Source organism: Patagioenas fasciata, chromosome Z (genome assembly GCF_037038585.1).
Source record: "Patagioenas fasciata isolate bPatFas1 chromosome Z, bPatFas1.hap1, whole genome shotgun sequence".
NCBI classification, from domain to species: domain Eukaryota; kingdom Metazoa; phylum Chordata; class Aves; order Columbiformes; family Columbidae; genus Patagioenas; species Patagioenas fasciata.
In genome coordinates, this window is record NC_092560.1 from 26541967 (window position 1) to 26686145 (window position 144179).

Consider the following 144179-nt stretch of genomic DNA (forward strand, 5'->3'; position numbering starts at 1 on the left):
AGGGGAGAAGAATGCCCAAAGGGACGCATTTCTGAAGTGCGCTGGGTAGGCACTACAGTCCTCTTTTTGTCACAGCCAGTCAGCTGCTAATGTGAATTTTTGAAGTAACATAGACAGCCATCATGTTTGTGTGGTCTCCACAGACCTTAGAGAGTTCAGCCATGAGGGTGTGAAAGGAGTGACTAGCTGAATGTGGTGATCCAAAATGTAATTCTGTCTTGGTGTGAAGATGCCATGTCAGTACTAATTATACAAAAATGCAATCCAACAACAAAATGAAAAGCACAGAAAACTTTCTGCTGAAACACAGTAACAACAATAGTTCTGAAGTTCCAGTTACTGCATAGTTCTGAGATGGCTTAATCTTTCATGTAATACTTTCCTAAAATAGGCAGATTTGGTATAACAGCATCAGCCTTTCTAGACATCTATGCAAAATTCCTTATGGTCTTTTCAAAGGATAGGATCGTAGTTTTGTAACAAAAATAATATACTATGTCTTTTCTCCAAATGATGCAAGTACAAGCTTGTTCCATTCTGGGATGTTTCATCACTAAATTATTATAAGAAAGGCTGAGCTCCTACTGAGGAGTCATTATCTTTTGAGTACGAGATATCAGCAGACTTTTTAAATCTTTGTCGTGTAAGCAATAGTAAACGTGGTGTTGCTAAGAGAACAGGTGTAGTCTGATATTATGGGGTATATTTCCCTTGAAAATGGGAGGTTTGGGCTTATTCTACATTTCCTACAACATTAAAAAAAAAAAAAAAAAATCTTGCAGTGCCCTTTTCCTCAAGACCTGCAGCTTCATTTCACTTCACATACATCTCACAAACACCACTACTTTGAAGCAAGCAGTTTGTTTTATGGTTCTGGCATCAACTTCGCTGCTGTTACTGGGAATAACCCAGAGTAATCTGTTGCTGCTGTCAGTCAGGAGCTGTATCAGCTCCCATTCAAGCTGGCAACTTCTACAGTTCTACAGCACAGAACCACACTGTGGGAAAAAGACCAACATAATGCTAAGAGGAACAAAAGAGTCAGGGGACAAAGTAAGGTCTACAAGAAAAAAAAAAAACAACAGTTACACATATAGCTTGCAATTACTGATTCAATAAATGGTACAAATTTCACTACTGCTACATACATCAATATGTAAAATATGGATACCTTTAAAGATTCTTTTTAGACATTATGTCACACTTCCTCACACAGGATTTAGGCAACAGCAAGGCAGGTGCAAGGAGCATAGCTGTGACAAACCTGAGACTCAGAAATGCAAGCTGTTCTGAAAAGAGAGATTTCAAGTGAGTGCTATCATTCAGGAACATGCATAACCCATATACATAGATATATGTATGAAAACATAGTCTTATGGCTACACCAGACCCTTTTAACTTGGGTTTCTAAAGATGTATCAAAGTCAAATGAAGGCACAAACACTACACATATCTGAAGTTCAGGTCAGATTTTAATGTGTTTGAAGTGGTCTTCAGCCCCTGATTTCAAATCCTCAAATTCAAGCTTTTTCTTGATGACTGGATTTTGAGTCCTACCTCTATGTTACCAAAAGTTGTTTTCTCACTGATTTCAGTAGGAAAAAATATAACTCCCATGTGATTTCATCTTAACTATTTTAGATGCTCCAACAAGAAAATCTGCTACCTGAAATATGCCAAGTATTTAATTTCTAGTCTGTTACAGGTGATTTGTCTGAGAATGTGTTATCAATGCCTAGGCGAATACACATCACTTCAAATAGTACTGTATTTTTCAACTGTTTTGAGGTTTAGGAACCCTACTTTAAACATCCATTGTATGTGATGAGCATGTATGCAGAGCACATTCGTTCTTTATCAGATATATTTTTGTCTTTTAATAGCTTTCAGATAAAAGGCAGGCAGAGGAATGAAGTGAAACAGATGCTGACAGTGTGTATGAACAGCTCCCTAAACATCCGAATGTCTCTCCATGCTACTTACAAACCTTTCCTCATTAACTCTGTAAGTCAGCCTGATGCTTCCTATAAAGAGGCAGCTTTGCATTTTCTACCAGCATCCATTTACTTGTGAGAACCCCTGAACAAAACATAATTGTAGGCCTAGAGGGTTACAAGATGGCTCACGTTTGATTACCTGCTATATATTCCTCTATTTTCCTTGCTAATTCTATGATTTGCATCTCAGCATCCAAGTACATGTCCACTATAGGGAGAAAAAAAGCCATGCTTTTCCTAATTAACCAGTAGTCCTGTAAACCTTCAGAGGCTGGTATTACTTTAGTACTTTAAAGGAATATATAATAATCAGTAGCCAAGATAAGAAGAGCCAAGTCCACGCAAAACTAAAAGTACATCATCAGGCAATGTTTTTTGTATCACCTGATACTTCAAAACATTTGATGACTGGATGTCTCAGAGATGCCTGTGTACTTTGACACAGAAGACTGTTAAGGAATTATTCTAGGAGGCAGCACTCTGTCTATGCTAGACTCTCCTCACACTGCAATGAATCCAGATTGTCCTAAGAAATCCTCATATATGGGAATCTGGCTTTCTCAAAACTTGTACAAGTCATCAATGACAAGTTCTGACAGTTCAAGCTATGATAAGCATTTCCCCTTGTGAAGTGAGAAGCAACTTGCATGCCTGCCTTAGGCATGCTGACAGTCCATTATCTAATTAATTACTGTCAGTGTTGAGTCACACTGAATGAGAATTAGTAACACTCCTAAGGACTATCAGTCAATAGGAATCCAAGTGTGTCAGCAGCATCACTGCATCTCCCTTTATTCTTTGGATGACAAATTATTAACATCTATCATTCTTTTCTTCAGTAATGTACTCAGTAAGGACCCACAAGGTCCAGTTGAATTCCTAAAATCTCCAATCAGTCATCCTAGGTAGACAGTTTTAAATGCATCTCAGTATCTTGCAGGCATGTTGGTATTACTATTTTACCTCTTTCAAAGCTTACAAACACAGATTCATTATTCTTAGTGAAAGAAGAGTTAGAAACCTTTCAAAATCTCCATTAAAACCTCTAAAAATTGTTCCTTTTATGCAACTACTCTAAAGGTTCCTAAAGGAATCTCTTTGATGACTTTTGATCTACTTCCTTTTTTCTTAAATTTATCATCTATGTAACATTTCACTGAAGATCAGAGTTGAAAGGGGTCCTGCCCCTGTGTAAGTCTCTGTTCAAGACATTCTTCACAAAAAAACCTTTGAAATACAGAAATACTACTTAAAAGTATAAGGCAAATAGTCTTCTTGTAATTCCAAATTTGTTCTAAATTTAATCAAAATTAAACAAGCAAACTATAATTAGTCTTTCTATTCCTGTTAGAAGTTGTCTTCAGCAAAATACAAACTCCTTTTTCCTATAACACCAAATGTGCCCAAACCCTAAGTCAGCAATTTTTTGAGCTCACTCACAACCACCGTCATACATGTGTTCAGTAGCAGCCATCATTTCCAGCAGTGTATCTTTTAGCTGCAGTTATGACCAAAGACAGAATGCACACCAGAATCAAAAGCTGTCTACAGAGGCTGGACCAATAAGAGCCAGCCACCACTGCAGCTGTGCTCACCCACAGCCAAGTTCCGCCAGCTGGAGCACCAATTGCCCTTGTAAAATCCAAACAAAGCATTAGCTGTGCAACATGAAAATGCAAAATTCAGAGGACTTTCCCTAATGTTTGTGTTTTGTTGGTACACGTTGCTTATCTGTGGGGCACTGTTCTTCTCCAGTACTGACAGCTTGTATCACCACTTTGAGAGCCCTTACCCTTATTTTCTCACTGTACAGCTCCCTCCAGTTCCATGACATGTTTTCCTATAGTTTCAGGATTTCCTCTCACCTTTGGGAAAAGGGCTAGGGCACTATCTATTTTTTCCAAGTGAAAGAACATTTCCCATACGTGTGTCACTTTCAAAAGCCAAGTTCACTTTTGGTGACAGTCACAGTTTCCCCTCCAGAGACCCGTTCTGAAGCTAACTTCAGATCACTTACTAACTCGCCTCTACACCCCTGCCCAGTCATCTCAGTCTGCGGGAGGGATATTCCTTGTTTATTCCATTTTTATCAACGTCAACTGGCAGGACAATGGGCAATGTAACATTAAGGCAGACGTCACTGCTGTCCTGTTGGGAGGACTTATCTGTCAACACAACATGACCTTCAGACCACTTTCCAGTCACTTCTAAACATACCAGACAACCTCCTTTTCTGCCACTAAGCACCTCTTTGTCTCACTGAAAAGCCACAAAAGTCGCAGTGCATCACAGGAACAGAGAAAATCAGTAAAATGCTTTTTGATAGTTTACTCCTAGTGGTTATCACAAAACCTTAGCAAAAATCTACCTATGCGAAATATCTACATGGGACAAAAAATTAAAATAATCTTAGGGAATCAAATACTTCAACAGCAGATGGACAGCATAAAAAACCCCAAACAAACAAACAAAAAAACTCCAGATTACTAGTCCTTAGAGATCATCACAAAATATAAATTTAAGATACAAACTCACCAATAGTTTAGAAAATACAAAAGGGTGTTACAATGTACATTAAAAAGTGAAAGACAAATATAAATAAATAAATAATTATTTTAAAACCTCTTAAGAGAAGGTCTTCTGTGAAGTGACAAGCACATATGGTTAAAAAAAAAAAAGAGTAAGAGCTGTTTCGTGACTGATTACAAGAATTTTGGTGTTGCCTATTATTGTCAACATTAAATAATAAATTTGTCCTTTAAATTAGAACAGTTTCTAAGCTGTTTGTTTATTGTTGGTTCTGCTCTTCTTGCTTGCTCTGGGGCACAGCTGGGGGAGTTTTTGGTGTGGGACATTTAGCCCAGCCTTTTGCCATTTTGCAGAGGCCTCTGGTCTTTTCTGCCCCCTACTACTAATCAGGTAGAACACCCTAGCAGGTGTAGCTGTTATGCACTTAGTTAAAATAGCATAGTATATTGTCACAGGCTAAACCGTTTAATTACTAGGAAGCACTTACTCAGCTTTATTCACAGAGGTAGCAGGCAACAGAGAAGAGATCAAACCATCTGGAATCACATGAAGACAGCTACTGCACATCCACAGAATCACAGAATGTTAGGGACTGGAAGAGACCTTGAAAGATCATCTAGTCCAATCCCCCCACCAGAGCAGGAAATTCAGTTAAGTTCTTCCTAGAGCCTAATCTACATTGAAATAACCCCTAGGAAGAACTGAAAAACAGGAAGAGAGTAACTATATAAGCATCCCTACACTAAAGAAGTGTTTTCATATCAGATCAAACTACCTTGGATCTGCAAAGGAAAAGGTGAGACCTGTTAAGAGAAATTCTAAATAGTCTTCAGTTGGTTTATTTTCAAAGCATTAGTAGTAACAAGGTCACAAATTTGAAATGCATACTTATATATTGTACTGGTGATGGCACTCAGGGCCATTTTAGCACAGAAAAGAAACAAGAGGGTGAAGGGTAATGATCACTTGGTATTTTGACCCTGTTTAGAAACCCATTGACAGAAATCACAGATTCTTCCTTCAGCAAACTATTACAGTTGGTTTAGCTCTTCCTTTGTATGACAAGACACTGTGTTTATTCTAGACTTTCACAGAGCTTTCCAAGTAACAATACAACAGTCACGTAATATCAAATTTGTAACAATTACACAAACAGGCTTTATTCCAGAGAAAGAGTAAGTTTTTACAGGTAAGAAATAAATATGCTTAAAGATTCAATTTCTGAAGGTTTTCACAAGAGATTCTGCTCTTAATACAAAACATTATTTATACAAAACTCCCAACATATGTCAAAATACAGTGCCAAGATCTATATGCAAGGACTTCAGAAGTCAAAACAGGTTTTCAGAGCAGGTTAAGGTAAACTTTGGTTCACCATTTTTGATTGCCTCTCATATAAACTCAACATTTTAGATCTCCGTCCTTTGAAAATTCATACTTTTAAGTCGTTCTTCAAGTACATCAGAATCTTCATCACTGTCTGTACCACTGATGTTTGCATCAAAATTCAGCTTGTCCTCCAATCCATTGCTGTCTTGGTCATTTTTAGTAGTCACACTCTGAGTTCTGTCTTCTCCCTTGTTAATCCTGCAGAAAGCAAGAGGATGTTATCACCACATACATTTCAAATTTACCTTTCTTTTAAACAAGAATGGGATGGAGGGTAGAATATTCTACCAGGGATGAAAAGGAGTGGGAAGAAAGAGGAGAGGGACAATAACCTACAGTTGCTCTCACATTAAATAGGAAAGATATAAAAGACACTAAAGGAAAAAAGTTCGTGACTAAAAAAGTATAGATATATAAACAGCTTGACCAACTATGCGATGGCTGGCCAGTTGTCATAAACTCATAAATTAATACAGGATGTTCAATATGGAAAGAACTCTAGTAAAAGAACGAGAAAAAACAAAAGCCTGCTAAATATATTGCAGAAACTGTGCTCAATATCAGCCGTTGTTTAGTTTTTCTGCTCACTAGTAACTAAGTCATCAAATGACAGACAAAATGCAAACAGTAAATTGGCTTATGCATATTTTATGGTGCTCCAGACCAAAATCCATTTGAAATGCTTTGTTCCAAAGAAAGATTTTCAATTTACCCTTTGGTATTAACAAAAAGTATCTCATCCATTAAGACTTTTTTTAGCCCAGCCCCACTATCATCAACAGGTATTTCACCCACAGTTTCAGCAGAAGAAAGTGAGGGTAATGACTCCTGCTGACTCCTGTCAGGATTATTCAGAATATGGCACAAAGTACAACAGCTTCTTGGCAGTTTCCAAACAAGCTTTAATAAAAGCAGGATAAACGGTGCAGTACTGAAACTATGTAACCTATGAGATACTTACGGAATTACTATTTCTTCTTCTTTTCCACATTTCGCACAAACTTCTAGTTTACCAGCACACGGTCGACAAATAATATGGTAAGGATCTTTTACAGTCTTCTGGAGGCACTTCACACTGTGAAGAAAAAGAAAATACAATTTAAAAAAATACTTGTGGACACTTATAATCTGTGTTCAAAGACAAAATAGACATACTCTTCAAAAGAGGAACAACATGTTATAAGCTAGTTTGATAAGAAACAATTGGTGTTTTAACAGCCGCACTATTAAAATCATTGCCTGTCTTCTCTCTCCTGTACGTTTTTAAAGAAGAATTATTAAAACAAGAACTGAAGAGGAAACATAAAATCAAGAATTTTTATGTTTAAAGTAACAAAAGAAACCTTTCCATTAATTTCAGTAGGTAGTTTTACTTTAAAAGCTACATAACAATTTCTGGTTTAATGATAAAAGAAAACAAGAATATGGTACAAAAAGATGCATACAATTTACAAGCAAAAAGCTTTCAGTTCAAACATGACAATGTCCTTCTCTTGAATTTCTAAATAAGCAAGGCCAGTGCTGAAGTTTGCTTTCTGTGAACACAAGCCTCCATGAAACTGTATTCTGAACATACCCAACCTAATTATGTATAGGTTTTTACCTATTATTTTTCAAGATACAATAAAACTCTGCAGATTAAGTCACTTCTAAAATGCTATGGCTTAACATTCAGCTGACATTTCTAAAGTCTTGTATTTTTGGAGAACAGAACCCAAAACTATATATCCCATGTAAAGATGCTGTCCTAAAAGTCACTTTGTCTTGGATCCTCAGGCACTCAAAATCTGTCAGGAAAGATTTAGCATACAGTTCTGAACAGTGGATTTGCAGACTTGGCTAAAACAGGCTGAAGGAAAATATCAAGTGGTTTTGCATGCCTTATAAGGAGAGATGCACTAACTGTCCCCTAGGAAATACCTGCAGTTAGATGCCACTGGAACTGCCTACTTAGAGTTTTGATTTATTTCTTCTATATTCGGTTGTGCTAGTATTAAAAAAATGTTTACAGTTCTTCCCAGCCATGTGACACCAAACAGGGGCACTTATCAATGCAAGGTGGATAAACTTTTTTTTTTTAAATACTTTTATTTGTAATAATTAAATACTTGAAAAAAAGTAGAGTAGGGATAACTTGTGGTTTTTCTAACAATTATAATTTTGAAGAGTTAAAAAGCTAAAAATAAGTTGTGGTGTAGAGAAGTCCTCCATTCCCATTGTCTGTGATGTGAAGAATAATTTTTTTTCATATAGTCACATTTTGAACGTCCATAATGTGTTTACTTAACCTAGAAGCTTTATCCATTGAAAAATCTTTGTACTCTTGTCCTCTCACTATAGCAGCCCACTCAGCCATTGTACTGCTGTAGTGTGGCTAGAAACTGCCACCTGTAGAGCTAGAACAGTCTGCAGCCCAATTTACTTGCTCAAAAATGACAGAAAACATCACGTATTTTGTCATAAGCAGCTTTGCCACTTTTTCTATTTCCAATTTTTCTCTGATATGCATGCTTTTTGCCTGCTTTTTTTTTTCCTTTGGGGATAGGTAGAGAAGAGGTAAAAGAACTAGATCTATCACAACATGATTTGTTACAGCTCAGTACTTTAAAACAGGATGCATACAGTCATTTCAGAAAGAGTTTAAAAAAGACAAATCCCAACTCCATCAGCACTGAATGAACCCAGAATATTTACTTTGAGAATCAGTAAGACTTCTACCTAATATCTTCTTTTTACATGAAAGGATGAAATTGTTAACTAAAACCAAAATATTTGTTGCATACGGTTTCATATTAAAAAGTAAAACATTTCACAAGTGGAGGATATAGCATGAACAAACATTCCTTCCCTTTTAACCTACTGAAAATTAAAAGAAAATACACTGTCATTCAGAGAACTGCACACATACATTTACAGAACCTCTTCAAGCAGTTCCTAACTATTTCAGATGTATGTGACTAAGCACAAAACACTAACACAGAGCTAACTACGCTGACAAAGCTGGCTGCATCATACACCACAGCCCAGCTGTAGTTGCTTTGAGTTCACTGTTGCGCTGTTGAAACACTGTGCAGCCACAGAAGGTCCTCTGTAGGTGAGCAAGAAAGAAGGAAGCAGAGTGCCCACTTCAGAAAACTAATCTATCACAAACCCACAAACTATTTTAAGATATTTATCACCTTTGTTACGCACTTATCCAAAAACACTTAATAGAGAACTGTATGCAAACAATGCTAAACATTTAATATTTAGACTTATAGTTTCATACACAAAAGGAGCAAACATGCTAAGAGGTAACAAAATGCATGTATGGCAAACATTTTGTAGGAACTGAGGCCTCTGTAATGCTGAGAACAGTGTTGCTGATGAGTTTTGATATGACATAAAATTAAAACTTTCTGCATTTCTCTAACAGATAGTCTTTGTAAAATACAAAGGTTAACAGATGTGCAGATTCCTCCAGTACTGACTTGCAATAAGGCCTTAGAAAACCATGTTACAACTGGTTCACATTTCACTTTTTGTTCAGGAGGACTCACTGATGGTTTTAGAAATTTAGAGGTCCACAATTCAAGCATCTTAACAGCAAAAAGGGAAGCAGTTGCTTTCCCACTGTGTTTTCTTTTCAAAAGTTTTAATGACTAATGAATTAGAACATTAATATTGCATACATACTGTAATTGCAGACTCCAAATTTGAAGAGCATCATATTGGTAGCAGTTACTACTTGTGCGTTTCCAAAACTAGAATATTTTCTAAAAAGTTCACAAACTACACTATCAGCGATTAACAGAAAGTACATTAACTCACCATTTTTTTGGTTTTGATAGTAGTTTGTACTTGCTGAATTTTACACGCCACTCCAAGATACCTTTGCAATGCTGACACACTCCATCATGCAGCTTAGCATTTATTTTCTGAATAAATAAAAATTAAAATAAGAAAACGTTGAAGATTTCCTACTTTTATGAGTATAATCTTGTTCAGAAAGCATTTGCATCTATCATGTGATTAATACAGTATGTAGAAAGTGGTTTGATATTAACATAAGCATTTCATATACATTTACTGCTAGTAATTTTCTTCAGTGGCAAGAGTGCTAAGGTAGCCCTTTACCTCAAGGTAGTCTTCGTTATTATTATAACGATCTTGTTAACAGTAGTAGTTATTTAGGTTATTATATTGTTAAAAGTAGATTATTATATTTTTTTCATCTCTAGAGATTTTACAAAACAGATTTAAGTTGAAATAAGCCCTTCAATATGCAGTTTTTAATCAAAAGAAGACAGCTTCCAAGATTTAACATTTAACTTGCTGTTGCTCAATCTACCATTGTACTACATACTTCAAGAAAGTAGTCTCAGAATTTTTTCTCAGACCACAATAAAGTAGAACCCACTCATTAACTGCAGTCAAATCATTCAATGTCTCTTTCATCAAAATTTCATTTATGAAAATGTAACATATTTTTGCGCTCAAGTATCTAAGATAACATCCTCAAAATGATCATTTAAACTACAGTATATTTTCAAGACAATGCAAGGTTTACCTTAAGATCATCTACAGCATTGTGGGTTTAGTTTCCTAGAGAATACAATTATGTCAACTGGCCACTACTATTTGCACAAGAGAAGTTATTCTGAGATGGGAAGTAGCACCAAACGACATGTTATCTTATATAACAAGCAACATATACTTGTATATTCAACCTGCTTATATTTCTTCTCTATCTAAAAATGCCAGCAGCAACTTTATCTATCATACTGTTGTGTGTATTAATTCAGAACTTCAGAAGTAGAAACCTCATAATTTAAAAAATGCATATAGCAAAAAAAAATTATGTTGTGCCTTTTTTTAGATAGCTTAAAAATGCCTACCATACCAAAATTACATTATTAACATGGTCTAAAACACATCTATTTCTTAGAATGTCTACAAGTTCATTGGAACACATTCTGCATTAATTGGGATTAGAGTTTTCATTTTACTTGTAAAAGAATAACATAAAGTCATTCTATGCATTCTGAAACTTCTGAAGTAACTTCCTGGTTTTAGGACCCACAAGAGCTTCTTACTACTCCAAAAGTTCTACTTCAATACACTAGACAAAAGAACAAGCCTAGCTTTAAAAATACATATACATAAAATACATATACAAAAAATGTATGTGGCAGAGGAAATGCTACTTAAAAGCAAGATTGTACCACGGGACTTATTTCCCATTGTTTTCATTTTTATTAAACTTTAAGCATTCAGTATGAATTTTCCCACAGTGCAGTTAAGTAAAGGTGTGATGCTTTTGGCTGGTTCAGTTAAAAGACAGTAAACTTTTTTCAAATGATCAAATACAGACTTGAAAGAAACAAGGTTTTGCAGAATGCTTGAATATTGAATATGGAAAGCTCTGGTTCTGATGTCAGTCATGCATTATGAACTAAATTTTCCAAGAAACACAAACATTTCACTAAAGTGGAAACTTTCTGAGAAAAGAAAATAATTGGTAAGTTCTCAGCAGATATTTGTTAAATGGCTGGCAATTCAAACTGCTGCCAACACTGACTCTGTTCATTCTTTCAAAATTCATGCAATTTGAAGATTAGCCTTCTTTTCAGTGCTTAACTAGCACAAAGTAAGGCTCCAAGTAATATAGCCTGAATAAGCTTCTAATAACCTGCAAACTGTCCCAAACTTCCCAATTCTCCCTCTCACTCTCCTGATTTGCATTCATTAGTAATGCAGGAGGGGAGAAAGACATAAATACTGTAATTTCTATTCCCAGGTATTCTTTATTGTGATCAACTATTTTTACTATTGCTAAGGCAGAACCAAATAAATACCAAGACTGCAACAGTTCAAGTTGAAGACAGCTGGCTGTCTTTCCAAAGGGAGTTAGCTTCCTTGCTGAAAACTACCTTGTTTCAAATAATACTTGCTGACATCACAGCTGAGGATGGGAGTGTTGTTCTTAGGTGATGCAGGGACAGGCTCAGCAACACATAATGCACTTGGAATGCAAGAGGCCACACTCAGGACTGCATGTGGCATAAACAGTGTCAAAGAAGAAAATAGGAACTACTTTCACCTCTCATATAAAGCAAATGCAAAGTTTGTCAAACAGGCAGCCTATTACAAATTCTGCTAAACATTTGCTAAGGAACAAGAAAATATGCATAGTTATTATTAATGGAGCTTTATAAAGTTCTTCTCTCTCCCGATATGCTTATCATCTGGCTTCAGAATATACAACAATCATACAGTGATTAATTTATTTTTTACTTTTGTTTTTTATCAGACAAACTAAACCACAGACCATCCCAAATTCCAAAGATGCCTTTTCATGTTACTCATACTCGTTACATGAAAATACCACCTCATATCAAGGCCAGGAGACTAGCAATGTGGCATGAAGACTATATTACTGGGACTTCTTCACTTATGCCTCAAATAACAAAGCCCTGCATCTTATCTGATGCCCTCATCCCACTGTGAAAGGACAATTTGTAATGCCTTTAAAGTAAAAGAGAGGAGATTCAGGCCAGACATGAGGAAGAACTGTTTTACAATTAGGGTGGTGAAACACTGGCACAGGTTGCCCAGAGAGCTGGTAGATGACCCATCCCTGGAGACATTCCAGGCCAGGCTGGACGGGGCTCTGAGCAATGTGATCTAGTTGAAGATGTCCCTGCTCATTGCAGGGGAGCTGGACTAGATGATCTTTAAAGGTCCCTTCCAACCCAAATTATCCTATGATTAGTCCTCCCTCTACATTAACGCATTGTTTCACTGCTGAAAAAGGTCTTTGGAAGACAAGTAATATACAACAAGCTCTAAAATAAAATAATGTAATTTTATTGCACAGCAACGATCACATTATCCACATAAAGCCAATGAATCTCTATCAAACTGGTCTGTGTATTTAGATTACTTCTACACAGTCACATCTGAACTGTTCCGTTTTCTTGGTGACACTTTCAATATCCAGTGCAAAGATAAAGATTAAAAACTTTGACCAAAATGCTGCCTAAGAGTTTTTACACCAAATTAGATTGTAGCTATGAAGATCACATTTATGTGTAACTTAAGATCCTGATCCAGGCATAAAGATGACTGGACTTTTCAACCTAGTCACCTGTAGGATCACAAATATTACACAGCAAGTAAAAGACATCACATGGTATCTGCTCAAAAGGTAACAACTGGAAGACAGATGACTTTCAAGTTCTAATTTCTGCCTAACAGGCACATATACAACACAGTCTCCTCCCCCTCTTCAGCATTTTCCTGTATTTTTTACTCAATGTTAGCACTTCAAGTATGGGGTGGTGTAGTTAAGTCATTGTCCCAGCATATATGAATATGAGAGAGACTATGATTCTACAATACTTTTATCAGGCTTTTGATTTAGGAAGTCAAAAGAGAATGATGGATTGATGTAAAACAAGCAAACAGGGAGATTTACAGAGTTTGACCTTGATTTGTGTTTGCCTTCTAAGTTCATTTTGCTGAGGAAAAAAAAAAAACCCTGATATTTAAATATTACTCTTACTAAAACAAGTTGATAATTTACTCTGGTTTTTTTACACTAAACTCAACACTTCCTTTGACCAAAAAAAGTATCATATCACTTTCAAAACCTGCACAGACCTGAAGAAGCAAAGAAAGGTGGCTCTAATTAAATCATTAGATTTGGATAAGCTGACTTTTCAGATCTTTACAATCACCACAGAATATGTAAGTTTTCCTAATAAACTGGAATAGAAGCTTTCCTGATATCTCAGTTTCCAGTCAGAATGGGGAAGCTATTAGTTAAATCACATAAATCCTTCTGTTGCTTATTTTTCCTATTAATATTTACTTTTTAGTATTCTGTACATTGTTTACACTTTAATATATTCATATTTTCTCTCTTTTGTGCATTTAATAGCTTGCTTTCTTTTAAGGGTACAAAACCACAACCTACACAGAGACCTGAACAGGGTTTGTAAATTTCATTATTCTCCCAACTTTTTGACACAGCTTTTAGGCAAGTAACTAGCTTTCATACACAAAGAGGTGGTAATGCTTATGGTCTAAAACAGATTTCTCTGAAAGGTTATATTGTTTATCGTTTCTGTCACAGAACTTTCTCCTTTTTTTTTTTTTTTACACTCACTTCCATGTTTCAGCCAATAGATCTCTCCACTTTTCCTCTGCCACACTTCTGTTCAAGTGCAACTCATCTGGTACTTAGAGTATGTCTACAAATTCTCCAAAGAAATTACAATTATGCAAAACATACATACATAAACAGCCTTAAAGTATACAGTCACAAAATATTCCATGTGCACATTATATACACACTGTCAGGTCAACTGCATTAAGGAAACAGCGTCCTCTGTATGCTCACGTAACCCAGTATTAAATGATTCAACAACTCGCCAAAAGCAGTTCAGAATGTATTAAAGTAAACACATGCACCTACACCTACTAACTTGGCACACAAAATAATCCCTAGCTTAACCCAGTATTAAAGCACTCACAAGCAAGATGTAACGATGGGGTTTCAAAGAAGCTTCACTACCCATTTGGAAGTTTCTAATTATGTGTGAACTCATGGGTATTTTGATTTCCTCTATTGAAAGCAGACTCCTAGTACTGAGCACACATCAGTGGTCTATTCTGCTGTAAATGAATGCCATGTCAATGCCATCCATAAAATTCCTTGTCAGAAGCACAGGTGATAGTGCTTCAATCAACACGGCTGAATGCAACATTTCTGAGTAACTACACTTCTCAGAAAAACAAAACTCCACAGGATCTCCAGTGGATGACTACAAAGCAGAGTAGATCAGTGCAGACTAACAAACACGAAACTGTGATATGAGACACCAGCTTTTCAGGGTTCTAATACACATTTCAAAGCCCGAAATCAAGTACCCCAAAGTGCTTTACCTGATCTCGTATTGTATCAGTATTACTTTAAATCCCATTTTCTACACAGATATCTTCTCACCTCTTTCTGAAAATAAGTATATTTAGCATTTTAGCCAAAACCTTAAACTCTTCCTTGCATCCATTCTGGTTACATATGGATGGCTATACAGCTAGCATTTAAAGCCCATTCATGTTTTATTACTATGGACTTTAAACCACATGAAATCAAAAGCTTTCTCTAAGCCCAATTCCAAACGGCCATCTTAGAGATCGAGATGGTTAGTTTTTTTCCAGATCAGTGACCATGAATTTGAAAACATGCCAGTAATCGACAAGAGAATGTACACACTTGGAAGGACCAACAGTCAACTCCCACGCTCTTCCCCACAAATAACTGAACACACCTCCCCACACACTCTCTCTCCTTACCCAGGCACCCCACTCTGAGTTAGGCTGAAGTCCAGAACAGATGTTATGTTTGCTCCATGTCTCCCTACATGAAAGTCTATAACCTAGACCTGCATGCACTTCTGAACCCAGATTAATAGGAATGGCCAGAAAGAAGACTTTAGCCTACCAAGTAACCCTATGTTATAGCAAGAACAGAAACTAACCAAACTCCAATAACTGTTACCTGACAATTCCAGTTTGCTAACGATTTATCTGTATCTCCTCTCTGAGCTTCAAGACACAAACAGTGACTCAGCACTTAAGCTCTGTATTCACTGTTCTGTTCCTACTGCCTTCCCACAATCTTGACCAGCAACTCCACTGAAACAAGTTAGTTATCTATACAGCCAGCTGAAGAAGTAGCTGACATCAACACTACAGTGAAATTGATGTTCAGTTAATAACCTCTGAAAATTAGGGAAATGCAGATTATCATCTGGGATGCACTTAATGAGAGGAAAGAAATGGAGAAAGAGATCAGTTGTTTGGGTGTAAATATGAATCACTTTGTGGTTTACCAACTTATTACAATGGAGTTCTAAATGTTCTCATTGAATGCTACCTGCTTTCATCTCTAGAACTACTCCAGCATCCATGTTGACTTATGTAATATATTTTACATAAAATGTATATTCATATAACAATGTATATTCCTCATCTCAGTGCTGCAAACAGCTGTTTCTGGAACACACTGTGTAAAGCAAGCACCCATAAACAAATTACAAGATTCAATAACTAACAACACCATGCATCTTACCCTGTTTTCGCTCTTCCTTCTTCAGTTCATCCTAGCATGGAAGCTCTCCCAGAACTGTTGTAGACTGCTACCCAAGTACAGTAGAGAGGCAGTGTACTTTACTGCAAGGGTGTTCCACCTCAACTACCCTATCGCAAGGTAATGCTTCTTTACTAAGACTGATCATTAGGGGAAAGACAGATGGATCTTTCAGCAAGTTCTGTAAGCAATCATATCTGTGGTCTTTAGGATTAGAAAACTGATACCAAAGTCAATGTCACCAAAAGAGCATAAAAACTTTCTAAAAAACCCACAAAACAACTGAATAATGACTTCCAGCAGGGAAAAGTCAAACTATCATTAAATCATTTTTTTCTGCAGATACCGATTCACTGAATGAAGCAGCAATAACACTGCAAATAACTACCTCAACTCCACCCACAGTACAACCTGAAGCTACTGCAGTTAATATTCAACATTGCTAATGCAGAAGGATAAAAATTTTAAACTACAAAGCATTCTGCAGCCTTTCAAGATAGTATTGCATTGCACAGTGTATAACAGTGGTCAAAGATAAGAGAATGACCCTCTTTCAGCAGCTCTGAGCATTCTTCTGTTCTGCTAAGCTAATGAGAGCTGGAAAGGAAGAATGTCCCACTCCTTTATCAACCCTTGTGATCAAATTGCTGCTATTTATTCCTTTCCCTCATCGCACCTTGAATGCCTGTGGCGTATCTGATCATTCAGGACTACACAAGACAAAGATGGAAAACTGTAATCACTCAGCATAGTCTGTATCTAAATTATGACATTATCACCACTTAAACTTTCTTAGTATTTTTCTAATTTCTTGAATAGCAGAATCAGGCCTAGTCACCATTATAAAGGCCCCTGCATATCCCTTAGCATTAGAGTTTGTATATGACAGCACATTGAAAGAAAAATGCACCCTTTCCCTTTAAGACACACTATCTAACCCTGTAATAGGAAGTACCTTCTTCAAGAAGCTTCTTCCCTGTGTTCAGTCATCTCCATGAACTGGCAAGCACACAAAGAAAGCATTCACTTGAAATAGAAAGGAAAAAGACAGTCCCATATCACAGTTTTGCCCACAGTGAACCTTTGCTACATTCAAAAGCTTTAAAAAAATGTTACTTATGAGTGCATGGTACTGTGTAGCCAGTCCTATACGATGTAAAATATTTTAAAAGGAAAGAAAAACATCCATGTGTGTATTACAGTCATTCTTTCTGTTACAAAACTGATGTCAGAATTCAGTTTCTCTTTGAAGACTCTTCTGATAGACCAACTCTCGAGGATATTTTTGTGTGTGTATCTGTGTAAAGGTCAGACAGGAAACTACTCTCCTATCAGGTATCGTGTAATGACTCACACAATAAACAAAACTGGTGCTGCTCTGAGTCCCAGGAAAGCAGCCTGTTCAACTTGCAGAACCAGTCCTACAACATCTTTAAAAAACAAACAAAAAAAACCCGCACAACCCAAAAAACAAACAAAACACACACAAATACACACACGCTCCCTCTTTGGTGTTATTGCTTTAACTTAGTACTTTCTTCCCATCCTCTCAGTTCTTTTTGACAACCCAGTCAGGTTTAGTTAAAGGGATGCTGACATAAGAGCAATAGCACCAGATAAGCCTCTTCTAGAATGCTCATTTTGCATTTTGTTTTATTAATCTCTTTCAATTTAGCTTGTAAGACAAAACACCCCACTTCCATTTTACTGCTCAGAGACACTGCTTGGTCTTCATCCTCTCCTGCACTCCTATTTATGCTACCACAACTACAAGCATAGAGCTTGTTCCAAAAATAAAGTGTAAACCATTTCCTTTTCCTTGCTTAGAAACAACAACAAAAAGACAACAATGGTCTTTTGTAACAATAGTGTGAAATATCAGACCATGATAATGTGTGTAACAAAAGAACTGCTAAAACCTCTGAAGACATCTTTCTACATAACTTCTCAGAAAAGCTACTTAAGATTTTTTTAAAGCCTTAAAGCAAACATAAGTCTTTTGTAAGCTGTCTCAAATGTACACATAGTGAAACTTGATACTTATATGGATGATGGTGGAGTAGTTAAAGACAAATTCTCAAAATGTTAAGACACCTGAAGTAAGACCACGTCACAAAGAAGACCAAACACCTTTCAAGAAATCACACGGACAACACTGCAAGGAACATTTACTCCTTGCACAAATGTTTTATTTCAGTCTTCCCCTTAGTAATTTTTTGACTTAACGAGGGTCTTTCATATCATAAGTATGCTTCAGGTATCACACCATGTATTTGCTTACGCAACAGCCTAAGACATGTGGCCAGGTGACAGCTCACCGAGACGGCTTGTAACTGATTAACAATCGCAGGGAACCTTATGGCCAGCCATGGGCCAAAAGTTTCCCCACCACTAAAACGCAGAGGTCTCCCGGCTCCCACCGCTGTCCGACTTCGTTTCTGATCCCGAAGCCCTTCCAGCAGAAGGCCGCAGAGGGACAGGCCACGGCTCCGAAGGCGCCTGTACGCCCAGCAGGCCGCAGCGACTCCTCTTCGCGCTTTCGTGGCCAAACACCACCAAACCCTTCCCGCCGCTCCAACCCCCGACCGCTCCGCAGCCTCCAGAGGGGTGGCCCCTGCCGCCGCGTCTCCTCGCCCGCCCGCGAGATGGGCCGGCTCGGCCCAGCACAGCGCCGGCAGAGGCCAGCCCGGTCCGGTGCCGGTGCGGTGGGGTCCTGGGGCCGCCCCGCCGCCTACCTTGCGCCGGGCGCTGGTGTCGTACTTGTCGTTCCTGAAGGCGTGCGCGTTCTGGTATCGCTGGGGCCGCGTGCGCGACACGTTCCCTTTCTCCGAGCTCATCCCCCGGGCAAAGGCCACTACCGGCCACACTTGCCCCGGAACCGCTCCGCGCTCCCTCCACTCCGGCCCCGCCGCCTCACCATTGGCCCGCGGGCGGTGTCTGTATAACCCTCTGCCCGCGACGGTTCGCTACCTCTTTGCTTCTTCCCGCCCACCCTCCCTCAGGCGGGGAGCCTCAGTGGCCCGAGCGGCATTGCGGACTGCGCCCCCATTGGTGCCTTGCAGCCGGCGGCTGGTCCCGCCCCGCCGCTCCCTTGGCCACTCAGGTAGCTGCTCGAGCCGATGAAGTCGTGGGATCCGGTGCAGCCGCTCGGCGAGGCGAGGCTGTCGCTGCTCCTCTAGGCCGCGCGGGGCGGAGAGCAGCTCTCCAGGGGCCTCGCGTTCTCTGCCGCCGAGCGTGGCTGCGGCGCTGCGGGCGCCGGCCGGGACGCCGACGACTTCCCACCGCCGCGCCGTTACTCAGCACAACCGGCAGCCCTCCCCGCGCCGGCCCGGCGGTCGAGCGGCGGCGGTTGGGAAGGTGCGGGGCCGCCGCCGAGCGGAGCGTCAGGCGCAGGTACGGGCTCCCTTTCCCCCGGCAGCGGCGGGGCTGGGCGGGTGGCGCTGAGGGGCTGCTGCGGAGCAGCCGGTGCGGCCCCGGCTCGGTGCTGGCGGCGGTTCGTGAATCCGCTTCCGAGGTGTGGCGGCGAGTTGACCCCTCGGCAAGTCTGACCGTTTCTCTCCTCTTCTCCGCGGTCCTTCTCCTCTGTCTGGGGACGAGCGTGTGGCTGCCTCCCTCCCGGCTGCGGCGTGGGGCAGGAGGAAGGGCAGGCGCGGCAGTGGCTGCTTCTCGGTGAGGGAGGCGACGGCTCAGTTCTGCGACCCGAACAGGGCAGGGAGGTGGCGGCCCCGGCGACCCCCCTGCCCACGTCCCGGCTGTGGGCGCGGCGGCCTCTTCCCTGCTGCTCTCGGTGCCCCCAGCACCGGGGAGCGGGGATGTCGCCTGCCTCAAAGGGCCCGGGGTGCTGCGGGCGGGCTGTTCCGGAGCTCCCGGCTTCGTGGTCTTGCCGTGGACGCCTTCGTTCGGGAAACAGGCAAACTAACTTAAACGCTTGTTAAATTCTGGCTTTCAGTGGGTGTAAATAGTGCCTCCGTGTCAGCGCTGTATGCTTCTGCGAAACCTTTTTTAGATAGAGACATCTGAGGAGTTCATTTAGTTCTCACAAGACTGATTCAGTGTATTTCTTCAGCTTCTGCTATTGACGGTGGGAGCGATGCTGGCCTTAAAATTGCTCTAAGGTATTACTAACTTAAAAGTTTAAAGTGTTTGGCCAGAAGGTAGCTGGAAAAATACGTGACTGTGGAAACCAAAATAATACCAACAGAACGTGGAGCAGTGTTAAAAGCGTGTCTTATTAGTGGGTGACAGACTGGTGCAGTGAAGCACCAGACTGATGTGGCTGAAATAGCGTGGGGGGCTTCAGTTCCTGTCAGTGTGCAGGTGATTTTAGCAGAGCAGTTCTGTGGCACCGAGTCTTGCTTGGGGCATGCAAAACATGGTGTAATCCCATTTAATCCCACAGCTGTCTATCTGGGATCTTCAGAGGGTTGGTTTGCTCTTTAGGTGAGAAGAAATGACTATTTTTCATACAGTGTTTCCTGTATTCCCTTTCATTTTCCAACTGTGCCGTTAAGTTTTGAAGTATGTAAAGAAACCGGCAGAAGAAGAATGTCTCTATATACAAGTTAAGCTTTATAATTTGCCAGAATTTGTGAGAATAGTAAAGGTGTTTATTTGTTTAAAATCAAACTGACCATAATGGAGTTTTGGTCCTATCAGGCTTCTCTGGTGTTATGTTGCTTGTTTTGCTCTTTGAAAACTACCTTAAAGAGTTACTTCATGGTATTTTTGGAATGGCTTTTTCATTATTGAATAGACTTCCTCTGTGTTCTTTTCCAGATGTACCGTGTATTCTTTCTTAACAATTTTATTAGTTTAATCCTTTTATATAATACTTAATCAGACACAGATTTTTTTTTTTCAACTAAATATTTTGTTACTTTAGCTCTTCAAGTAGTTGAATGTTGATACGCTTCTCTTCCATTTTTAATATAATGCAGATGGTGAAATAAATATTGTTTCAGTAGTGGCTTGAACTCAAGTTTTCGTTGCATTGTGTTTGATGAAAGGAAAGCTACTTCAGAGTTTGTTATTTTAGCAGTACATAATGAAAAATGATGATTTAAAACAAACAAACAAACAGAAGAACCCAGCAATTTGAATAATTTGCCTCTTACAGTTAGAGCACCACTAAAATTTACAAACCAGCAGCTGTATTTATGAGTTTGACTTTGTTCTTGTGAATAGTTCCTGTGAAATAGTTAATTTAATTTAAATATAGAATTAGAGTAATTTATATTTAATGTAAATATAAGATTTCTAGATAAGTGTTTGCAACAGTTCGGCTTTTGAGGCTAATATGTAGTGGAGTACTCAAAGATGTGAATAATAGGAGCCACTTTCTTGTTATTCCTGTCTTCTTCCATCTGCACATCATAATTGCTTATGTGAAAGAACTACATTTGTGTTATCCTAGGAATCACAAAATAAATATGAAATGTTCTTTCAGATTAGACTTTCCCCCTCCTCTTCTGTCAGCCTTAAGGAAGAGGTTAATTGCTGAAGAATGGTTTGAAGTTACTGCCTGTAGGCAGTTTACATTTGTCATTTTCTATGTTACTTTTTTATTCATAAGAGTGCTGAGGAGATACATTTGACAAAATTATCTTGCCTTCCTTTTAAAAGCTATCCCAGAAGGCATGGGTGATGCTACTTGGGTCTGTTTTGTTTTTTAGACTTCCTTGGTGCAATAATATGAGTTTATTAGTTTTCCATTATTTCTTCCACAGAATTTTCCTACTTACTTTATATGAAAAATGCAGTATAATTTTAAAGGACATATCTTTCTCTTATTATGTTCTTTTTGTTGTTAATAATTTTACCAGCATTGGGAACTGCATTTGCAGGACAGCACTGGATTCTTTATTAGTACTGAAGTGACAAATAGAAGGTGAAATAGTTATGTTGTTGGGATGTGTTGATCTCTTTGTCTGGTGATGCTACTGTAACGAGCATGAAGATTTACATCATACGTGCTCAGATGTTAGACTATAACTTCACAACACATCTTAGGCAAATGGGTCCCCTTAAAGAGATTCATCTGTATGTGTGGAACTGTATGTTCAAAGGTAATTTGTGGTCAGTGGTGGTTTTGGCCTGGTTTCACTAAGAGTTCAGATAAAGCATGTGTCAAGCCTGTTTGTTGTTGGAGTGATTTTTTTTTTTTTTTTTTAATGCAACTTCACTCATTATACCTTGTTTACTTCCCTTAAATCATGTTTTAGACTTAATAAAGTAACTGGTCTCTTCAGACTCGTGGTCTCCAAAGCTTTTACCAAGGTTGGGTGATGCTAAATGAAGGGGGTTTTGTGACTTTTAATTATTGCCATAATAATTTCTGGCTGTATGAATCATTAGGCAGTCATGTTACATGTTTTATAACGTTAGGAACGTTAAAGAAACACTATTGGGGGTAACATTAAATTTAATCCCTCATTGAATTATCTGAACATTATAAGTTTTGAAGAAAGATGGTGCCTGTTTGCTTGAAGTTAAATTATGACATCTGGTGGATAACTACTACACTGAAATGCTGATTCAGTTGAACTTTTAAACGGTGATATCAGACGTACTCTATACACCCTGGGGACTCTCGCACATCCTGGTTCTGTTCCAGATCCAGAGGCTGAGAACACACTCATGAATACAATGGATGACAAACCAGTTCTAGTATAATAGAAACATTGTTTGAATTTAGTTGAAGGTATCCTTTTGAGGAAGTTCAGTAGGTGTTTTGTGTGAGATTTGTTCGGTTAGTGATGCTAGGGATCTGCTGTTTTTCTTGTGTCTTTCCAGTGAAGGAATTAGCAAGTATTTGTTTTAAATAAGAGTTGGTGCACTTTGGATGGAGAACTCCTCTGGAATAATAATCTTTAGGTTCACTAGATAGTGTCCACTCAATGCAATGGAAACTCTATACAAAGTCTACATTAATATAGGGGAGAAATAAGACTTTAGCCATGGTCTTCAGCATGAGTCATTTGCCATATGTGGCAATAGCCCATTTTTTCCAGTTTTCTGAAATGATTTTGACAAATAGCAAATATTTTCATAATGAGATTGTATTTGTAGTGTTGCTGGGCTGTTTATGGTTATTAATAATGTAAATTCCTGTTTTAATTCTTTCTGACAAGTGGATAGAGAAGCTAGGAAAAGATTCTGTAGCTTTCGTTGTATGCTGGAATAGAGTGCAATTTTCTGTTCCTGGGCAGAGCAGACTATTTATACCTCACTTTTGGAGTATGCTTCTAAATTTCTCATGTAATTTTTTTTTTTCCTCTAGATAGAATAAATCATAGTGTCTAGCTTTGTCCTTCATCTTTTCTGAAAAGATGGGAAAACTTATTAGTTTAATAGTTTCTGATAGAAATAGAAGTGTAGTTGAATACTGGGTCATAAGCCCTTCTTGCAGAAAGGAAAAAAAAACACACACACACAACAAAAACCTGTTGAAGCACCACAGCAGTTTCTCTGGGCTGTGAACATGAGCTTTCTATGTAGAGATGAAAGGAGTGACTCCTTTGGTGCTCACAGCTGTAAGAGAAAAAGGAAAAAAATTGAGTGTTTCCTGTGTATGAGATGGCCCAAGCCTTTTGCCAGTCCATAGACCTCTTCCATAGACCTCCTCCACTTATTGTCCTGATTTTCAGGTTAAAATTAAGCATAATGTCCAGGTCGTATCACCTGATGGGGAACAGATGAGACTTTCTGGATTTGAGTGACTACTTGTGCTGATTACATGAATGCATGAGGTGTTTTTTTTCTTTAGCTGGCAGAAATAATGGTTGTTTATTCACGATCTTCCTTTAAGAGACCATCTACCTTTTTGTGGGAGGTAATCAGTATACTTTTCCTACCATCTCCTCTAATTTGACAGTGTCAGTCACCCATGTGTGATTTCCCGCTGTTTTAAAGAACACTAGAGACTAAGAGTGAAAGTACTTGGCTGTAGCAGCCTTTGGAAAAAAAAAAAAAAGGGGTTTTGTGGCCGACAAAGAGGAGTAGTATTCCAAGAATCATCATGCTGTTTATCTAACTGTCTTGCTGTGCCTGTGTTTACTATTCTACAAGTGTAGTCTGTGTAATGTTGTGTGCAGTGTGAATGCATGATCTACTACAGGGAAGAGACATTCACACATTCAGAATGCAGATAATTGTTCTGTGATCTATATTCAACAGTTCTTACAACAGTGTCCTTAAAGCTTTTCTAAACAGGATTTTGTACATGCATGTAAACTATGCTCGTATATGAGTTAAAGAACAAACTTTGAAATATAATCTAAATATTGCCAAAATATTATAGCTAGCAGTAAGATTTTATTGTTTGATTACCCAAGTAATTCTGAAACAACATGGGACTGTAGACATCAGAAATCAGTTTGTTTTATTCTCATTTATAAACTTGAATCTAGCAGTCAAAGTTGATACATGAAACTGTAAGAGCGTTTCTGTTTGCAGTGACCTGGCAGGAACTGAGTTTGAGACTTGTAGAGAGATTTGGAATGGAAAAGTTGTTTAAGTTGAGATGAAAGCTTGAGATACCTTAACGCAAGGAAAGTAGTGTAAAATGCTTATCTTAGGTGTGCTGGTTTCCAGCATGGCTCTTGGCAGATTTTGTTGCTCTTCCTACCTTTTAGGAAAAAGTATTATCACAACAAAGGATCCCCCCTCCCCACACCGTCTCCGAACTGTAAATTAAAAGGACAACATGCCTGCTTTTCAGAGCAATTGTATCATTATCTAACTTGCTTTGGGTGTATGTGTGTTTACCTTTTTTTTTTTTTTTTCCTCTTCTACCACTCTGTTAACCAATGGTTTGAATTGGTAGTATAGATTATATTGATTTTGCAAGTATCTGTGATATAACATTTGTTTTGGGATATTTTTGTTAATGCACAGAAGAAAAATAGCCATATCATTACTGTAATCCCAGTTCATATGCGCAATGCAGGAAACCTTAACTAATAATTTATTTGAAGGGTTTGGAAAAATGTCAGCCAGAATGTGGAGCAAGGAGAAGTTTGACTGGATTTTAGTGTACAGTGTTTGCTAAGACAGCAGAAGCATCTTGTTTTTCCTTCTAGGTTTTGACCTTCATGCACCTTTCATATGGCTGATACTGCTTGCAAGAGCCCATAATTGATGACTGCAATACATACTCTATTTAGGAAATGCTATAGTGATTTTGAGCTGCATAACATTAGTATTGTGCAAACACTGAAACATATTTTAATTGTTCTTCATCATATGTATTTGTCAATGGCATGAACACTTCTCTTAAAGGCTCAAGATGGTGTACTTCATTTCCTCAAAAGAAACTCTCCAAAACTCACGTTTTCTTTCCCTGAGTAATAATATTTTAATATCTGGCAGGGCTTTGAAGTTACTACTCTTTAATAATATGCTCGCTCTAATAATATCTTTAATAATATGCTCATTCTAATAATATCAAATAAGCTATTATATATGTTTTGTTAAATGTTTCCACTGAAATGATGTATTATCTTCTAGAGAGGTTAATTTTACATTTTCCACCTTTTTTTTTTTTAATATATAGGATTGTAACTAGAAACTGATACTGTTCTCTTTTCCTGTTTCAGACTGGAAGATGAATAATCTTTCCTTTAGTGAACTGTGTTGCCTGTTCTGTTGTCCGCCATGCCCAGGGAAGATTGCCTCCAAACTGGCATTCTTACCTCCTGATCCCACATACACACTGATGTGTGATGAGAGTGGTAGTCGCTGGACTTTACATCTCTCAGAACGAGCAGACTGGCAATATTCTTCTAGAGAAAAAGAGGCCATTGAGTGCTTCATGACTAGAACAAGTAAAGGTAACAGGATTGCCTGTATGTTTGTGCGTTGTTCGCCTAACGCCAAGTATACTTTGCTCTTCTCACACGGAAATGCTGTTGACTTGGGTCAGATGAGCAGCTTTTACATAGGACTGGGTTCACGGATTAATTGCAACATATTCTCGTATGATTATTCTGGATATGGTGCAAGTTCTGGGAAGCCAACAGAGAAGAATCTGTATGCTGATATTGATGCTGCTTGGGTGGCTCTTAGGACAAGGTAAGACGTTAGTTGCCATTTTTCTTTTACAGCATGCATTTCAAATGGTTGTGCTTGGTCTGCCTTGGTCATTTAAACAGAAATGCTTTATTTTAGGATTGATAAATTTATATCCAGGCTGACTGGTGGTGCCTTATGCTGCAGACATTGTCAGTATTGAGCAGGATCAGTACTAATATACTAGAAAAATAAAAATGGGATGAAATTTAAGAAGGTATGTTTCATTCTTGAATGATGAGAAGATAATCCTTATTGTTACAGTTTGAGATCTTCTCAGTTGGAAATGTCAAAAGACAGGAAAAACCTGTAATAATCAGTTTTCTAGTAACTGAGCTGCTGGTGTGATGTGGGTCAGAAAATGCAGGTTGGTTTTCTAGATAATTCCATGACCTACTGTGTTTTGTAGGAGGGGCAGCAGAAGCGCTGTTATAAGAGAACCTGGTAAGACTCTGACTGGATTTCTGTATGGTGTTCAGACCACCTTCATTTCAGAATTCAGACTAGGAGCTACAGAATTTCCTAAGATAGCTTTCTATGTAAAACAAAAAATATTATTTTCTGTTAGCAAAAGACGGTGTGTGGGAGAGATTGTAATTGATCTGTGTAAATACATTATGGTGGGAACAAAAACCAGGAATTAGTTATGTTAGCTCAAGTACATTAAAACTGGACAAGGAAAAAAATGCAAATAGGAAGGATGTTGCTTTAGCAACTTCTGTGTTCTAAACCTGTGGTTTTAGGGAATTAAAATAGTAAGATGAAAGATTCTGGAGGCATCCTTTGACACAGGTAAGAATCCCAGGTATCAAATAAGTGCAGCACTGAATACCCAGTTCTTAAATTCAAGAGCATTTTTCACCATGGTTTGTTCCATTTACAGCAATATCCTTCTTGTGTTACAGGTACCCAAACTACAGAGAGATTATTTTTTAAATTCTATATTATTGTAAGAATAGATGTTCACCAAAAGAATACCCATCATATTGTGCATTTTGAACCAAAAAAGCTGTGCAAACTTGAATTTAATGTAGAGCACCATGTTATGGTTCAATCATTGCAACTTGAGCATACTGTTTAATAACATAATATCAATTATGTGACTTGGTGGAAGGACATGCGTAAAGACTTGAAGTCCTGGAGCTGGTTAGTTATCACAGTGCATGTAGAACTTGATCAATGTGATATTAACTATTTTCCTATTACTTTTAAGAGAATTATCCCTTTTCAGTGTTTTAAATACACATATTGTCTTGCATCTCTTTTACTTTCTAACAAAGGTATAGTACTTCTTTTTAAAGTAGAATATTTTATTCATATATTAAAGTAGGAGGAATGCTTATTATCATAAAACTCATACAACCACAGGGGACAGGTATTCAGCCTCGTATTCAAAAACATGCGTACTCTGTTGTTAGAGTATCTTTTGGCATTTCTTTTGATTATAGTGTAAAGTTGAGATATAACTAGACATCCATTCTGTAAGCCGAAAGCTGTGACAGGTGCTCTGGTGACTGTGATTTGTAGCTGATAGGTGATCTAGAAGATAGCCATTTGGTGGAATACGCAGTAAAATTGACTGAAATTATAATATGGTTTGTGAACAGCGTGAGAGATGGTCTGAATTGTTTAAATCTACCAGAAAATTGAAGAGAACTAGATGGTGAAACTTAATAGTTTGTTAATTGCCAGTTTACAAGCTCTGGTTTATGAACCAATTTTTAATTGTTTCTTCCTCCCCCTGATGATTTCTGATTGAAAACCTAGAAGGAAACGTGATAGCAGCTGGAATTCTTGCCTCCATTCTTGACCAATTCATAGTGTACCTTTTCTAATCAACTATCCCAAGTGAACATGCCCTTTGCTGAACAGTCATTGTTGGGCAGAGCTCTAAGTACATATTGATCTATCTGATTTTCCCTCTTCCATTCAGGAATAACCTCACCTCTCTCCAGTTTGCGGCCTGCACTTATTTTTTTGTGCCTTCCTTTAGAAGTACAGAATTCTGTATAGTGTGTAGAGCTTGGATTGGTCTGCCTAACTTGTGGATTTCACAAATATGAACTGAATTGTTTTATGTTGGTGGTGATTGGTATTACTAGTTTCCACTGTGGTACTTTAAACAACTTTCCAATTGACAAACCTGGTCTTGCCTTTGTGTCTAAATGTAGCAGGGAGAAGTTAAACATGTGACTTTGGACATACTGGCTCACACAGTCCATGGAGTCATTTGGAGCCCTGGAATAGTGCTCAATTGTGTTTAAATACTTGATGAATATCTGGACCAGAATGTAGCCTCTGCATACTTACTGTGGCATTGGTTCACTTTTCTAGCATAGACTGTTCTGTCAGTATTACATTGGCACTATCTTTAACATTTTATAATAAAAATGTTCTGCAAAACCAAATTATTCAGTGGATTGTTTGCAGGATATATTGAAGTATAGCTGTAACTCTTTGAAATTCATATTGAGATGGGATGAGAGAAGAAAGGGACCTAGACTTTTAAACTGTGCCTCATGGATTTTTATAGGATGAAGAAAAGAATGGAGAAATTACCTTTGAAGGTTGATCACAACCACTCACAGCTCCGTGGATTCCTTGTTATGAGAAATAGGATCAGAGAATTGAGCACTAAAAGGTGTTTCTGGGGTAACTGAAGTGCTGATGTGGGCTTCATTCTACAGTCAACCCAGTTGCTTGTGGTAGAGAAGTGTTTGTGTTAAGTTTTATATCTTCTAAGGACAGTCCAGCTGGTCATCTGTAAATGAGCACAACTGTCGAGGAGACGGGACACCTGGGTGAAGTAGTCTGGAATGCTTTTTTAAATGTGGTTGCTGTAAGGGTATGTGAATATTATCATTCCTGTAAATGAATACAGAAAGCTAATTTGGCAGCAGATCAGAAGAGGTAAACAGTAGATACAGATTCTGAATTGTGTCCCTATTCTTTACCTACTTTGAGTATTTTAATTGGAAGCAGTAGCTATGCATGTGGATGCTGACTGTGGAAGAACACAAGGTGATTCACTGCCATCATGTTTAGGAAAGCTGGACATTATCACATATTCATGTGTATAGGACTATATAAAAGATGCAAGTAAGGACATTTTTTTTCTGACTGTCAGAGCTACAAAGTGTTGAAATGGCAGGAGTCATTTTGGGATACGCCTATTTTCTGCCTTCCTGGTCTATGAAGGCCTTTGATGACACCCTAGCAAGGGTGGAAAGGTTTAACCAGCCCCAGGCAAATGCAGGGCAAGTGGTGCTCATTCAGAAACCTGAAGACTTGCCAGAATTGCCTCATGACCAGATTTACCTTTAAAAAAAAAAAAAAAAACCAGCTTGTTCATTGCTGTTTATCATGGACTGTATAATAATTGAAAAACTGAAAGGCGAATATCACCGTCAGACTGATGTGTCAAAGTGAACAGAATGTTCATCATTTGAACAGCTAAATATAGGAATAATATCTAATCTATTTGGATGTTGGCCCAAAAGTGTTGTTTTGAGGGTTCCCAAGTTGTTTTCATTCAAAAGTAGGGTTTGTTTGCTGGTGTGGTTTTGTTTTGTTGTGGGTTTTCTTTGGCTGTTTTTTCTTTTTGTTTTTTGTAGAAGACAAGATGCCTTAACTTCTACTTTTTTTGGAGAGAAACTGAGCTTTATTTTAGTTCATAGGGGAAAGTATCTCAATTTATCATTAAGAGAACTTTTGCCAATAAAATAAATGTATGAGCAGCATTGTAAGGTTTAGAAAAGAACAAACCATCATGAGAGGCAGAGGAGGTGCAGTTTGTTGATTACTACATGAGTGGTCAATGGGCTTACCTCTCATAAAACATAGTTCCCTATTTCTAGTGATGTTACATGTATACACAAGAAGGGGAACATGCATGTGAGTCGAGGAAGAGCTCATTAATTTTATTCATGACATGGAACGTTGATAGTTAAAGGTGTGGAGGATGTTCATGCCCTTCATGTTCTGCAATTTGCAGGTCTAATTTTGTGTATTATGTGCATGATGATGACATTTTGAAATGAAATGTGCATTGAAAATTACTCAGGATGTTCTCTCTTGTTCCTTGTGCCCCAAGCACTGCTGTCGGTTAAATGCGTGTGTTGCAATAGCTTCACAAGCAATAACCTCTCTGAAGCATCTATTGCACCTCTTCATTAGTGTGAACCTGAGAAGTACTAATGGAAATGTAGCCTTTCTTCTAAGGTTGATTTTCCAAACACTTTATTTTGTTATTGTAAAGTGAGAAAGTCTTCTAGATTAACAGCAGTAGTACAGAAGTAAAATGATAAATTACATTCTGTCTCCCTTAGGTGTATCAAGGGCAAATGGCAGGTAATCTAAGAGCCTACAAGTGTAGCATGGTAATTTCAGCTGGTATTTCATTGTTAAAAGTAACTGAAGTTCAAAAGAGAAAAAATAAAGCCAGTCCTTAAAGCCAGACGTGTAGTTTGCATAGTGCACATCATGGTAATGTGATGTATATCCTATGGAAAGTATATAATGTGATGAATATCCAATGTAAGTGATGTATGATATATATCAAATTAAAGGGTTCAAGATAAGGTGGATGAGGCTTTGAGCAACCCAGTTTAGCTAAAGATGTCCCTGCCTGTGATAGGGGACTGGGCTAGATTGTCTTCCAACCCTAACTGTTTTATGATTCTATGAAAACAAAAAATGAAATGGGACACAGGCAGGTAAGAAGTGGACTGCCACTAAAGATAAGTGTTTAGTGAAGTGCAGAAGAGGTCTTGTTACAGAGAAATAAAAAGAAAACCATGAGAGAGTTTCTGCTACATCACATTGTGAAGTTTGTCACAAAGTGGGGAAAAAAAACCCCACTATTTCATTGTTGTTTAGCAGTTATTTTCCTGCCAGAACCTGAAAAGATCAGGCAGGAGTGTTCAGGGTTGCCTCTTTCACAAAAGACTACGTGTATCTCATCAGCATACATAAGTTCACAGAAGAGGATACTGGCTTCATTAGTCACTCAGTGTTAGCTTGGGCCCTGATTCTAGGGAGTGGTCTGTTGGCATAGTTACAACAATTTATTGACTAGTATGATGATAGGGCAGAAGTCTGTGAGTGCTCAGACAGTCGTGTGGATGGTAGCAAGCTTATAGCAACAGCTGTACATCTAGTTCCATATAAAAACTACTCTTCAAGTTCCATGTGCTTTCTAGACAGATAGCCCTTAGGTGCATTAACATAAAGGATGAATCAGGTGTTGAAAGGAATTGAAATCTCAGTTGCTGTGGGCAGGAATAATGTTGTGGGCAACCTTTAAACTGCAGGAAATATCTATCCAATTTTTATACCAGGTTCAGTCCAGAATAACTTGTCCCTGAGGAAGAGTGCTTTTTCTGAGAAGGTACATCTGTGCACAGCTACTTGTAAAATTTTGTTCCAGGGTCCTTTCTGGTGATTATGGCTTATAAAAAACCCCACCATTACTACCACCAACAAACGGAAGGCCTGTCTATTCTCACACAAGTTATTTAAGATTACTTGAGTAGACAATAGTGTTTACATTATTCCTATGATCAACATCATGGACACTCAAAGATGTCAACAGTTTTTACAGCATGTCTTTGAGCTCCTGTCACCGGAAGAGCTGCTTAGAGCTTATGGCTCTGTAATTGTCATGTTCCACTTCCTCAGGATAGCCTGTAATTCTAATGCACTGATTAAGAGAACAATATTACTGCCACTTTTTCCTCTTCATCTGACACTCCCTTATTTGGGAGACCAGGTGTTTAGTCAACTTATACCAACTTCTTGGAGTTTACCTGGAGTTTACAGGACCGACAAAAGGAGGCTTAGGTGAATTTAATGACTAGGAAACTTACCAACAGTTGTCTTTTCAAGAATCTTTCTGTTTTAGATGAGAAAGTGATACTTTTGGAAGAGAGGAACAGTTGGGCTCTTCATTTTTCTCTGGACTTTTCAGAAGCGTACTCAAGAGAAGAGACAAGTCTGGAGACAGACAAAGCAGATGATACTCTCTGGTTTCCAGACTTCTTGGGATTTTTGTTGTTGTTGTTGTTGTGGGTGTTTTGTATTTGTTTTGTTTTTCCAAGCCAGAATATTAAGAAGTCTGACTACTTTGAACCACCACTTCTAATGATTGACCTATTTTATTTTCCAGACAGTGAAACAAATAGTTTTTGGTGGGTGCTGTGATGGAGAAAGCATTACTTTAATCCAAATATACATGCTTTTCTTGGATTACTTTTTGTAGCTAAGATTTAGCTATCTTTAGACTGAAGGATTTGGATTCAAAAATAGAGGGAAGAATAATGAGAAAGAGGAGAATAGATGCTCCAAAATATACTGTAAAGTTTTGCTTTAAATTTCTGTGCACTGGCCTGCATCTTGTAAAAATATCTGAGGAAATGTGTGACAATTTGCAAGGTTTTATATTTGAGAACTAAATTATGTCATAATGTGCTGTGTATAAGGGGTAGAAGGCCATACTTTCAGAGTGAACAAATGTGATTTGAATTATTTTGAACTGGGAGATTAATTGTAAATTTGCAGGTGTTAGGCTGTACTTGAGTGTTTCAGAAGAGATACAAAAATCTGATTCTGTTTCAAGGCTTTAATTGATTGTATTTTTGTGTGTTGGGATTTTGAGAAAATCTTTCTTAATTAGAGTGCTTGAATTGTTTTTTATTCTTTGAGAACTGTTGTGAGGTGGAGGGGCTTGCCTGTAGTTCCAGGCTGATGACTGAGTCTTAGTGGTTTAGAACTCTTAATTTGATTATGGTCCTGGAAACTTTCTAGGAAACACTGATAGTAATTAAGTAGTCATGATACAGACAGATTCTGTGAAAGTATCTGTGACAATACTTTTACAGCTTTTATGTTTTACTCTAGCAGAATACAATTTAAATAGATGGACAGTTAAATATGAACAGTGGATTTTAGCCCCAATTTAGAAAGCTTTTTGTGGTGCCTAATGAGTTCTGCCAGTGATACTTACATTTGAGTAATACTTTAATGTGATTTTGTTTTTCTTGAAGTCATCTTTGATTTTTATTTTCTTCATTTAATTGTCTGTTACATACTGATGTAGCACATATGATGTTTTCTGGCTTATTGAAAAGTACTTGTGGATTTTGGGGTTTTGTTGGTCGGTAATTGGAATTTCTTATGTGTGAAATATCTTTTTTTTTCTTAATGTTCCTGATTTTAAGATTTTTAGATTTTACTGATTTTAGTATTTGGTGACCTATACAGTTACCATACAGTTGTTTAGCTGTATTTATAAGATACTGGACATCTCATCTCTGTTTCCCTGGGTTTACTGGAGGTATGCAAAATGTACTAATTTGAGAACTCCTTTTTGGGCATGGGTGTTGTTATCTAGCTTTGACAGAAAAGATGAATGCGTTTATTGTAGAAGAGGTAATGTTTGCGCTTCAACTGAAAATAGTTGACGGTCAGTCCTTTTAGGATTATAGTCACTTTTCCAGTGGTACTTGGGAACCACCTGCTCTTTGTATCCATATTAATGCAGAAAAATACAGTAGATCTGACTTGTATAAGTGTTAACTAGATGTTTCATTACTCTTTTGTTTACCTCAGTTAATTACAGAAAAAAATAGTGTTTTCTTTTTATGAGGATGGAAGTTTTGACTTTAATTTTGTAGTGCTTTTTGGACTGTCTTAGTTGTGGGTTAGGTTTGGATATTTCTCTTGCTAGCTTTTATGTCAAATCACCTATAAGAAAGAAGAATGTCAGCTATTACATAGAATGTGTAATATTTTGGCCACTGTATGAGCATGCTTTAGGTCCCACTAAATTGCTGAGTGGTGTGACCACCTTACACTTTTTGTCAGGTATCAGAGTAAAGCTTTCCAAATCTTTGCAGATTTGACTGTGCTCCACTTGACGATAACCATAGAACAAGTAAGTTTTAAGTCTGCTGAAGTTATTAGCAAAGGCTTTCAACTATTATGCAAGTCACAACTGCATTCACAAATCCGTATTAAAAAAATAAACCCATATTTCATTCTCATTCAGACATAAGGCAAAAAAAGATTACTGTGAATCTAGAGTAAATAATTGTCCCATTAGTCAGAAATGTTATAGAATATACTTGCTTGTTCTTCTACCAGCTCCTATTTCATAGTTTATCCTCTTCAGGAAATTTTCATCTTCAGAAATGCTTTTTTTGCCTTGCTATGTAGTTGTGATTTTGCTCGTTTCGTTGATATACCACTTTTGTTAACATTTTCAATTTTCTAGGTACGGAATCCGCCCTGAAAATGTGATTATATATGGCCAGAGTATAGGAACAGTACCATCTGTGGATCTTGCTGCTAGGTATGAAAGTGCTGCTGTAATTCTTCATTCTCCACTGACCTCAGGAATGCGGGTAGCTTTTCCTGATACGAAGAAGACCTATTGCTTTGATGCATTCCCAAAGTAAGTTGTAGTATTTTTTATTCTTCATGCATTTTTCTCTGTTACAGAAGTTTTAGACTAGGTAAACAAGTAATATGGCAGATTTCTTTCAAGAGTTAAAAAAAACAAAACAAAACAAAAAAAAAAAAAACAGTTGGAGAAAAATCAGAGTGAATAACAACGAGGAACATTTGATTTGAGGGAGTTTACAGAGCTCCATAAATCTTCTAGGTTTTTCACATCTCTGATCATTTCAGTGGGTGTCTGTTAAAGAAGTGATTCTTTTTCCTGTATGTTACTCCTAATATCGCTAATTCTAACAAGCAGTTCTGGTTCGATGAATTGGTAACTGACCAACTCTGGACAAAGCCTTTTGCATTTGTTGCTATAAATAGCAAAGACTAGAAAACCAAGTAGACCTTAATTGGAGAAAATTCCTGTCACATATTTCAGAATTATGTCACTAGTTGACCGTTACAAGCTGGTACACTTCTCTCAAAGAATTGCTTACATTTTGGAAGTCTAACTTCAAAGACTTGTTTTCCCTGTAGATGATCAAATTTTAAGTGCTAAAATACTTCCACATCTGACAAGCACTTTTTTACTGAAAAACTCTGAAGTAACATTTTCATCAGTCCAGTGACTTTGATTTTTTTCTAAGTGAACATGGTAATGAATACCACTCTAAGATGGATTGTTCTGTTATTCAACCCTAATAGTTTCCAGTTTCCTTTCTGTGTGGCTTTACATATACTATGGTAATGGCTTCAAGGGTGTTGATAAGATCCAATTTTCTAAGGATTTAAACAGCTTCAGAATTAAATCTTTAAAACTACAATGTGTAATTAAAAAGTAGAATTAACAGTCCAGTCCTTCAAAAAAATTTAATACAGCTCATTGTGTTCATAGATATAATCTTTTTCTTACAGCATTGACAAAATTTCTAAAATAACTTCTCCTGTGTTAATAATCCATGGAACTGAAGATGAAGTAATTGACTTTTCACATGGCCTAGCATTATTTGAGCGTTGCCAGAGACCTGTAGAACCACTGTGGGTAGAAGGAGCGGGACATAATGACGTGGAACTCTATGGACAATACCTTGAAAGATTAAAACAGTTTGTGTCACATGAACTGAAGAACTTGTAATTTTCTTTGTATATTTACATGCTTTTTCATTTCACTGCAGAACTGCACGCCTTGATAAATACATAACATAAAACCTGAAAGTTGTGTTTTCAAATCTTCTTGGTTGCCTTCATTAAATGTACAGGTAATGATTTGTCAACATAATTAATGAAGGTTTTAATGCCAGTATTATAAACTGGAATTACATGATCATGCAGTCAGGTTTGGCAGTTTATATTAGTGTTTTTTTTTTTTTCTTCTTAGATGTTTAAAAAAATCACAAGGAGTACTGTATGAAATTTCGATTATATAAAATCGAATGCTGTAAAAGTGTTGCCAAATGCTTTAGCATATCAAAAACAAGTTTATAAATATTTTTTAAACATCTCAAAATGTACTGTGACTTACTCTGTTGCACAGGTGTAAATTAAAATCCAGACTTCTAAGCAGTTGTTCTGTACAGATGTAACAGCCATGAAATTTGAGCAGATACTAATGTATGTAATAAGAATAGACAGTCACTGGAAATGACCCTTGCCCTGTTATAGGGGGAGGGGTTCAAAATAGATCTCTTTTCCATATTTTTTCATATATTATGTGCTTAGTTTTACTTCAGTTGTTCTGTTCTTGTTTAACCTGAAAGGTAAGGGGCGACACAAATTTAACCACTCATCTTCTCAGCAGCCCGATCTTGCCAGAATAATGCCACAAGTTATCATTGTTGTAATGTAAATGTCATTCACATGATTGCTGCTGAGGCCAGTAAGTACTTCTCTGAAACCAGGAAGATTTTTAGAACCTAGAAGGCTTTGTGGACAATGTAGTTTTGAACACTGATTGCGTAGAGATGCAACATTTCATTAGAAAGAACCTGGAAGTTTATCCAACTGTGTAGTAAACAATTCGCAAATTTACAGTTGTCTGATTTGGCTTACTTTTGGATGTTTAGTGTAAAAGCTTACTGTTTTTTGAGTATAGTATGGAAATTTTACTAATTGCACCTGGATGAGGTGGGGGGAGGGTAAGAAGAGAATGACGTTTTTCTATTAACTGGTAGTAAAATAAACTTTGTAAGTTGCCTTTCCCTTGGATGCATTTTGCTTGAATAAAACTACGAAAAATAAACTTGATTATATGTAGCCTATTTGTAAACAAAATAATATTCCAACAATACACACTGTGCTTCTAATTTTCAGGCCTTATGTAGTTCTGCTTGTTTTTTGTGATTGAGACAATTGTATACTTAAATGTAGCTTCAGATATTGATAAAACTTTGGTTAATATGTGTTGATTCACAGTAAACAATATTCAACACACTTGCTGTTCTTCCTTTTTTAAAAATGAAATAGCAACTCTTGCTTGTGATATCAAAACAGTAATTCCCCACTTATTTTAGGAAATCAGAGAAGTAAAGCAGTAACACATTTCTGCAAATTGTTGGCACGTTTCTTTATCAGCAGCTACTGTTCTGATCACCCTCCCACCAGCATGCCTTATTTCTTTCTGCTGCTCAACATACAGGTTTTGTGTTGCAGAGCTACATATAAATATTCTTCTGTAAAGAATTCAAATGTAGCTTGCTTTGAAACCATCAGTGATGTCTTGTGCTCTTTGGTTTGTTAATTTAATAGAAAAAAATTTGAATTGCTTCTCAAAGAATTGGATATTTGTCTTTTTGATCAAGTGTGCTTCATTGTGTTCTGAACTTTAGTTTAGTATTCAGGCACAACAATATTAGACTTAGAGATTTTCATAGTAATCCAAGATTTTGTAATTGGAATTGTATTTAAATAGATATGTCACTCAGGTTTATTACATCATACTGTATACATGGTTTGATATAATTTTCTTACTGCCTTCCAGCCACTAGCTCTGATTTATATGGAAGTCATTATCACCAAGTGTTAAAGTGCTTTCTTTGTTATGAATGAAGTCCATTGTGAGAGTTCTCTTCAGAAATTCACAAATCAAGAATGTAGAACTGCAATCAGTGATACAGACTGGCTGATGGTACTGCAAATTGCAGATGAATGATCAAGTGTAATCACAAGATCTGATTGTGCTTGGGAATATTATGGTACTCTGTAGTTGAAAAGACAGAAAAGGTGGCATAGTGGGTGTGCTGCTTTTGTTTCTGTGTTTTGTTGAAGCAGAACAAAAGACCTGACTAATAGTGTTTTGTCTTCAGTAGTTGCAGCTGTGCTGGATTACATTGGTGGTTAAAGGTTCTGGTCTCCCTGGCACCACTTATGTGTGATTAATTATTGCCAGTTTGTTCTGATTTCTATTTTACACCTAGATTTTTCAGACAAGTTGTTTACTGAAGGAATTAAAACTGGTTTTAGGCACAACGTGAGGTGTATTCAGAGCCATATTATGGCAGCAATTTTGTTACTGACATAAAGTAACTGAGGTATTGTAGCGAGGAGGAAAACATTTGACATGGTGGTTGTCTTGTCCGTAGGCCATCCTTTTGGTGAAATTGACAATAGGCTGTTGTTTTATGTTATAAATTCAATTGTCTCATGATAAATAAGAGTTGATTCAGCATTAATTAACAAGACAATGTCTGTATTTTAGGGGAAAAGAAAAGAGCATTTTGTGAACCACGTGGTCTCATTCTGTTTTTGTTGGGTTTGGTTGGTTGGTTTTTTCTTTGAGATACAAATATTTGACAGTTAACTGTCTTTCAGTTCTGGAAATCTTGATAAATCAACTTTAAAACCACTTTGTTACATGAAATTACCTTCTAAAGGTGGGGTCTTTTTGGACCTGTTTTGCTGTCTCACATTCCCAGCTACCCGTTAACAAAAAAAACCACACACCAAAACTTCCTATGTTTTTACTGTCTGGCTGTGGCAGCAAAGAATTGTAATGTATGTTCAGTTAGCTAGTCTTACTGACTGATTTCAAACTTGCTTTCTTTTACAAGCTTTTTTAGTAAAAAAAAAAAAAAAAAAAGCCGTGTTTACTTTTGGGTCCCTTTAATTGGATGACATTGTGCAACAGGGCTAGTACTTGGTGCCTCTTACTATGGAATATTCCAGGTCCTACAGATAGGAATTTTTCTCACTATTCTGTGGGCATTGTTTATATCTTGAAGACAAAAATAAGGAAAGAATGTTTGAGAACTAGAGGAAAAAGCATCCTTGTAAGTAGGGGGCTTGTAGCTTGAAAGCAGCTTTGCAGAAAGAGTTGGTGACCCTGGCAAACAACAGCCTGACTACAAGCCAGTAATGTACCCTTATAACGAAGATCACCAAGAGCATCTTGAGCTTCATTAGGCAGAGACTTGCAGCAGGTTGAGGGACATGATTCTCCCCCTCCACTCAGCACTGCAAGCGGAGACACATCTGGAGTACTGGGTCCATTTTTTGGGCCCTTCAGTGTTAAGGAGGGTGTGGATGGACTTGACCAAGTCCAGTGTGGGGCCACAGCTATGACTGGAGTATGTGTCATAGGAAGAGAGACTGAGAAAGCTGGGGCTGGAGAAGAAAGGGTTTGGGAGGATCTTAACAGTGTGTGAATATCTGATGGAGGGAGGAAGTGGAGAGAACTAGACTTTCCTCAGTACTGCCCACTGAGAGGACAAGAGGCAAAGAGAACACACTGAAAAAAAGGAAATCCAATCTGAATACCAGAAAACTTTTTTTTGTGAGGGTGATCAAACACTGGAACTGACTGTGAAGGTCCCATTTTTACGGATATTCGGAACCCAGCTGAAACACAGCCTTGGGGAACCTCCTGTAGATGACTTTGCTCCGAGCACAAGAGTTGGACTGGATGATCTCAAGGGGTCCCTTTCAACCTCAGCCTTTCTGTGTTCTTGTGAAACATGCCATGCAAATCCCTTAGGTGGCTGGCACTACACGTACTTGCACTCCATCACCATACACCAGCTCAGAAGCGGAGACTGAGTTGCAGGAATTATCTTCATTTAATGCTCTGTACATTTGATGGCTTATTTTTCAGCAACAGAAAGCAACAAAGACTGCTATGGAAAAAATTATTTTATCTCTTAATCCTGAGACCATCGCTGATGTGCTGTACATGAGACTGGCTCCAGCAGCAAAATTTATACCACTGACAATGTCGTCAGAGATCACATTGCTACCCTACTACAAAAGGAAGATGGAAAAGCTAGATGTGAAGTATAGGCATGCTATTCTGAAAAGAGAAAAAAATGCTTGAAAGATGTCTTAAACATTCTCAAAGATGGGAATGTTGCAGTCACAACTATTAACCTATGTGCTTGGCAAGCAACAGACTTGAAGATAGGGTTGTTTTGAGTTACTTTAATAAGATTAGTTAATAAAGCTAGTTCTGCTTCACTTGAAAAGTGTTTATAAACCAAAAACTGGAAGTTATTTATATTCTCATTGGGGGGGAAAAAAAAAAAAATTTCATGAGCTGCTAACTGTGCATCAGGATTGCTCCACTTTTATTTAAACAGTTCAGTAACATCTGACTTTCTTCAATTGTTACAAGTTAGTATGAAAACTCATTGATCTTAAGTAGCACCAGATTGAAATGTCAGCATGAAATAGCCTTAGACCTCTTAACATGTGAAACTTCTTAAGCAATTTGCATTGAGAGAATATTAATTGTAAAACAGCCATAGAAGAAAATGGTTTCCCTGTGAAGAAATTCCATTGTGTGGTGATAATAAATTGCATGCTATACCTTCTTCCTTTGAAAAAAAAAAAAAAAATTTTTATTTCTCAGGTAAGATCTCTTGCTCTTTCCGTGAAAGGAAGTAAAATTCTAGCATATTTCTGGTAAATTTGCAAGGAGGATGCTTTAAGAAAGAGCTCAGTGTGAAGAGGAAAAAAAAAATGACTCTGCCACTGAGGAAAGAGGCATCCTTAAAAAAGAGAAGTATCTCAGTATCAACATTTCCCTAGAGGTACTAGTAAAGTATAGTAGTCTAATTATTTGAAAATAATCAGAAAACCTTAAAAGGGTTTTTTTGCCTAGAAGAGGTTTTGTGTTTAGTGAATGAGGCATTGTACAAATAATTGTAACTTTAATGTTTCATTTTCAAATTTTGTTTTGCTTACGGAGGTCAAATAGTTTTGTAACCTTCAGCACTGAGGAGCAGACATGGAAGAGAAATGACTGAAGATGAGATAATCAATTTAACTTCCTATTATGATAGACAATATGCACATCTCAGGTAGCTGTGCTCTGTCTCCTACAGCATAGGGTATACCCACATGAATGGAGTCATGCTTTCATACTGGGACTTTTTTTTTTTCCAGAACTACAACACCACAAACCTTTTTTCCTGAAGTAGTAGATTTACTATATTGTTCTAAAACAAAATTATACCGAAGCTTCAAATGAGCCTTAAGCTAGAACGGCATTTTAAGTTTGATCAGTAACCCATCTAGTACCTTGAACTATAACGGCAGTGCAAAATGTTCTCAAGCATCTTAAGCATTGCAAAGGTCCTTGGTTTGGGCAAGTCATCTGCTTATGAATATCGTACAGTCCGAAGCACACTCCATACATAAAAGGGTTATAAGCCATCCTAAGGAACCCAAGGAGGGTGTGGACTTGAAATCACTTTGTTAAGTGTGTTACTGATTTGGAGGCACATATGATGTGATATTTGCACCAAATCTTGGCTAAAATAAAGTTTTTTAGGTCCATTTGGTAGATGCTGCACTCTACAGGAAAAGAACTGTGCTGGTCACTGATTTGAAACAGTCTCCCAGGATGGTGCTATTTTGTTATGTTAGTGGCAATGTTTTAATTAATTAGGAGGAGGTTCACAAAAGATTTGGGTCATAAAACCTAAATGCTAACAAGAGACATTGTGGTTTTCAGATGTTTCTGCTACCGAAGGTGGCATGTGGTGGTGCTAAATATATAGTTTACTTCATTATTTGATATTTGGCCAACTCTCTTGAAGCATGCTGTACAGAGAAGGGCAAAGTGTTGCATGGTTTACCTACTGAAATTCTGTTTGTGTTGTAGCATGATTTATAGTTAGCAACAAGCTTGAATAAAAGCCACTACCTGCCAAAGGTTTTGTGGCCGTTCAGGTGGTATAACACAGACCATATGCTGTATGCTTGGAACCAGAACAGGAGGATAGATGAAGAGTACCGTCTTGAAAAAGTGTGTGAGCTCCTGTTCTGCTGTAGCAGATATGTAACAGCTAACCTGTTATTCTGTCATTTATGATTCCTAAACAAAAAGAATTGGAGTAATTCTAAAAGTTAGGATGATATATTGTCTGTGTTTTATGTGTTTCTGTACAGTCACAAATTCTAGAGGATTTTAAGGAAAAGCTGAGACTTGCTTGTCAGTAGCTAAAGCTCTTCACAGAAACGAGGTATTGTAAGATATCTTAAAACCATGAAGACTGGCAAATCTGAAAATGTAGTCCTAGAGGCACATCCAGAATAATGCAGACAAGGAAAATGTTAAATAGAAGCCATGACCATTTCAGACCATGTTGCTACAACGTATTTTTGCCATGCTAAATTTTCATTTGGTAACGATAAGGAGATGCGTTTCATGTAAGGCATTGTTCATTAATAACGAAATCACATTGTATTTGCCCATGACTCTCTGGTCTGTGACATTTATCCTAGCTTTCTACAGAAATTTGCATAAGCAGGTTTGTTTACATGGATATTTGACAAATAGCTACTCTAAAAAACAATAATGTGAACAAGAATGTTCATGTGTGAACTAAGTATTATGACTCGTTTCTATTTATTGCTTTGTCAGTGTTCAACAGCTCATCTGGGACGAGTTGTCTCTTTCTGTGTACAGTGTGTGAGGACTTGGCCACCCATGAAAATGTATGTGTTTAATAGTAATTTTGTTGTTCTCTTAGTTAAACTTTATCAATTGTTCTGAATTGTAATTAGTACTGTATGACTTTGGTGACAATTGGATTTCATAAGGAATCACTAAGGTATAGGTGTGTGTTTATTCAAGTATTTGATTAATATTTTTTTAATATGCACATCTCCATATAGCACACTCAGCACACAGAAGACTATTAGATACCTAGCTATTGTATAATTGTATGGTTTCATCAGAGCAAATAGTGTGATCATTTATGATAGCCAAGGATTTGAATCTTATTCATAGTGAATGATTTGACTGCTTGCAGTGCTCTTCTGTGCTTCTCTTTTATGGTTCATGGTGGGTTTTTTTCCTGTTACGTAGACATAATTAAAGAAGCAATTTGGTTATAATGACGGGAGCTAATCCACTCCATTAAGCTTCCATGAAACATACAAACATCCATTTCCATATCTAAATTTTATATTATTATTGCAGTTTTCTGGGCTATGTAGACTGCATGCACAGCAACAGGATATGGGTGTGCAATAAAGCAAACATATCGCTTTCTTATATATCAGTTTTCCTGCAATAACCCTGTGACCTTACCCACAATAAATGCAGGATTATTTGTGCTTCTTTTCTTTAATTGTATCACACTTACACATGGGTCAGAACATGCAAACAGAATTAGCAACTAATGCACAGTAAATGCTCTCCTTGCAGTAAATTATTTTTAAAAGTACCCTAATGTGTCAGGTAAGTTGTCCATCTGTCCCAGTAATCTGTTTGCAACAGGGATAGTCAGAGATGCTGTTTAGGAAGAGCTTGAAGACCTGGATATGCTCAGTTGTCACATCTCATACTCCACTGGCATCCTAAATTACAGAACTAGAAATGTTAAAGGGTACATCCAAACCTATGCCCTTTAAAATCTGTTTATCTTTTGTATGCGAATTTATTTATCCTCTTCTTGAACTGTTGTTACATGACTACAAATCCAATAATTTAATTACTCTCTCTAGCAGAAGTACTTTCTTTTCTCTGTTTTAAATCTTTCTCCTAAAAATTTCACTCCAAAATGAGTGTCTTCCGTTTTGTATTTGCTATGTCCTGTTTGATAAGCAGTAACTAGAGTGCACAAAAAGACTGCATTATTGAAAATATGTGCACATGCTTCCAAATTATCTGTTACAGAGAGAAGACCCAAAATGTTTATAGATTATTTTTTTAATACAGTTAAAGCTATAGAACCATGTGTCAGCACATATTTTGAGGACTAATTTAAATAGTCATCTGTAACTTGTTAGTAAAGTTATCTGGTATGTACCATAATACTTTGCGATATTTTTGGTCAAACGTGTGTGTATACATTGATAATTCCTGTAGTGACCCTTTATTTTAACTCTCAGATTTTTTCTAAGAAAAAAAATATCGAGTGCCTTAGTTATCGAGTGCCTACATTATTTTTAGCTTACACTTCACTGATGATTTCTTATGCCATTGTATATGCTGAAACACTTAGGTTAATGACTTTTGGAAAATTGCAGCAGCAGGCAAACAACTCAACAAATAATCTCAGACTGCAAAGACTTTCGACCACTAAGTCGCATGTTGCCAGACTTCTTATTGTAACGATAGCTGCTGTAACAATACTTGAATTAATATCTTCTGGAATGTAATTGCCAGCTGCAAACAGAGGAAGTCTTTCCTTGAGTTCAGAATGTCTTGCTCTTTGGCTTCAGCACTCCAATGCACACGGGCCCATTTCTTGCTGTGGATTCTTATCCCCTGCTCCCTTTTTTCACCCCTGCGCTCTTTCTCGTTGTCCCTGCCCTGCTCTTGGTGCTTCACAAGCCGGCACATCCTCCCAGAAATCTTCCAACCTGCTGCCAGATGTGGATGAGGCTCCAGTGGCTGCATTTTGGTAACACAGAGGACCTCAGACAGGAGGGGTCTTGCTGCAGCAAGTGGTGAGCTGTTCCTGCTCTCACAAGGGCAGGTTTGCTGCCAAGGAAAAGGGCATCCGGAAGGCTGGAGGAAACAGAACACCACAAAGGCATGTCTCTACTCCCAAGTATTTCTCTTCCATCTTTTTATGGGAAAAGAAAATAACAGGAAAGAGAGGATGTGGAAAATATGGAGTCCCACAGGGGAAAAGAAAAGGTTACGGTTGGTGGGGAAGGGGAGGGGGAGGAAACACGCAATGGGAAGAGCCAAAGATGGGTCCGCAGATCAGATAACAGGGGCTTCTGGTTAGGTAGAGAAGGGAATGAAATGTAGGGTGAGACAGATAGTGGGGAGATGCTAGGAGTATGGGGACATTGTGACAGAACTAGGCGAAATGAGAAAAACAAACAAACAAAAACTTAGAAGAAAAAGACAAAAGGAGCTAAAAGCTTTTGGCTTTATAAAATAAAATATTTTTGAAAGAAAAATTAACTAATCCAAATGGGAATGGAGAAGTTAATAGATGGAGACATGCCAAATGTAACGAAAAACAGAGAGGAAGAAGGAAAATAGAAAAATAAGTGGAAAGGAGAGAATGGGGGGAAACACCCTACAAATATGCTTGTTTTTCCATATCCTGTGTTTTGTTATATGTCCCTGGGGAATCCATTTGTTCTGATAAAAGAATTTAAGTGTTATGGTGGCGCATCGTCTACTTTTATTCATTGACACCATTCCTGTACTAGAACTAAGCCAGTGGTCTCCAGTTTTGATGATGCACCTCTGTCAGTAAAACATGTTTGAGAATGCACCCCAATAGGTGTATATTTAGTGATTTATGAAGAATAACCATGTTCTATTGTACTAGTATACTACATACATTATAAAGCACATACAAATATAGAGATTTTAAAAGTAAGGTATACAGACAAAACAAACACTGCTTTAAAAATATTTTATTTCATTTATTAATAGTACAAAACATATTCCTGAACCCCAGCTGATGGTCTTGCACACACCCTGGGGTATACTCACCCCCACCACGCACATACACTTGGGAGATCACTGGGCCAGACCTTAATCCAGTGTCTAAAGCTTTGTGATGAGCTCTTTCCAAAGCTTGGTGTATCACAGGGTGCAGAGCTGTCTTTGCTCTTTGTGTCAATGTAATCTAACTGTTTCCAGTACTGCATGGGAACAGATCCTTATACAGCTAGTTACAACACTTAAAATCAATATATGGTCCTTTAGTCTGACCACACTTGAATTTTCTAGGTTCTTGGCATTTTTACCAGCTACGAGGGCAGAAATTATAGTCTTCAAAAAATATGCCCATCTTACTGAAAGCAGTAGCCATGACTTCAGAAGTGTCTAGTCCTGCCACGATGAAATCAGACCTAAAAGTGTTTGCTAGAGACACTGAGAATTTTATTACAATTGAGGTCTTTTTTATAATATTCTTCTCGAAGTAGGATCAGTCAGTTAAAGTCAGTTGTGTAAGTCCTTTAAATTATACCTACAATCATGCTTTCAGTTGCACAGATAAGGTTAGATTAACTGCTTCAGGAATAACTTTATTTACATGTGTTGATTCTTAATTTTCAAATATATTTAATGTAACACAATGTGAAATTCAAAACTTCAGTAATAAATCACACTTGGCTTTCTTGAGAAGGGTAAGTCTGCAAACACCTGCCTTCGTTTTGTCATCTTCCCATGTGCTTTCCTGTGGAAATCCATATAACAAAGGTTATTGAAAGGTGGCAGCTGTAAGAAGATAAGCAGAGAGTTCTTAAATAGTATTTCTTTATTTTTAACACTTACATTTAATGTTCATGCAATTCATTTTCTTATCCCCTAGAAGCAGCAATTTCAAGCAGTAACAAAAGGTCAATATTGATAGTGAAACAAAAGTATGCTAAAACAATGATTATTGAAAGGTATTTTTAAATTAGATTACAACTGAAAGCTTTCTGACTGTCTGTGTGCCCTCTGCTGACGTACATCTGAATTACCAGACATTAATACATTTAACATGAATTTATACTTATGTTTCAAATAGGTACTTTCAGTTTAGTGGTTTTTTTTTTTACTTCACTGTTATTTTACATGTTTTCTTGAAAGAGTCTGTCAATGGTATTGATTGTCTTTATGACAGTCAATTACAATGGTAATGACGTAAAGACCAGGACAGGTAGATCCCAAAAAGGTGTGTTTAATCTTCCTGGGCTTGACCTTTCTGCTGAGAATATAAAATAAGACTAATTGTTACAGAACAGACATTGGTTTGCATAGGATTGGACTGAGAAGGTTGCTTGCCGTCAGTCTGCTTCCCCACAGTGGCATCAGGCCATTTATCTGCACTTTGTTGTTAATGCAGTTTATAAACACAAATCTGTCACTCTTTTGAACTATTGGAGTACTGGTTGAAGTTGACTGAAAGATAAAAGAGTCTGTTTCCTGATAGCTGTCCGCTACCCTTTAAGTAGTAGTTAATGATTGTACTGTTTGTGAGACAATACTGGCATTGTGAAGTAGAAATGATATTATCAAGGAGATAGTTTTTAAAAAAAAAAAGTTCCCTGTGGAGCTGTGTGTAGATAGTGTGTCTGGAATGTAGTTCCAAATAGAATGCATTCTGTAAAGGTTTAGAAGGGATCTGTTTCCCTGAGGATGTTTATGAGTCTTTTCAACAAGGAAGAACTAGTGAACTCAAGCCCAGCCCAATCTGGTATATTAAAAACATATGTTGGACCACAAAAACTCCTGATCTTATCCTTCTCCTTCAAGACACACTAGCACAAGCCTTGTCCTTTTGATTTACCTCCTGCATTTTGAACCTGCAAAGGACACACAAATTATACTTCCAAGCTCCAGGTTCAAAACAGAAGCTAAAAATACTTCATTTTTAAAAGAAAGGTTCGATTCTGATGTAGTCATGGCGTTCTGGAAAGAACAGAGAATCTTGAGACTAGAAGGCAAACATTTAATTAAACTTCAAGCTAATGAAAGAGGCCTGAGGTCATCACTGATTAATACTTTGGGGTATGTGACACGGGAGAACACAACTTTAGCTTCTGCAGTTCCACAACTTCTCTGAGTTTATGGCGTTTGTAATCCACAGGGGATTTCAGTGCTGCAACTGGAAGACCAAACATGTTGCTAAAGTGTCAGCCAGCCATCAAAGGTAGCAAACTCATGCTCTAGATTGCCTTGTCCATAGTAAGATGCAGCTTTTCATTTGATAGCATTATCTGCAGTTTAAAAGAGCCTTAAGCCATAACTTCCTCCTAAGCTTCTGTCCCTTCCAGATCCTGTGCAAAGCCTAGGAATCTTAATCTTTTCCAGGGGTCTCTTATGCCTTGGCCATGTTCAAGTCCAAGGGAAACAAAAATGGCTTTCACCTGACAGTTTTGTTCAGATCTTAAATACTTCTTTAACTTTAATTCTAGTTCAAGGGTGATACAAAGAAAGAAATGGGCCTCCTGTGAAGTTTCAGGTGTTGTCAACTCTGTGTGAAAAAGTCAGCGTTTTATTGACGAAGTAAGAAAGAGAATGCTTGTAGCTGTCTGCCTTACTTATTGAGTAAACATTTGAAGATTTGGCTAGTAAAAGGAACATCCTGTATACCAGGACAAAAGTTAAATGCTTTCAAAGGGAGGAAGAAATCTCTTTCTCCAGGCAAGCAATTCCAAAGAGCAAGTATCTGCTCCACTCCAGGTTTGGATTGGAATATGGCACTAACGAACCGTGGTGGGGAGTTATCAACCATGCCAAGTTCTTTTTTTTTTCTTTTCTCCTCAATCAGGAGTATAGTAATTACTAATATTTCCCTTTAAAATGTCATTGCTGAACTTCAGGATTAGCACCCATGGGACGTTTGGGAGCCATTCACATCTCACACCTTTTGTTGTACCAGTCAGCAACCTCTGTCACTAAGTTGATAAGCACTCTGTATTTGAAACTTAATTGTAGGGCTGCACACTTTCCAAAGCAGATATTAAGACTGCCCAAATATATTTCTGTAGTATCTCACAAGAACCTTAAAGGCACTGAATTGTAAATACATCAAATAAAATAGGATTCATTTTGGGGTGGATGAGAGAGGAGTGGTAACTCAAAACTTTGGAGAACATATAGAGGCATATCTTTCCAAAAAAGAGGTCATTATTAATGAATAGTTCTTTAGACTTGTATCTAGCAACAGGTCACTGAGTGTTTAATATACAGGATAGATGGATTAGGTAATACTGCTTCAAATGTAATGATATTCTATGAGAAAAGATCCAAAATAACTGTATGCAAAGACATTTGTGTCCATTACCTCATTTCAATTCATTATCTCTACAGCAAGTGCACCTTTTACATTGAGAAGGAAATTTTAAAAGCAGAAGTGATTTCTGTATTTTCTGTCTTTCAGACAATTTATGATTTATTGTCACATTCTTCTGATTCTGAAAAAGTGTTTTCTTTCCCTGGTTACTTGTGACAGACAATACAAATTGTGAAGCTGACTAGAAGTAAGCTGTTATCAGAACCACAAAATGGACAGGGAAAAGCCTTTTTAGAATTCTTTCAGTGAAAGTGACATGCCACCAAGAATGAAGCTACAGTGTAATCGTGATGGGTTGACCTTGGCTGGCTGCCCAGTGTCCCACCAGAAGCTCTCTCACTACCCTACTCAACTGAACACGGAGAGAATATACAATGAAGGGCTTGTAGGTTGAGATAAGGACAGAGGGATCACTTAGCAATCGCTGTCACAGGCAAAAGAGACTCAGCTTGGGGAAACTGATCCAATTTATTACAAAACAAATCGGAAAAGTGAACCCAAATCTTGAACAGCTTTCCCTTCACCCCTCCATTCTTCCTGGACTCAACTCCATGTCTGGCTTCTCCACGTCCTCCCTCCCATCAGTATAGCAGGACAGGGAATGGGGTTTGTGATCAGCTCATCACACGTTGTCTCTGCCACTCCTTGCTCCTCATTCTCTTCCCCTGCTGCAGCCTGGGGTCCCTCCCACAGGAGACAGTTCTCCTCCAACTTCTCCAGGCTGGTTCCTTCCCATGGGCTGCAGTTCTTCACAAACTGCTCCAGTGCGGGTCCCTTCCATGGGGTGCAGTCCTTCAGGAACAGACTGCTCCAGCCATGGGGTCACAAGTCCTGCCAGCAAACCTGCTCCAGCCTGGGCTCCTCTCTTCATGGAACCACACATCCTGCCAGGAGCCTGCTCCAACATGGGCTTCCCATCAGGTCACAGCCTCCTTTGGGCACACCCATCTGCTCTGGGGTGGGGTTCTCCCTGGGCTGCAGGTGGGTCTCTGGTCCAGCATGGACCTCCTTGGGCTGCAGGGGACAGCCGGCCTCACCATGATCTGCACCACGGGCTGCAGGGGAATCTTTGCTCTGGCACCTGTAACACCTCCTGCCCTCCTGCTCCACTGACCTCTGTGTCTGCAGAGTTGCTTCTCTCAGATGTTCTCACTCCTCTCTCGCATCTGCTGTTACTCTGTTTGTTAGTTTGTTTTCCCTTCTTAATATGTTATAGCAGAGGTGCTACTACTATCACTGATAGGCTCAGCCTTGGCCAGCGGTGGGTCTGTCTTGGAGTCAGACAGAATTGGCTCTATTGGACATGGGGGGAGCTTCTGCTGTCTTCTCACAGAAGCTGCCCCTGCTTTCCCCACTACCCAACTTTACCCAGCAAACCCAAACCAGTAATTTACATGTAAGATACATTTTTTGTCTCCTGAAAAGTGTATGAATTGAAACAGTAATGTCAAAATGTTTAGATATTAGATAACTGAGATTAATTAAAAAAACAAACATTCTGAGAATCTCTATAAATGTGTAGTAACCAGTGTTTTGTGTATAGCAAGCGATTTGATCTGAAAGCACTCATAGCTTTGGCAAAAAAAAAGAGTATCCCACTCTTTGCCTTTTTGGTTAGCAGGACTGTGAATGTCTAAGAGTTGGTGTTCCAACTGCTGAGACTTTCAAGGAGAGCACACAAACTTCTCCAGTCTCAGCTTCTTGTTCTGACCAGTGCTGCTCAAGAACTCTCCTTTTCTGCAAGTGTAAGTAGCTCTCAACATACAGTTTATGTAATTTTTACCAAGTTTAACTCTTGACACCTTTGTTCTTAATTTCTTAGGATCAGAGCATGATTCTGGATCATGTGTAGGTGAAGGTTTAGTCCAAAGACTGCATGAAGCTCACCTCTGCAGCAGAGGCCAATGAGAAGCTTCTGCACTGCTTAGCCCTCTCCTGAGTTTTAGTCTGAATCTACGGAAAGGTCTGATTGTAATAGCTCAGCACCACTGGTGATTCTTTGTGCTTGTAAATGTAAAGGTATGGTAGAGAACACCATGCTTAGTGGCAAATGTTGGCCAAACAAGTCTCGTAGGCAGATTGTGCAATACACAAAGCCAGCAGGACCTTTTCTGTTCAATGTCTGTTCCTGTGCAGTCGTTATCTCTGATTCTCTAAAGGCTGTGTGGGGTTTTTTGTAGACCCACACCCGTAGCATTGTTTTTCCCAGGGATTGCTTTAAATTACAGCTGAGTTTTTCATCAGTACTGTTCAATATCTTCATCAATGACATAGTGGGATCAAGTGCATCCCCGCCACATCTGCAGATGACAACAAGCTGAGTGGCGAGGTTGATACCTGAGGGACAGGATTCCATCCAGAGATAACTGGACAAGCTCAGGAAGTGGGCCCATGTGAACCTCATGAGGTTCAACAAGACCAAGTGCAACTTCCTGCACTTGGTGCGGGGCAATGCCTGGTATCAATACAGGCTGGGGGATGAAGGGATTGAGAGCAGCCCTGCAGAGAAGGACTTGGGGGTACTTGTGGGTAAAAACCTGGACATGACCTGGTAATGTGCACTTGCAGCCCTGAAAGCCAGTTGCGTCCTGGACTGCATCGAAAAGAGTGTGGCCAGCAGGTTGAGGGTGGTGATTCTGCCCCTCTGCTCTGCTCTGATGAGACCCCAGCTGCTGTCCTACATCCATCTCTGGAGCCCTCAGTACAGGAAAGACATGGACCTGTTGGAGAGGGGCCAGAGGAGGACCAAGAAAATGATCAGAGGGCTGGAACAGCTCTGCTGTGAGGACACACTGAGAGAGTTGGGTTTGTTCAGCCTGGACAAGGCTACAGGGAGACTTTATTGCGGCCTTTAGGTACTTAAAATGGGCCTGTAAGAAGGATGGGGACAGACTTTTTACAGGGACTGCTGTGATAGGGCAAGGGGTAATAGTTTTAAACTAAAGGTGGGGAGACTGAAACAAAATAAGGAAGTATTTTTTTCACAATGTGGGTGGTGAGACACTGGAACAGGTTGCCCAAAGGGGTAGTAGATGCCCCATCTATTGAAGCATTCAAAGTCAGGTTGGATCTAGTTGAAGATGTCCCTGCTCATTGCAGGGGGTTTGGACTAGGTGACCTTCCAACCCACACCATTCTGTGATTCTATGATCTCCATAAAGTTCTAACTCTGTCTAAGTCAGACATGGAGAAAATTACTTTGACAGATATTTTGCTATCTGTATGATAAGTTTGAAGTTTCAGTTGAGAAATTATTGTCTAAGAAAACTTTGCTGTCTGAATTTTGGACTCATTACAAACATGTTCCCAACTGTAGTTTTTGCTATGTGTTTGGGTTTTTTTGTTTGTTTATTTGTTTGGGGTTTTTTTTAATCCTTTTGCTCCATACAGCTTGCTCCATGGAATTTTGTGGAGGTAGAACTTAACTACAAAATGTTGGTGTCAGTCCAACATCTACATCTGGCTTGCTTAGTAAATGTGCTTCTACTGCAATAAAATAGGCAACAGGGGAAGGGAGTGGAACCAAAAAGCAAGAGAGAAACAATAGTCTGGTAGCAGGAAAACTTGAAGGAAAATTAAGGGGTCAGCAGAAAAGAACTTTCCTGATCTAGTGGTATCTAGTCTGAAGTGAATAAAGAGTGGCGAGCTTGCACTGAGAACACTCTTGCCTTGAGCATGTTATATACTTTATTTGGTATTTTTCCTGTTTTATTTTCCGTTCATTGTTCATCTAAAATTAAATGACAGTGTTTGAGGAGACAACAAGGATGTTCTATTTTTTTAAAAGAGCTGTTGTGTTGCAAAGGTTATCATTTTTGCATTGTTACTGTTTTGTAACTGACACAGAGTAGGGACATGAAATTAATCTGAACGGCCATTTCTTCTTAAAAACTTGATGGTCTGATTGTGGTAGCATATGGCACTTACAAGCTGTTGGGAAATCTTAAGTAAAGTTTATGTACACAGTTACGGGCTCTGAACAGTTATTGTGCAGATACAAGGTCTTGGCATTACAATGAATACTACGTAAACATCAGCTCAATATTTAGTGGTGGCCAACAAAGCAAGAAGACTTTAGAGATGATTTGGGGAGAGAAGAGAATAAAAAGAAAGCAGATTTTTTAATTCAAAGCACCCATATCCTGGAGCCTACTACAATTCTGGTTCTGTCATACTTTTAAAAAGATGCAGCAAAAATTGCAAAAGAGCAATAATGATGGCAAGATATGAAATGGCTTTTATGTAAAGAACAAAGAAATATATTTTGTTAATATGTTTAGACTAGGAAAAAAAAAAAGAGAGAATGGGAGACTGTGATGGTGTGTCATGAAGAAGGTGTTTCTTTCAGCATAGGAACTATGGGGTATGATAGGAAACAAGTAAGTGGAAGCTCCAAACCCAGCAGAAAGAGGTATTTCTTCTTACGAGAAGTAGCTATGCTGCAGAACTCCTTGTCACAGCATGTCATGGATTCTATGAATTTATGTGAGTTCAGAAAGCAACAGGCTTTTTTAACAGAAGCTGGTAAAAAGAAGTATATCAATGGTGACACAGAGCTGGAAATCACTGGAAGATGAGGTAGCAATCAACCAACTGTTGATGTATGTTTACTTAATTGATTTTTTTTTTATACTCTTGTCATCTCTTAACATCAGCTACTGTTGTAAACAGGCTACATTTCTAGATGAAAGTCTGTTCTGGTATAGGGAGTCCTATCTTATGATCACTTTGTGTTGTTTTTTTAAAGAAATGATCTGCAAAACCAGTAATTGTCGTTGTGCTTTCACCTCAAGCTCTTATTTTAGGAGCTGACCCTGAAAAAGTGGGATTTAGGATTATTGAATATCTCAACCTGAACTTCCAGTTGTTTAAGGTAGTGCATGTTCTGCAGCACTGAAAATGCACCTCTGAGAATCAAAGGATTAATTTCTGATGGACAAACAAATACTTCTTGTTTTTACGTTTGGCTGTCATTCATATGAGACTCTTCAATTCCTGTTTTTGTAAAAAACAAAAGGTCAGGATGATATCCTACGCAGGAACCCAACAGATAACTTTTCCTGTAAGAGTGATTGGCCTTTGTATTTGTTCTTTCCCAAAAGGAAAAAGGTTCAGTCAGCCATTTGGTGACATGGTGTGTTGACAGAAAACTGAAAATTTACTGGAAGGAAACCCCTTCAGTTTTACATGTGCATATGATTGCTTTAGTACAAAACAAGGTAAGGAACATAACTGCCTTATTCTACAATATTACTTGAAAGTGTGTCAAATGTGTTTTCACTGAATTTTAGAGAAGTTTTTTAAGAGTATAATTTTGAGGACTGTGGTCTGCTGAATGTGATCAGAGTTGAGAGTGCAAAGCTTGTGAAGGAAATGTGTTTTGCAATGTTTGATGGAAAGCTCTGTTTCAAACTTGAATTTAGTGCCATGGAAATGAACATGACCTTGGATTCCTAAGGCTGCAGTTTACCTGTTTCAAAGACGGAAGAAGTATTTCTACCTGCATATGTTCCTTCTCAGAGGAAGTGAGTTACCAGCAAATACAGGTTTTCAGCACTTTTCACGTCTGTTTTTGGCAAAAATCACAAAGCTTTATAGCTTTGTTCTTTTTCCAGAGATATTTATTAATGTTTTTTAATTATGTAATAGTCCTGAGCTTTTCTACCTGTGAAAATATTTATATTATCTCTTCAATCAGATATGTAATAAATAACCATAAAAGCAAAGCACATAAAAGGCACTTCTTTACTGTGGAAGTCAGACTCTCTGTCATTCTCCAATATTAAACCAACACAATTTTGTCATGTGTCTGGCTTACTTGCATTTATGTGCTAATGTGAATGGACATCAGAAATGAGTTGTTTAAACTCTGCTCTTATAAATTGTACAGAGCCTTAACCAAAGTCATTCTTTGTTAAGAAAAACATAAAAAGAAAAAAAAAAAATCAGTGCATAAATTTATTTAATATAAATATTATGTGCATGATTTTAAAGCTATTACACTGAGTATATGAGATTAAACACAAATGGTCATAGATATTCCAAATAGTCCCAGCTAAAGGCTGGCAAGCAATTATGTATCTAACAATTATTTAATGTGTCATAGGGATTGTGGAACATCTCATAATCTGTTGTTTATCAAAAATCACTGAGAGATGTGTAAAGGTCTGTTGATTGTGCCCTTTGGGTTATTAGCACAGCACTCTTAAGTCTCATGGGACTGACTAGCCTAACAGTTGATGTTGTTACATATTGTTTCTCTTTCTTGACCTAAACAAGCAAATAGGGCCAATAGTCCTTACAGTTACGATTCTAGTAACTCATTTAGGCATCCGTTTCCATCAATATTTTCGCTAAAAGCAAGCCAAATTTAGTATTACAGTTTTCTTTTAAATTTGGCTTAAATGTCAACCCAATTCACATTAAAATAAATATTGAAGTGACTTAGAAGGTTGACACCTTTCAAAGGAAGCCTTCCATGGAAGAAGTGTTAAATACAGAAGGCAATCACAGTTACTTGTTTTTAATAACATTGAACTAAAATGTGAACACAGTGAGACAACATTATCTGTGCTTCTTAATGTGAGTGAATGGATTGGTCTGGTGGGGAATTGTGACTTTTATTCAAATTATATAAAAAAATTAATGCAATATGAATTTGTTGCATTTTGTCTTTCATCAAACTGATCTTCAGGAGAAAATACAGCTTCCTTGTACCCATACCTGCATTGTGTTTTTTTGGTTTGGTTTTCGCTCCCCTTCATGTTTTCCACCTATTTATATCTGATTCCTCACAGTTACCCCATTTTGTTGTTACATATATTTTCAACCTTTTTTTTTTTTTTTTAATTTATGAATCCTCCTTTCAACCTTCAGTGCAGCCTATACTCCCTTCATTAACAGGAATCTTGAAAATATTTTGTTAATCACTGTGAGCTTTTGAATATAGGGGAGAAATCTAGAAGACACTAAACATTTGTCAGTTTTTGTTGGGTTCCAATGGTTTCTTATCTTTGTATGACCCAGAATCTTGAAATTCTGACATGTCTCTCCACTGTAAAATTTTTGATAACAACCACAATGAGGGAGGAGAGTGAAAGGTAATATTTAGGCAGAACTCAGTAATGGTTCATTAGGGGAAGCTTTAGGGAAGTTGGTGAAATTTTTGAGGCACCCAGAGCAGATACTGCAGTCTTGATGCCACATCTTCTGACAGCATCACTGCTATGGGGAAGAGTCATTATCAGCATTTTAAGACTTTTTGTGTAAGATAGGTAAGGACTGAACCCAGACTTCCATACTTCTGAGTGAATGTGTTTGCCACACAACACAGGTTTTTGTTGTTTGCTTTTAATGCTATTAATTTCATTAATAATAAATGAAATCTCTAATAGCTTTATTTACGAATGTGTTGTATATGGCATGCATGAAGAAAAAGTATGATCCTTCAATGGGCAAGGGAACATAGTACACTGAAACTGTTCCCTACTAAAACTTGCATAGAAATTACCTCTGCATTTCCCTGGTAGGCATTTTAAACTCTTGTTTTCTCCCTTAAGCTGTTGTTATATTTTGTTAACTGCTATTAACTGTGTTAGAAGCCCAGTATGTCAAAGTAAGAACAGACTTTTACCAAGAGCAAACTTCCCCTTACCTAGACAGCCTTTGTATAATTTCAGAAATTTAACTCTTTTTTTTTTTGGCGCCTGATGTGTTAGATTCCCAGAGAGGTAATTAAAGATCCACGTGCTTAGCATGATAATTTAAAACACAGCTACTATAAGGAAAAGGTATTACCACAGTGTACATGGGACATATGCCAGAAAGGCTTAAATAAGGAAAGAAATATGTATTTTTGCTCTCTTATCTCAATAGACCAACAGTAAGATGTTCTCAATCACAAGGATCTGGATGGGAATTCAGATAATAGGACATAATTTTAACTAGTAACTTGATATACTTGCCACTGTTCTCCCTGCCCCCATCTCCTAGTACCTCTTTTTGTTTAGAAGGACAAAAGTTGGCTTCCTTCTTGCTTGTTTTACAATCATCAGACCATAGTGACTGCATCAATGACCTCTTTCAAAGTCTGTCTTTTGCTATTTTTAAGCTTTGGGTTATACCTTTGGCCAAGGTTTTGTCTGCTTAAACACAAAGCAATGCGGTGAAAGAAGTCATACCAGATGGAAATGTAAAGCTTTAGTGTGCCATTTGGGTTTGATACAGAGATTTCAAATACTCAGGCAATCTTAAAGTCCAATCTTTTGCATATGCACAGGGTTTAGGGACTGTAGTTCAAATTTATGCATCACTTTAAAAAATCATAGCTGCTGGGTAATAATTCCATTCTATAAGAGGTTTGGGTTTGTTTGTTTGTTTGTTTGTTTGTTTTACAGCTGACAGGTATTTGTGGTTTGCTTAAGACTGACAAATATGTGTTGTGTGTGTTGTCTAAAATATACACACACACACGCATACATATAGAATGCAATATATTTACCTTCAGACTTCTGAAAGAATGTATTTCTTCTTTATGCGACCATACAGCAGTACTACCAAACATCTACCCAGGTATCACTGAAGTGAGCGCTGTGCAGGCTTAAGACTGGGAATGTTGATCCACAGTCTGTATTTCTTCATTATGTACACAAGGATATAAAAAGTAAATACATTCTATTCTTCAACTCCTATCTTTCCAATGGATAAGCAGTGCTTTGTGTTAATTAAAAAAGGATAAAGAAAAAAAAAGCATTTGAAGAATATAACTTTTGAAGAGTTTAGTTCTGCTATTTAATGACAACAGAAAACATATCCACCTGGCATAATCACATTTACAGATTTTTTTTTGTGGAAGTACCACAATAAGAGGAAGTAATTTCCCAAAGAAGAGGAAAGACTTAGCCCTAAATAATTTATGAAATACAGGAATTTCTACAAATTAAATTGCATCAATGTTTTGTCACAACTGGCATTCCTGAGGAATAATTCAGCATTATTTTTTATATAAGATTATATGACAAAGGATAATTGAAATAGTGTTTTGGTATTGAAAAAACAATTTTCAGAAGGTCAGACATATATCCAAAACAGTGCATGAAGTAAAAACAGCACACCTACTACTCAATTGCTAGTTTCACTGTACCTGGACATAATTAATCAGTCCAAGTTAGACAACTGGATTAACAATTGGACGCATGCATTTCATGGACAAACATAACATTACATGTGTAAAATGGATGTCCCATGTCATGCTGTTGTGTTTTTTTGTTTTGTTTTTGTTTGTTTGTTTTTGTTTTTTAACTGGGCGGGTTTTTTTCAGCTGAAATGTTTGAATTTCACATAAACAAAGATAGTCTACCATAAATTTTATTTCAGCCAAAGTCATCGGTGAATATACATATTGAGTTTGCATATGAAAAGATTTACAGCCTCGTGCCTCATGTGTTAGCAGGACTGTGCTCCTGGGCATTAAAGAAAAAAAAAAAAAATTGCTAGAGAAGAAGGAACGGAAACATGGAGGCATGATCAAAGTGAAGATGAAACTGCCTTGTTCATACACCTAAGGGCTTCCTGCGCTGTGGTTTAGTGAGAAGGGCAAGTTAGGGACTGCCCCAACCCATTTGTTGTTTACACAGACCAGTCTCTGTCTTGAGTGAAGTATTGCTCTAAATCTCAGTCCGGCAAGCTGTGGCCTGAAGCTCAAGCTGTGCAGTGGAGCTGCAGTCGTGGTCACTGCTTGAGTCGGTGCAGCTGCTCATTCCGTCACAGTTCCTGCATACGGAAACTGATATTTTGTGGTGTGGTGGTTTGCAGTCGTGCGATCCTGAATGCTGTAGTCCAAGTGAAATATTGCAAAAGAAGGATCCTAGTGTCACCTCTTGGCGATTTCAGACTAACTCAAGTTGATTTGCAGTGTATTTTTTAGTCACTAGATGTCTCCATACGCTGTAAGCAAACACGGGCTATACTTACTGGTAAACAAAGAAGAAATAGCTAGAACTAAAGTTAAATGGGACAGTGTTTATGGCAATATAAATGCTTTATCACTTGGTTTCCGGCTGTCTGGATTTTTCCCAAGGAAATAATTACGTTGGAAAACGCTGGCCGTATTTCCTGGAGCATTTCATTGAAAGCATATCGAATTTGATTAGGGAGAGGTTGGGGTTTTTTTGGTTTTTTTTTTTTTTTTTTTGGATGATGAGTTTGGCCCAGCCTCTGGTGCACTGGAAACGGTGGGAGGTCCCAAACTTAAGAAAAGCCCGTTGTCAGATCTACATCAAAGCTAACAGCCTAGGAGGCTGAGGTGCCTTGGAGTTCGGGGTCCCCAGCAGAGGTAAGTCCTGGAGCTTTACCGTCCATCTCGATTTCTAAACCACATAGATGTTCTCTGGTGCGAAACAGCTGCAGGCACTAATTATTTGAAATTCTGAACGTTTTGGGGTTTGGTTTGATTTAACTTCAAACTAGACTTATAAAAAAATAATCCCTGAAGGCAGAATCAGGTTTTCTAGCCAGCTCTTTTCTCAGGTCCAAGACTGCCCGGGATACGACTCTTCTAAGTAAGTTTATTCCCTTTCGGCCCAGTAAGCCTACATGTAATGATAACCGCCTCCTACCTTTCTGCTTTTTGCTAGCCTTGACTCCGATTTAGTTCGCATGTCCCTCAGCCCTCGCTACCTGCTCTTATACCATGGGGACCTTTTTATACCACGTGTGCTTATATTGTGGATTTTTTTTTTTTTAATCGATCATGGGCATCTAACGTTGTGTTTGCTGTTTTAGCTGTAATTTAGCTTTTTTCCACGCTGCCTGGCGGAGAGCCGTGGGTCAGGGCAGGGGTGCAAAGTGCCGCCGTGTCTGCTCCACCCCCGCCCTCAGCTCCCGGTGCTGCAGGAGGCGGCAGCCGACCCCTTCGCAGCGGATGAGAGACCCGGCGCTGCTGCAGCCCGGCTGGGCCGCGGGTGGCCCGGCATTTCCACGGCCAAGCCGGACCGGGGCCACCGCCGCTCCCGCGGGCACGGCCGGGCCGGACCGGGCTGTGCTGGGGCGTGCAGCGCGACGCCGGCCGGCGCGCGGGGCGGGCAGTCCCGGCGCGGCGCGGCGCGGTGCGGTGGGCGGGCGGTGCGGCGAGGCGAGGGGCGGCCCCGCTCCTCCCCCGGCGCGGGGGCGGGTAGAGGCGGGGCCGCGGCGGCGGGGCGCAGCCGCCTCCTTTCGGGGCTGGGGATCGTCGCCCCGGGGGGGCCGTGGCCGTTGCCAATTGCGTAAGGGCGGCAGCCGGGGCGGGGAGCGGCGGGAGGTGCCGAGCAGCCGGGCGGCCTCCCGCCGTGTCCGGGGCGGGGAGCGCCATGCCGCCGCCCTGAGCGCGCCGCCGCGCCGGGCCCAGGTGAGTGCGCGCCCGGCCGGGGCCGGGAGCGGCGGCGGGGCTGGCGAGCGGCGGGGGGGAGGGATGGGGCGGCCGGTGCGGGCGAGCCGCCGGGGCGTGGGCCGGCCTGCCCGGCTCTCCGCTGCGGCACCGGCCTCTTTTGTTCCCGGCGCCTGCGGGAGGGAAGAGACGGGGAGAGAAGAGAGAGAGGGGAGGGGCGGGAGCGCGGGCGGCGGCGGCCGGGCGGGGAGGGCCGGCGGCGGACGCAGCCGCGGCTGCCTGGAGGAGTCGCCTGCTCCGCTCGGGACCGTGCGAGCGGGTCCCGGGCGCTGGGCGAGGAGCCGGCGCCTGCCCCGGCGTAAGCCCCCCGCCCTGCCGGCAGGTGCGGGCTCCGCGCCCCTCCGCGGGGTCTGATGGCAGGTGCCGCGGCGGGGGGGCATTGGCCGGCTTTGGTTGCTTTTGTGAGCGCTCCTGATGAGATGCTGCCGGAATCACGCTGGGAAGCAAGGCTGCGTGCAGACGGTTTCCACAGCAATAACTCTGCATCCCCGAGTGCCTGGGTTGTTATGGACTTCCTTTCCTGGGCCTGATAGCCGGCAGCCTACTTTACTTGCACAGAGACACGGAGAAAGCAGAGTGGGAGGTGTATATCTCAACACTTCTAACAAAAGAGGGTGTGCGGTGGTGCTACATCACAGCTGAGATGAGAGCTGTGTGCTGAACGTACTAACCTTTATATTTTAGTGTGAATTAGTGGCATGGGCTCTTTAAAAGGGGAGAGGTTTTATATTCCTGAATAGCTATAAAAATGAAATAGTGCCTGGGGCTTGACAAAGACAGTGCAATAAGGAATCTTTGGGTGGCGTCAGTCAAGTTCTGATGGCTCACAGGAGAAGGTTTGTAACAGTTTATCTACATTATTGATGTGAAATGGCCCATGGGTAACAGTAGGGAAGAGGGGAGGTTCATCTTTGTTCTTAGGAGTCTGTAGCTCTCAGAGGTGCTTTGTCTACATGGATCCTGCACATTGCCCACACTCCTGTGAAATCTGCCAGATCAAGATTTTTGGGCCTGCTCCTCTTGCTCCCTGCTAATACAGCACCCAGCAGAGAGTATGCTGGGTGCTCAAGCTAGGCAAAGTGTCCAAAAGAATGACAGTTTTATGTAAACCATAATTAATGTCCCCAGCTACAAAGGGATTCGTGAAGAAAAAGAAGAAAAAAGGAGGGGAGGGGAAGACAAGTGAGAGGACTACTGTGAGGCCCTTGCCGAAGTGAGATTGCAGAAGTGTCTTCTGAAATTTGGCATCTGATATGAACAGTAGCTGTGGCGTTTGCTGTTTTGAGATGTGGATAGATACTTTTTTCCATGGTGGACTTTGGAGTTTTTTTAATTATGAACGTTAATGTTTTAGTCTAATGATATTTAGTGGGAAAGGCGGTGCTGAGGGTTGGCTGGAATTTTTTTTCTTGTTCATCAGACTTGTTGCTAATTGGTGGGGACAGTAAGCAGTAGAGGATGGTGACCTCTGGGTGGAAAAACTGTTGTTTTCAACAGGCTCTGTAAAGTCCAACTTGGTTGATACATATTTGAATGGCTTGCACTTCAGTGGAGGTTAGGAGGTTTTATTTCCTTGAGTAATGATAGGGTATAGTGGGACAGATGCTTTTCAGTCTGATTTAAATGCTTAAAAACAATATTATTATCACTCAAAGATGCAAATAGGTGCCTGTGTAGCTTGGACAACCTGGACTACAAATGTTCTTTAATTACAGATAAGTTATTAATTTACTTTCAATACCAAGGATAGCCATTAACTTCCTTTATCCTGTGTTCAACACATTGCAGAAAAACGTTTAATACATAATTTTAGCATATTATTTTTTGTGCATTCTGAAGTAAGTCAGTTCAGCTCCTTGGTGTGAAAGTCTTGTCTGCAGAAAATGACCACTGTTCTGCCAGTTGTTATTTTTCCTCCACATGAAGAAAGAAAAATGGGTATTATAAATGTCAAGGGTGTTATTTAGTGATTCAGTTATGTTTATCTTACCTGTTGAGTATGGGGTAGCCCTTTGCTTCCTTACCGCTGGGAAGGCACTGATCACCCTCTACTCTGTGATCAGAGATCCATCTCCTCTTTGTTCTGACTTGCACAGGGGATTGGGAGAGGCTGTGGAGGAGGGCGAACCTGTTCCCGGGTGTTTGCTGGGGGCTGATGCAGGTGCCTCCACAGCTGTAAGAGGTACACCTCTGCCCCATGGCTGAAGGAGCTCCTCAGCTGATGGGCCACATCAGGCATCTCTGCAAGGAAGCTTGTCCCACAGTTCTTGTGGTGACTACGTTTCACCTTATGCATGCTTGCACTAGTGATTTTAAAACTACTGACACAAATTTGTGGGAAAATTGTCATCTAGTAAATCTCCTTTTCTGTATATTAAAAGGTTATATGATAGGTGCATAGTCTGAAGTATATCAGTAAACTTCATTCGCTGCGTTAGCAAGGCAGTTCTATAAGATCACCTGAAGTATACATCAATATGTGATTAAGATCTGTATTGTAAATTACAGTTTCTTGTTTGGAATCAAATCACAGTTAAACTTCCTCAGTTCTCAGCTTGCTTTTAGTAAAAGAGATTTCACTACTGGTTTAGTGGAGGCATTTTTAGCAAGACAAATGGGAATTAATTATTTGTAGATGTGGATGTAGAAATCCAGAGAAGTATTTTTTTGAAATACTAATTCTGAGAAAGGAAATGGAGAGGGAGTAGAAAACTATATACCTTGAAGAAAGATATGATGGAGAAGAGTGATGTATTTGCCAGTATGGAAAGGAAATACTGAAGACATTGACTTGCAACTGATTTTATTCCTTTATTGTGAAGTAGATTAACAAAAGCAAATGTACTAGTAGCTCTTCTATCTATTTTGGCACATGGGATTAAGAAAAAAAGAGTAGTGCAGTTGCGCAAAATTCCTAACTACACCTGGCAGGATATTGCAGGGCTTGGCTGTTGGGTGCAAAGTTCTTGGAGTTTCCTAGAAAGGAATTTACCACAGTAATCCAAAATATGAATGCAGCTACCAGCTCAGCAGAATGCGTCCTTAAAAGTAAATAGGAAGACTTTTTTTTTTTCTTTTTGAAGACTTGCATCTGTTTTGAGATATCCCAAATATGCTATTTGTAGGTTTGTTTTGTTTTTCTATTTGTAAAATTGTACAAGAGTTTTATGTTGTGTAAGTTAAATCACTGTATGTTATTCACCATGCTCTCGAGTTCTGCGACTCCTGTGATACCTGAGAGCCATAGAGGATGTTGCATTCAGACACACAGTTAAGTTATCCTACTTAGCTGTAGAAACTCTTTTTCACAAGACTATTACTTTTAAGGCTTTGTGCTCTCGTGGATTTAGGTGATATGTGCCCTGCCCTTCTGCTGGAGGCCACCATTCCTACAAAAAAGTGAAAACTCTCACCGTGTTTCAGCTACTATGTGTCAGTCTGGCGTGTTAATTTACACCATGAGGTAAAGGTGTAATTTGTGCTGCTAATGTCAGCAGACAATGGCAGTGGCTGAGCTGAGGGAGGTGGCCTTTATAGGAGGAGGTGATTTTTGGAAGAGTGGGGACAGAAAACAGTTAAATGAGATCTTAAAGCATAGTAGAAGAATGGACACATCATATTAGACAAAGTGTCTATCCAGACAATTACCTGATGGCTGACAATGAGGAGTAATAGCTGTCTGGTAAAGATATTACATAATGATACTGCTGCTTCCAGCCTCCTACAGTTTGTGGTTCAAGGACTTCTTAAGCTCGAGGCAATATTATTTGTTATTTATGGAACAATCCTCGACTGACTTCTCTTTTGCAACCTTGTTGCTCTTTGAACCTACACGAGCTCTGAAAGTCCCTTGCATCCAATACTGCCTCAGGTTCAGAAACCTCCTTAAGTCTTTTTTTTTTTCCTTCCCCCTTGTAAGAGACATTAATAGTCATTTGCAGTGCTACTGTGACTGTATGAATCTGTGTCATATATCCTCTCTCTTAGTCATCCATCTCCAGAATGAAGAATCATATGGGGGTTGGAACAGCTAAGAGGTGCTGATGTCACAGCTGTTTCCTCAGTGAATGTGATTTGGAGCTCTTACCTTAATTATCTTTTAAAGCAAACTCATTTAACTTGGCTTGCACAAATGCAAGACAACTCTAAAGGAATGTGGGTGTGCAGTTACAGTAATCAGCTTCTCAGGCATCATTGCTTTCTTTGTGGCTGATGCCCAATTGAAAACTGCAGAGACAATCCTTCAAGTAAGCAGAATAAGGAATGGAACATCATTTACTGAAATTTGAGTTGAACTGAAAATAAATTATAAGACCTTGAGGGCTTCACCTGAGAAGGAAACTAGGATAAGTATAAAGAACCAGGATGAAGAAGAAAGAAATTCATATGCTGATATGGAAAAGAGCATGTTATGCTACTGATTAATGTTTTAAATATAATTTAAACATGAGAATCCACTGGTCATTAGGTGATTGTATCAATACACTCAGGAGTTTCTTGGAGTATTTATGCTTATGTCTGTTGACCAAAGCTAAATATGAGATCTCATTCTTCTCCTCACCACCTGTTGTGTACTGTTGTATATGCTTATAATCTATTTATGAAAGATTTTCTAATTTAGTAAGAAGAAAATAGATAGCTAATCTCACCTTCCTGATTTTGAATAAATTGCAGGTCAGAATTCTGTTTGATCAGTGACTCAAGGTAGTGCCAGACTGGACTTCACTCCTCTGAAGTGTATTACCATTACATAGAAAATTTTTCTGCACTGAAGTCCTAAGCTGTAACTGTTATGGATGGGATTTATATTCTTCTAGAGACTGCAGATATCTGTATATACTGCTTCTTCTCATTGTCAGCGTGAGAAGTAATTTAATTTTTTTTCCCTGTTTTCAGTTTTTTGTTTGGTTGATTTTCCCTACCACCTTTTTCAGGTTCCAAGGTGAATACTGCAATTCGGTTAGTTTCACATGGAATCTGTTGACTGAAACAGGGCTATTTATTTGCTTAAAAGTAGGCTTGTACTCAGATGCATTGCTGAGCTGAGGGAGACCAAAGTGTTCTGTAAACTAACCCTCACAATGTCCCTCTGAGGCTAGTAACCACTTCTTTCTCCTCACGTTACAGACTGGTGGCCCAAATAAGCTGTTACTCATGCAGCAAGTGTGAATGCAAGTTTCCACTTTTGATCTCTTATTCAAGTTATTAAATCTTTCATTTCTGAAAAGGAGAGAAACAGTAAAAATATTCCATTCATGTTGCCTGTTTCAGCACACATGCCATATTTCCTAGTGTGCACTTTTGATTCCTCTGAATTTAAATTATTGGTTGATTCCCTGGTATGGTTTTGAATAATTTCCTTCAGCAGAACATGCTATTGTTTTAACAATGAATGAAAAAGAGATTAGACTTTCAAAATTTGTGAGTTATAAGGAATAACTGTGTCAAAAAGAAACACAGGGGGAAAAATTGAAGTCCCTGGAAGTGGCAGGCATGGTTTTAGATAGACAGAGCACAATTCGATGCTGTGGATTCTGGCTTATGTTTCTTTGTTTTGGTGGGCAAGATCTGAAGATGTTATGAATGTATTAGAAAAGACTGAAAATATTAATAGCAGTGTATTGAGGCCAGTTAAGAACACTTGAATGCTTGCTGGAAAGTGTTTGGTGTTTAGGAATTGGAAAAGACCAACATGTCCCTGCAGTTTTTGCAGTAAGACACATCTCTGCAGAACTATGAAAATCCCTTAATTTCGTACATGAACGTTCTGAAAAGACAGGTATTACATCTTCTGCATCAAATGTTTTCCTAACAATTATGCAAGTGAAACCAAGTGACTGCCGCAGAGCTATTCGGCACAAAATGTGGGTGAAGAGCGAAAAACCCAGTTGTCATTGGAGAGGGGAACCATTTTTCTTGAACCAAAACCTCTCTACCAAATGCCTTCAAAAGAGTCTAGGAACTAAATTAATGGTTCTCCTATATGCTGTAAGCTATGAACCCAAAAGTGGTTTTGCTTGATGTGCTGTAATTTCATACTTGTTCCCACAGGCAAATTCATATTCCACAGGCTACAAATTACCTGCCTCCTTCCCTTGGGTAGCAATCTTTTCACCATCCTCTCTCCCCCCTGCCTCAACATCCTTTAATCCAAATATGGTAACCAAATTGTTTTGCCTATCACCTAAACACATGTAATTAAAATTTCACTACTTGTATATAGGTCTGAAATTTACTTCTTACCCAGAGAGGCTTTAGTACTCAAAAGATTCCATTAGACCAGCTGATGAGGATTACTTCTATCTACAGACCTTATCTTATACTATAAATATTATGCATGCTCAAACTTCTGTCTCTTGTCTGTAGTACTTTGGAAAGACTTGTTTCAGGAAATGTGATCCTCAGCTTGAGTAGTTGCCAGTGGCTGAGTATCTTGCAATTTTGTGCATTTTCTCTGTGCCAAAAAAATTGGTAAAAATTAATAGTTGCTACACAGGAAACTCAGAAAACCTGGTGCAATATAACTTATTTTGGACAAGAGTTTTATCGTTCTTACCATGTTTGTATCTCTGTTTCTCACTGGCTGTTGCCTTTTGTCCTGTAATGTTTTTCTGAAACTGCTGGGCAATGGAGAAAACTCAGTGGTAGTATGTAGCAAGCAGCATATGTGACAGAAGTTGTCTATAGTTTCTACACTTGCTGGGATTTTTCAGGCTGTTACAAACATTGTCGTGATTTCCAACAATTACTTAACTGTGCACATAATCTTTTCAACTTTTGCACCTGCAAGTGGGAAAGTAGAGTTTTACAAATGTGCTGTCTGCTATCATAGTGAATAGATGTGATTTCAAAAGAAGGCAGTGGAAGTAAATGTGGAATCAAATAGGAAAGCATATGGGCACCCCATATGTCTACTGGGAACCATTAGTTTTCTGAAGGGTGAGGTTAAAATGTGTTGAACTGAGGACTTCTGAGGCACTTGAAACATCTCCGTTGTAGTTTATAAGCTTGGAGGCTTGTGAAGGTGTGCATGTCAGACTTCAGGAGTTTGCTTTACACCACTTACTGTTCAGTAATTGCAACTACTTAGATGCTTTTTAATATTGGCTTCTTGTCCTTTCCCTTTCTCTTGGGTTTCTCTACTCACCTTTGATCTTGCACCAGACAGGTGCCTGTGCCAGGAAAGCAGCAGTAACTGATGTGGTGCCATATTGCATGGGGAGATATTTTTCTTGATGTGTGTGGTTTTCCCTTACCCTTTCCCAGTCTTCTCCTTAGTGGCAATTATATACTTTGAGATGAAACAGTGTGCTAATAAGTCAGCACGACAGCTGGTGATGTTTGATAACCCAGAGCAACAGAAGTGGGGTTTCTTCTTGTTTCTCTTTTGTTTTGAGACATGTGAACTATGCATCCTTAAAATATGCATTAAGGGAAGCATTACTTTCTTTACACTGTATGGAAGAAAGCATACTTGGTTACGAAGTTTTGAGAAGGTGCAAGGGTGAGGAATGTTAGTGCATTTGACATGTTTTGTTACACTAAGTATTTGACAGCAGGGAAATGAAATATCTTGGTATATTTCTCACATTTTGGGTGGTGTCAGATGATGTTTTGAATTACCTCATGAAAGAATCTGATTCCTTTCCAGGAAACCAACCACAAACCAAGTGGCAGATAAGCATGCCGCTTACCTCTGAGCTCATGCTCACCTCTCAGGAGGTTCAGATGTTATTCCTTGGTTGTACAGTGCATATGTTTCTAGTTTCTGCCAGTCTGGAACAATGTGGGCTTGTATGAATGTGTAGTAGTGGCACAAGTTAAGAGTGGTGAAGGAGTACGTGAGGAGACTGGAGATGTTGCAGCCTGTTCAGTGGCTTGTTGCTGTCAGCTTGCTGGGGCTTGCTGTCCATACAGCTCAGAAGCTCTGTTGACAGAGCTGGACTTGCAGATAATCACTACTTTTACTTGTATGTTGTACAAAATAACCTTTTCTGTTGTTGTTTTTTTTGGAGTGCTTTTTTTTTGTTAAGATGGTTTAAGCTGATTTGGCTGATGTGATGAGTATGAGAAGTACATGCTTGCTTGCCTGGATTGTGCAAAGGGGTGCATGTGCAGAAATCTGGATTGTATGTGGTCCTCAGTACAGGAAAGACATGTACCTGTTGAAGAGGGTGCAAAGAAGGCCACAAAAATGATCAGGGGGCTGGAACAGCTCAGCTGTGAGGACAGGCTGAGCAACTTGGGGTTGTTCAGCCTGGAGAAGAGAAGGCTCTGGGGAGACCTTGTTGTGACCTCTCAGTACTTGAAAGGGGCCTGTAAGAAAGAGGGGAACAGACTTTTTAGCAAGGCCTGTTACAATAGGACAAGGGGTAATGGTTTTAAACTAAAGGAGGGGAGAGTCAGGCTAGACATGAGGAAGAAATGTTTCACAATGAAGATGGTGAAATAGTGGCACAGGTTGCCCAGAGAGATGGCAAATGTCTCATCCCTGAAGACATTCAAGGCCAGGCTGGATGGGGCTCTGAGCAACCTGCTCTAGTTGATGTCCCTGCTCATTGCAAGGGGGTTGGACTACATGACCCTTCCAACCCAAACTATTCTGTGGTTCTACTCTTGCAAAAGAGTGACAGATTAATAAAGTAGCCTTCCAGCAGATGGGTGGCAACAGGTACATAGTGGGCTGAAGCACCTGAGATGCTCTAGCTGAACCTGTGTGTTAGAAACTTCCCTGCTACTGGTGAGCTAGAAGCATGTGCTTATGTGTGGGCCTGTCTAAAAGCTGTGATGCATAACGGATTTGAAAATGTTGTGTAATACACTGTAGAAGGCTGAAGGACAAGAAGTTTGGGAATACTGAGATAGCAGCCTGCCTAAATGACATGGCAAATAACAGATTTGTATGGACTGAATTCTGTATACCTCAGATATTATAATCGCTTGTATATTGTGCAAGAACATGACTTACTGACACCACTCTGAAGCAAGCTGCAAAGTAAAAGACTACATCACTTGCTATACTACAGTACAATTGTAAAAGCTGGAGTGTTCTTGTCTAGGACTGCACCATCAGGAGGAGATGCCCCGATCATGAGCTTCTTTAGGAGACCTACTTCTGTTGGGTTTAGGAGATCCTGGTGATAGGAGCCAGTCCTTTTTGATGTTTTTAATTGCAAATGGTCTCCTGAGGACTTTGATCTCAACATGTTTTGTTCCACAGAGTGCAAATAAACAAGTCAATCATTTGAATCAGAATATTGATGTGTGTTAGTTTTAGAGAAAAGTTAGTAGCTGCTTTACAGGATAGAAAAGATCCTTCTTTCAGCTACAGAATTTCAAATAACACAGGAAGAGGGAAGGAAGTGTTGAAATTATTATCCTGTTGTAATGGAGAACTATATAGTAAATATTTTGATTGTGCAAAGTGTCTCCTTATGACTTTGTTTAATAATTTTTATTTTGTAATGGCTAAGACAGGGATTCCGCAGCTGCTTTTCCACCTGTCCCTGGAGTGACCTGTATTTGCACTTGAGGGGTATAGTTGGAAAACTTTTACAGTTTGCAAAATGAGTCTTGCAAACAAGGTGGGATGCTGTGTACAAAACAATGTGCTTGCAATATCACACAAGTGTCAATGTCTGTTGTGATGAATTATATTTTTCTTTAAAGTGCTAACAGTAAGTGGTAAAATTACTGCCAAAGTTAGGTTTTTCATAACCATTCTGCATTTAGCTGATATAGCTGAGCAGTTAACTAACTCCTTAACTCTTTGTACCATGTTACAATGAACACTCTGTAGTCATTTTGTCAGTGTGATAAATAAATGCCACATCTGAAAACTTTTTAACCAACTTTGAGCTGGAAGTCCAAACCATTAAAAAAAAACCCAAACGCATGCACACAACAAAACCCCCAAACCTAAATGCTGGATAGATTCATTTAAATTTTTAGTAAAAAATATATTTCAGGATTTGTTTCAGCTTGACATAAATACTGCTTTTGAGCTAGGTGAAAAGCTCCTTCTCTACTCAGCTTTTAACACCACTTCTGAAACGTAAGAATGATTGCATTTCCACTGCTGAAAGATGACGAGTTGAGTGTAAAAGCACATGTGGTGAGAGCAAGCTGTTCCACAATGCTCATAACACACTGGGTAGTTAATTTTGAGAGCTGAGGATTAGGTTTGGGAAGTAGTGTCTCAAAGAACAGAAAGGAGAATGGTGAAAATCAATTTACTGCAATGAACAGGTGCAAGAAAGACTGCTGGAGGACTTGGCATAATTTTTGCACTCTAGGACAGCTACTCCAGTTAATGTTTCAGTGCCTTTGTTGTCACTGTGCGTGCATCTGAAGATGCATTGTCTCCCATGAAGGGGTAGTCCAGCCTGTTCAATAATAACAACTCTTTTGCCTAGAAACAGTGAAGTATCAGATTTTGCAGCATGTAAAACAAAAGGCTTCTTTGGTACTTCTCAGAATAAGATTACAATTGTCACGTTTCTCCTTACCAGTGTGCCTGGCACTTCAGAATATAGCTCAGACTTCCCTTTGTTAATGGAAAAGAAAGAAGATCTTCATGCTCTTCCATTATTGGTAGTTTTTATTTTCATAATTCATTTTGCTATTTAATACATATGACGTATGCTTAAATCTCCTTCAGGATTTAGTTTAGAAAGTTAGGTTTCAGTTAACTGGAACTTGAACAGCCTTCTCAAAACATCCCATCCCTAGGAAATGTTAATTAAAAAAAAATCATGCCAGCTTTGTGAGTACTCCATGCAATGCAACACAGTTGACCAGAAAGCCTGAGAAAATGGTCAAATGCAGTTTTGCATCTCTTAAAGCAAACCAGGAAAATATGGTAGGTTAAGAATGGCTGGTGAGGATGAGCTAGGCAGTGCTGGTTTTGGTAGGCTTTCCTCACTGGTTGCTTCAGAAAAAGATAGAAACAGTACTAGTGACTGAAATAAAAGTAGCACTCACTTCTATAGTGGTTATAGGTACAGCAATCCGGAGGAGTCATGTTGCTTCCAGGTTTTGAGTCCAAATTCAGACCTCTTAGCAATGAGGAAAAACCACTGGGTTTGCTGAAGGAGATGCAGATGACTTTCTTACAGGATCATTCCTGATGCACCTTTACTAGCACTGAATCCTGCAGTGAGTAGAATGAGAACCTGTGGGCTCTATATGCTTCAGCTAATTAAAAGCCTTGACTAAGTTGCATTGGTGTGAATATAAATAAAATTGTGTTTGGTATTTTGTGTATTAAGTACTTTTTACTGCTTCCAATGTGGAAAGAAGGCTTGTTTCTTTCAGCTTCTTTTCTGTAAGGGAAAACAATTAGGAGTTTGTTCGGCTTTTGTGTGCAGCAGAAATACATTTAGGCATTCTTAGCATAACTTTGGGGAAGCAGGGGTTGCTAGCTTTCTCATTGTTCAGCTTGTTCCTTAATCACATAAGTAAACTGTGAAAACGCTATGTGAAAAATACCTGATGGAAATACAAAGAAATGGCCTGTGCTGTACTGTCTTCCCATACCAGATGCTTTAAAATTTTGTTCAAGTTATATATACTATTGTTTCAAGTTGTTACACCATGGCAAATGACCAGTAGCAACTGAGTGACTGATACTTCGTATAAAACCACAGTTTCCATGGCTGTTCTTAAGGCATGTGGCTTTAAATTGTCTTTTTTATTTGTTTGGTTGCTGCTTCTTTTTTTTTTTTTTTTCCTTTATATATTGTACTCTATATTCTGAAAACCTGTCCCTTATTTTTTCCCCGTGTGTGTGTGTGTTCCAGTGACTTTATAACATGCAAGACACTGATGCCAGGGGGAGTTCCCCTGCTTTCCTCCGTCCTCAAAATGGGAGCAGTCACAGGTCTTCGGGGTACATCCCAGGGAGGATCGCCCCTCTCCGTCCCCCGCCGCCTTTGCAGAGCCATGCTACAGCCGAATTTACCTCTGCGAGACAAGAAGCCCGGACAAGACTCCCGTCCTTACCAGTGGATCAGCCCCGCCGCCAAGCAGAAGCCAACAGGCATAAAAATACTCTCATTTGCTTTGCCATTTCTAGCCTTTCACTTTTTGTTGCACTGGGGATTTCTTTGGGAATAGCTTCAAAATATGCTCCAGATGGTAAGTGCTTTTTGCTAACAAGATCATCCTATCAGTTAGTAGTCCCTATGAACATAATTCAATGATTCAGCATCAGGATTAGTGTTAAAAGTTAAGTGCAAAAATAGGGTGCTTCCTGCAGTTTTAACATGGAGGGAAGCAGTGTTTAGGGGCCAAGATCAGATCAGATCCTTTCTCTGGTATCAGTGTTATTTTTATATGTTTCTACAGTGAATGTTTTGATTTAGTTACCTGAAGCAAAAATGTGTGGCGGTAAATAGAGACTATTGGTGAGGGGGAAAGAAGCATGAATATTGTGCAAGTGTTATTATTTTTGTTTGCAGAATAAGCTATCTGATAATGTTCACAAATTGTAGACAAAATGGTATCCTGTCTGTTTAAACAGTAATTAAAGAACATGGTAAAAGAATGTTCAAGTGAAAACATTTTAAAATCTGTGGGAATTTATATGAACAGTATGTGTTTGCTTTGTTTATACACAGACTGGGCAGGGACCTTTTTGATCTTCTAGCCCTCATTATTTTTTAGCTCATTTTAGAGAAGTGGGCAACTTTTATGGAATTTGGAAAACCTTGCAAATGTGTCAGTGCTTATAAAGCATTATCGGGTGATGTGATTAGCTGCTGATCATTAAGTACTTCTCCTGGCCAAATACTGCTAGAAGTTACTATGAGATGCTGTTGCTAAAGGTTGGTAGTATTTGGAGCATGGGTTGTTTTGTTTTCTGTATATTTTTGTTTGCTTAGTTTTGTTTTTTTTTTTTTTTTTGTTTGTTTGTTTTTGTTTTTTTTTTTTTTTAAGGCAGAAGTTGGGTTTCTAAGAGCTAAACAGGGTTTTTAATTGAAACTGTTGGCTGTTGTAACGCAAACAGTCTTACACTCCTCAGTGGCTTTTGGCATAATAACTCAAAAGGTTCAGTTTTCCAAAGTCAATACAACACAGGCTGAACAAATTAAATAATCAATGGGAGATTTCAGATGATAGTACGAAAGGAACGCACACATCTGAACAGAACGCTCTTTGTGGTGGCTTGCAGAGGTCTCTTCTTAGGTGAAGTTACTGAGTGTTCCTAATAATTATGAAGGAAAACAAAAAAAACCTGAGGAAGTAGTAAATGGAAAGTTACTGCTACATTGTGATCCAGGTCAACAGTGAGAGGGTTGTAGCCAAATTCAAGAGAAGGCTGAAGGGTGACTTAGCAGTTGACTCTGAGAAGGACTTTTGGGAGGCAAAAACCTTTCTGCTTTGATATCAAGACTTTAACTTTCAATTAACTAGAAGTTGTAGATTTTTCTGATCATTTTAGTAGAAGTGGGGTATTGTTGTGTGCTATGGGATACTTAAAATAATAATCCTTTTATGCTCTAAAAGCTGATAATGTGGAGATGGCTTGCCTATTTAAAAAATGTTAGCGGTTTTATAATGGTTTTGGTTCAGCCACAGTAACTCGTTTCAGAGGCATTGAGTTGTGCTGTTTTTTTGCACTGAATGCCTGGTCAGCATGTGGTTGATGGATCACCATAGATATTGAGGATGTTGTAGGAAGAGTTGCTTTGTTTTAGTAGATGCTCATGGTGGTTGTTTTTTGTTTTGTTGTGTGTGGTTTTTTTTTTGTCTAAGATAATGACTTACATAAGAGCTAAGGAGTAACCCAAGGTCGTGACTGCTTTCCTTCCATGTCCCACTGCTTCTTGATGGAATTCCAGGCCAGTTTTCAGCACTAATTATTGCATTGTGTCTTTCTGAAGTTTCCCAGCATTATCTTTTAAAAAAAGAAACAAGACGCACCCATAGAATCCCTTGGAAACCCTGGCACAAGATAAACTCCTCCAGGCACCAAGGAAAGTATGGCTGAAATTTTAATCTGGCAGGAACTCCCCAAAAGTTTCCCAAGAGGTTGAAATGTTAATAAGCTCAGCTCCAACCTAGCAGATGCCGTGCTGCAGCCAACACCACCAGTTCCAGCTAGGTGTGTTCTTCGTAAGGGCTAATTGGAAATCCATATTGTTGGGACTTTTAATGGCTGTTTAAAAGGCAGTGGAGGGAATGTGAGACTTGGTAGTAATTGCGTGTAAATCCTAAACCTCCGGCATTCCTTCCCAAAGGGAAAATGATACTTGTCTGCTTTTCTGTTCCTGCCTGTCAGCTGGTTTCTTCCCCCTCGCCCTTGCTTTTATCTTCCTGTCATCATCTTTTTTTTTTTTTTTTTTCTTTTTAAGGAGTCCTGAACACTGGAGATCAGGGAGAGCACTGGAAATGCAATTTCCTTCCCCATTTCCAGGGGCTTGTGCTGCAGGGTCAGGATGACAAGCTGGGGAGGTTTTCAGGAAAAAGTTCTGCTTGGCCTCTGCAGCTCTTGGCTGGAGCTCACCCATGGTAAACAGGATCCTCAGAAAGTTTGGCTGCCGAACTGTGATAAACCTCTGCTGAGCATAATATAACACTGATAACTTTTTCCCAGAGGCCTTAGAAACTCCAGACTTGGTGACTAAGTAGGTAGAAAGCAACCATTTAACTACATCTTGAGAACTGTTTCCTGTCTTTTCTCCTGCCAAATTTCATGTCCTTGTTCCAGTACATGGAAGATTCTAGAATTCTGATTTTTTTGTTTGGCAGGGTGTTCTTTTTTGTGCTTTTTTTTTAGGTTTTGGGTTTGTGTTGTTTTTTTTTTTTTTTCTTTTTCCCTTCGTCCACCATTTGCAAAAATTTACTTCCTCCCCCCAACTCTATTAGAAGCAATTAAACCTTGAGGAGAGCTGACCTATTTTTACAAAAATCCTCTAAAGCAGAGGCTTAACTTAAAACATTTTCAAGATGAGTGGTTGGATTTGGCAAGGCCATAACTACCTTTCTGGTTTATGTTTCTGTTTTCATTTAGTGTTAACTGTAGAGGCAGTGACTGTGGTCTGTAAAATCTAATCAGTAATTTTGGAGGTAACATATGGTGAAGTACTAAATATTTGATGTTTCCGTGCATCCCACTGCAGTTGCTAAGGGAGAATTTCAAAATACTTTTTCTGAGAACATCTGATCTCTTTGCCAAAAAGTTGATCCACTGTGCTTCAGAGTCATAGTTGCGTTACTGGAGCCTGTATTTCTGATGTTCATGTCTTCCTTGCTGGATGTAAAAGAGATTTTTTTTTTTTGAGTTATTGTGCTGTGCCTGTTCTTTCTGACTCAACAGAAAAATCCACAGTTACTAGATCTTCTGTGAATCATGCTAAGCAGAAATCATCAGGTTGCTGACTCATGGTTTCCTCACATTGCCCTTTGCTACCAGCCAGGAAATATGTATTTCTTCACAGTGCTTGTGTGTGTGGTGTCTGGGGGAAGGGGTTTAGTGACTCTGCATGAGTCAGGCAATAGACTTGCATTTATCCGGTGAGTGTTCAGCAGCCTTGCTGATCACAGTGCTGCTTGCTTTTTGGCTTTCCCTCACATTGAATTTCATTTTCTAAATGTTGTCTTCTTAGGATCACCCCAGAAGATTTTTTTGTTTTTCTTTTTATGTTACTATTGGATGCCTTTTGCCCTTTCATGATTCTGCTGATTTTTTTTTTTTTTTTTTTTTTTTTCCCCTACTGGTTGTCAAATCTTGGTTTGTGTGGATTTCCTGAGTTGGAAAGGATTTGAAATGTGGAAAATAACACCAAAGGAAAAACACGTCTGTCAGCAAAACTAAGTCTGGCTTGTGTTAAACTTGTGGATAGGTTTTGCTTTCTTTGGGTTTTGCAAGAATGGGGTATTCCTAATAGCTTTTTGCCCCAAAGTTGCATTACAGATGTGTGAGTGTTTTTTTCCAGAAGATGTGAAAAAGCTAGTTTGACTGTTACTCTCAGTTGGTCTGCTAAGCTGTTTACTTTGGCATCTTTTTGGTTATCTTTTGCTTAAGAAAAATGTTTTCAGTCTGACTTTTCTTTTGGTAAGAAAATCCAAGGAATATACTTCCCGTTTCTGTTTTTGTAGTATGTCTATGCTGCTGCATTACTCAGCTACTCAATGTGCTAAAGATGTGCGTCTCATAAATATTACATTGCTGTAACTTCATCTGAATTCACACAACCGTGTCACTTCCTCCTGCTGCTTCTGCTTTCCAGGCCTTGTAGCGTGGTGTTGTTGCCCGTGTAGTGCCAGACCTTTAGCAGGGTTTCAGCGAGGACTTAATGTGTCTCAGCTGTTGATGTGGTTTCTAGCCTGCCTTCTTAAGGAGTGCAAACCAAGAGTTCAGACCCAAATGTCTTGTCTCCTACAAAACTGCTCTAACCAGTAAGATATTATATATTAATACCTTATATTCTAAATGTACTAAGGATGTCTTGTCCCTCTTTATCCCTTACCTGCAAACCTACACTGAAAGAAACGATTTACATACTTAAACGTGAGAAGGGATCAGCCTTTGGCACACAGGAAAAGACCTTGAGGGAAGTGAGATACTGAAATGCTTTGCAACCATGATAGTTGACCTTGGTAGCTGGCCCAGGACATCCAGTGCACAGTGTGGTTGCTGTGAATCTGAGTGCTTCACACTTGCCTCCCTCATCGACTGCAGGTGATGTGGAACATCTCACAAAAATAAGATGGGGTTCAACAGTGTCCATCATCAATGGTATAAGTTGGTTGTTGAGTTTGTGATCATCAGTTGCTTAATTCAGTATAAGAATGCCTTCCTACCCTTGGGAGTTTAGTGACTTTTCAGGTGTCTTTTTGCCTTATCAAATACAAACAGTAGCATCTGTGGCTGCAGCAGTGTAACCACAGTAGGAGGTGGGAATCCTTTGTGGATGACTGACTCTGTCTTGCTCTTGGTCATCCTAATGCTGCCTTGATTGATGTGGTGGTGCTTGTTTTTTAAAAGCTGAATTTCACATTACATTGCAGAAAATTGCCCTGATCAGAATCCTCGTCTTAAAAACTGGAGCCCTGGAAAAGACACTGAAAAGAGAGTTTTTATCAAAAAAGGGGATATGTTTCGTCTAAACTCAGATGCTACAGTACACTCTATAGTTATACAGGATGGAGGTATGAAATGGCAAGATGAACATCATGCTTCAATTGATTGCATGGTTTTTATTTCTGTGATTACATGAAAAATGTGTTGAAATTTTATGTTGCAGCTTATTGACCAAATCCCTCGCTTTTCCTTTTCAACCTGCTACCAGGCCAGGAGTATCATTGAAAAGATGAATGACCACTGTAAAGTCTTTTTGGTGGAGAACTGACTTGGTTTTCTATAGGATATAGTTAAACAAGTTTTGTGTAGTAGCCTTCCTAGTACAAGATCTGATTGTCCTGATGGTTACTGTGGTATGTTAGTAATTCTACTAAGATGGCAGAAAGAAATCAACCAAATCCTTAGAAAGATAAATTGTCATTGGTAGGAGTTAATTTCCCAGATATTCTTAAATATATATGAGCGTAACAACTTAATTCATGGGTGTGGAAAATAAACCTGGAATTTTTCTGTTGTCCTTATTGCAGAGCTTGGTTCTTTGAGTCCATCTGAATTTTGCTTTGACTTACGTAATTTTTTTTTTTTCCTTTAGGGGTACTTGTTTTTGGTGATGATAAAGAAGGTTCTAAAAATATTACCTTGAGAACTCGATTTATCCTGATAAAGGATGGTGGAATGCTTCATGTTGGAGCAGAGAAATGCCGCTATAAATCCAAAGCAACTATTATTTTGTATGGGAAGTCAAACGAAGGTGCTGATGTGCCAGAATTTGGCCAAAAATTTATTGGTGTGGGCCCGGGAGGAACGCTGGAGTTGCATGGGCACCAGAAGTTATCATGGACTCTTCTGTCAAAGACTCTGTATTTCTCAGGGCTGGCCTATGGTCATTATACCTTTAAAAAGAACTTTTCTCGAGGACTAAATGTGAGAGTGATCGATCAGGACACAGCAGAGATTTTGGAAGTGTTGAAGTTTGATACTCATGAATATTTAGAAGACAGCTTGAAGCTCCAGAACTTACTGAAAAATGGAAGTCCTGGTCGCATTGTTGCTATTGCTGTGGGAGATTCAGCTGCTAAAAATCTACGGGAGGAAACCAGAGTGACTATCCAAAATCTTCTGGGAAGTAAGTTTGTTAGAGGATTAAGTTACAGGTAAGTAATTTATTTTCCCTTTTGTGTCCATTAAAGATAAGATACAGATTCTGCTGCCTTTGGGGGATTTGTTAAACTTTGACACTGTCTACGCTTTAAGGCTTCAGAGGATTCTCAGTGTTGTATGTAGTATTGTAGTAGTAGAATTCGGTGTGCACTATTTTGATAATGCCGAGACTGATAGTTACACAGGTGTCTATGATACATTTTATTACTTATTCATAATTGTTTTCTTTCACTGTTCTTTACAGAAATTAAAATTGGGTGCAGCAGGGATTTTTTTCCTCATTCAAACACACAGATGGAAAACACTTGCTAGGTGAAGCTTTTGGTGCATATGGTGTTATGTTTGAGTAGCAAGGAATGTCAAGCTAGAATACAGGAAAGGGATGCTAATCCTGTATTATTCACACCTGTACACCGTTTAAATAAAAGTACATTACCCCTCTACTGATTCTGCAAGGGAACTGATCTGTAGAAGTATTTTGTTACTGAAGTACACTTGTAGAATGTTTCTGTATCTCTTTACTGTTCTTTTCAGTTGGTCAGGGTTTGAATGGTGGTGCCGTAGAAGAGGTGTAATAGGAATTATTAAAGCAGGACTGTTACACTTCTGTGCTGTTCATTTAGTTGTCGCAAATGACTCTTTGCAGTGTGTGTTCTGAACTTGGCTTTGTGCTGCAGAGGGTTCACAGTACAAGTGAAAGGGACACCAAGCCTCCTAACTAACTGTCCATCTGTCCTTCAGCTCCCATTTAATTGGTGTTGTATAACCTGTTTCTGTTTTCCAGGAAATCAGATGTTTAGTTTTTCCTTTCTATGCTTGCCCCTCACTATCCCTCAACATCTGAATTCCAGTTAGTTTCCTTCCTCTGCTTTGGCGGAGGTAGGCTGGAGCGTCACTCAGGGTGGCATGTTCTGACCTCGGTTCCTGTCAGGAGCAAGGCTGTGTCAGCGTCTGCGTCAGCCTGTTCTCATGGAGTGGAAACTCCTTGCAGTGCTGCCTCTGACATAGTTTAGTCAGAGGTGAAGAGGCCTGGGTGTCCTGTAAGTGCCACCTACTGAAAGCAGGGAAGTCTGAGTGGTGGTTGTTCAGGTTGTTGAGGTGTAGAGTTTTAGTGTTTGTCTTTGCCTGTGACCTCCAGGCCAGTTGGAAATAAGGAACAGCAGCCTTTCTTCCTTTTCTGCTGAACTGATTCTTGTGTGTTCTTATTGGTCAGTAGAGGCTCTCTATGCACATAAAGTTGTCCTGTTCTCCTGTGAAGGACGGATGAGAAGCTCTCTGCAAGTGCTCACTGAGGAAAAGCTAAACCTGTAAAGCTAGCGGAGGAGATTTCAGCACGGAGGTGAACACTCCGTTGCGTGTCCCCCCCTCTTCTGCCTTTTCTGGCAAAATAGCAAGCATTAAAACATCTTGATACTTCTTTTTTATGTTGGTACAGGAAACGTTGAGTTTGCTGCTGCTACTGAGAGGTTGGCCCAGTATATGCTATTCCTATGAACAGGCTAACATTAAACAGTTTCATTTGGCCTTTCATCCCAATCAATAAGAACATTATGAGATGACAGAAAGGCAACTGCATTGAAGTTAATTCTACCTCTGAATCAATCATTAGCAACAGACTACAGTCCAGCTAGCTGACACTGTTTTTATTTGGGATGAATGATTCAAATTTAATGCAAAATTGTTTGGATTTTTAATAGATGGCCTCAACTGCTTCCTCTCCACACCTAACTATGGCATTACAGAGCAGTGAAGGACAGCAGAAAAGTCTTGTTTTATGAACTTGATGGCAGCTTTCTGTGGCGTGTGTTTTTTTTACTTTTCCAAAAACTTGGATGCATTCAGCAGAGCCGTAGGAAGGGGAAGTTCGTCCAGGACAGTTCTCTGCACCATGCCGGTGTTCAGCCAAATAGCTGTCCAGCTGAGGGAAGGGCCGACGAGGGGGAAAATCGAAAATCCTTCATCTCAGTCTTCAACAATGTTGCTGATCCCTAGTGCAAAGGTTGTGTGACAGTATGCGATTCCTTTTCTGGGTCTGAGCATCTTGAAAGATTTGAAGAGGTATTGTCTGTGCAGTACAGTGATGGCCAGTGGCCTCTGATGGCTGGTGCATGTGGCCATCACACTGGCGTGGCGCTGGCCTTGCAGAAGGAGCACCAGCACTGGCTCCTGCGCTGCCTCTGTCCTGGTAAAGCTGTTTGGGAGTAGGATCCTGTGTCGCTTCTGTTGCTCTTCATCATCCTGTGTGGTTTGCTTTTGGAAACAGTATGTCTTGTTGGATACTGTACTCTTCTCCTTTAAGAGCTCTCGTATTTGCCAGTTTGTATATAGGACATCCATTTCCTTTAAACTATGTTTATTTTCAGTGAAGCCTGCCCATCTTTCTTCTGCACTTTGAAATTGCATTTTAAAATTAATTTGGAAGAGCAGGCAAAGGGATTATTCATTATGTACACGTTACTTGTCTTGTCCTTTGCCTGATGGTGAATAATTTGTTAAGGACTGTTATATTTAAACATTTACTTTTGTCTTTCACAGGCAAGCCTGGGCTTTCGTTGGTGTACTAGGTGGTGGAAATTCTTCCTGTAATGAATCAGTGAGAAACTATGAAAACCACAGCACAGGTGGAAAAGCTCTTGCTCAGAAAGAGTTTTTCACAGTGGATGGTCAGAAGTTTGTTGTGAGAGCTTACAGTGAATGGAATGAAGGTAGGAAAGCATTTTGTGAAATTCTGCCACTGGAGAAGTAAAAAAATCGTATATGTTGTGTTTTGTGTTTTTTTTTTTTTTTTTTTTTCTAGAACTCTTGGTTGCAATTTAAATTTCTGAGTGCTGCTGTAAGGGTTTGTTGTGGGGTTTTTGTGGGTTTTTTGGTGTTGTTTTTTTTCTTGCTATGGATAAAGCATGAGGACACAATTCTTCTGTGCAACCTGTTTTCTCAATCTATTTGCGTATAGTATATGAACAGCATAACATTAAGTGTCTTCATTTTTAGTATATTTAGACAGAGATAAGAGGTCTTATAAAAGGCTGAAACAGACTTTTTTTCTTTTAGTCATGTATATTTTAAATCTGAGCTTCTGAGATGATGATTATAAGCCTAAAAAGAAAACTTTTTAGAAACTAAGAGAAACGTTTTGTTCTTCTTACGATTTTCTATTAGTTTGATGCTGAACTCCAGGCAGTTTTTCTCATACCAAGTTGAATCATTTGCTTTGATCCTTTATTTGTGTTTCTGTTCAAGATATTTGTGATCTGAGTTCTCCTTTTTATGGCCAGTCATCTTTATCTGTTTGTAGAATTGCTAAGCAATATTGCATTTGCCTCAGAAGAATTTTTTTTAATGGTAGTTAGATATTTAAGAGTTAGGGTAAAGAATAAGCAAGAGTTGCTAAACTTATGCAAGTCCATCACAAGACAGTGAAATAGCATGTGTGTGTAATTCAGCCTGCCAAACTGTTTTAGCATTGTGAATAAAAAGGAAAGTCTCCCTGCTTTGTTTTGCCAGGTCTTTGATTACATCTGTAGAGCTTTAAATAGCAGGAAAATGTCACTTGAAACAAGTAGAGATAGCTGGACCTACAAATTGTTGCCATATGATACTAGGTTAAAAAAAGAAAAAGTAAATCTTAAATTTTTCCTGTCACTGTTAGTTCCATCTTTTCCACTTGTTTTATTTGAGATCCACCAGATAAGTGGGCTGTGTCACACTGGCATGTTTCAGAGTGGAGCTGTACTTCAGAGGGTTTTGGAGCTCGTGAAATTTCATGCAGTTCTTATTAATATCTTCTTGGAGATGGTTTTATATAAAGGTGAATGCAATCTTATCTTGTGTTAATTTTTTTTTTTTTTTTTTTTTTTTAAACTAGGTGTCCCAATTTCAGGCTTCCAGGTGGAGGCTGTAGGTGGAGTGATACTGAATCTTCTGGATGATGTTAGTAGTTGGAAGCCTGGAGACCGGATTGTGGTCGCAAGCACAGACTACTCGATGTATCAGACAGAGGAATTCACCCTCCTTCCCTGCCCAGAGTGTACCAAACATCAGGTCAAAGTCAAAGGTACAGGAGCAGCCACCACTTGTAGATTCGTGTGAAATACATGTTCCTGGTAGTTAGACCCCAGACAGTGCCTTCCAGTGGGAGCAGTGAAGAACAGCCTGTTCACCTGTCTGTGTATTGCTGTGTTGCTATATAGGGGAATGTGTATTTCTTGCTATAAAATTACCCTGTATAGTGTTAGATCTGCCTCACAGTTTACCATACTAACTTTTTTTCTTCTTTTCTTCCTGGGCTCATGGAACACTTTTATTTTCTTCCAAGAGGGTCATGCTTGTTTTTCTTTCTGTGTTTTTTTTTCTGTCTTTTCACTCGTCCTCTATATGTGCTCAAATGCTTGTGGGTATCACCATTTCCTTTTCTTTTAGTGCCCTTCCTCTCTTTTGGAGTGTTATCCTTATAATTTAATCTGTTATTAATAAAGGAGAAAGAACAAGAAAAGGGAGGAAAAAGAAAGTGGCAATCTTTGAACCTGTTTTGTTCTGTTTGTTTTTTTTTTTTTTTCTCCTCAGTTTGCCTACCACACCCCCCAACAAAATAGTTATGAAATAAGTGGCACTTGTAAGCCTCTGCTCACACAGGATATCCCTGAGCAGTTGCAATCTGTTTTTCCTTTGAGTGTGATGTACGCAAAATGGTCATGCATGCTGTTGACAGTTTCCTTTTTTATTATCTGATTCATTCTGCCTGACTTCATGAGGCCCTCCCGTGGGACCGGCTCCCCAGCTCTGCCAGCGCCTGTATTTTCCTTCTGCTGCTCCGTGCCTCACCATGCCAGGCCCTCCTGTCTGGTGCTCCACCAGCCTTGGGTCTGGAGCTTCCCCTCTTGCTGCCTTCCAATGTGCTGCAGCTTCAGAGTAAAGCACAGATCAGCTGGTGTTGATTTGTTGGCAGCAGCCCATCTGTGCTCTTCAGATCTGGGTTTGTGTCATTCACCTCTGAACGTACTCTTCTTCAAACCACTCTTCTCCTTCTCTGTTCTTGGAAGATTTCTGTGAGCGTCATTAAACTTTCACATTACCCCATGTATTAAGGGGCTGCCAGTTCATATGTCCATTTTGCAGTGCAGTTTGTATCCCACGGGATTTGGCTCAGATATGCTTTACTGCACTGTGAAGTCCCAGACACAAACATATCATATATAAGTTCACCTTATTGTATGTCAGAGCATACCAGGTTGAGTGAAGCCACAGAGCTTAGTACCATCAAGTATGACACTTCCTGGGCTTTGTTCTCAGGTGTCTCATGTTGGGTGTAGTATTGAGCACAGTATTTTAAAGAGAAAGCTTAACTTGAAGACTGCAGTACAAAGTTAAAGAAGGTTTTTGTCACCACTGAACAGTGTATGTGCAAACTCTGCTTCATCTCAGAAACCATCTACTGTGCAAAAGCAACTGCTTTTTTAAAAAATGTTCAAGTTGTACAATATAGCATGACATAAAAAATCTTAGCTTTTTGTTGAAAATAAATGCTATCTGAACCGTATATAGATCTTCAAAAGATGTTAAAGGAGATGAAGTTGCCCATCTTGAGTTTCTTTTACCCCCACTATCCAACTTCATTTGTTATAGTAAGGGATACAGTTTTAAAAAATCCCCAAACCACCCTATATGTTTGTTCTACAAATAATGAATTTTCTGCGTAATGGCAAACGTGACATGCTGAAGGACTCGCCATGTTTTGAAATTTTTTTGTGTACTTTTCACAAAGTTTTTAGCTATTTTGGTCCCTTTGTAGAAGGAAAACTAGAAAGTATTATTGATGGGTAGGAGACCTACTTGCTCTTTCTTCCCTTGATTTGTATGCTAGTCAAATATAGGGAAAAAACAACAGATAAGCCTTCAAGGAGAGGAGTGCAGTCCCTCTTACAGACATCAATTGTCTTCTTAAATCCTTAAGTACAGAATTAATACCACTCTTTTCTGCTTCATGTTGTAGTGATGACCAGTTTAGGCTTGTATTGTTTTGTAAGCTTTGAGGTGATCAACAAATGGAAAAAAAAAAAAAAAGGGGTGGGAGGGAGGTGAATACTTTTAAACAACACTTAAAAACTTTTTTTTAAGGTTTACAGGACCAGATAATTTTCTCAGTTTGTATAGACAAATAAGAAGTGGATTGTTTCTTTGGAAGAACAATGTAAAATGGGAGTATCGTGTTTTCCTTAATATTAATTGTGTCTTCAGATTAGCTATCTGGGAAAGAGTAAATTTAGTTAGGAAAGCAAATCCAAGCAAATCCTTTTTTTTCTTTCAGAGGGTGGTGAATACCATATATTCTAAAGGCATTTTGGCCTCATTTTCAGTTCTAAATTTTTATTCGGAACAGATTAAGCTGCCAGTGTCTTTTTTTCTTTTAAAGCAAACTACGTCTATGTTTGTTTCACGAAATGTTCTCTAGATACTTTGGATTCATTTAAACTCCTCTTTGTTTTTTATCCATTCTTTTCACAAACTATTGGACTGAAATTAAGATGCACTTGTGGAAAAAAAAAAAGGGATTAGTTGTCTTACTGAAATGAAAAATACATAGGTGGCACTTTGCTTGGTCTTAGATGGGTTAATGTTTATAATGTAAAAATTATGTGCTTTCTGTGTGCCTTAGTGTAAGAAAAGCTAACAGAGAACAGCATGTTAAGGTTTCAGAATGTGTGGGGTTTGGTGCTACAGGTAGCTTGCTTGTATAAAGTGGATTGGTTTTGTTTTTAATCAATGACAACTCTTTCCTGCCCCTCATTTCCAAACTGTTTTTGGACAGAAAATCCTCAGTTTCCACATGTAGGAGAAGTTATTGATGGAGTGGACATGAGGGCAGAAGTCGGAGTTCTTACGAGGAACATCTTAATCAAGGGAGAAACAGAAGATACCTGCTATCGTGAAAAGGAGTGCCAGTTCTTCAGTTATGATACATTTGGTGGACATATCAAGGTCTGAAAAACCTTTTAAAGTAGCTTACTGTCACGTGAAGGCTTGTCAAGGACAAAAAGATTAATTCTAAAATTTGAAGGATTTAAAAACTTAAAACCTGTCAATTTGTACAGCTTCTTTGTGTAGAAATGATTTTGTTCTCACTTTCCCAGAATTAGGTTTAACTCTCCAAGATTTAGTGTGCAGAATTGGAGGAAGGGAGATCAATGCATGAAATACTGGTAGAAGTATCTGGCATGTATTGCAACATTGTATAGCAGGGATTAAACCTTACAAATTACATCCATGCATGTGGATCCTGTAGTATTACAAAATAAAGTTTGATCTCCCCTCTTTTCACTGCCTTTCTCCCTCCACAAGTGATGAGCATTGGATTGTAGAGATCTGCCTGATCTGAAATTGGGCGCAAGAGAGACATGGAGAGGAAAGAAACTGAGTTGGACAGTGGTGATTTTCTATTTAATTTTTCGTAAAAATTGGAAGTACTAAGGTTAGGTAGAGGAAACAGCTTCTAATTTCTGGTATTATTGTAAATGTAAAGAAGACTGAGGGAAAGCAGTATTATGGAAACTAATATTTGAACTCATATTGACTTAGGTTTTTAGATGAAAGGATTGAGCAGCAGTGTTTCAGCTCTTCACTGATGCTGGAGGCGTTTGAGGTCTTGCATTTTAAATGCTAATGTATTTGTGCTTATTATGTACTGGTCACAGTTTAAATATCTCTTTCGAATATATTTAGATGCAGATTTTAATTTTATGGTGGACATAGTGGTGGTAAAGAAAATATGCCATTCCCTACTGTGTGGCAGCTTTTGTTTTGTGGACGAGAGTAGGGGAGCTCAAGGCACTCTTTTGTGTTTGAGGTAATGTAATGAAAGAAGATAATGACAAGCTGTGAATCTTGCAAAGCGTGGCCTTCATTGCCACTACAGTGCAAAACAGCAGACCCCTCAGATGTCTGGAAGATAGAAAAGAAAACAAACATTTTGAGTCATCAAAGTTGTTATACTGTTCCCAGGAGACTGTTCAGAGTAGCACAGTGTCTGCTGCCAAAGCCAGACTTCAGCAATAAAAGCATTTTCAGCTTATGTTAATCTTGCATGCTCAAGTAGAGGCAGCCCAGGCGCTCACAAGTGTTAATGGCCTCGGGGGTTTTATCATCGTGGATATTCTACTGGTTGCTGGAACAGCAGCATAAAGGAGGCTTAATGGCAGTGAGGAGAGGTGGTGTGCTTTTACAACTGCATCGGTGCTTTTAAATGTTGAGAGTTGGAGGTCTCATGGATGCCTGGTTTGGGCCATCCTGCTGTATTTTAGGCATACAAACTTAAATCAGAGGAAGGGGAAAAAAAGTCATGTTACTAACATCCCTAGAGGACAAAATATTTATGAAAATGGTTACCTTTGGTAAATACCTGTTACAGATAAGTTGATGAAATAACAGAAAAGCTTTTTTTTTTTTCTCAGCTTAGCTCCTCGCAGTGAAACTGTTGCTCTTGGTTTCTGTTCTCTTAGCAGGTTAGGTGGAAGAAAATACTTTTGCATTCCTGTATTACTGGTAAAGCCCCTTTATGTATTTACTTTGTATCATGTAGTGTTACTGTGAAGTTGTATGATCACAGAATCACAGAATGTTAGCAATGGGAAGGGCCCTCAAAAGATCATCTAGTCCAATCCCCCAGCCAGAGCAGGAACACCTAGATGAGGTTACACAGGAAGGTGTCCAGGCAGGATTTGAATGTCTCCAGAGTAGGAGACTCCACATCATCTCTGGGCAGCCTGTTCCAGTGTTCTGTCACCTTCACTGAGAAGAAGTTTCTTCTCATATTTAAGTGGAATCTCTTGTGTTCCAGTTTGTACCCATTGCCCCTTGTCCTATCATTGGTTGTCACTGAGAAGAGCCTGGCTCCATCCTCGTGAGACTCACCCTTTATATATTTGTAAACATTGATGAGGTCACCCCTCAGTCTCCTCATCTCCAAGCTAGAGACTCAGCTCCCTCAGTCTTTCCTCATAAGCGAGATGCTCACTCCCTTAATCATCTTCATTGCTCTGCGCTGGACTCTCTCCAGCAGTTCCCTGGCCTTCTTGAACTGAGGGGCCCAGAACTGGACACAATAATCCAGGTGTGGTCTCACCAGGGCAGAGTAGAGGGGAAGGAGAACCTCTCTTGACCTACTAACCACCCCCCTTCTAACACACTCCAGGGTGCCATTGACCTTCCAGGCTGCAAGGGCACAGTGCTGGCTCATGGTCATCCGGCTTGTCTATCAGGACCCCCACGTCCTTTTCCCCTACACTGCTCTCCAAGAGGTCGTTCCCCAACTTCTACTGGAACCTGGGGTTGTTCCTGCCCAGATGCAAGACTCTACACTTGCCCTTGTTATATTTCATTAAATTTTTCCCTGCCCAACTCTCCAGCCTGTCCAGGTCTCGCTGGATGGCAGCACAGTCTTCTGGCATGTCAGCCACTCCTCCCAGCTTGGTGTCATCAGCAAACTTGCTGACAGTGCACTCCATTCCCTCATCCAAGTCATTGATGAATATGTTGAATAGTACTGGTCCCAGTAACAACCCTTGAGGCATTCCACTAGACACAGGCCTCCAACTAGACTCTGTCCCATTGACCACGACTCTCTGGCATCTTTCCTTCAGCCAGTTCACAGTCCACCTCACTACCCGATCGGCCAGACCACGCTTCCTCAGTTTAGCAGCAAGGATGCTGTGGGAGACTGTGTCAAATGCTTTACTGAAATCAAGGTAGACCACGTCCACTTCTTTGGCACCATCTACCCACCTCGTTATGTCCTCATAAAAGGCTATGAGGTTGGTTAAGCACGACTTCCCCTTGGTGAGACCATGTTGACTGTCACCTTTTATCCTTGATATGCCTTGAGATGGTGCCAAGGATAAGTTGTTCCATCACCTTTCCATGGATGGAGGTGAGACTGACAGGTCTGTAGTTACCCAGGTCCTCCTTCTTGCCCTTTTTGAAGACTGGAGGGACACTTGCTTTCCTCCAGTCCTCAGGCACCTCTCCTGTTTCCCACGACTTAGCAAAGATGATAGAAAGTGACCTAGCAATGACTTCAGCCAGCTCCCTCAGCACCTGCGGATGCATCCCATCTGGACCCATGGATTTATGTATGTCCAGATTGCTTAACTCAGTCCACATCAACCAAGGCAGCTCCTCCATTGTCCTGACTTCCTCTGGGGCCTCAATGGTACAGGGCTCCTCAGGACAGCTTCTGGCAGAGTAGTCAGAGACAAAGAAGGCATTCAGTAACTCTGCCTTCTCTGTATCTTCTATCACCAGGGCACCTATGTCATTCATCAGTGGGCCTACATTGTCTCTGCTGTTAATCTGCCATGCATTTGAAGAAGCTTTTTCTGTTGTCCTTGACCCCTCTCGCAAGGTTTAATTCTAAGGAGGCCTTAGCTTTCCTAGTTGCCTCTGTGCATCCTCTGTCAACATCCTTTTATTCTTCCCAAGTGGACAGCCCCTCCTTCCATAATGTGTAAATTCTCCTCTTCCACTTGAGCTCACCCAGCAGTTCTCTGTTTAACAACACAGGTCTCCTGGCTCTGCGGGGATGCTCTGATCTTGAGCTTGGAAGAAGCAGTCCCTGAATGCTAACCAACTATCTTGAGCCCCTTTACCTTCAAGTACCCAAGTATGATTCTGAAGGCAGTTTTGTGTCTTCTTTAATAAAGGAAGTTCTTCTGGAGTGCTGTGCCCAGTTTTGTATTCCAATTGCAAAGAAGATGTAGGTGCACTGGGGTTTGTCCAGTGAAGGTGATGTGTGAGAGTATGTGACGATGAGTGAGGAGGAGCTGAGAGAACAAGGCTAGCTTGGTGTGGAGAAAGCAGAGATGTCTCTGTTCAGGCATTGGGAAGGGTTCAGAGAGGCCAGAGCAGTTCTTGTAGGTGCACAGTGGTACGACAAGAGGCAATGGTACCAGGCTTCAACAAGGCAAATTCTGCTTAGATATCAACAAAATGAAAGGGAAGAACCAATTGACTTCGTATGAGCATCTCTGTGGCTGGAGGTATTCCCAGGGCAATGTGCTGAGCATCTTCAAGATGACCCTGTGCTGAGCTGGCAATTTGACCAGGTATCTCAACAGGTTTCTTGAATCTGTATTTTTCTGTGAACTAAGTCTGTCCCAGGTGAGCTACGTTGGTGCAGCTTCAGTGTAGACAGGCCCTAATGTGGGTGTCTTATGTTTATTTGGACAGTATGTGGTTATAGATAAAGAACATTCAATGTGCCAGGTGATAAAGACCAACTGTACAGTGTGACATGTCTGGTGAAAATCACTCTGTTATAGCCAGATGGAGAATTAATTTTTACAGTTATTTGCAAAGGGTACGGTTTTGTAAGGCAGGATATAGGGCAAGACAAAAATGATTGTTCTAACTTTTATTGTGTTGATCTTTGGTAACTGTGTACATCTAACTTATGTACATCTGGTATAGATGATGTATTAACTTTCCATTGGTTAAAAAGCAAATAATTGCTTATTCATTCTGGACTTCTCATTATACTTTTAGATTTTGAAGAATTTTACATCTGTTCATCTCTCCTATGTTGAATTGAAACAAATGGGCCAGCAGCAGATTGGAAGTTACCCTGTTCACTTTCACCTTTGTGGGGATGTGGATGAAAAAGGAGGTTATAGTTTTAAGACTTACCTGGAAGGTCTTTCCATTCATCACTGTTTTTCCAGATGTGTGACTATTCATGGAACTAATGGCTTGCTGGTAAGTGCAAGGAGAGTAAAACACACTGTGTTTAAATAAATGTTATAAAGAGCATTTACAGCAAAAATATCCCCCTCCCTTATTCAAGTTTTATGCTCAGCAATAGTTTTTTTATTTCAATGAATAAAGGAACAAGTGCAAACAGTAACTTTTAGCATATCTTACCATTTTGTTTTTTTCAGATTCTTGCAGGCAACTAAGCTCTCCAGACATAGTAGTGTGTTTGTAAGAGCTAAATAAAACTGTGTGCTTGATTCATCTGAACTGCTGATACTAAAGCTTCACTCTGTAGCTGTGCCAAGATAGTAAAACTAAATGGTACTTGTCAAATAAATCTCAGTGAATGCTATTGCTACTGACATAATGAACTTGTATTTCTGCAGATAAAGGACACCATTGGCTATGATACACTAGGTCACTGTTTCTTCACAGAAGATGGCATTGAGCAGAGGAATACTTTGTTCCACAACCTTGGACTAGTCACGAAACCAGGCACTCTTCTTCCCACAGATAGAAACAGCAGCATGTGTATTGGTATTAGGGATAAAGTGTATGGAACTTATGTCCCAGTGCCAGCCACAGACTGCATGTGAGTATTTCATAGTGAAAAAGTAAAACCAAACCAGCTACAGCAGTTAAACTGCTGGTGATCTCTTTACAATATACAGATGGAAACGTGTAGTTTAATGAATGCAGACAGCTTAAATGTAGTTCACGTAGTAGTGGTGTTTAAAAAAAAGGGGAAAAAAAAATTAGTGTTTCATTAAAGAGAGAAAAAAGTTATTTTGTGGGAAAACTTGTTTCTTGCAATACTTTTTCAATAGACTTTTAAGGATGTGTCCTTTTTCATAAAGGTATGCACATTCTCAAGCTGTCACTGCTGTTTTTTCTGCTACTAATATCTTGTAGAAGCTTATTCAAACAGTTTTTGTTGCATGGAGTATCCAAACAACATTAATAAATAAAATACTTCACATTTAACTAAAGAAAGAAGCATTTTTGACTTCTAAATGTGGAGGAGGTTGTGATTTTTATTTCATATGTGAAATAGTAACTTCAGACATCAGTTTAGCTTTTTCTGATGTGCTTGTTACAAAGGGCTGATATTTCTGTAGGAGCTAGAGCTCTTCCATAACTTCTTTCTGAATAATTTTTCAGGGCAGTTTCAACATTCTGGATTTCTCATCCCAACAATCATCTTATAAATAACGCAGCAGCAGGTTCACAGGTGAGGTGTATGGATATAATTCAGCACAAACTACTCGTGCCACTGCTATTTGTAAAACCTGTAACATCTACACTGCCAAAACAACACATATTTTTCTTTTTTTCTAAGTATGAATATGTTCAGCAGGGTGTTGGCATTATAAGCACAGTTTGTCAAAGTGTGCATTGAAGAGATGCCAAAAGTCTTTGTTCTGGCTGGAACAGAGATTCCTTCCTCCTTTGTAGTTAACAGACCTGACAATAGCGTCAATGCGTGTATGTAGAAATAAGTCCTTTTATTTCTGAAGAACTAGTGCGTTTCGTATTAAGGCATCTGTATTTTCTGTAGGTTGTAATGAGTTTACTGTGTGACTGCAAGATTTGTCTTCATAGCTGTAGTAACTGGAATGAAAAATAACTGCAAAAAATGTTTGTTGTATAAGAAACAACTAAACACTTCTAGTGTCAGTCAGTCATTAGATTCCCATCAGTGACTGCTGATATGCTTTTTTTTCTTGTTATGAACCTTATATTTGTTCAAATCTCTAGGATCAGCTACGTGCGAAGTACGTGTTGTGGAGAAGGGGGCTGGAGTCTGTTCTAGGGCTACATTGGATGAGAGGCTGAGATGTGCAGAGTTTTGAGTGGATTTTTGTGAAGAGATAAGTGGGAATGGAAAATGGGGAAGATAGCGGTGGTTGTTGTTGCGAAAGCTCCAGTGCTGGACGTAGAATGTGTGTGTGTGTATGTGTCAGTGTATTCTTAGGCACACAATACATAAAACTGTTTTTAACAGAACAGGATTCAAAATATTTAAATGACTTGAAAGATCTAGAATATTAGAAAAAAAAAAAAGAACAACAAAACGACAAACACAACACTGACAATTTTCTTCTACTTTTTGTGTGGTCTGGCTCTTTCTCCTTTTTTTTTTTTTTTTTTTTTTGACAAACTTTCCTAGTTGACTGTCTACCACTAGAACAGATCTGGACACACTTTATCAAATCAAACCAATTATTCTCTTCCCAGTCTTTCCATTTTGTCTCCTTTATGACCTATTCCATTACTGTGTATTAGCGTTCCAGCCTAAGTTAAAGGAAACAGCTTCCTTCATCTAGTGCTTAAAACCCCACTTTTTTTTCTGCTTCTGTAGTATATCCCAGTAAATGTCACTTCCTTTTGTTACCAGAATGTGCGTAGTCAGAGCAAACATTTGTGCATGGTATGAAGTTTTCCACTCTGATATACCTCCCTTGCATGGGTATAAACACGATAGTATAAAGGGACTACAGCTTATTATGTTTCAGAAACAGAATACTTCAGCTGTGTTGAGACAAGCTCTGCACTGTAGAGCTTTTGCTGGTATAAACTACAGCAATTCACAAGCAAATAAAATAATACCATTGCCACCCCAGCTTCTTCATTGCACAATGAAGCCTGTTGTAAGGGTGTATCAGCAATAGATGTTTCTTTTGTTTGAGCTGTATATGAGAGAGGGGGAGGAAAAAACCTTTTTGATTTTTCCAAATGCTTGCAAGTGCTTAAGGAGCTTTTAAGGTTATTAAACTTTTTTTTCCAAGCATCAGGATATGTTTTGGATAAAAATTACTTGAGTCTGCCAAGCACAGAGCTGTATTTAATTATATGTGAAGTAAGATTTTGGTATTTTTATTAATGGAACATCCACATTTGCTTTGGAATTGCTAATCACCAGAAATGTCAAAGTATCTCATCATTACGAATGAGAGTATGTTACTGAGAAGCAGAATTTCCAGGACGGTTTAGAAAATGAGTGTATTCTCAGAGTGAAATGCATGAAATCTTTTAAGCCCAAACGAATTAGCTTTACCCATGTTGCTTGAACCGGAGGATGATGACCATTTTTCATGAGATGGGCCACTCAGTATGCAATGTTCCGTTAGCTACTGTCTAATCCTTTTATGTGCCTTATGCAATATTTTTTTTTATTTTATAAGGGCACAGAGCATGTGGTCAGGCAAAATTTTTCATGTTTACAGGTATCTGCTGTGCAGGTGCTGTTGCGATGCCACATCTTATGAACCTCTTAGAGGTCTCATTTAACAGCTAAGTCCAGCTTCTTTAAGAGCAGGGATGTTGAAGAGGTGGAGAAAATGAACAGATGCTGAAATTATTACTGCATGTTATTGGCACAGTGCTCTTAACTGGCCAGACTTCTTGATTTGCTTTTTTTCCCTTCTTCTGAAAGCTCCTGTGGCTTTTTTGGCTGTGTCATTAAATTCTGGTGTGAGTAGAGATGACCAAACCTTAGTCAGACTGTAACAGTAAGGAGGGGAGAAGAGGTTTTGAGTATTTTGCTGTAAATGGCAAGATTTACTAGTAAACAAAAAAAAAAAATCAAGTGCATATGATGAAATATAACTGAAATGCAAAAATTACATTAACTCTGACAGTTTTCTGGTTGGAAATATTAGAGGATCTTAAATGTGTGGTGTTGCATGGCTTCACTGAGAAGCAAAACAATTTTTAGTGCATATTATTCACTAGAATATAGCCTTATTTGCAAACTTCTACTTTCTCACTGGGCCATTTTTTGGAGACTTCATTTTAAAGAATATATTCTGTTGTGCACAGTTGGTTTTAGATATGTCCTTATTCTCTTCCTTGCTTAAAATATCCATGTTTGACTTAGTGTACATTTATTTTCTGATTAGAAGTATCAGCACCGATAGTAGTATCAACCTCACTTAAAAGTTATGTCATTCTCTCCTTACTTGCAGGATGCTGGAATATGGTATTTGTTCCACCGGGTTGCTACAGGAGATTCTCATAGTTTAGCCATTGAAACCAAATCAGAGCTTACACCCCTAGGAATCTTCTATAACAACAGGGTTCATTCTAATTTTAAGGTAACATATTATCTTAAAAATTTTTGAAGTTCTTTGTTTTTAGCTATTCTGTATTAGGACTTGTCTGTTTTTACATTTTAAGCTGGTTAGATGATGGATTCATGCTGTGTTTGAACTGTGTGATTCTAACTAGATATTGTACAACTGTACAATCAGCATGTGTATAGTTTCTTGTCACGTTTTGAGTATTACCTGTGTAAGGCACAAACAACTAAAATCAATTAATACATCTAGTGAATTATATTATCTCAGATGTAGCATTTCAGATGCTATTGTCTTACTGATAGCATTGTTTCCTACTCTGAAGAAAGCTGACCCTGGCAACATCAAAGTTTATTACAGTTGTGATTCATCCAGTAGCTTCCTGGAGTAGGCACTAAGGTACTAATGTACAGTAACTCATGTGTTATCATATCATGGCACAGTCTCTGACTGGAGATTAAGCTTTCAGGTTGCCTTCAGGAGCCCAACCATTGGCAACAGTTTTTTGTTAGAGAGTTCTCAGCCTACATACGTGTTTCAGCTGTATGGCTTTTATCTTTAAACAAGGCTGGCAGTTCGTGTGTTAAAATTCCATACTAAAAGAGCGAACTCCACTAGCAGGTCAGAGAATCTACTCCTGTAGGAGCACTCAACTGTAATCATAATTTGGATCAGAGGTGAAAGTAGCTGCAGGTATTTGTGTAGGTAATTCAGGTTAAATAACACAAATGTTTCCTTCTGCTTCTGTTTATCAAGTAAATTATTTCATACTGTATTATTGAGTTTGAAGCTGATAATTGCTTGAGCAAAAATCAGCATTAGTAGTGAAGGTAGTTTGGTTTTAAAGGAAATACAAAGCATTTTTCACAGTGTTGGGTTTTTTCCTCCATTTGTGAGAATATTTTGAATTCACCACAGGATTGACTTCCAGATTTTCCAGAACAGCATCTGTGAGTAAGTGTAAACCTCAAATAGTTAGATATTTTGAAAGAAATCTGAAAATAACTTAGATTTTCCATTACTTTTTGTCTTTTATAATCCCATGCAATTATTGTCCTCTATCCAAAGTATTGTAGGCAGACGCTGTTTTTCTCTTCCACAATGTCAGTTAAACATAAACTGAAAGATCTATGAGTTTCTAATACATGTATCAGATGGAACATAAATTTTAAATTTTAGAAATGTGATGTCTAGTTTCTTTTTTTATAGTATGAATTTTCTTTCCTTGCTTGTTTCAGGCTGGTTTGTTCATTGATAAGGGCGTTAAAACAACTAATGCTAGCGCTGATGATCCCAGAGAATATCTTTGTTTGGACAACAATGCAAGGTAAAGGATATTTTCTTCCAAGTGAGTGAAAATGGCAAAGTTCTGAGATTGATATGAGGAAAAACATGTTTTAAACAATATAATTACTTATCAATAATAATCAAACATATATATTCTTTCAGATACTCATATATTCTTTTCCCTTATTTGTTCATCTGTTTTGGGAGCAACAGAGCACAGTGAGCCTTAAAGAAGTTGGTTGTTCCTTCTGAGCCCTTGCTCAGGGTAGTTTTCAGCCCCTTAGAAGACATCACATTAAACATGCTCCACTGTCATGCTTACAGTGTTTTTTGGAATTGCTGTTAAAATTAAAGTCTTACTTTAAAATCTGCTCTTCTGATTTATGACTCAGTTTTAAATAATTCTTAGAAAAAGGCTTGGAGCCAAGTAATACATTCACGTGCCTTTCCTACTGCTGAATGCTTCCTGCTGTACCTCCTAGACATGGAGATCATAGCTTTGGTGCAGTTTTACTGAAGGCTGTTTGCAAAGATAGTATGATCAGCCACATTTTTTGTAGTTTACCAAGTGAGAGAAAACAGTGAATAGTCTAGGAAAATTCCAGGTTATACTGTTCCTGGTTAGTTTTGTCCTGAACTTCAAATAAAATAGCCTGGGGTAGTGGTCAAATGACAGTATTGGATAGCTGTCAGTTTTTCAGTGTGACAGCTAAGCATTAAGACTGAAAATATAGTTCATAAGGTTATCTTTATTTCTGATTAACCTGTGTTTAGAATGAGGATAGTTAAGTGATAATTGCAGATGCAGAAAGGAAAGTTTTCAGTTTTGCCAGTGCTTGATACATCTTGATCTAGAAATTAACCCACTGGTACGAAATTTTGACAGAAAACCCTTAGAACCCTTGTGGATTACCTCAGTCATAATAGGCAGTCAAGAGGAAGATACGAGGGGCAAAATACCCTGTGAGGACCTGTAATGTTTTGACAGGGCATCGACCGAGGATGGGGGAAAGCCAGTGCATGACATGTGGTTCATATTTCACAGCAGCCAAAGAAGTAATGAGGCACTCTGTAACTACACAAGGCCACTAATCACTGTGCGTGGAACCAAACTGGAGGGGTTTAAACACTGAGGAGCCTGAGACTATCAAAACCAAACATTCACCCATTCTCCCCTTCCTTCTTTGGCGGAGGAGGACAGGGCAGAGCCAAATCAGAGTAGCGTACTAGATGATTGGGATAAGGGGCATATATTATCTTCACCCCCCTCAAAATGTATATGTGGTGGTTTTTTTTGTTAATGTATTACTTTTTCTCTGGGATCTTGGAGATAATAAAGTGAAAGCTTCCAGCAGTCTTAAAACAGGCGGTTTCTTCCTGTTGTCTAAAATAGGTTCCAGCCATAACTTACTGTTTGAGACCATCTTGCTAGCAATGCAGAGTGTCAGGGTTGGTACAGAAAAATACTTCAGGTGTGCTTAAAGGAGCAGTTTGAAAGATCTGAAGGAGCATTTAGACAAACCTCCAGCCTTTTTATTTGTGTAGTGCATGTCAGTCCTGTGTATCCTTCCAAGGACCTTTAATTCCCTCCATCAAACTTTCACAATTATGCTCCAGTACAAGTGGGGAGGGAGTACTTTGGGGAGGGTGAAAAGAAAAAGGAAGGAGATAAAAGGAGGTGAGATGCAGCTAAAGTAACTTGGAGATTGAGCAAAAGCCTGTGAAAGTTACTGGAAAAGAGAAGTTTTATGTTCCTTCTTCATTATACCCCGAAGACACTTTTTTAGAAATAGAGCGCTAGAGATGCAGCTGGTTTTGGCTTCTGTCATTCCAAACATGAAGCAGAGTGGATTTTGCCTATCAGATGTGCATGAGTGTTTATCTTTCAAGCTCTCTCAGCTCAACATATATGATACATGTAAAACAAATGGCATTCTTACACTGAGTGTTTGGGGTTTTTATCTGTACCAGGTTTCGACCTCATCAAGATGCAGATCCTGAAAAGCCCCGAGTTGCTGCCCTGATTGACAGATTAATCTCTTTCAAAAACAATGATCATGGTGCCTGGGTCAGGGGAGGGGATATCCTTATTCAAAACTCAGGGTAGGTATCCAGAAGCAAGCAGCTGCATGTTGTTAAGAAATTTCCCCAAAGCTTTGTTTATGTGCATTGTAACAGGGTTATAAGAGAAGATTAATCCTTAACTTGAGGAACTTCTCAGTATCTAGAACTGCTTTCACACCATCCCACTACTTTAAATAAAACAAGTTTATATGTGATTATGTGAGAACTGGCCTTAAATGGCAAAAAGAAACTATGTAATAAGAAGTCTAAAAGCTGGTGGAGACAGTAAATCTATACTGAGGTATCTGTGCTATTCCTGAAGCTCTCATGTTGCTGCGTAAAATATATTTAAAAAGACTTGATTTTTTTTTTTTTTTTTTTTGACAACAACGTTTTTGTAAGAGTTAAATATGTGATGGTTCTAAATTCTAGTAATAGAAAAATGCAGGCTTTCTTCAGTGTGTAGCAGGATGTGCTGCTCTTACAGTAGCTTATTATAGGATAATCCAGAAAAAGTGACTGAAACTTTGAACTTTCTTTTAGGTTTGCAGACAATGGAATAGGTCTGACATTTGCTAGGTGAGTACTTTACATTAATTACTTCTGATTTTTCTTGCATAAAACCTTAGAAAATATATATCCATCTATTAAAATTAATGGGTATACTTTCATAAGGCTATAGTTTTGTTTTGGGGCCTGGTTCTGTTTGCAGTGATGCAGATTATGTGTTAAAGGCTGTAAACTGACACAGCTGCCAAAGCTTGTACTTTAATTCAACCTGTGCTTGGTTTACACCACAATTTGCTGCCTCTTCACCAGAAGGGTTATGTTTATCCAGGTGGTTTTGGTATCATATGATTCTTTAGGCATTTTTGATTTTTTTCCTCCTGAACAGATGAAAGTGAGTAATGGAAAAGGAAGGAGGTGAGCTTTTATAGAGGGCAGAATCTATTTCTAATGAAAAAGAATCAAGTAACTTAGTGAGCCAAAAGTGCTTCCTTTTGGGTTATGACACACTGGTTCTAGGATTGCAAAAGTGGACTGCAAAAAAGTGCTGCACTACAAAGGGAGATAGATTAATAAATGTAATCATCAACAGTATTACAGGCTGTTTGAAATGCCAGCACACAGCTGAGCATTAAATTTTCTATGTACTGTAAATTAAGTCTAAATTGTGATGCTGTAGGAGGACTGTTATGGAAATAAAAGTAGGCATATGCCTTGGTACGTCCATCTTCAGAGGAGTCTTGGCTAAAAGCTTATCTCTGATGTTGTTTCAATAGTGATGGGAGCTTCCCAAACGATGAAGGTGCCAGCCAGGAGGTATCAGAGTCGCTGTTCATAGGTGAGAGCAAGAATTATGGGTTTCCAGGAGGTCAAAATAAATACACAGGAACTGGAGGAATAGACAACAAGGCACGCACTCTGCCTAGGAATCGGTGAGTACATTCTGAGTGAAGAAAGTAGATTATACACGAAACATTCTCTGGTTTAGATATAAACATCATTCTTGCTCAAACTGTGAGAGATTAGGACTGTATTGAAGGTGATTTCCTAATTTTCTTTTTACTGCTTTGTGCACAGCTGGGTCATTCTACTGAGTCAGTTTTCATCTGATGCTACCATAGGTCACTTTTCCATAGTGATTTAAGTTATTCTGCTTTAGTGAAACCTTAGTCTTAAATGACATTTGGGCCTGAAAGAGAGAAAGGGACAAAGGGTAAAGGATAAGATAAAGGGAAAAGGATGAAGAAAGCTTTCAGATAAAGGGATTTAAAGAGTCAGTTTAGGCCTAAATACTGTCTCTGTGTGACAAATCCCAATTTGTGACCATGATCCTTTTCTACCTGGCTTGCTGTGATGCTTATTTAACAGTGTCAAGTCCTATCCTTGCCACAGAATAGGAAGGAATGGTGAGGTAGGTCTAGGTGACCCTGTTTTTTTGCTGCTTAGCCATTTGAAGGGAAGATGTTAATATGGCAGTGATATGAGGTATTCCGTCTAGTTGAGCAGAATTACAGAACAGTTGAGGTTGGAAGGGACCTCTGGACGTCATCTAGCACAACTCCCTGCTCAAGCAGGGCTGCCTAGAGCTGATAGTCCAGGACCATGTTCAGTTTGCTTTAGAATATCTCCAAGGACGGAGACTCCACAACCTCCCTGGGTAACCTGGGCTAGTGTTCAGTTACCTTCATGGTGAAACAGTTTCTCCTTATATTCAGGAGGAACCTCCTGTATTTCAGCTTGTGTCCATTGCCTCTGGTCCTGTTACCGAGCACCACTGCAAAGAGCCTTACTCAGTGTTCTTTACCCCCTCCCTTCAAAGATTCTTATACATTGAATAGATTCCTGCCTGAGCCTTTTCTAGTCCAGGCTGAACAGTCTGAGGTCTCCTAATGTTTCCTCCTATGAGAGATGCTCCAGTCACTTAATCATCTTTGTGGCCCTTCATTGAACTCTTTCCAGTAGGTCCAGGTCTGTCTTCTACTGGGAACAAGAAGTCTAGGTGTGGCTTCACCAGTACTGAATAGACAGAAAGGATCGTCTCCCTTGAACTGTTGGCAACACTTCTCCCAGTGCAACCCAGAATACCGTTTATCTCTTTGTGTCAAGGACACATTGTGGCTTGTGGTCAAATTGGTTTCCACCAGGACCCGTAGGTCCTTTTCACTGGTGCATAGGGATGTTCCTCCCTATGTGTAGTACTTCACAGTTCTTCATGCTGAACTTGATGAGGTTCTCATGTGCCCTTTTCTCCAGCCTGTTGAGGTCTGTTGGATGGCAGCATGACCCTCTGGTGTGTTAGCTGCCCCTCAGAGCTGTGTATCCTCTGCAAACTTGCTGAGACTACACTCATCATCATCCAAGTCACTAATAAAGGTGTTAAACAATATTGGAACCAGTATTGGCTTCTGGGGTACACCACTAGTTACTGACATTCAAGTAGACTTCATGTCATCACCCTCTGGAACCAGCTATTCAGCTAGTTTTCAATTCACTGTACTTCATGAGAATCTTATGGGATATAGTGTCAAAAACCTTACTGAAGTTTAGGTAGACCATGTCCACTCTCCTCTGCTCAGCTACCAGGCCATTCATTTAATCACAGAAGTTTATTAAGTTGGTCAAGCATAACTGCTCCTTGATGAATCCATGCTGATTACTCCCGATGACTTTCTCATCCTTCATGTGCCATGAAATGGTTTCCAGGATTATCTGCTTCAGCACCTTCCTGAGGATCAAGCTGGGGTTTATCAGCCTGCAGTTCCCTGGGTGTTTCTTCTTCAAGTTAGAAGCGACATTTGTTTTCCTCCAGTCTATGAGCACTTCTCGCAGTTACCATGATCAGTTGAAGAGAAGTAGTATTCTCCAGCTGTATTTTCTGTATTTGGGAAGCGACACATTTGCAAATCGACAGTGAAGTCTCTTTCAACAGGAAAATTCAAAAGAGTGGGAGATTTTTTTTGTCTCATTCTAGACATGAGGAAGATATTTTTTATAATGAGGGTGGTGAAACTCTGGAACGGGTTGCTCAGAGAGATGGTAGATACCCCATCCCTGGAGACATTAATGGGCCAGGATGGATGTGACTCTGAGCAACCTCATCTAGTTGAAGGTGTCTCTGCTGATTGCAAGAGGGGCTGGACTAGACGACCTTTGAAGGTCCCTTCCAACTGTAACTATTCTATGATTCTATTATTAAAGTGCAGAAGCAAGTTCTACTTTACTAAAATCTAACCCGCAAGTTTTTCTCTTCATGTTGCTTTCTTGATTCGTCTATGAAGAAATGCATTTGTGATACAGTTTCAGGTTTATCATGAGTTTTGTTACAGGGTGCTATAAATATTTGCTTGCATTAACAGGACATTTCCAATCAGAGGCTTTCAAATTTATGATGGTCCTATTCACCTTACCAAGTGCACATTCAAAAACTTTGTGCCAACTCCAGACAGATTTACCAGTGCAATTGGATTCTTGATGAAAAATCCATGGCAGATGACACCAAAAAACAACATTTCTCTTGTGAAGTTTGGTCCAAACGTAAGTTTATTAGAAGTTTTCCTTAATTCTTGCAAATAGCGCCATTTTCTTCTAGGTGTATTTGAAATGAATGTCCAAGGGCCCTAGCTGATCTTTGCTATATATTCCTACTCCGGAGGTTCTCTCTTTGTTGGAAGTCACTTTTGTCCCCCAAACAAAAATAGTACCAAGGAAGATGTAGGCTATGCTGCAATGATGATCTCTTCCATGGCTAATGGTAAAGCTGAAATGATGTCTTTGTAAGGTTTGGTGTATCCTTAGTAATGAATTTTCATTTGCAAATATTAACACTGTTCAGAAGCAAAGGCTGGCCTGAGCCTATTACTAAAAATCAAAATGTCCCTTTTGTGAGATTATACTGTCCTTTCCCTAAAGTTTTTAATCAACTTTGACTGATTCCTGTGTTCCTGCAGGTACGCAAATGTTAGTCTGTGCTTTGCTTGGGAAAAACAAACAAACAAACAACTATTTTAATTGTTATTGCTAGGTTTCTTTGAAAGCCTTCTTTGGAAAACCTGGTCCCTGGTTTGAAGAAGGAGATCTGGATGGTGACAAGAACTCAATATTTCATGATCTAGATGGTTCAGTGACTGACTACAAGGACACCTATGTGGGCAGAATGGATAACTACTTGATTCAACACCCCAAATGCATTGATATTACAGAATGGAGTGGAGTGGTTTGCAGTGGGACCTATGCACAGGCTAGTACTCTTGTAGCTTTCTGTTTGGGGCAAATTTACAATATGAACAACTTGTGGGAGCATGGGGAGCATAATAACAACACAATTACCTATCTTTGGATTGAAAAATTCTTTGACCTTTAAAAACACTTCTGTGCATATTACACTTTTCAGCAAGTCGTGTATATCATGGTCCCTTCTTCATACAAACTGGGAGTACAGTATTAAATGCTGCAAGGTAAAACCAAATGTGTATGCCTACAAGGAGTTCCATGTTGGAGCCCTATCTGCTAAAACCTTTTCCTATTGGAGGTCTTTTCTTCCACTGGAGCTCTGTCTGTCTTTTTTTCACAGAGTGGGTTTTAAGGGGTTGCTTTTTTCTTTTTCTTGTTTTTTTTTTTTTTTAAATGGTGGTGTTAAATACCACCTTCTGCATACACATCTCACATAGGTTGAATTCCCATTCTAGTTCCTGTTCTATATGAGTTTAGCCAAGTACCACAGCTGGTTCTATACATATTTTTTTCTCCTCCCCTTTTTTTGTCTGTAAAATGGGCAAAATCTACAATAGTTTTTCAAATAGGGCTCTTCTTCAGGAGAAGAAATTGCAGTGTTGTGGCTAATAATGTACTTACTATTCTTTACTATTTCATTTCCTTTTTTACAGTCTCCAAATCTTTCCTCTTTTATTTCATCTTCCTTTATATCATATAGGTTTATGTCCAAACCTGGAATGGACAGAATCTTTCTATGACTATTGTACGAGATGAGTACCCAGCCAATCCCATGGTTCTTAGAGGCATTAATCAAAAAGCTGTCTTTCAACAATACCAGCCAGTAGTGATGCTCCAAAAGGGCTACACAATACATTGGAATGGAAAAGCTCCAAATGTCACCTATCTTTATCTCATTAACTTCAACAAGTACGTTTACTTTCTTTCATGTCATTGATCCATAAGGCAATACTGAAGCAATGTCCTGCAGATTTGGAATCATGAGAGTTTGCAATCGTCAGTAAGACTGGATCTTGTTATTATGGGGTTTTTTGTTTTGTTTTGTTTGTGGTGGGTTTTTTTGTTTGTTTGTTTGTTCATTTTTAATAATTACAAAAACTAAAGTGTGAAAAACAAGAGAGAAAGTGATAGACTGGCAACTTCTGTCAAGTACAGTGTCTTTACGAAAAATCCTTTAAAGAAAATGTGCAAATAATGATGTTGAACAGAACTGGAGTTGAATAGTTTAGCATACTTGATTTTGTTGTCAGATAAACTTGTTAAATGTATAAAGCATGAAAACAAATATATCCTGAGAGAATTGAAGTTGTTATAATGTTTAATGATATACTTTGCGTAGAGAAGGGAAGAAAGTTCTGGTTGAGAGCTTTTTATGTTCCCGTTACTCGTTTTATTGGCATGATCTCTTTGTCTATTGTCATCTACACTATTCCTGTGCTGAATCATACATTTTCTTTTGTTTTCAGGAATGACTGGATTCGTGTTGGCCTTTGTTATCAACCAAATACAGATTTTGTTATAGTATTGGAAACATTTCAAAGGCGGTCATCTGCTCTGTCAAGCAAGGTAGAGCGCTACATGCCTGTGTCTTCAATGATGGAGCTCGAAAAGAATCAATCAGACAAGAAGTTTTACTTTGACAACAGTACTGGGTAACTTCTTGTAATCTTACCCTATTGGAAGATATTGTACAATGCTAAAGTATACAGTCTGATAGTTTTAAAAGCAACTCATTGAGACACCTGTGTAAGAGGAAGGTTGTTGTGGAGAAGCCCAAAGCGTATTTGACAAAATACTTTGTGACTTTGAATCTCCAAAATACAGTGGTTGTCATTGAAACATTTAAACAAGAGCACCGCAGTTGCCAGAGATATTTCCTACCCCATGTGTGGGGAAAATGTGGTATCTGGTGTGCTGCAGAGCAGTGTATTTCAGGAAGTAACTTCTAAGTCTTCAAAGAAGATGTGCACCTTCTTGTTAAACTGAAAGTTCTAGAAATTTTCAAGAACCTTTCAGTAACATATTTCTGAAAATCCTAATCTGTTTTCAGCCTTTTTGAAAGTATTTAGTCCTGTTCTCTCTTTCAACAATACCTGACAGAGGCTGCTGAGATCCTTCTTAGAGGTTTAGAATATGGTCAACTTAGAATAAATTAAGTCCTACCTATATCACTTCTATATTTGGCTTTAATTTGTAATTTATTCTCCTATTTATTTTGTTCCCTTATCTGCTACATTGTCTGTCTGTAGTAAATGTGCAGATGAAAGTAGCTTTCAAAATACATTTAAGTCTCTTTTGTCTAAGAGCTACATTGATAACAGTCAAATACATAATGGAAGAATTACCAGTCTTTGTATACTGCAAACATTAATGACCATTACCCGGTAAATTGCATTTCCAGGCATTTGGAACAGTACAATTACATTGTCTAGTGCTGGTGGGTGAAGCTGAATATCCGAACATATCTGCAAATATCTATGATCAAAAAAAAACATTTATGCTCTGTAGTTTGTTTTTTGTTTCCTGTAAGCCACTGATTGGAGGAGTGGCTGTTTTTTTCCAAGCATTTGCATTCATAATGATGTCTCCTTTAATTGTTGGAAATTTCAGATACATCAGTAGAGACTTCCTAACTCTAGTAAACCGTAAATATTTTGAAAAAGTCTGAACAGTGGTGCAGAAGTGAATACTGTAGTTTCTCTGCTTCTGAAAACCGTGAAATAGAGCTGTTAATGTTTAACATAAATACCTGTCTTTCCAGCAATTGATCTAGATTATTTTTCCCCCCTTTTGTGTAGATTACTGTTTTTATTTCTTCAAGCCAAATATGATAGGGATGGTCACAGTTATTGCTCATCTCAGGGATGTGAAAGGATCAAGATTGTGACCAAAGACTCAGCAAAAGGGATCAGTAACTGCATGGCAAAAGCTTACCCAAAGTACTACCAAGGACCAACTGTCGTAAAGCAGATGCCAGTAAAAACTACTGTACCATGTACAAAGTGCGGCACAACTCAGGTAAAATAAAATAAGCAAAACATTTAATGAACTGCGTAGTTGGTGTTGCTGTCTACTCATTTAAGGAAGGATTGGAGTCTTTCAGCACAGAATACTGCACCTGCCAGTTTGCAATGGTCACATCATTAATCTCCTGTACAACAGAAGGCAGGGAGTCCCTTGCTCTTTGAAAAGAGTTTTTGCTCTGTGAAAAATACTTTTCATCTCTCACTTGAGTGCTACAGAGAATGGACATAGGTAGATCTGATGTCTTGTGCTACAGTACTGTCTGTATTCTGTGTAGGATAGCTTTGCTGCAGAGATCTATATGTTATTGGCCAGCTTTCTCTCTTCTTTGGATCTTTGCTTATTAGTATCATCTTGAAATTGTATTAACCAGTTTAGCTATAGAAGCTGAGAAGAATACTGAAAGCAAGGAATAAAATGGGTTACACTATACAACATATTTATTAGCATTGCTAGTGCCATAAATAATGCTGCTAACAAATGGATGCATTTGCTTTGGAGCATGGGTGGTCTGCTGTAAATTGCCTGGCATGAGAAAGTGTTGAAGACACATGGATTTGTGTACTTAACATGTTTTGTTTGATATCCAGATGGTATTCACCAGCGATCCTCACAAAAACTACCTCCTTGTGCAGATTAATTCATCTGGTAAAAAAGAATTAAGCAGAGGTCAGCAAGCATTTATTTCTGTAAGTACTATTTATGGTTTTCTTCTATGATCTTTAGCAGTTTGTATTACAAAAGCTGTACAGCTCTGTATAATGCTGACCTCACTTTTCTTCGCTTGGATGAAAAGTGTTGGTTCATGGTTTGAAAACAAAACAATCAGAAAGCTGATATTTTAACCTCAGAAAATGAGGCTCTAGAGCTCCGTTTTTATATTTGAATGCTTTCCTGCTGGAGAGAAAATTGTATCAGTATGGGAGAATTTAAAATCTTCAGACTCATGTTGAAATCTGGATGGACGTAAACTTATTGATGGCTGCCTTTGGAAAAAACAAACAAACAACAACAAAACTAAACAAAAACCTGTTAGTTAAATCCCTGTTACTGAAGTAAGTTTTGTTCTAACAGACTGGTGAGTTAATAGGATGCCATTCAAACCTTAAAGCTTCACTAAACTCCTTCAAAATGGCAATTACTAAGGAATCTGTAGAGGTTTCTGTATATGTTCTGATGCTGTCCTGATAAGCCCACTGATATGATCCTGTATAAAAAGTAGTTTGATTTGACTTTTCTATTTGGGTGTTGAAGGGGACTTGCACTTAATGCTGAAATAGCATTTGCAGACATCCTCACACCACAAAACTCAGAGTCTGTATGTGGCTTATGTTCAGCAATGTCACTGCGATAGCTTGGTTGAAATAGTAGAACTCTTGAGTTATTTAGACAGATAATTGGCACGTGAGCAACGTAACCTCGGCGGCAGCAAACTTCTGTGGCAATGTATGTGCCGTATCCAAAAGCAGTAGGAGCACTCTGTAGGGAGGAACTGGGCTGCTGCACCGATAGATTAACTGTGCTGTTGCTGAGAAGTCCAGATGGTTCAGTATCTGAATTTCAGCTTCCTGAAACAGGAGCAATTACTGAGGCAAGTATTGAGCCACCTGAAATGCATGATCTACTGAAGTCTCATGCAATTTCAGAAGTCCCACTGAAAGCCTCCCTTCAAGGATGAAAATCAAGAGATGCTGGAAGAAACAAGTATTTGTCCAGAAATTAGTACACCACTGTGTCTAAACTAGATGAAGATTAACACTGAGTGCAGTAGAATTGCTGTTGATTTCATATTAACTTTAAGAAAGAAAGAAAAAAATTATTTTCTATTTTTCTCCTCCCTTTTTAGGTCAATGACACTATGTTTTCCTTCAAGGATGATGGTATACTTATTGTTGTAGTTGATGCCTGCATTGGCACAGTGTCAGGAAAAAAATTCTTTTCTTCAGTAGATATTAAGCGTGTAGATGAGTATTTAAGATCTGGAATTCCACAAAGGTATGTGTAATGACTACTTATTTCCGCTATATCCCATAAGCTGTATCTCTGCTCTCTAACAAGGATTTAAATAATTATATCTATACAGGAGCACTGAAAATGAACAAAAGCTATATCTAAGTTGAGGAGATAGAGGAAACATAGGAGCATTTTCACAGACATTAGGCTTATTCGAGAAGACAGAGTAACTCAAATTTTGAACACTTACAGTTTTCCATTGTTGCCTGTCTTTCCCCTCAAAATAATTTTTAACTAAATATAGGACTGCTTAAAACAATAATAACTTTATGTTTAATAAGGTCACTTAAGGACAGTGACAAAAACTATGTGACAAGATATCACACTGTTCTCTCCCTATTGAGGAAGAAAATTGCTTATCATTAAGGAAAGATAAAAAGTTAGTGTCAGAAAAATCAGCATTCTAATATTCTAATTTTGAATCAATATCTAAACTTGATTTTTTTATAGAAAATATGAAACTATATTTGAATAACGTTTTCTAATGATTTTGAAGTTAAATTTAAAAGCCAGTTTAAAAAGTCTAGGCGGGCGGTTTTCTAAGTGCTGCTTTCAAAGGGGTTTGACTGTGTCATGAGATGACAAGGCGTTAGTACTCTTTAAGCAAGTGGACTATGAGGCCAGCTAGCTGTCAAAGCCTGTAGCAGAATATTAAGAAAACTTTCTAACAGCTGCTGTCTCTGCACTGTTACTTCTGCAGGTCGATTGTTCTACTGAGCACAAGAGGTGATGTAGCAAATCCTAATAATATATCAGAAGCCTTAATGTCCCTGGGGACAGCCAAACCGCCTTATCTTCAGAGCAACGGTTGGTGGAAATTTTGCACATTTCTTTGACGCCGCCTTGGCCTCTATGTTTGTGTTGGCGTGGCGGCGTTCTCACGGGGTGTGTAAGAAGGACGCAGCTGCCGGGGGATGGCTGCCAGTTTGCACTGGTGTGGGCTGCTGCCTTTCAGTCCTTTTTGAGAAGGGGTTGGGCAGCCCTTCAGCAGATGGAGCCGAAGACCCTTCCCATTGCCCCAAAAGGGTGTTTGTGAAGCTTGTTCCAAGCAGAGAAGTGGCTAGCATGTTTGGTTTTTTTTTTTTTTTTTTTTTTGTGCCTGTCGCTTACAAAGAAAGAATCCCAGGGTTTTTTCACAGACCCTGTATTGTGCCTCCACAGCAAATCTATTTTTAAACAATCTCTTGTGCCAGGCTAGTATTTCCTGTTCTAACAAAATCTGGAGATAGAGATGAGAAATTGTTGTTGTTTTGAAGGGTGATTTTATAGGCCTCATGAGGTAGCTCTTGCCTGCTCAGGGCCCTGGCACAAGTCCTGTCTGAGAAAGCAGGTTTTATAGCTGTCTTGATATCTGTGTTTTCAAATTAAGATTTCAGAGTATTTAATACTGCCTATTGGACAAGGAAATAGCAGATCGCTATTTCCTTGTGAGGTGCATGTAAAGCTGAGCGTGGATTAATGACCTGTATAAAATCTCGGGGACAGAATTTCAGAGGAGCGAGCTGTTCCTTTCCCAGCCGGTCCCATGTTATGTTTGGATGGGTTTGACTGGTTTGGTAACACTGGGCTGTTTTTTTTACAGGAAGCCTGGCCTTTCTTGGCTTCAGAGGAAACCTCAAGCCATCCTGGATTAAGCTGTTTACTGGTCCTGCTGGGCATGGGCTCGTTCAGATAGAAAAATATATCCCTTTACAACTGGAAGAGTATGGCTGTGCCAGAGCAATGAAAAACAGGCGGAAAGACCTCGAGCTTCTGCAGAAGGCTACGCGATCTCATTAAAGACTAAGATGTACATAAAAGCTGGGGAAGAAAAAAATGTGAACTAACTTATTTTTTAATTTATGGCATTTTAAACTTTATTATTATCCAAGTAAATCATGTTATTGTCTGAGAGATGTTTGCCAGCATTGACCGTTTGAATGCCAATCTGTGCACCTTCTAGTTGTACAAAATATTAAAGGATTTATTAGTATTTGTATAAACAGGTTTCAGAGATTTTCAGATGTTTGTATTTAAGCAGGTTCCTTCTGTTTAATACTCCTTTTGTATGTATGAGGGTGTTCATAAAAGCCTTAAATTTTTCATAACAGGTGTTAGAGTGCATCTTGGATTACTTGAAAGATTAACAGTGAAGTTTCCATAAACAGTTTGAATTGGTCATTATAACTCTTGCATTTTCCCTCAGCTGTTTGTTTGTTTGTTAATCTTCCAGAGGGTTTACTTAGCAGACAGCTCAGTTACATTCTCAGTCTGTGTTCCAAGGTGTTAAAAACCAGTTTGCCTTAGCTGTGCAGCTAACCCAAGGGGTTTAACTGCAGTAAAATTTTTGCATTGCTGTTTGAAAGATAGAGAGGGGGAGATTCAAAGATGCATCCCAGGTCTGGATGAGGATTGTGTACCATGCAATAGAGTTGAGAAGGCTATGTGTACCAGCATGGCATACAGAGCAGAAAATGGTTATCATTCTTTGTTTACTATTCACCCTTAAATATACAGGTGTGTGTAACAGTTACTTTAGTAATCAATCTGGGTGCTAAGGCTGCAGTCTTGGGTATGGCTTGAATTCAGCTTTCTCTTTGAAAGCTTTTAGCTAGGAGGGCAAAGCTGAGATACTGATATTCTCAATTTATTATGAAACTAGTCTTCTACACTTGCAGTGATTTTGTTTGTTTGTTTGTTTTCCCAAGGCTATCCCAGCTCTGACTTTTAAGTGAATGGGAAGTGTTCTCAGTTCATTCAGGCACGTTATATCTTTTGCCTTTGGTTCTTTTAATATACTCACGTTGCTGATTCCTACTGGTTTTCTGTTAGGTCCATTTGATTTCTTTTGGTTTTTGTTGCCATTTTTTGACCCTTTTTGCAGATAGTGTGAAAATCTTTTAGAAGAACTGAGGCACAGATGCCCTTTTTCAGTATCCTACTCTTTGAAATTAAACTTCAGAGACTGTAAAGAATGCATTTCATAATAGAGAACAATAGGTGCCTTAGAGCTAAAATGTTACCATAGTTCTGATGAAACTGACCTAGTTCCGTCATCTTGCATATGTTCTCTTTCATTCTAGCTGGTATGATATATCTACCATTCAGAGATGCTTTGTGCTTTGAATTCAAAATGGAGTGGCTGTTGGAAATGAACTATATGCCTGTCTTCTCCAAAGAAGTTGAAAAACTCTGGGGATTTTTTTTGTGTGTGCTTTAAAGGAGAGGAGGCACAATAGCAGACTTATTATTCTGTTCAATTAAAATATGCTACCTCAGTGCTACAATTAAACTGCCTGGTCTAGTATCGTTTCCCTAGTTAAAGGGGAGGGGAAAAGAGCAAAACACAGGAGATAAAATTAACAAATAGATAACTGATGTTATTTTTGTTGTAAAACCAAGCCAAATGGATGATTGTGTATTTTGCAGTTGCTTTGATGCACAGTTCTCCTACAATTTTTTTTTTTTTTTAAAAGGTGTTTTGTTGGGGGGAGATGTGGTAAATCTTTAGATATGATGTTGGTGTTACTAATGCAGGGCAATGTGATTTAAGTGTTCTGAGTGCAGTAGTTATAGTGGTTGGGGATTAAAATGGTTTTAAGACTTCGCTGTTCTGTGGGTCATGCTCAGCAGAGAAATACCAATGACGTAGTGACCTTCAGGCTTGGGAAGCTGGCCATTATTTATGAGACTCTGCTGTTCTAAGCCATCTTGTAAAAATTGTGCTTGGAAGTGTCAAGGGTATTCTGATGTAGGGCTTACTGATGGACAATTGGACCTGAAATTGAAGTGTTGTCTTTTGTGTAAATTTAAACACTTGATAAATAGCATAAATAAATTTTTACACCTGACAAGGCAATAAAATCTTTGGTCTCTTCTGTTCTTGTATCAAGCAATTTTTTAATGTCTGTTGTGTGAATTCGATAGAGCCACGAAGATGATGGAGTGGAGCATCTCCCCTATGAGGAAAGGCTGAGGGAGCTGGGGCTCTTTAGCTTGGAGGAGACTGAGGAGTGACCTTATTAATATTTATAAATGTGTAAAGGGTGAGTGTCACGAGGAAGGAGCCAGGCTCTTCTCAGTGACAACCAATGGGAAGACAAGGGGCAGTGGGTGCAAACTGGAACACAGGAGGTTCCACTTAAATATGAGAAGAAACTTCTTCTCAGTGAGGGTGACAGAGCACTGGAACAGGCTGCCCGGAGAGGTTGTGGAGTCTCCTACTCTGGAGGCATTCAAGACCTGCCTGGACACCTTCCTGTGGAACCTCATCTAGGTGTTCCTGCTCTGGCAGGGGAATTGGACTAGATCTTTTGAGGTCCCTTCCAATCCCTGGTGTTTGAAATAGTTTATCACAGAACATCAATAGACCTGTGAAGTTTATGGAACATATCCTACTCTTCAAGTCAGGAATACTGAGAAGGGGAACACTGATGGTGACTGAAGTCATGGGCATGTCTCTAGAGTCTGTCATCTTATAGTCTGGCTGAGCTGGCTGAGTGTAGAGTCATTTTAGCTTGGTGGAAACAGTATTGTCATCTGCTCTGGGGCATCTTATCCATGTCTATAGCTACCTGATTGGGGAGTAAACAAAGGAGCCAAGCTCTTCTCTGTGGTGCCCATCAACACAGGACAAGAGGCAGTGGGCACACATTGAAATGCAGGCAGATCCACATAAACAGAAGAAAAAGCTGATTGCCAAGAGAATCTGTGGAGTCTTTGTGGATGCACAGCACTAGCTGACCCTGCTTTGAGAGAGGTGGTATCCTGGGCCATCTCCAGAGGGTGCCTGTGTGGTTGTGTACAGTTAAAATCACCAATGCACCTAACCTCACTTCCAAGCACCCCAGCCAGCAAGAGCCTCTTGCATGAAACTCTGTGACATCTTAAAAAGGAGTCATTTCTGCCCCAAACCCTGTCCAAAAGGCATTGTAGTTGACTCTTGATGGTCAGGTTTTCTATACAAACAATTGGTTTCCATTTCGTACTTAAATGGTGTCATTCTGCAGTAAATAAATTTAAAACTTATCAGGCTAGAGAAAGGAAGGTGAGTTTAAAGCTCCAATGTAATGTGCGTAAACCTGTTCTCAGGTTCTTCCTTCACAGGTTGCTTTTACAACAACAAAGAAACAGCAAAAGAATAAACAAACTTAACTTGGAGCAGGGGTCAGATTCAGTATACTGTCAATAAGGTGCTCTCTGACTAAAGGCACCACTGAAAATCCACTATATGAGGGGCTGGAGACCCATCCCTAAAGAGTTAGGATGATGGCAAGGACATGTGTTAGTAAAAAACAATAGACTTAATTCTGTGAACTGTGGGACTGCAGTGACAGCTGAAACCCCAGATAACTTTTGACACAGGACATGAAAATAACTTTTCCCGTTCAGAGCAAGTACTGTGATTTCCTCTGCTTCGTTTCAACTCCTTTTCACATCACGTAGGAAGGATGTAGGTCTGAGAACAGTCACTCAGCTCCAACTGAAAGCCCCGGTCCACCACATTTGATGATAAGCTGTCATGTGGTGCGGTGGTCAGCGAGAGTCAAAAGGGTATGTTAAGGCTATATTTGTTTAAGGTGATCCTGGTGCCATTCTAGGGTCCAAATATCTATGAAGTGCAAAGAAAAGCAGTAACTTCTGAATTTCGAAATCGCATTTATGTGAGCTTTTTCCCAGTAATTACTTTTCCATCTATTCTGGTCATACTCGCTCTAGCACTTCTGGGAAGGTTCTGTCCTTTCCTAGAGTTCACAAGCATATTTTTCTTTTCTAATGCCTTCCTTTTTTCCTGTGTCTTGTGCTAGTCAAAATTCTAAAATAATACTCAGTATGGAAGTATGTAGGACCAACTTTTGCTTAAGAGAATTTATGAACTTTTTAATTATACGGCCTGGGAGTACTATTAACAATTGTAACTTGCGTAAGAAAAATATATATATTGATCTTGTCTCACCACTGACTTCCGTGATTTGAAATGATGAGACTGCCAAGTCATAGAAATCCACCTCTCCTTTTTTACATGATGAAACTCTGAAAAATAAATAGTTTTTAGATACAATAGGAATAATTTTGGGAGAGAGCAATCTGGAGATTTCCTGAGATCAGTCTAGCCTTTTCTAAGTTATGTTGTACCTGCTCTTGTGCCTTTCCCTTAACCCGTGCCAAAAAAATTCAGACTTGTACTTTTCTTGAAAGGTTTGTGGTTGTCAGGTTTGGTGAACTAATGAGAAATTGGCTTGGTCAGATCACAGAAAGAACGTGAAGTAATCAGTACGTACAAACTTTGTCCTTAAAGGCCAACTTTTTCACTTTTCTGATTTCTATTGAATTTAAAAGCACAAAGCAGACTAAAGTGCTATGTCTGGGAGGCAAATTCTCTGTTTCATCTTTGTCCAAGTTGAATGGGATGACAGCTGAATATCCTGATTTATAACTTTTTTTCTGAGGAAATGTTCTTATAATATGCAATGGCCTGTCTTTATATATAATTTGTTCTAAACAGAATATAAAAACACAGTGATATTTCAGGATTAGTTTTTGTGTGTGTGCAAGTTTGTAAGTAACAATGCTGTAGTAGAACTGCTATAAACAGAAATACAATTCTCTCTTTCCAGTTCAGCATTTCCAGTGACTTTTTAAACAGATTCACTAGGATCAGTTCAGGGTATGGTAGCTTCTAGGATGAATCTCACATTATGACATCATTTTTTTAATATCTGTGAGGTTTTTCAGCAGAAGATGGTTTTCTCCATCTGCAGGGTGTGAACTATGATCTAATAGTTTTCTCCCATCTCTGGTGCAAATGACTGGCGCATGTTCTCAGTAATAGCAGACAACACCACAGTTCTGTGGTGTCATATTATTTCTGCAAAATAACTCCTACGATGAGCATCACTCTGCAGCATATATTGCACTTTTCTACTTTTTAATAGTTTTTTAATAGTATAATATAAATCTCCATATAGTAGCGTCTTCTGGGTTAATTTTTTTTAATATTTGTATATTAATACGGGTTTTTTCTATCCTTCACAACAGTGAAATGCAAAATATTAGAAGATACAAGTATGTATACTGACACGAATCATAGTAGCATGTACAATTGCCATTGGATTCCTTCTGCTACCCAGCAGATGTGAAATAACGGCTCGTGTCAGGCTTTAATAGTTGGACATGGAAGAAAACAAATGAAGGTTCAAGAATAATTTGTTTGCAGTCTCTTTTCTGTATAAGCCATATTTACCTTTCTCCTTTTACTTTGTAGGGGCAAGAGTTTCCTCACCACTTCCCTCTCAGGGGATGATGCTGCAGATAAGCATCTTGCTCCCATAGAACTTTCAGTTTCTGAATTCTGAATGTTTTGCTGTCTGTGGATTTTTCTGAGTAAATGTCCATCCTTCCCCTTCATTAATTTTATTTCCAAAACATCGTGGTGGAGCGGGATGAACCGTTTCTGTTTTACCATGCTTTTAGTTTACCCAGCCTGGTTTGAGTTTCAAAATGTAATCCTTCTCTTTTAACAGAACCATAACCCAAACAAACTTAGTCCATTAAGTTCTCTTTTCCCCATGACTCACGTTCTAGGAACATGTTCAAGATCAAACAGATGCATGGAAATATCTTTTGCAAATAAGCATCAGGTGTGGTGACACTGCCAACATCAAACCGAAGGAATTAATGGCACAGAACTTGTGTAAAATATTGATCTCCACTGCCTATTTTTGTGTGCAAGTGTTGCTCGCTGAGCTTTAAACAGGTCCTTTGTAATCAGGGAGTCAGGACAGGTGTGAATCCTCCTGTAGGTATCATGTTGAATGAAGCAGATTAAACACTCCAGGGTATAGAATTAAAATGAGTACCAATGTGGAGCTTAGAAACGTTGGTATCTACTCTTTATAGGAATAACTGACTGGTTTTTATTCTTTTGACAACTTCAGTTTCATTACTTTCACACTTAAGTCACTGTGCACTCTTCCCTTCCCTGCTCCCCTTCCTTGGGCTGTCCTACACAAACTCCATGACATCATTATTAATAGAGACATACAAGCCAGTTTCTTAAATGAAGCTTATGAATTAAGTTCACACTAATAAGCAAATGCCTAGCAGTTACTGATTATACAAGTAGTAAACCAGAGTCTTAAGAGAACTGCAGTTTCTAGATTTGTATGTTTAATGCATGACAATGCAAATAACTGCATTAATATATTTCCCAAAGTAGATCCTAAAACTACAAAAATATTTCTGTGTGCAAGCAGTTCCCCTTTTTGCCTGTGAAAGCCTAGTGGTCAGGATCTATGAAACGGTAAATGACATTGCAAATTGCTAGGAATCTACACTGAAGTTGTTAAGGAAGGTTATTGCTGGAGGGGCCCAGGACATGAAGTCTCTACACAGAGCTTAATACGGAAGCAAATGCTCTATTAGGAGCACATTCTATCTTAAGTTTGAGTTAAAATAATGTTTTCTGTCACATAGGTGCATACACATACACTAAAAGCAATATGTGAACCCATGCCTATAGTTAACCAAATTCTGATTAAACATTTAGAAGACTCAAACACTCTGTATCTTTGTTATAAACGTGAAGAATTCTCAGAAATGTTATGCAAAAGTAATAAAATTGAGCAGAGACCTGCCATTTCCTAGAATATTCTCGCAATGTGAAAGTAACAAGTGAGAAGGCATTTCTCATTAGGCAAAGGCACAACAATATAGGTGCAGACAAATTGTTAATCTCTTAAGACAGTTGTTACCCTTGACATTTTTGTAATTTTTTAAAGTTGTTGTCCCATAAACGCTTAACCTATGAATAATCAGCTTCATGAACTTGTAGTGATAGGAACAAGTGTCTGAATGTAATTGTGTTTTTTTCTTCATGAGAATTGTTGCAGCAGTAGTTTGGCAATTTGTACCTAAGGAGAGTGTTTCATTCTGCTTTTATTTTGTAGCCCGTTAACTCTCGCTTTAACTTCTGCTTCTTACAAACCAAGTGCTTATATTGGATGTTCCCTAGCATTGATACATTTGCAGTATTACAGCTTATTTTTCATGTGAGACAGAGAAGTTGTCTGGATACAATTGTACATCTTCTTTTGGAAGATGGGAAGCTAATTATACCGATACCAAGAAAATGCAGTCCATGTGTAAATACATAATGCATTAGGAATGCATTAGGAGTACCCAGATCTTTGGGACTGGTTTTGAAATCCAAAGTAGTAATTATATATATAAATAGTTTAATTTCCAGGCAAGTAGCCAAAGCTCATCAGAAAGCTTCTTTCATTGGGTGTGTAGTGATTGTTCCAGACAAAATGTGGAAGCATCACAGAATACCCAGAAAGAAAGCTGATTCATCATGGAAGAGGGCAAGTTTAGGAAACAAATGACTGTAAATGCTTGTATGATTTTTCTTTTTCAGATAAAGTATACCACAAACAGGAATTGGTTGCTCTGCAGGAAACAGCTCTTCCGTAAAAGGGGCCAGGGAACAGAGTGTATTAGGCCAAGGCAGTGGCAGAGCAAACAAAACAATTACAGCGGCTACTGATTTCCTTCCTCTGTCCTGTCACAGCATAATTTATTGCAGAGCTGCAGAGAAGTAATTACTCCAGCTTTCAACACGGTTGTCACCTCTGATTCAGATAGAGAGTAATGCCTGCTCTCATCCTAAGAGATATTTAGATAAAAGGTACCAGCTATGGAAAAACTAATGCAGACAGCTGAATATATTTGTTATCAAAATAAATTTCCTTGAGATATTACCAGAAAAAGGGAAGTTCTCTTATGAAGGGAGCTGCTGAAGAAAAGATTAGCATGAAACTATAGAGTGCTTTGACTGAAGGATGTTACATTTTTGTACCTCCAGTTAGCTAATGCTCATAAAGCAAGAAGCACTATGATGTGCAAAACCAAAACCTACCCATACTGATTTTATAAGCACTGCCAGCAGATGCAGAAAAAGTCCTCCCATGCATATTTTGGGCTTACACTCAGAAGAAACATACACAAGCTCCCACAAGAGAAACAGAGTCATCACACCTCCCTGGCCAGAGCCAGCATCCCGTGAGAGAAAAGGTGTTTCTGAGCAGAACAGAAATAAAAGAGGATCTTTACCCAAGTATTTCTGAAGTGAAACATTTTGGAGTGAGGCTTCTTGAAACACAGCTTTTCTTGAGCCTTTTAGGAGCATTAATTACTACAGGGTGTATCAGACCCAAGGAGGCTTGAGCTTATTTGCAATAGGTGTTTTTGGGGCGTCTCAGCTACAGCCTGTGACGGTGAGCTGACTGGAGCCAGTCTGGGATGACCAGTCACTTGCGGGGGTGTTTGCAGCTCCAGCATACTTAGACCCAAAAGAAGCAGTGCCAAATGGCAGAGATCTTGTATTGCTTTACTGGTTGGCACCTGTCCAGCAGGTATTGCATCTTCTTAACAAGATATCCCTGCTAGGCAAAGCAACAAAGGGAGGCTTGCCATCACATTAACTGATTAAGGTGAAGCTGCTGTAATAAAAAGGGGGGTCACTTTAATTAATGGGTTAATGTGAGCCTCTAAATTGAAATCTTGATGGAGGGAATTAGAATAACCTCTAGGTGAACTTAGTTGGAGCTCTCTGCCAAGCTTTGCATTGAGAAATGTGAAGTGTGGGTTGTTGGTAGCACATATGAAAGAGTATCTTGGGTGGGAGCACTGGGAAAATGAAGGATTAAAAGAGACAATACAAATTACCGAAGATTTTTCTTGCCTCTTAGCTCCCACTCCATCTTGAGCATTGAATTCCAGATGCTCCCCACTGAAAATCTCCAACAGATGTCCATCTTCAAACAAAAACTTGTGAGTAGGCTGTTGAGTAAAATCTGAGGCTGTTTCTCAGCATGACTGTGGATCATGGTTTAATCAACCAGCAAAAATGTTCTCAGATAGCTCTGCTGTAGCCCTCTTACCACTGAACATTGTAATTAAAAACATAACAATAAACACTCAGAAGCTATTGCCTCTTGAATAAAATACGGCAACAATGCATTGGAGACTAGGAGAAAATGAACTTGGTTGGGAGGTAGGAGTCTGGTATGTTTTGCTAACTTTTTATTTTTCTTTTAAAGCTATGCTTCTGTCAAAGTAATGGCTATTAGTCTGTGGACTCTAAAGAGCAGATCTGCACACCAATAAAAACAGCTCGAGTCTTTCAGTACCAGATTGAAAGGTACAGATGGAGCCAGAAGATGGCAACTGCATTGGGATATTTGGTGCCATCTGACAAGTGCAGAAACGGCCTGCTCCAAAAATGCTGCAGCAGACCGTACTGGGTTGTTTATTCCTAACTCAGTGCCTATGTATCTTCTTACACTGTCCAGAGGTTCAGACCCTGTGCACTTCCTGGCACAGAATACCAGAAGGGGCCATTTCCACTTCTGTCATCCGAGTCCCTTCTTCCTGGCCTGTTCCAGAGTTCTTCCTACTGGATCAGGTTTTTTTCCGTGTGTCAAATGTCTAAAGCTCATTAGTGAACATGAGTTCAGCCTTAAGCATCCATTAGATGTTCTTCTCTCTGCTGTTCTCAGTCATGTTGGTTTCCCACACCCATTAAGAAAGAAGGCAGTCAGCAAAATTACACTTACTGTTAACCCTTCCTCTTCAAATTGAAATGCAAGGTTAAACACTAACTCAATATAGATATAACCCAGAAAACATTTATAAAAATCAGGTTTTTGAACATTCTAATACCTATTTTCAAAGTTTGCCACCAGCTTAATGTTTCTTTTCTCTATGTGTGAAAGGGAAAGACATATTCGTTAGCATTTATGTCTGCATTGGTATGGTCAGAAGTGCTTTCTGAGGTTTTTGCCAGGAGCCATGCTACACAGTTCGCATAGCAGAGCAATGAAGTTGGAATCAAAAGGGTTCCCAACCACATTACTGTGAAGAGAAAGCCCAAGGTTCCAAACAGCATTTCAAAATTGTTTTTATCACATATATTGAACAGGAAATATATAATTCACATGCCAGGGTGGGTTTTTTTGGTGTTTGTTTGTTTGTTTGTTTTGGTGTTTTTTGTTTGTTTTGGTGGTGTGTTTTTTGTTTTGTGTTTTTTGTTTTGTTTTGTTTTTTCATGCAGGGCTTTATATTTCAGCAGAGGGCACTGTGACCTTACTTAGAATTCAATCTGCTAATTGGGCTTCTTGTGCATGGAAAAAAAAGATACCGCTTTTCCTCAGTATCAGTTCTTAAATCATAGGGTTATATATGCAGGATTTACTTATTCTCTATTTTAATCACTGCCTCATCATTGTGGCTAAAAAACTGGAAGCAAGTGAGAAAAAACACTTCATGGAATTAATATATTAAAACCAAACAAACTCCTTACTTTTCTGTAGGGGAAAATTAGCTAAATAAAGACTTGGACTTTTTTCCTCTAGGGTAACAGTTTCCCACAGTACAAACTCCGGTGCAGGCATTTTAACAAAGACTTTACTAGAATTGCTGTATCAGAAGATAGCAATAAAAATAAAAAACAAAAACCAACCACCCTCCAAAACTCCCAGACCACACTGATGTGTACAAGTCACTGAAGCACAACGTAACGTGTTGTTCTGTGCACCATGACCCACAGAGGGCAAAAGCACCAAACCCATCTCCACTGCAATTAAACTTGCGGGAGGCCAGGACAGATCACCAGTTTGGCATCTCTGCTTTCTGACAGGAGCTGAGCACATGCTGTAAGCCTCAGCTAGCCCCGGGCTTCCTTTTGGGCTCAGCTCTTGCTTTTCAGCGTCGGCACATTGGCTTCTGAGGCTTGTTTTGAGTCTTGACTGCTGGGCATGTCAGTAGGCACTAGGGATTTTCTGAAATGAGAAAGAAGTGAGGAAAAAAGAAGGAGGAAGAGGGTTTCTGCCACCTGTCTCCCCACCAGGCTGGGATGTCCAGCATTGCGCCAGCTCACTCTGCTGTGGAGTGTTTCATGATGAGCGTCTCACAACAACAACGGGAGGTGCAGCTACGAGCAGCACAAGCGGTGTGAGGCGGTGCCCTGCGGCATGGTGAGGCCATGGGCATCACCTGCTGCAAGCCAGCAGCATGCCTGTGCTGTAGCCAAAGCTGTAGCAACCACCCCATCCCCAGCATCACCAGGCTGGCTGCGAGGCTGTCCCTGCTTTGTCAGATGGTGCAAGCCAAGCAACTCCTGTGTGAATGGGAAGCAAAGGTGTTACTGCCAGCTGCGCTTTTACTGGTTCAATTTGTTCAACTGCTGCACAGAAAAAGCCAGTAAAGGGGTAGTAATACAAAGAGATCTTTTATGTGAGGCCATTTAGATAGTTGATGATATTTCCTAAAAGATCAGTCATTCTTTCAGGTGTGTATTTGTAGCTATTAAAAATTAAAAGTGAGATCAGGATAAATAAAAGAGACTGATAGAGGCTAGTAAATCCATCCTTTACATTTTCTACATTAAGTAGATTATATCCAAAACTTTCAGCTGCTATTTTATCTGAAGCTGGTATTTGTATTCCTCCTAGAGTATACATAACTTGGCAGGAGGGAAACCTGTTGCTTTGAGTTTCCTGGTTAGGAAAACTTACTTAATGTGTCTCCATTTGGTTTTGATGGTGCTATGTGTCTAAGGAAAAACAATTGGTTTTCTAAGAATGACCCTCTTCTTTCCCTCTCTTTCTGGGATTAAATATGCTGCTTTTGCAAAGCAGAAATATGAGCTCCAGTCGCTTGTGCTTTAGACTGCAGGATTATAATTCTGGGTATTTAGGGGTGCTGTGATGCTAGACACCTATTATTTTCTGTGACCTGTGACCCATTCTGTATAGCTGACCAGCCGGTGTTGGTTGTCATCCATTTATACACTGCTTCTACCAAAGGACTCATGGAAATATGAGACTCCCTGTGATTCACAGGCATCTAATGCCAAGCTGGAACCAGGTAATACAAATGGTGACTTCCCTGTGGGCAACATGGTAGAGTCCCACCATGCTGGAATCAAATGTCCTGAGAGTTCAAGCACAATAGTTATGCATTGTTTGCAGCCAAAAGTTTGTGGCCAACTTGCCCACCACCTTTTTGTCAGGCTGTCCTACTAGAAGCTGTGAGCAGGATCCCTCTAATGAGACAGCTGTTTCTTCACAACATACTAAATAAAAGATCCTCCTGCACAAGAAAGCCGTATGCCACACAACAGTGACCTCTTACTAATTATTGTTCCTATTCCACCCACTGCACCCAGAGTTGCAGCAGTTCAATTTCTCTGACTTTCTTTACATCTTTGATTTTAGGGTAAACATGACAGCTGAAACTAACAGGGATGCTCTGTGACAATGTGAGAACCACGTCTTGCTTTTCACTTCTGCTTTTAATTTGACATCTTACCACCCTTGCTGCTTTCAGATTGACAGGTTTCAGCGTGCAGCTCCATTTGCCTGGTACAGTTCCCCCACAGCCCCCCAGCCCTGTGGCCACTCTGACCAGGATAGTGAAATCAAACAACTTCAAAATCTTACTGACCCCACCATCAGTTTGTGATTCTAAATGATGCCATTTCCATCATGTTCAAAAGCCTCTCTGTTGTGTCTTGTTGTGAGTCTGTAGGCAGTGCTGGTTCCTAAGAAAGCAGTCTCTGTACACCCAACGCTTACAGTATAGATGCCTCTTGCTCTTTTAATTGTTTTATTGTCTTGTGAAATATACAAAGAAATCCTATCTACTGCACTGCCTTTTACTTGCCACCCCCAACCCTATATAAAATGGAAGACATGGAAAATAAGGTCAGACGTTTAACTTTTAAAGAAAGTTTTAAATGATTTAACATTATGGTAAGGAGAAGGAGGAAGAGAAACACAATGTGTGGCTGTACTGGCTTGAAAAGGAGCAGGTTATGACCACAGAGGTGAGAACAAATCACGGCATGACTAGCATAAACCTTTCACTTCATGTGAAGATGGTATTTATATAGCCAATTTGCCATTTATATATATGGATTTCTCAAATATATTCTTCAGTTGAGTTCTAAAAATTTGTAGCAAATCCATTGCAACAGAAATGAGTTAGAACTCCAACCTGCCAGTCTAAATAGCATTTTTGTCATGTAACATCATCAGCTTTCATTTCTTGTGGGTTAAAATGCAAATTGCAACCCTGAAAGCTGAACTGTGCCCTGCCAGACTTTGGCAGACTGCACAAAAAACTAATTTTGGTGTAATGGCATTTTGCAGAGGTGCATTTGAGAGGAAGACGTGGTCTGAGAAGGGGACAACAGTGAAAACAAACAACTGTGGTGCAGAGCAGGTACTGGAGACAGGGGAAACGTGTGTGAGGCTGAGTGGCCCCATCGTTTGCAGGAGTGGTCAAGGGCCACAAGCAGGAGCTGGGGAAAGTGCAGTGTTGTTCACAGTGGCCTTGGCAGACCAGGACTGGTGTTGGAGCTTGGTGTCCCAGGACCAGAGCAGGGTGTCTGAGTGCTCCTGGGGCAGAAGCACCCCATGTTTGAACACATACTCATGAGACCTCCCCTCAGCTGCACACTTGAGGCATGCTCTGCTGTGACCATTGGCAGACAAAGGAGCAGTGAGGTTCCCTGGGGCAGAAGAGAGGACCAGGAGACTATGGTGGGGATGTCAGGAAAGAGAAAGATGATCTGGTTCATAATTTCTTCCCCATCAGCTCCTTTCCTCTGCCCCTCTCTTCATTTCCTTACATACTCCTGCAGGGGCAGTCTTTCTGACTGTCCATATCGATTATACTCATTTGGTCAATGATTCTGAACATACTAATTCATTTAAGCTATCAATCATACTTTATTCTTTCCTTGCAAAATGTTCTAAATGCCACCTTCGGGGCTTAACGTTCTTCCATTTACAAATATTGCAGACTCTGGGGTCATGGCTAGGATTTTATTTTAAAATGGTACAAAGGTGTCATTCAATTGTGAATATTTATTTGGTAATTACTTTTGCCTAATTTAGATCTGATAGCTGTGAAAGTGATTCTACTTCGAACTTAACATTGGCTGTGGTTTCTTGTTATAATTCATGCACAAATCCACCAATTCTTGCTGATTTCTTTCTGTTTTCCCACTTCCCCTTCTCCCAAGCTTTAATGCAGTTCTGCAGATTTTTGGTTAACCCACACAGCAGTATTTTTCATGACAGATTTTTGTAATATCTGCTGCTGTCTATATACACCAAATCTAGCTCTTAGAAACTGGGTGACAACACACACATTTCATTGTGTAATATAATGGGAGTTAACTCAAAATTACATACCTGTTTTCTGAATGTTGAGATGCTAGCAAATGTTTGCAGGCCCTCGATGTTGTGATTTAATGTGTCTTAATTCTCCAAGCAGACGTTTGCTTCTCTTAGTCTAACAGGGTACAAAGGAATCAAGGCTTTCTGAAAATTTGCCGAATATGGACACTGGTTAAAGAGAAGAGTCTTCTCTGTGCTGAGGCTTAGGAACTTTGACCTGAGAACAGTGACATGGTAAGGAGAGTAAAACCTTGAGTCAGCCCAACAGCAACTGCTTACAAAACTATGTCCTTCAAATCCATTCGTTTACAATCTAAGCACATGTTTAACCCAGCAGGCAACACTGCATTATAAATGCTTTCAAACACAGTTTAGAGCCAAGAACAGCAGACTATGTTTACCTCAAAACCTAGCTTTGTTACCCTGCAATGCTGATGGCATGAAAATCTCCAGGCATACTCACACAGAATTGTACAACACCTCAGGTTGGAGGGGACCCGTAAGGATAATCGAATCCCACTCCCTGCTCCTTGCAGGACTGCCTAAAACTAAACTACATGACTAAGAGCATTGTCCAAACACTCCTTGAACTCTGAGTCTCGATGCTGTGACTCCTTCTCTGGGGAGCCTGTTCCAGTGACCCTGTTTAGTACTACCATGATCTGATGAAATGCTGGCATTTTGAAAAAGCCTTTCTGTGGCAAAAGCATCCATTTTGGCATGTGTTGTTTTGCAACGGCTCTGTTTCTCAATTAGATGTTTTTGCTTGAAAATTGCTGCGTTTATACTGCAGCAAGAGTTTTGATAGTTGCTGTTACCATGAGAGAACTGGTAGACAGGTAGTTATTACAATAGAAATAGTTTTGAACACATTATTTTCTGCATGCAAGAGGTACTGTTCAGATACTGAGATACTGTCCACAAGACAGAGTGAAAAAGGGATGCAAATGGATAGGTCTTTAAAGATACCAACACTTGTGGGATCCCAACAGCAACTTTAGCTCTCAGTGCTCATATGTAGCAGGCACTACAGTTGCTCTTTCAGGCCCTCACTTGCTCAAGGTGAAGTATCATCAAATTCACAAAGTTATCTCCCTTACACGTGAGATAATCACATGAAAGTTTTTGTCTCCGAGCTCTGAGTTAACCCCTTCTTTGGCGCAGGAGGCTTTTCTCTGTTTAGGTGAATCCTCATTTATCACACATTGATGAGGAAACTTCTTTGCCTGAAAATAAGACTTTTCTGTCACATAGCTCTGCACTGAGTAAATAAAACTCAAATGGAGATTTTGAGGAAAAAAATATTTTGAAGCAAGGTCTATTTTGTCATCAAATATCTCCAAGCTATTAATTAACCATGCAGGTCACTATTCAACTTTCCCTATTTATGCTGGACTTCATAAGTAATTGGATTTTTTTTCATCATGATTTTGTTCTGGGGAACTTACAGAATGAACCATTTTTCCTTTTTTCTTCTATGTTTTGATTCTTTTCTCTGTAGTATTTATCTTCATTTTTTGTCATCGTTCCTATTGTTTTGAAGAAGTGACCTAGATACAAAAGAGACTTGCTCAGAAGAGTGTGTTCTATGCCTAAAAGCTGACCTACAGACAAAAGTGTTGGATTGATGATTCTGGTGGTATTTGCAATAGATAAGTATTGCAAAGGAGCGGTATCAGTAGCCCGGGTGTGCTAACATTCTGCTAATCAACTAATCTAACCTAATAAGCTGCGGAACAGATGGAAGCCACTGCTTTGATGTTTAAGTAAGGGAAATTATGAGGTTTAAGCCAGAAGCGGTTTAGAGTCTGAGTACCTTTTGTTCTTCACTGATTTCCATGGATGCCAGAGAGAGATAGCCTCTGGGTTTTAATGATTTTCACCTCATAATCACCCCCTTTTCCTTCTGATATTGGTGCTGCTTTGCTGCTCAGCATCTTGGGTGCTTCTATCTTCAACCCCACAGCTGCTTTCTGCTCACAGCTCCGTACCCTTTCACCCATGCTGTGGGGACGATGTTTCCCAGAGCCTCTGGTGCAGTACTTTTCCTATATTGTTCCCACACTGCTGTTGATATGCTGTTGGTTTCATGGCCTTGTACATGCCCACCCCTGTGCCATCATTATGGCAGGTTCTCATGGGAAGCAGTTGCCGACAGCATGAGATTCATTCCTCCCCTTTCCCCATGCTGTAACTGCAGCTCTGGCTTTCATTTGGAGACTCAGTGATGCGCCTGCACAGAGCTCAACATCTGGCCAGGTGTGCAGCACCTGCCCACACTAGATCATGCCCCTGCTCACTTCAGAATAAGCACGAACGGCCAGCAGGGACTTCAAGCAGGTCCTGATGGAAACCTCTAGTGTTGATATGGGAAAATATTTTGAGGTTTATCACCGGCTGCATGAGAGAAGACACCTACAACTGGGAGGACATTCCTCTGATGACACCCCATCACTTTCTTCTCTCTCTCTCTCACTGCCCTCCCCTCCTATTTTGCCTAATTTTTCTCTGTAACTTTGACCATTAGGGTTGAAAAATGTCACCAGTTACACACCCTGTCAACACGTCTTTGTGTATGGGAATCTGTATCAACACATTTTGTATGGAAACTTTCTCCCACTGCTGCGAATTGTTGTGAAGAGCATTTTGTGAGAGGCCTTAACTTAACTTTGATAAGATTTTATATACATATGCTGTATTTGTGCGGCATGCTTAGCAATCTCAAGCGTGGAAAAGAAATAAATTATTTTGAAGCAAAGTGAGCTGCATCCTTCAGAAGGCTGTCACATTCAAACTTGTTATCTAATGAAATGATGTGTTGGGCTGCTTCTATTCATGGCTAGATTTAACACGTTAGTCTTGCAGTAATACTTCTGCTCTCTGTCCTATCAGGGACCCCGGGTACAGCTATCTTATATGCTCCTCCATGTTCCTCTTAGAGTGCTTCAGTGATAAAGGAACAAAGAAATTATACAACATTTCATGAACAGCCTGTCTGAGAAACAGACATTTTCCTTTATGCCTTCCATTAAACACTGTAGTATATTTTTCTCTGATCGTATTCTGCTCTTCCCTCTTTTCATTGACTACATCCAAGAAGGAAGAACATGCTTTTTTGGCGTAGTTGTTTCCCTGTGAGTTGCCATATCACACACTCATAAATCAACCTTAAAAAACACAAACTAATGAACTTCAAGGTGTTCTGTAATGGTGCGTGTCAGACTCTTGTAATAAAAACATTTTATGTCACATGCAGAAATACTGATGAAGATATGGTTCTTTCATCACTTTCAGTTTGTGAAGACCTGTGCAAAAGTGAAATGTTTTGATTAATGAAGGTCATGCTAACATGCGCTCACTGAAAAAAATTGCACATATTGTGATGCAGCACCTACTACATTTGCCATCTTATACAAAAATTTCACTGTTTTAGAGCTTTTTTGCTCCCTCCAAGGTTATGTAGAGATGTTAGAAAGACAGACAAGTTTAGCACAAGAGGGGCTTTCAGTCTTGTATGTGCCCACTGAAGTCTTTTTGGCTTTAAGAAGAGAAAGGTAAGGAAACACTGCTATTGCAACCATTTAATGTCCCAGCTGGAGAAATTCCCCTTAGATATTAGGAAGCATATTCTTTCTGTAATGGTGATCTGGAGTCAAGTTGCATGGGCATTTCATGGTATCTCCACACTTGAAGCTATAACAGATGTGATATGTCCTGAGAAAGCTGATCTATCCAGCTCTGCCTGAGCAAAAGGTTGGGCTAGAGATCACCTGGGGCCCCTCCAGCCTCCCAAATTCTGTCTTGTCATTATATCAGCCCTCCATTTCCTCTTCTGTTTGCCAGGTTGAACCAATGCTCCTTCCTCAGCTCCTCCTTGTCAGGTGGTCCTGCCCTGTAACCACATCAGTGACCTTCACCGCTGTCTTATGGACATCTCTCTGGTGCTAGGGAGACCCAGGCTCTCTTCCCTTAGCCTGACACCTGTCCTCCTGCTAATGCTGCCCACTATGTGCTTGGCCCGTACTGGAGAAATAAATCTCAATACCACTTTAGATATCTCCTAGGATGAAAAATATTCAGTGCTTTAATTTGTACTAGTGAAACCTTTTGCTAATCAATAACAGAAAGAGTAATGCTGGTTTGAATTTTGGAAGGCCCATCTCCAGTTTTCTTGGTTGGAGTACAGTAACCTGGGTTTATATAAATGAAAAGATACAGACACACACACACATGTATGTCTGACTGTTCAGCCTTTTTCCCTCAACTACAAACATATGCTTTAAGAATATTGCAGGTGCAGCTATGGAAACCCTTTGAAAACTTGGCTGAAATTGTGCTGAAATTATTGAACTATTGTTCTAGATAATCTGAACATGTTTATATTGTAGAATACTTAAACTATGCAGCTCAACACAGTCTTCTGGCTCAGATATATGTATTTTAGAAACCCATAATATAATTTGAGAACTTGTGTGAAGACAGCAGCATATGCATGCCAGTCTCCATTTTGCCTAATCTTAACTAGACTTAAAACTTCATCTCAGCAAAAAAAAGTAGGACCATGCATTCAAGGATGGAAGTATGAGGCAAGATTTTGCAAATCATTTTTTCTAGTAATTTTTAAATAGCAAGAATTGCTACTTTGCCCATGACTTTTAGAACATATCACTGAATGAAAGTAATCAAATGAGGTTTGTAGGTACCATTAGCTCTTATGTGGACCCAAACCTTGAGGGTATGATATAAGGCTGAAGTATAAATAAAGTATAAATACGAAATCAGAGTTACATTAGCAGTACAGTTCCTCTATGGATAAGCTTTCTTTATTTGTTTTATTTCTCCTTGAAAAAAATTTAATACCATCTGGAAAGCTGCATGCACATTTTCATAATTAGCATCCATTGTCTTATTTTAGTTTTACTGTCATATACTGATAATTACTGCTACATCTTATGCACCAAAAAAAAAAAAAAGCTTTCCTGAAGGTGTCCACTACAAGAGAGTACACAGCAGAAATGGTGCAGCCATGGTAACCTAGGTACGCAAGTGAGGTACATCTTGTGGAGACTGATGTGTAGTTTTAGAGGAGGGAGAACACAAATTCTCAGGGACACAGCCATAATTGGAGTCCATGTGAGACCAAAAAGATGTTTGCTCTCTTTCAGGAAAGTTTTGCTCACCTGGAGAGTGAAAGTTTCTTCCTCCAGAGATATTCTTTAAATACGAAAGTAGGAAAGCAGGTAGTTTTGTTTGTTTGAGAAACAGTGTCCCCTGTATTTTGCTACCTGTTAAATTCTGTCTAGGTCACAAGGATTTTAAATGGAATGTTCTTCTACCCTCCTCTGTATTTTATTTGATTTGATTTTTACTTGATTTTTTATGTTATATTTTTAAATTTCATTTCCTTTATTTTTAATTTAATTTTACTTATTTTAATTTAATTTTACCTTTGTTGTTAACTGTGGTGCTTTCCCTTTGTCTCAAGGACATAGTTCTGAAGTGCGCAGCCTTGCCTGCTCGGCACTTTTTGTGGCAGGGCTTTCCTAGATGCTCATTTTTCTGTCCTTGCCTGATTCCTCATTTTCCCCATTGTTCCGTTTCATCCAGCTCTTGCAGGGTTTCTCCTGACTATGGCAGCAGTGCCCAGTGGTCCCACTGACCCCTCATCCTAGTCTTTGGCTCATCCCTGCTGAGCTGGACTGTGTTCTTGCACTTGCTGGTGGCCATGCCCCCAGGCCCTCTGTGGCTCCTGCCCATCTCCCCCGAAGGGGAGGGTGGCCCTTTGGCACAGCCTGCACCTCTTCACCCTGCACTGTGTCCCTCCCATCACTGTGCTTGCAGCCTCTCAAGGCAGTTTGATTTCTCTATGGCTCCACAGGTTTGGTCTGGCTTTCTAGTCTGGCCTTTTGACCTGGCATGCTTAGTGAGTTTTCTTGTTTTGATTTCTCAGCTCTGTTTTGATGTTACATTGGCCATCTTAAGTCATTTTATGGATGGTAGGAGAAAGGACATACAATTGCTGTGGGGAAAAAAAGAACATGGTAGTTTGAAAATAAATTTAGTATGGAATAGAAATGTCCTAAGAGAAATGTCTGATATATTTCTCTGTGCATTATGACATTTCCGTATTTACAGGTTTTTTTACACAGAATACTCTGTGGCAGGTCATTATTGCAATCCCAACTGCTTGCCCTCTTCCGTCAGCTGATTTTTGATGCAAAACACACGTATCTTCATCAGCATCACCTAGTTTTCTCTTTTGTGGTTTTATTCTACATTAAGTACAGTGCCAGGAGCATCCTCTAGCCTGTGACTAGAATTTCAAGAAGGCTGAACCATTTCAAATTGTAATTAGACCTCGCTCCTCTTTAATCATTTAATCAGAAGAACCCACAAATGTAAAAGAAATGGTGTAAATATTTATATATATAACACAGTCATGACACAGTTGCTCTTTCATCCTGTTAGTTTATTCTCAGATTTTTACTACTAGAGGGTACAAACAGTAGAGAAATACAGCACTGAACTCACAGAGGCCACAAATTCTGAGACACTGTTAAATAAATGACAGTGATCTACATAATCCTATTAATGTATATGCAGAGTGAATTGGATACCTTCTGCTCAGTCACACACTGTTTTTTCCAAGTTCTCCATAGCCATAAAACATTTCTGCAGTGGGAGGAAGGTTCCTAAAAACATTCAAAATTTATTGACTCTGTACAGAGACAGGTAAGTATCTGTAATTAGCATACAGGATTATGTTTGAGATGTTATTAAACAGTTATAAAGGACTCATTCTCTTCTTGTTAAATGCTTGCAGAGACAGTCTGAATAGCAGCTTAATCTGTTCATGGATCTATTATCAACTAGGTTGTTTCATCAATCTCCAAACATTAATTTGAAGCCTAAATGAAAAAAAACCCAACTTGCATTAGTATTTTGGCTGTAAGTATCTTTCCGTTTCTGAGACTGAGAAGCATTGTCCTCAGAGCAGATGAGCAGTAAGACATCTGCCATCTGGGATTTCTTGAGGGATGCACACACCATAATGCCAGCCCCTCTGGAAGCTTTCACTGTCCTGCATGTTGTGGTGGGTCGGTCAGGACAGCTGCTCTGCTTTTCCCAACCGTGGATGACATCCTCTTTCTGCCATATTCTAATGTTCTAATACATTTTCAAAGGTCTGGATATAAGCATCTGCATGTGAATGCCATTAAAAAAGAACATGCCACCTGGCTGGCTCCTTAAATCTTGGTCCTGACTCCTCTCTGCTTGAAGGATAAATTTTATATGTGTTATCAAAACAAGATGAGAAGCTCTAGACAAATTAATTTCTGATTTTTAAAGAATGGAAAAAAGTGAAAGGTCGTGTGTGACTCATGTTGCCTGTCCAAGGGATTGTATTTCCTACCTGTTATATAGTTGGGAAAATGAAGTATGTGAGCCATGCAAAGGTCTCACTCTGTTCAGAAGTGACAGCAGGAGTTAACTTTTCAGGGTCAAATGAAAGAGCAGTCCAAATAAGTTTTCCTGGCCAACACTAGCTATTTTGGTTTTAACCTTTTAATATATACATTTTGGTTTAAGAATTCAAAATGTCTTTATAAAGAAACACTACTCCTATGCTAGTGCTGGGGAAAAAAATCATCCTGTAGTCACAAAATGCAGTAGCAGTAGTCCTTAGCACACTTGGGTCTTGTGCATCTCCACTTGAAAGAACTGAGAATTTAAAGAAGTCCTGTATTTAGGAAAAATATTAGCATAAGCGAAATTCAGAACTGCCTTAAGCAATTCTATTTACTTTTAAAATTATTTGTAAAAATATTATTCCCTAGTTCCTGTTATAAGATAGAATTCACAGTACAAAGTGAAGCACACGGTTTTTCTCGCTAGCCAAACATTTCAATACACCAAACATTTTAAATCTCTTTTCAAAAATGTTTTGTATTACGGATCATCCACAAGACTACCATGCTGATCCTTTTTATTACGTAATTTACTACTTGGTTTATTTTGTTTTCTTACTCTGATAATATAAAAATCAACTATTGTTCGGACAATCCTTGTTGATAGGGAGGGGTAGTTTATATGTGATGTTGGGTTACAAAGTGTGAACAATGGCTATGTATGTTATGCAAATAATTCATTCAGCTCTCTTATTTCTATGGGGAACAGACTGAAGTAAGTGCATTAAATGCAGCTGAAGTACATTGAATGGTCTAGTTTCTACAATATGGGTACTATGTTCTACATGTTTACAAATATGTGAAACATAACAACACTTAGAGCATAGAAATTACATATATTTTCTACAATTCTATACCCAAATAACTAACTTAATCCACCCTTTCTAAATGTGTCATTAGTACTCCCCTTCACTTAACTGATGGAGAACTGGAAGCAAAGAAGTATGTAATGATTTTCTCCATAGAACACAAAATGAGCTTTGTCACAGACTGAAGATAGGACTTCTGAATCCCAAACCCTAGGGTGCTCTTCAGCAGCACACACTGAACCGTGTCTTCAGAGAAGTTCTTCTGCAGTAAGAAAAGCTCATAGACCAGAAAAATGTTCTGAGCGCAGTTTCTGAAGTGTGTACCATAAGCAACATGTGCGGATGGAGTTCCCTTCCCATATGGCAGTATGAATGTATCACTGCAGAAATGGTTCAGCTGACATTAGCTGAGGAAGAAGCCAGGCTCTTTGGCTGCAGAGCATGGTTTGTGCCTTGCAGCAGTGAACCTCAGATCTTCTCTGATCTTTCACACTCACCCGTGGCTCTGAGCGCAACCAGCCGTGGGCAAGGCTCCCAGGAAAACAGAGGGGATGCATATCGGCTGGTCTACACACGGATTTGGGGATATGTTTATGTTGATTTAGAAAGGCTTGTAGCTCTTTGGCTTGCATCAGTGAATTTATATTATCATCATGTGGCTTTCCAACGCAATGGGTGATTGTTAAGATTCTCTGTTGGAAAACAAAATATGGAACATTGGCTAGCTAAAGAATTCCTCCTGCCTGCTGTTCTTCTGTTTGCCTAAGATCATTGCAGCTTTTTATGAAAAAGGACACACCTTTAAAGTAAATCTCAGCTGGAGTATTTTCTCTAACCTTAGAGAAAGGAAGGGACAGAGTGACAGCCTGGAGTTTCAACTGAAACTAACACAGGTGTAAGCATGTGTTGAGAGAAAGGCAGTTTAAGGCCATCTGTGGAAGAAGCACTCAGCATTTAATTGTCCATCAGTTTCTCCCATGAAGGTCAGGAGAAAGATTCAAAAATCCATTTTTCTTCGATATACTGCCTTTTTTATTTTTTATAAAGAGGACTTGCAGGCTGGAACAAATGCTAAGGTTTTGTTGTTTAGATAGCTAAGAAAATCATCAAAGCTTAAAAATTATCCAAAATTATCAACATTCCTCACCTGTCAGCCAGCAGGGCAGGTAAAACAACTGAATGTCAAGAACGCAGTGCTGGTTCTCAAAACCTTAATAAAGCCTTAATCTTTCAGCACATCTGTTACGCATTTTCTACGTGTCATCTCAAAGTGTTCTGAGAAGGACAGAGAGCTATCTCCCTCCTGGTGAAGAGTGAATGCTAAGCAGAGGTTGTGAGATGGCATGCTGCGGTGGCTTGGCAACTTCAAGCCAAAGATACAGAGATGGGGAAAGGCGTATGTGAATATTGATATAGTTTTCTTTGAACCTGAGAAATGAAGCTGTCGAGCTGTGATGCAATCTAAGTGTAAAAAACCCTCCAAAATCCTTCTCACTTTTCTGTGAACAACATTACCAACACCTTTGCAATCCCCAGGAAGACTGGTGGTTTATACCTTTTTATAAAATTGTGTTACTGTAAAAACAAAACAAACAAACAAAGAAATTAAAAACAACAAAATTGTTGCTTGTATTCATTCAAGATGAAACATGAAGATATCTCCTGTTCGAGCATCGCCCAAACTTAGTTGCAATTCTAGTTCTCAGCTCTCTGTTAAGCCTTTTCTCCATAAAAACCTGTCCAGCTGGCACTTCCCTGTCTTTTAAACTAGAGAAGACGCAATGTTTTCCATGTCTTCACTGTGTAACTACTCTACCTCATCTGAACACTCAGCCCCATTTTCTCTCTGTGCAATTACCTTAAGCAGGAAGCTAGAAGTACTGTAATATTTTTAACTTTGGAAATATCATAGATTTCAACTTATTTGTTTTATAGTTACCTTTTACATCAGGCTTTAGATGTCGAAAGATAGTATCTTTCGGCTCAGAGCCTGGCCAGGGCTTGCCTGCAAGACTTATCCGCATTTAGAACAGCAAAGATAAAAGAAGAGAGGAGGATGTTCATCATATCAAAATTAATTTCTGCTTTGCTAATGGGTAATTTAAATGTTGTGCTCTCCTGTGACAAGGGTTTTGCTTTTTGTTTCTCATTAGAGATAGGAGCTATTTGCCAGATGCAAATTTTTAACTAGATGTGTCGTTAGAAACAGAGATTTAATATAAAAGCAGATGTTTCTGGATAGAAATTGTGTTTCAGCTTTCTGGCTCCACATCACGTCTTAGAACTATATTAAATGAAAGGTATTCTGCTTAACCTATAACATTAAAACTTTTCATTATTATTTTCAATAGCAATGGAAATTGCCAACTATTCTTCTGTAGCATTTAACTCATAAAAACATTTTTCTATATAGAATCATACTTTTTACAGCATCAAATGACTTTTACCAGCTCTAGTTTAGTCTCATGTTTCTTCTGTGTTTTTTAACATTTTTGAGTGTTCCTAAACCAGTTTTTGTTGTGAAGAAAGTACTGCTGAATTTTTAGGCTTGCTGAAAACAATTGTTTTGGCCTAATTCAATCGTAACAGAGTTGCAGTTCTAATACAGGCAATGAACTTTAGAAGCCAGAAGAAAGTAAAATTTGCATATTAAAACTTCCCAAGATTAACAGGCAAAGCCAAAAGCTCTTGTCTTGGGTATCCCTGGGGGCCTGAGGGTAAAACTGGCTTTCCAGAATCATGAAGACAGTTTACCATGTAGGCAAGAAAGTATGATGTGAACAATCACTGTACAACAGCTTTCAAATACCGGTCTTCACCCACATAGTGTCTTCCAGAAAGCATAAGGGTGCTGCAGACGCTGTCCTCATGACTTATAATTGTTTCCAGCTCTGGCAGTACTATAGTCCAGCAGTCTACAAACATGGAAGTATCTGCAGATACTTTGCTTTTTCCATATAGGAGCGATTTTCCCCCCCTCTTATTTATATCTCTCTGTTGGAAAAGATTCTTACCTTGGTTTTTTTCTCTTGTGGTTGTGTGTATGTGTTTATTTGGGGGTTTGGATTTTTGTTTATGTGTGGTTTTTTGGAGGGGTGTTTGTTTGTTTTGTGGTTTTATTTGTGCTTTTGTTTTGTTTTTGTTTTGTTTTGTTTTTCTATTTTGTTTTTGGTTTTAAATGTGTTGAGGGTTGATGTGATTTGCTATAATTTATGAATTACTCAGATCTGCAAATCACACCTATGGGTTGGAAGTGTTTGTTAAACACAGCTTTGTGTAAATATCAGAGTCTCCTTACAGGGAACTAAATTCTGATGTCTGAATCAATAGAAATGGTCACAAGAGATTCCAAAGTGCAAGCAGTCTGCTGAAGGAAGTACTACACATTTAATGTCAAACAAGTTAGGCAGAAAATATATAATCAAAGGGGAGCTATTAATAACAATAGCTAAACTGCAGACAAGATACAGTATTACAGCAGAACCAAATCCAAAGGAACAGGTAGGCTTGTGCTAATCCCAGAGCTCTCGGTATGCGTGCATTTCACCTGTGCACTGCACTGCGGTTGTTCAGTAATTGTTGCCAATAGTGTGATACAGATGAATATCGTAATCCCAAACAGGCCCAAGACATCAGTGGTACATCAAGGGTTGCTGGCTTCCCTCTCAAGCTTGCTATGCTATGCTGTGTTTGGTCTTTTGGACAGAGAAATTGCTACAAAACCTCTCTTTTTAGAATCCAGGAGTGTGAAATCTTCAGCAGCTACATGGGAAAACTTGTTACTCTAGAGGCATTCCTGCAACCGATACAAAAAAAAAAAAAACACACACCACAAAACCAGAAAAGCAACAGACCTGACAAGTGTCATATTTCCAGTAAATAAGAAAATCTCCACAATTTTGGTTTAGTGTCACCATGAGCAGAAAAAAGTGGCAAACTATGGGTCCAGTTTGAGATGAGAAGAAGTATTTTAATACGGATTGCATTTGCTTATTTCAGAAACCAGTCAGAATAAAATGGGTTTACACTGTTACCCACAGCTCCTGCTCAGCATCATTGAGAATAATGTCATTTTCAATGCAAAATTTTTTTTTTTTTAAATATACTCTGACTGTTCCTCTTCTATTGAGCTTGTTTCTCACAAAAACTGTCTCAAATGCTTCTTTTCAGCATCTCTTTATGTTCCTAATAGACTTTAAATGAGAGAGTGTAACTTTCAGATGGAAGCGGCTTGATATTTCCATCATGCACGTATCCAGAAGGTAACAAATTTTCCCTCTGGGAACAAAAAGTATGCAAGGAAATACAAAGACTGATATTAGCATAATATTTTTAGATTAGATTAGATCAGACAAGGCCAGTCAGTACAATCGCTTTACAAGACTGTAATACATTCAGCCGAGTCCTTGCCTTTGAAAATGCTCACTGTGGGCTCTGGGTTTGGCAGAGGCACAAATCCTTCTCTGAATGCCCCTTCTCCAAGATAGTATGCAAGTTCACTAATTTAGACACATCCAACTGTGAAACTATGTATTTGCCACATAACTTAGAACGGGCTCAGCAGCTTCAGGTAGGATCCTTCTGTATCACTGCTTCATGTATTTAATACATGTTTAGTACCTCTGCTTCGTCATGGATATATTTTATGACCCTCTTTGGTTATCCCTATTCATACCTATTCTTGCTTCCCCTGGGTGGGTAATGTTTATGCCCTGAAGCCTTATTTTCTGCCCTCTCCTCCTGGGACTCCCACCAGTCTACACTCACACTGACCTTCCCAGTCTCTGTCAGGCTGTGGTAACAAATCTGAGTAACAAGTGTTGCTGTATTTCATCAGTCTGCACAGTTTTCCCAGTGCTGAGGAAGAAACAGGGTGGTTAGTTTATACTGCAGCAATAAATTCATTGAACTACTTCCTTAGAAACTGGGAGGCAGGAAGCGAGGAAGGCAGAGGAGGTAGTGATGGCAGGTTAAGCTCACAGGGGGCAATTCACAGATTTGCATTTTATCTCTGAGGTTCCAGTGACTCCTTCTTCATATGAACTATCAGATAGGATTAAAAAGAGATAGGATAAATAATGCATGGTGTTATTGGCTGAAAAAATATTGCTAGAATTCACTTCAAACAGCATACTCTATTATACTGTTAGATTTTCAGAGACCTTCCATTAGTGCACATTTAAACATGTAATATTTTCCAATTAAATGTGCTGGTAGGAATTATTTGGTTTAATAATTAAAGCATTTCCAGAGCTCCCTGATGAGTGTTACCATGGAGGATTGGACCCTCTGCTGGGAACACTCACAGCATGCTAGTGTACAGTATAGCCCAGCTGCTTAATGTCAGTTGTGCAGAAACATGAAATCCAGTCCTGAGACACATTAGCATTGGTTGCATATATTTCTCTTTTCTGTGGCTGTGTCAATGCTAGTCATTTGAGGTAGCTTTTAAATTCTGCAACCTATGCAGCCTGATGCTTGAGCACCCTCAGACAGGTTGCAAAGCTGCCTGTCTCCCAGTGCACATTGTGGTGATGGCTTCCTCATATCTTTGGTCTTCTTAGCTTGTTTGTCAAGGACAAAAGTGAAGGCTTTAATGCTCTGATTATTTGCCTTCTCTCTCCTTAGGAAGACTGCTAGTCCAGACCACCTATGAACTGGCATTGACCCTCCTTGTGTGAACCCGCGTTCTCAGCATGCTCATCTTCTTTAATGATCAGAAATTAACGACATCTGCTCCTTGTGGATATTGAAAATACCATGACATGCTCTGGAGAGGAAGGTTTGATGTGACATGCTTGGCCAATATTCCTTTTTCCCACTGCCGTGCAGCGCATTCGCTGGCTACCAGTTGGCTTGTGTGGCTGTCACCCTCCCACTAGAGATGGCTGATGCTCTATGTTTGTGTGTGGGCACATGAAATGAGACAGGCAGACTGCAAAGTGCTTTACAAACAAGAGCTATCACGCAAAATTAAGCTTCACTACCATCAGATCTCCAGCCTATATTCAAAGATGTAAACCTCAGACTAAGTCAAACAAAAGGAAAGCTAGAAAACAACAAGTGAAGATGAGAGTCAGAGGGGCCATGTGTCCTTCCAATATCATAAAACTGTTTCTGTTTTTATTTTGTGTAAATAAAGAAGGAAGAGGAGTAGGGAACTGGTTAAGATGCTGAGAAACCTGAGGGAAGATTTTTTAATTTTTTTTTTTTTAGCTAGACAGACAATTAAACAGATCAAATAATCTAAAATATGCAAAGAGCCACAGAAACAGTGGCCAACAAAATCATTGCGGATCTCCTTGCACTACCTACTTTTTTATCATCTACAGATAGAGAAATCAGATTGGCTACTTTTTTATCATCTACAGACAGAGAAATCAGATTGGCTAGCTGTACTGATACTCCTTAAAAATGTGACAAAAATCTGCACTTCCTACACTGTCCTAGTAAATCAATAATGCTGTGAAATATTCAAAGGTCTTCTTGATCTGATTTTCAGTGGTTATTTCATAACCCTATATTCTTGAAATGCTTGCAAATAAAAGTCACAGTTTTGTGTTCTTCAGGGTGCAATTTGGATGGAGAAGTATCACAGTTTGTGGGGAAATATCAGTGGTCAAAACCAAAATATTTCAGAATAAGTTGGCTTAAATAAATTCCTTGGCATAGAAAGAATCCTTAGAAAAAGAGTTCTGAAATCAGTACAATCTGACTGGCAAGAATTGAGAGAATTTTCATCTAGAAAATATCAACTAATTAGTATAAAATGAGTTGAAATTTGACCAAGATATTCAGGGCAATTGTTGAGCCACTCCATTAACAAGCAGAAACCGTCTTGTCTGAATTTGGCATAAACTGTCTTGAAAGGCTTGAAAGTTATCAACAGACAGGAAGATAATTTCCTGCCTGCATGTGATACTTAGTTAGTACTTAGTAGTATCTATTTTTTAACACTTCAGAGTAAAAACAAAACAAACAAGCAAACAAAAACACACAACATCATCCCCCGCAAAAAGCCCCAAACCAAAGCAACTTTCTGCTAGAAAGAACTTCATTTCAAGGACAAATACGTTTAATTGGTCCTTGTTTTCTGATGCCTCTTTTTTTTCCTTGGAGAGTCAAAATATGGAGTCAGATGAACTACTTATTGGTGGAATTTGGAATGCCCAACTATCTTTTCCTGTATTTTAACTGATGGTTAACATGAACACATTATTTGAGCAGAAGTGTGATTATGTTTTGCAGTGCCTAACCAGAGCTTTTGGGATATATGGGTTATTCTGTATACAGTGCTGGCTCCCCATCTTGCCCTACTTGTGCCTAGGAGTTGGCTGACAGGAGTCATCAGGGTGCCACTGCAGCAACCAAGGCTAATGGGCTGCATCTGGAGGGGCATCACCATCAGAGATGGAGACATGATCATCTCACTCTACTCAGCCCTTGTCAGGCTGCATCTGGAGCACTGGTACAGTTCTGGGCCTTACTGTTCAAGAAAGATGCAGGCAGACTGGAGAGGGTCAAAGGAGAGCTATGAAGACAATCAAAGGCCTGGAGAACCTGCCCTTAGAGGAAAGATGAAAAGGAGCTATTCCTCTTCTCCCTGGAGAAAAGAAGGCTCGGGGGCACCACATCACAGTATTCTAAGTTTTAAAAGATGGATAAAAAGCAGATGGAGGCTTTTCCTTTGAAAGGAGACACATGGAAAAGGCAAGGGGCAACAGGTACAAGTTGCACTGGGAGAGGTTTCGTCCTAACATAAGAAAGTCATTTTGCAGAGTGACAATAGTTGATCACTGGAACAACCTCCCCAGGATGTGATGGACTTCCCATTGCTGGAAGTTTTCAAGACACAATTGAACAGGTGCTAGATAGGCTCCCTTTTCCACGAGAGGCTGGACAGATGATATTTTGAGGTCACTTCCAACCCAGACCATTCTGTGATCCCTTGATTCCATAGTACTAGACAAACCTTAAACAGTAAAAAAAAACAAAAACAAAAACAAAATGCTTAGATAAATCCACTAAGGTTTCATTTATTTTGTGCATATCAGGCTCACAAACTCCTCTAGATTGTTATTTTTTCTTTAAATCATTCTAAAGTTACTTATGTGTGGAGAAATAAAAATAAGTTTTATAATGAGCCTGGTGTCTGTGAGACACCAAACACAGCTCAACTCATTGACCCAGAATCTTCTACTAAGGGTAGCCTGAATCTAGCTCTGGATCTGTTCTTCTTCAGTCTGAAAAAGTGCAGTCAGCGTCTGATCATTTCTTGAACCTTATTTCCAAAGTGACTGCCCATAATTTTGCATTAAAAGGTGTGTTTACTTGCATTTCATTATCACTTGGTAAGCCTTACGAAACTGACTCTGGGAAGTGCTGGCAATTAATTCTTCATGTTCTTTGTGTTCCTTAACCTATCATTTATTTTATCTGATGAAAACAAATTGAGTTTAGTAGGACTGAATTAAGAAACAGGCAGTAAAACTGTCTTAAAACTGATTTACAGTAGTTTTTACTGATGTTACACTCATAGATGAGAGTAGTACAAGCTGCTATTGTTGCTTATACTTCACAGTTTTAGACTTGAACACTAATTTGCACACTTGATTTTCATCTTCTCAGTGATTTATCTGGCTGTGCATCTTGTAGCAGGAAGCTCATTTAAGACACATTTGTTAAACTGAGATGGAATTGGAACAAGTGAATCATGCTAGGGGTAAAAAGAAACAATTGCTTTATGAGTTTTATAAAAGATAGTCCAGGAAGCTCTTTCGCTTGTTTGATCTTCTCTGCTTTTACAGTTTGAATACTACAGCCTGCTTCAGAGCCGCCTCTTATGACAGTTCACACTTGTGCCTTCGAACTGACGAAGCAAGGTCACAGATAGTTGGTCTTCTTGTCAGCCTCTTGACTAATGGGTGAGCATGAAAGTGGTCCCATGACAGAAGAGCCCAGACTAATATGACTTGGGCAGCCAAGTGTGAGGGAAACAGTCCTGGCCAGGGGGCAGCTGGGTACTCAGACCTGACTAGCTGAGTAAAGCAAAGCAACAATCTCCCATCCAAGGCTAGAAGCCAGCCATCCAAGGCTAGAAGCCTTCTTCACAGTCCAGGGACTTACTTCTGGTATACCTCACAGACCAAGATGAAGAAATACAAAAGCAGATCTTTGTCTATTCATTTTAATGCTGTGATTGCCCAAGCTGTGAGCATATGATCTTCTGGCACTGCATGCTCCCTCTGTGCCTGTCATGGCCACAGTCAACCTGTCCCAGCTCAACATGCTCTAGGCTGTCCCCACAGCTGGGACCAGAGGGATTTCAGTATCCCTCGGCTCAGACATCAGCAGGTTACATTGGAAAGGCTGACAAGGTTAATAACCTCCCAGCATCTACCTTGGAAGACCAAACTGGGAAGTTGTTCCTGATCCTGTGAAGTTCACAGCACAATGTATAAAGGCAATCCAGCACTAGTTTATTTGTCTTAATCCATTGTAGTATTAACTACAGCCAATGGGGTATGAATTCTGCAGGAGTTACATCTGCAGGGGCAGTTCTGATCCCATAGTAATTCCCTATATCTAGCTTTTCTTTCATGAGCCCAAAGATTGCAAATGTTGTTGGGTTATAGTAATTCTTCAGGCACATGAAGATGCATAGACTGTGACTACACTGAAACATAAACAATAAACACATGTACCAGCCGATAACAATTTCAAGTATTTGTCAAAACCACATTCATCCCTACAAGCTTTCTGCTTATCTGAGTTTCTCCACCACTTCTGGACATAGGTCAGAGTTCCCTATGGAGTCCTGGATCCCAAATACTAAAAGGTGTTTCTTCACCAAGGTGCAGAGTCTCAGTTTCTCTATTTACTGCCTTGACATTCTAATAACTTTCCTTTTGCAATCAGTCACACAATGAAACAAGAGCTCTCTATTAGGAAAGCACCTTTATTCCTCACTTCATTATCTATTCCTAGCTTGTAAGTCTGATACTAATACAAAAAGCTTTACCTAACTTAAGAAAAAAAAAAAATCATTATTTTGGACACTAGTTTTATTTTCAAGTTCCACCTGCCCTGTTTTCCCAAGCTTCACCTCAGTGGCAGCCTTTCAGAGGGATGAGTTTGTGTAGTCACAGCTTGCATGAATGCCATTGCGTGGGAGAAGTTAAATATGAGAAGTTTGTGTTCTGACCGAAACAAACTTAAGGATGTACTACATCAAACAGAAGTTCTTAGCACTCCAGTAAGAGACGCCTAATACCACTGTAAACTTTATTCCCTTTCATAATTGGAAAGACAGTGGCACCATTTGTTGGCCAGGAAGGGCAATGAATACCTTCGAAAGTATTAATACTTTCAGAGGTAAGTGTAGGAAATGGAGAAGAGGAGACAACCACCCACACTAAGAAAATCTGACCTTTTTGGCAGCCTCTAGTCTCAAGCAAAAACCTTCTGCATGTAGTGAAATTTGGCTGCAAAGGCTTTGAATTGGGTTGTCAGGTGGCCGCCAGAACTGTTTTGAGGAGCTGGTCTTCTTGGTATCTTCTCTGTTAGCTGACGAGATAATTAGAGTATATATAACCATTACTTACACCTTCCCCCAATTTGCGGTGCAGATCTAACCTGTTTCTTCTCCACTCACCTCCCCCTCCACCCACCTCCAACTGGCTACCAATCTGTGACATTTTTTGCTCACTTGTTACAGTTGTGCAGGCTGGCCCTGCTGTGCATGGAAAAATAAACTGGCTCATTTCCTCTCTGCATTTCTACCCCATATACACAACATCAACACAGGGCACTCTGGAACTATATTACTATAGCAACTGGTCTCAGATGTCGCTCAGATCTATTGTTTTCAGCAAAATCATTCAATGTCATATAAAAGGTTTTTGGCTGGACATATTAATCTTTTCCATTTGACTTTTTTGCCATGTTTTTCTCCTGAAAAATAACCAACAAACTTCAGAATTAGAGAATCAATAAAGTTACTGAATACCTGGTAACAAACAGCAAGATAAATCTGTAAATAAACAGTAAAAAAAGAACTAATGTCTTTTACTTTAAAAGTTCCTTCAGGTGAGATTTTCCACTTAAATTTTCAGCCTTCAAAAATCAAACAAAATCTAGCAAATTTTTCAAGGTTACTTTTAATTGGCAATAATTGTACAAGATATGACAAGAAAGACTCAGGTTTATGAATTTGGGGTTTTTTATTCCAAGTCAACCACTCAGCCTAATCTCACATATATTTACTTATGTGATTATGATGAATGATTCTTTGAGCATTTGAGGATTAAGCAAAACCATGTGTTTATAGATCCAAGTCTAATATATGATTTTAGAAAAAACCTTTCTTGATATGCTTATTGTAAATAAAGTGCTTCTGACTGTAGTTCAAAAACTAATAATAGTTTTTAAAGATTTTACACTCATTGCAGCGGTGGCTCCAAGATTTTTTAGTTGGTGAAGGTCTCAAAAGAAAATGTTGTAGTAGGCTTGAATGCATGTGTGCACATTTACATACCAAGCAGAGTTTTAAGAGAACAGTATTGTATAACATAAAAACAGCTTAGGTCTGTAAAGACAGTAATGTAAGGAAGTTTGTAACTTAATCATATATGCCCTGGCTGTCAGTGATCATCTTGGCAAGCTTGGGAATACCAGCAAAGTCCACAGAGGAATACTGTGCATGTCAATGACTGCCCAAAGAAGGTCATAAATTTTAGTGTAATTAAAAAAAATATGGAGGAAGATATCTTACATGCCATCTCCTGTTGTATATCACCTCTGTTGTGTTATGCTGCCACTGCATGCCACTCTTAAGGCAGCAGCAGCTAAAGGTTTTGGCAAGGTTGATGAAGTTCTGGTGGAGTTATCCTGCCACTTGCAAGGAAAGATCCACCTTCATTAAAAGCAAAAACAATTTTGAATTCTACATAAGATTAACTATTGAATGTCTTATGTTGTTATAATTTAAATCCAGCAAACGGCTCATGGCATTCTCTGTTTTGTTCCTGAAATTTACCGTGTCACTTTCTTTCACATTAAATTTTAGTGGCTAAAGTACAGTTTAGACATTGTCACTAGTATTTTGTGGTTTATATTCCAAAACAAATTTAAAAGCCAACACACCAAAGACCTGAGGTGTAAAGACAACCTTTTAAAAATTCTAAAACGTTTTATTTTTTTTTTCACTGCACTACATATATAAAAATGAAAACTGTTTCTTAAATTGGAACATGCTCACAAAATTTTTGAAACACAGACATTACTGC

At 39.1% G+C, this 144179-nt stretch overlaps 3 protein-coding genes across 6 annotated transcripts; 2 read left to right on the plus strand and 1 right to left on the minus strand.

Moving 5' to 3' along the window:
• Positions 1-5332: 5332 nt before the first annotated feature.
• CZH9orf85 (chromosome Z C9orf85 homolog) lies at positions 5333-18973 on the minus strand. The gene is made up of 4 exons (XM_065860874.2): positions 18789-18973; positions 9726-9832; positions 6877-6990; positions 5333-6113 (listed from the first exon to the last, which is right to left on the minus strand). Exons 1-4 carry the CDS (start codon positions 18888-18890, stop codon positions 5936-5938), a joined length of 501 nt encoding a protein of 166 aa, XP_065716946.1. The 5' UTR covers positions 18891-18973; the 3' UTR covers positions 5333-5935.
• Positions 18974-19326: 353 nt separating this feature from the next.
• ABHD17B (abhydrolase domain containing 17B, depalmitoylase) lies at positions 19327-36810 on the plus strand. The gene is made up of 4 exons (XM_065860676.2): positions 19327-19446; positions 25650-26124; positions 34394-34573; positions 35482-36810. Exons 2-4 carry the CDS (start codon positions 25658-25660, stop codon positions 35699-35701), a joined length of 867 nt encoding a protein of 288 aa, XP_065716748.1. The 5' UTR covers positions 19327-19446; positions 25650-25657; the 3' UTR covers positions 35702-36810.
• Positions 36811-53891: 17081 nt separating this feature from the next.
• CEMIP2 (cell migration inducing hyaluronidase 2) lies at positions 53892-111242 on the plus strand. Of its 4 annotated transcripts, none has more exons than XM_065860907.2 (24): positions 53892-53989; positions 71994-72330; positions 77209-77349; positions 77874-78435; positions 80978-81147; positions 82308-82496; positions 85248-85417; positions 89975-90184; positions 90568-90773; positions 91343-91412; positions 94150-94278; positions 95499-95587; positions 97519-97650; positions 98155-98190; positions 98895-99050; positions 101475-101652; positions 102140-102355; positions 103049-103257; positions 103815-104000; positions 105147-105366; positions 105963-106061; positions 107219-107367; positions 108086-108192; positions 108968-111242. In XM_065860907.2, the coding sequence occupies exons 2-24, from the start codon at positions 72006-72008 to the stop codon at positions 109162-109164; spliced, it is 4146 nt and encodes a 1381-aa protein (XP_065716979.1). In that variant the 5' UTR covers positions 53892-53989; positions 71994-72005; the 3' UTR covers positions 109165-111242. The 4 variants fall into 4 exon arrangements, with proteins under 4 accessions (XP_065716979.1, XP_071658981.1, XP_065716978.1 ...); XM_071802880.1 differs by lacking the exon at positions 53892-53989 and adding an exon at positions 58987-59103; XM_065860906.2 differs by lacking the exon at positions 53892-53989 and adding an exon at positions 60002-60153.
• Positions 111243-144179: the final 32937 nt, after the last annotated feature.

Excerpts from the sequence above, each read along its gene's own strand:
- CZH9orf85 (XM_065860874.2), bottom strand. The coding sequence starts at position 18,890 with ATGAGCTCGGAGAAAGGGAACGTGTCGCGCACGCGGCCCCAGCGATAC. Across the intron at positions 9,833-18,788 it reads ACACCAGCGCCCGGCGCAAG|AAAATAAATGCTAAGCTGCA; the intron begins GTAGGCGGCGGG and ends TTATTTATTCAG. Across the intron at positions 6,114-6,876 it reads GAAGAAGAAATAGTAATTCC|GATTAACAAGGGAGAAGACA; the intron begins GTAAGTATCTCA and ends TGCTTTCTGCAG.
- ABHD17B (XM_065860676.2), top strand. The coding sequence starts at position 25,658 with ATGAATAATCTTTCCTTTAGTGAACTGTGTTGCCTGTTCTGTTGTCCG. Across the intron at positions 26,125-34,393 it reads TGGGTGGCTCTTAGGACAAG|GTACGGAATCCGCCCTGAAA; the intron begins GTAAGACGTTAG and ends TCAATTTTCTAG. Across the intron at positions 34,574-35,481 it reads TGCTTTGATGCATTCCCAAA|CATTGACAAAATTTCTAAAA; the intron begins GTAAGTTGTAGT and ends TTTTTCTTACAG.
- CEMIP2 (XM_065860907.2), top strand. The coding sequence starts at position 72,006 with ATGCAAGACACTGATGCCAGGGGGAGTTCCCCTGCTTTCCTCCGTCCT. Across the intron at positions 90,774-91,342 it reads GTGCCAGCCACAGACTGCAT|GGCAGTTTCAACATTCTGGA; the intron begins GTGAGTATTTCA and ends ATAATTTTTCAG. Across the intron at positions 95,588-97,518 it reads TGTTTGGACAACAATGCAAG|GTTTCGACCTCATCAAGATG; the intron begins GTAAAGGATATT and ends TATCTGTACCAG.